Source organism: Andrographis paniculata, unplaced genomic scaffold (assembly GCF_009805555.1).
Source record: "Andrographis paniculata isolate CXL003 unplaced genomic scaffold, ASM980555v1 Contig77END, whole genome shotgun sequence".
NCBI classification, from domain to species: domain Eukaryota; kingdom Viridiplantae; phylum Streptophyta; class Magnoliopsida; order Lamiales; family Acanthaceae; genus Andrographis; species Andrographis paniculata.
The window spans coordinates 4,841,434-4,983,344 of NW_026137614.1; the positions used below are offsets into that span (position 1 = coordinate 4,841,434).

At 30.0% G+C, this 141,911-nt stretch overlaps 17 protein-coding genes across 32 annotated transcripts in view; 9 read left to right on the forward strand and 8 right to left on the reverse strand.

Moving 5' to 3' along the window:
* The first annotated feature begins 876 nt into the window (after positions 1-876).
* On the forward strand, positions 877-7,910 carry LOC127239321 (ubiquitin carboxyl-terminal hydrolase 8). The gene is made up of 13 exons (XM_051257416.1): positions 877-1,224; positions 1,878-2,123; positions 2,826-2,964; positions 3,640-3,699; positions 3,782-3,880; positions 3,966-4,292; positions 4,702-4,842; positions 4,963-5,133; positions 5,329-5,586; positions 5,678-5,823; positions 6,001-6,531; positions 6,606-6,879; positions 7,364-7,910. The coding sequence occupies exons 1-13, from the start codon at positions 1,070-1,072 to the stop codon at positions 7,481-7,483; spliced, it is 2,667 nt and encodes an 888-aa protein (XP_051113373.1). The 5' UTR covers positions 877-1,069; the 3' UTR covers positions 7,484-7,910.
* Positions 7,911-8,349: 439 nt separating this feature from the next.
* On the reverse strand, positions 8,350-16,247 carry LOC127239478 (kinesin-like protein KIN-12E). Of its 3 annotated transcripts, XM_051257652.1 has the most exons (23): positions 16,197-16,247; positions 15,785-16,039; positions 15,539-15,694; positions 15,360-15,443; positions 15,033-15,152; positions 14,601-14,714; positions 13,942-14,034; positions 13,589-13,678; positions 13,430-13,500; positions 13,228-13,302; positions 13,039-13,126; positions 12,804-12,862; positions 12,602-12,665; positions 12,319-12,384; positions 12,061-12,219; positions 11,884-11,988; positions 11,085-11,320; positions 10,923-10,992; positions 10,671-10,727; positions 10,490-10,564; positions 10,329-10,388; positions 10,166-10,245; positions 8,350-10,086 (listed from the first exon to the last, which is right to left on the reverse strand). In XM_051257652.1, exons 2-23 carry the CDS (start codon positions 16,034-16,036, stop codon positions 8,448-8,450), a joined length of 3,813 nt encoding a protein of 1,270 aa, XP_051113609.1. In that variant the 5' UTR covers positions 16,037-16,039; positions 16,197-16,247; the 3' UTR covers positions 8,350-8,447. The 3 variants fall into 3 exon arrangements, with proteins under 3 accessions (XP_051113609.1, XP_051113608.1, XP_051113610.1); XM_051257651.1 differs by having other exon boundaries at positions 15,785-16,231; XM_051257653.1 differs by lacking the exons at positions 15,539-15,694; positions 15,785-16,039; positions 16,197-16,247 and having other exon boundaries at positions 15,033-15,148.
* A 1,720-nt stretch (positions 16,248-17,967) lies between these two features.
* LOC127266705 (protein SPA, chloroplastic) lies at positions 17,968-19,975 on the reverse strand. The gene is made up of 3 exons (XM_051297063.1): positions 19,576-19,975; positions 19,023-19,059; positions 17,968-18,238 (listed from the first exon to the last, which is right to left on the reverse strand). Exons 1-3 carry the CDS (start codon positions 19,927-19,929, stop codon positions 18,102-18,104), a joined length of 528 nt encoding a protein of 175 aa, XP_051153020.1. The 5' UTR covers positions 19,930-19,975; the 3' UTR covers positions 17,968-18,101.
* Positions 19,976-21,900: 1,925 nt separating this feature from the next.
* Positions 21,901-28,132, forward strand: LOC127239409 (ubiquitin C-terminal hydrolase 13-like). 7 transcript variants are annotated; one of them, XM_051257527.1, is made up of 22 exons: positions 21,903-22,115; positions 22,203-22,275; positions 22,825-22,908; positions 23,040-23,111; positions 23,203-23,285; positions 23,379-23,487; positions 24,096-24,194; positions 24,605-24,714; positions 24,830-24,907; positions 25,081-25,156; positions 25,235-25,369; positions 25,469-25,537; positions 25,631-25,750; positions 25,926-26,003; positions 26,096-26,215; positions 26,663-26,785; positions 26,918-26,989; positions 27,074-27,162; positions 27,260-27,316; positions 27,460-27,549; positions 27,867-27,935; positions 28,024-28,132. In XM_051257527.1, exons 1-20 carry the CDS (start codon positions 22,054-22,056, stop codon positions 27,503-27,505), a joined length of 1,755 nt encoding a protein of 584 aa, XP_051113484.1. In that variant the 5' UTR covers positions 21,903-22,053; the 3' UTR covers positions 27,506-27,549; positions 27,867-27,935; positions 28,024-28,132. The 7 variants fall into 7 exon arrangements, with proteins under 7 accessions (XP_051113491.1, XP_051113486.1, XP_051113488.1 ...); XM_051257528.1 differs by having other exon boundaries at positions 27,263-27,316; XM_051257529.1 differs by lacking the exon at positions 27,460-27,549 and having other exon boundaries at positions 21,902-22,115.
* A 4,104-nt stretch (positions 28,133-32,236) lies between these two features.
* LOC127239278 (ubiquitin C-terminal hydrolase 13-like) lies at positions 32,237-39,598 on the reverse strand. Its single transcript, XM_051257351.1, has 22 exons — positions 39,551-39,598; positions 39,399-39,459; positions 38,762-38,888; positions 38,506-38,663; positions 38,053-38,318; positions 37,749-37,967; positions 37,546-37,654; positions 37,309-37,424; positions 37,001-37,099; positions 36,480-36,589; positions 36,287-36,364; positions 36,038-36,113; positions 35,829-35,960; positions 35,661-35,729; positions 35,449-35,568; positions 34,879-35,001; positions 34,669-34,740; positions 34,500-34,588; positions 34,299-34,407; positions 34,013-34,081; positions 33,815-33,925; positions 32,237-32,332 (listed from the first exon to the last, which is right to left on the reverse strand). The coding sequence occupies exons 1-22, from the start codon at positions 39,596-39,598 to the stop codon at positions 32,312-32,314; spliced, it is 2,382 nt and encodes a 793-aa protein (XP_051113308.1). The 3' UTR covers positions 32,237-32,311.
* A 2,301-nt stretch (positions 39,599-41,899) lies between these two features.
* Positions 41,900-45,633, forward strand: LOC127239449 (ubiquitin C-terminal hydrolase 13-like). 4 transcript variants are annotated; one of them, XM_051257611.1, is made up of 12 exons: positions 41,900-42,023; positions 42,096-42,177; positions 42,778-42,849; positions 42,938-43,026; positions 43,120-43,188; positions 43,287-43,444; positions 43,651-43,916; positions 44,028-44,246; positions 44,464-44,579; positions 44,999-45,049; positions 45,134-45,184; positions 45,493-45,589. In XM_051257611.1, exons 1-9 carry the CDS (start codon positions 41,971-41,973, stop codon positions 44,479-44,481), a joined length of 1,026 nt encoding a protein of 341 aa, XP_051113568.1. In that variant the 5' UTR covers positions 41,900-41,970; the 3' UTR covers positions 44,482-44,579; positions 44,999-45,049; positions 45,134-45,184; positions 45,493-45,589. The 4 variants fall into 4 exon arrangements, with proteins under 4 accessions (XP_051113568.1, XP_051113565.1, XP_051113566.1 ...); XM_051257608.1 differs by lacking the exon at positions 44,464-44,579 and having other exon boundaries at positions 45,134-45,242; positions 45,493-45,633; XM_051257609.1 differs by lacking the exons at positions 44,464-44,579; positions 44,999-45,049 and having other exon boundaries at positions 45,134-45,242; positions 45,493-45,633.
* A 15-nt stretch (positions 45,634-45,648) lies between these two features.
* Positions 45,649-56,843, reverse strand: LOC127239448 (ubiquitin C-terminal hydrolase 12-like). Of its 2 annotated transcripts, XM_051257607.1 has the most exons (24): positions 56,677-56,843; positions 56,496-56,595; positions 55,683-55,806; positions 55,420-55,577; positions 54,851-55,116; positions 54,528-54,749; positions 54,326-54,434; positions 54,121-54,236; positions 53,913-54,011; positions 53,582-53,691; positions 53,153-53,230; positions 52,537-52,612; positions 52,332-52,463; positions 52,178-52,246; positions 51,973-52,092; positions 51,303-51,419; positions 50,799-50,870; positions 50,621-50,709; positions 50,433-50,541; positions 50,260-50,328; positions 50,065-50,175; positions 47,338-47,406; positions 46,065-46,141; positions 45,649-45,789 (listed from the first exon to the last, which is right to left on the reverse strand). In XM_051257607.1, exons 1-23 carry the CDS (start codon positions 56,722-56,724, stop codon positions 46,118-46,120), a joined length of 2,487 nt encoding a protein of 828 aa, XP_051113564.1. In that variant the 5' UTR covers positions 56,725-56,843; the 3' UTR covers positions 45,649-45,789; positions 46,065-46,117. The 2 variants fall into 2 exon arrangements, with proteins under 2 accessions (XP_051113564.1, XP_051113563.1); XM_051257606.1 differs by lacking the exons at positions 45,649-45,789; positions 46,065-46,141; positions 47,338-47,406 and adding an exon at positions 49,509-49,842.
* Positions 56,844-60,004: 3,161 nt separating this feature from the next.
* Positions 60,005-69,546, forward strand: LOC127239364 (serine/threonine-protein kinase TOUSLED-like). 2 transcript variants are annotated; one of them, XM_051257468.1, is made up of 16 exons: positions 60,005-60,635; positions 61,488-61,577; positions 61,678-61,899; positions 64,794-64,844; positions 65,002-65,109; positions 65,251-65,295; positions 65,615-65,727; positions 66,136-66,202; positions 66,314-66,380; positions 66,512-66,612; positions 66,686-66,865; positions 67,000-67,210; positions 67,717-67,981; positions 68,125-68,179; positions 68,932-69,093; positions 69,213-69,546. In XM_051257468.1, exons 1-16 carry the CDS (start codon positions 60,411-60,413, stop codon positions 69,306-69,308), a joined length of 2,058 nt encoding a protein of 685 aa, XP_051113425.1. In that variant the 5' UTR covers positions 60,005-60,410; the 3' UTR covers positions 69,309-69,546. The 2 variants fall into 2 exon arrangements, with proteins under 2 accessions (XP_051113425.1, XP_051113426.1); XM_051257469.1 differs by lacking the exons at positions 60,005-60,635; positions 61,488-61,577; positions 61,678-61,899 and adding an exon at positions 63,717-63,947.
* A 1,978-nt stretch (positions 69,547-71,524) lies between these two features.
* On the reverse strand, positions 71,525-73,661 carry LOC127239385 (uncharacterized). Its single transcript, XM_051257497.1, has 2 exons — positions 73,448-73,661; positions 71,525-71,984 (listed from the first exon to the last, which is right to left on the reverse strand). The coding sequence occupies exons 1-2, from the start codon at positions 73,577-73,579 to the stop codon at positions 71,739-71,741; spliced, it is 378 nt and encodes a 125-aa protein (XP_051113454.1). The 5' UTR covers positions 73,580-73,661; the 3' UTR covers positions 71,525-71,738.
* Positions 73,662-74,949: 1,288 nt separating this feature from the next.
* Positions 74,950-78,043, forward strand: LOC127239291 (uncharacterized). The gene is made up of 6 exons (XM_051257372.1): positions 74,950-75,114; positions 75,193-75,243; positions 75,330-75,381; positions 75,808-75,866; positions 76,497-76,542; positions 77,579-78,043. Exons 1-6 carry the CDS (start codon positions 75,022-75,024, stop codon positions 77,665-77,667), a joined length of 390 nt encoding a protein of 129 aa, XP_051113329.1. The 5' UTR covers positions 74,950-75,021; the 3' UTR covers positions 77,668-78,043.
* A 2,216-nt stretch (positions 78,044-80,259) lies between these two features.
* On the reverse strand, positions 80,260-81,419 carry LOC127239292 (uncharacterized). Its single transcript, XM_051257373.1, has 3 exons — positions 81,114-81,419; positions 80,848-80,939; positions 80,260-80,735 (listed from the first exon to the last, which is right to left on the reverse strand). Exons 1-3 carry the CDS (start codon positions 81,250-81,252, stop codon positions 80,577-80,579), a joined length of 390 nt encoding a protein of 129 aa, XP_051113330.1. The 5' UTR covers positions 81,253-81,419; the 3' UTR covers positions 80,260-80,576.
* Positions 81,420-84,984: 3,565 nt separating this feature from the next.
* On the forward strand, positions 84,985-88,959 carry LOC127239290 (asparagine--tRNA ligase, cytoplasmic 2). The gene is made up of 8 exons (XM_051257371.1): positions 84,985-85,396; positions 86,342-86,578; positions 86,818-87,372; positions 87,468-87,653; positions 87,733-87,791; positions 87,888-88,017; positions 88,296-88,354; positions 88,592-88,959. The coding sequence occupies exons 1-8, from the start codon at positions 85,013-85,015 to the stop codon at positions 88,773-88,775; spliced, it is 1,794 nt and encodes a 597-aa protein (XP_051113328.1). The 5' UTR covers positions 84,985-85,012; the 3' UTR covers positions 88,776-88,959.
* A 2,822-nt stretch (positions 88,960-91,781) lies between these two features.
* LOC127239443 (serine/threonine-protein kinase OXI1) lies at positions 91,782-93,722 on the reverse strand. Its single transcript, XM_051257599.1, has 2 exons — positions 93,171-93,722; positions 91,782-93,011 (listed from the first exon to the last, which is right to left on the reverse strand). The coding sequence occupies exons 1-2, from the start codon at positions 93,545-93,547 to the stop codon at positions 92,132-92,134; spliced, it is 1,257 nt and encodes a 418-aa protein (XP_051113556.1). The 5' UTR covers positions 93,548-93,722; the 3' UTR covers positions 91,782-92,131.
* Positions 93,723-100,916: 7,194 nt separating this feature from the next.
* On the forward strand, positions 100,917-105,444 carry LOC127239435 (E3 ubiquitin-protein ligase CHIP-like). 2 transcript variants are annotated; one of them, XM_051257586.1, is made up of 8 exons: positions 100,917-101,182; positions 101,275-101,346; positions 101,461-101,524; positions 103,483-103,554; positions 104,341-104,474; positions 104,587-104,740; positions 104,822-104,932; positions 105,001-105,444. In XM_051257586.1, the coding sequence occupies exons 1-8, from the start codon at positions 101,169-101,171 to the stop codon at positions 105,124-105,126; spliced, it is 747 nt and encodes a 248-aa protein (XP_051113543.1). In that variant the 5' UTR covers positions 100,917-101,168; the 3' UTR covers positions 105,127-105,444. The 2 variants fall into 2 exon arrangements, with proteins under 2 accessions (XP_051113543.1, XP_051113542.1); XM_051257585.1 differs by having other exon boundaries at positions 101,275-101,342.
* Positions 105,445-116,564: 11,120 nt separating this feature from the next.
* On the reverse strand, positions 116,565-120,276 carry LOC127266664 (U-box domain-containing protein 9-like). 2 transcript variants are annotated; one of them, XR_007842192.1, is made up of 3 exons: positions 119,745-120,276; positions 117,841-118,980; positions 116,565-116,665 (listed from the first exon to the last, which is right to left on the reverse strand). XR_007842192.1 is itself a non-coding variant. In XM_051297005.1 (2 exons), the coding sequence occupies exons 1-2, from the start codon at positions 120,021-120,023 to the stop codon at positions 117,895-117,897; spliced, it is 1,365 nt and encodes a 454-aa protein (XP_051152962.1). In that variant the 5' UTR covers positions 120,024-120,276; the 3' UTR covers positions 116,716-117,894. The 2 variants fall into 2 exon arrangements, 1 of the variants encoding a protein (XP_051152962.1); XM_051297005.1 differs by lacking the exon at positions 116,565-116,665 and having other exon boundaries at positions 116,716-118,980.
* A 5,779-nt stretch (positions 120,277-126,055) lies between these two features.
* On the forward strand, positions 126,056-127,296 carry LOC127239363 (uncharacterized). Its single transcript, XM_051257467.1, has one exon. The coding sequence runs from the start codon at positions 126,069-126,071 to the stop codon at positions 127,107-127,109; it is 1,041 nt and encodes a 346-aa protein (XP_051113424.1). The 5' UTR covers positions 126,056-126,068; the 3' UTR covers positions 127,110-127,296.
* Positions 127,297-139,163: 11,867 nt separating this feature from the next.
* The window catches only part of LOC127266699 (transcription factor bHLH78-like), a 3,879-nt gene continuing 1,131 nt past the window's right edge, over positions 139,164-141,911 (forward strand). Inside the window, exons 1-7 of the mRNA XM_051297052.1 lie at positions 139,164-139,988; positions 140,361-140,543; positions 140,660-140,725; positions 140,811-140,879; positions 141,172-141,243; positions 141,326-141,502; positions 141,623-141,710. Coding sequence (XP_051153009.1) covers positions 139,356-139,988; positions 140,361-140,543; positions 140,660-140,725; positions 140,811-140,879; positions 141,172-141,243; positions 141,326-141,502; positions 141,623-141,710 — 1,288 coding nt within the window. The 5' untranslated portion in view covers positions 139,164-139,355. The remainder of the gene's footprint in view (positions 139,989-140,360; positions 140,544-140,659; positions 140,726-140,810; positions 140,880-141,171; positions 141,244-141,325; positions 141,503-141,622; positions 141,711-141,911) is intronic.

The window sequence follows — 141,911 nt, forward strand, 5'->3', positions numbered from 1 at the left end:
CAATACGCCTCCTCCAACGCAATCGCATGCGTCAATGTCACCTCACTATGTTATCGTCGAAGCAATTTAGTCTCCGACGAATTCCGATCGAACTCCTCCTCACATGTTGCGGCCTCCTTCTCGGCACCCTCCAATATACGAAACACATTTTTATTCTACCACTTGAGCGTTTGTTTAAGGCACCCGTGTTTCATTCTCAATATAAGAAGGCTCGTCGGCGGCCTTACTTCCGTAATATTCGTCGGAGTTTCCTAATTCCTATATTTAGCATCAAAGAACAGAAGACACTTTTAAAATCAGATAAAAATAACTATTTTTTACTATATTTAGTGTTCATTGAGATTGAATCTAAAAATAATAAATATATTTGTATTTTCAAGGACGTAGAAATAAAGATTTTGAAACTCATTAGCAACTGATATTGGTTAAACATCTTTAAATAATAACAATCAATGTGAGTTAGAGATAAAATTTATGAAAATAAAAAATAGATAACACAGTTTTAAAAATATAAAAATTCAAAGCAATTTCATAAAATCAAATAAACTTTGTATAATTTAATTTATTACATATTTATATCATTACATTTATTAACTATCAACTCAATACATGTCAGAATTCCCAAAATCTTAAACCAAACATAATAACATAAATAAAAACAAAAATCTAAACTCATCTTAAAATTCAAATTTCATCTAAGTACAAACAAATTGTTTTTAAACTCAACCAAAAAATCCTACCTAAGGTACATATCCTTAATTACGTAAGCGGAGAAGCACGCACATTTAAATACAAAATACATACAACAGATGTACATATATATATATATATAGAAATAGAAATAGAAATCCAATAGAAAGATTTTTTTATATTTTTTTACATTTTCTGTATTCGCTGCCCAAAGCCAAATTGTTTCTCTGCAAATCCGGCAATCTCCTCTCTCTCCTCTTCTCCCGTGTGTCTCTCTCTACAAAACCGATGTGCGCTTCTGCAATTCCTCTCCGCCATTTTTGAATCCGTATCTTTCTCATTCTATATTCATTCGTGTCTGCCTGCGTGTATATAAGGAATGGATAACGGCACTGTTGTTGGTAATGGTGGTGATGGTGATGGAGCAGAAGGAATCTCTTCGATATCTTTGCAATCCGAGCCGCCGCGGCAGGACGAAGGAGAGGAACCCTTGCCATCCTGTGAGGACAAGAGAGTCTTTTTAGTTCCGTTCAGGTATCTGCATTTATCGATTGTTGCTCCGAATTCGAGTTGCTGCAATTATTATAATTTTTTTATTCGTTGTTGATAAATTTGGGGATACTGCAGGATAGTGAAGTAGGGAACGGAACGAATCGGATTTGGTGATTAATCAATAGCCGAATAGAAATGAGGAATAAAAAAGGGATTTTCTGATCGTTTGTGTGAACTGTGGCGCATCGCTAATTAAAGCAATCCAGAAAACATAGCTATCAGTTTGAAATTTTCAATCGAGTTAGATGGAAGGAACTTCAAAGCGATGATATAAGGGAATAAGTAAAATTGATCGTTGGATTTTGTATATGATTTCTTTCGGGGGATGCTTGCTTACTTTCGTAAATTCTAGGTTTTAATTGGAGCTTATTATCTATTACCAATTATTAACTGTTAAGTTTCAATTTGGTTGGGGTTTTAGTTTCTATGCCCTCTTTTGTGTAGATTACTTTATTATTTGTATTTTGAAGCATGTTTAGGAGATTTTGGGTGGTTTTTGGATTGGTAAGGCAGTAAGAGTGCTGTGCCTACTGTGGTTAAGGTTTTAAATTGCTGGATTGCTTCCGAGTACTTGTTTCTTTCACTTGTTATTTGGGTAATAATAAGTGTGCTTTTATGGCTTGGGCATGTTTTAGATGGTGGAAGGAAGCCCAGAAGCCTTCCTCGGCAGAGATAAAGAAAGGAATCCCATATGCTGCATCACCTTCTTCTCCATATGCTGGTCCAATGAAAATATTTAACAATATATTCAGCTCAGATCTTGCATTTAACCTGAGAAAAGAGGATGAATTATTGTGTAATGGTGAAAGTAGTGAAGTTGGGGTATCAGGGAGGGACTATGCTTTGGTTCCTCCAGACATGTGGCTGCGGGCACTAAAATGGTAAGTACTTTATAGAAATTGCAGCATCTCCGTGTTTGTTGCTGTTTGTTTCAAATGTATTTTGTTTAATTTGGTAGAGCCACTTGTAATTCCATGTAACCGATGCAACATGATTGCATTTTTGTACAGAAACGATTGCATGTAAGAATGCCGTGGCAAAAAAATTATATGAATATCTCATCTTCATTGATGGATGTGATCCATTATGTAGTGTTCCCTTTGTGAGGTAGTTTGTGGGGCCCCCTGGGTGATATTTACTAGTTTGTGAGTAGCTTTAAACCATTCAGTGTTGGTTTCGTAATCTGTCAGCTAGCTTGGCATGATATCAGCTGGCATTTTAAGGGACTCGGAAGATTCATTATACTTTATGACATTTGGAAGGTGTTTGAATGAGTTTGTTGGTTGGGTTGGCCCGTCTCCTTTTCTTATCTTCAGAATCTTTTGGTGTTATACTTATGGCCACGCCATTTATTTCAGCGATCTTTTTATTTTATTATCCTTTTGCGCCTTCCTATAGGCTTAAATTATATGAAATATTTTAATGATGATCATCAAATCTTTTATTTTTGCTATCTGTGGGCAGAAAATAGACATCACATGGATGCAATAGTGCAGTATTGCTAGTATGACTTCTAGTGATACTGGTGCAATTAGATGAAGTTATTTAATTCCCTTTTGCTTTAACAATCTGTTTCTGTCCAGGCACAGTGAGTCCAAAAATTCGTCAAAGGAGACAAAAGGTTCGATTGCTGTAGACGAGGATATGTCAGTTTACCCACTGCAACTGAGGCTTTCTGTTCCAAGAGAATCCAATGCGCTGGCAGTAAAAATAACCAAAAAGGTGGGTAATCCCCTATCCAGCCTGATTTTGAATCCTCCTGCTAGTGATGATTTATTGCATTGTGACCTTTTTACAATATGGATAGATATAAATCTCTCTCTCTCTCCCTCTCTGTGTCTGATGAACACTTCATTGATGCGGGATGATTTTCTCTACAACATGGCCATGTTTATTAATTTTGTGTGTCCATGTTTCTGATCAGCAATACTATCCTCGTTCATTACCTTATTTACTTTCCGACTAAATACATAGTTCTTAAAAAATTGTACTGATGAAGTCCTTTTGTGGAACAATTATGGAATCAATCTGAAAAGTTAGCAGGTAGCAAATCCTCATCAATTAAAACTTGATGGTTATCATGTGATGTACCATTCTCATTTTAATTTATTATTATAGGGAGGGAACTTGTCCAAAACTTGAAGCCCATATGCTAACACTATCATGGATTTCTGGTTTTGTTGGGCTGTTATCTCAGTTTAAGATTCTTATTTATGTGTTAAGTATACCAATGTCCTCATGCATATGTAAATACTTAATTTTCCTACATGGACCATTTGGAATCAACAACAGTAAATTCATGATTTGTCGAATTTAAAGTGTTCTCCCATTTTCTAGGTGAAATTTCTTTTATCATCATTAAGTTTTACCCCTTTTTTTTAAAACTTCATTTTCCAGGATAATTCAGCTGAGTGCTTCAGAAGAGCATGCAAGATTTTTAACATGGAGTCTGAACCTGTGAGTGGTTCAAAAATTTTAATGTCTTGTACTTATTACTTGGTCTTATTTCGTGGAAACTGATGATCATCTCAATGTTCAGCAGTTCCGACTTTGGGATTTTTCTGAGCAAACGACGCTCCTTTTGTTGAATGACAAAAATAAAGTGTTGAAAGAGTCTCCAAAGCAATCAGAGCAGGATGTAAGCTACAGACAAATGGGCATTACAGGAAGCATATTCTAAATTCTAATTATAATTAACTTATTTCCTCTCCTTTGATTTGCAGCTGCTCCTAGAATTGTCAGTTTATGGCTTGTCAGATTCTTTCAGAAATCGAGGAGGTAGAAAAGAGGAGAGCCAATATCCTAATGGTACTTTGTGCCTGATGAATGGTGGTTCTACCACCTATGGCTCAAATGGTGCTCGAAGCAATTCTAACCTTGGAAGTTCATCTGAAACTGGGACTCTGGGCTTAACTGGATTGCAAAACCTAGGGAATACTTGTTTCATGAATAGTGCTCTTCAGTGTCTAGCACACACTCCAAAGCTGGTTGACTATTTTCTTGGAGATTATAAAAGAGAAATCAACACGGAGAATCCTTTGGGAATGAAAGTACGTACTCTTGTTGTTACGCCTTCACAATTAGCAGGCTATTTGAGCAGTTCTCTATTTATTTTTTTCATTGATGTTGTATCTTTGTTTGCCCCTAAAAGACTTGTTATTTTGCCAAATAGATTGCCGCAAATGGATTTCACGATATGCCATAGATTCTTCACTTCCCATGAATACTTTCTTTTCTAACTTCTACTATATAAAAGTTCAGATCGGATATAAAAAGTGATATATAGAAAGAACCTTGTGTGTTGATTGAGTTCATCAGCTGTATGTATCCTTAGATGGGGTTTTAACGGTGCATGTGATATAGAAATCAGGAATAGTCAGTGAATTTTCATGCATGTACAATATGGCTTGTGGTTCATGGGACTTATTTCTAACGCAGTTGAATAACTTACTTCGATAGGGTGAGATTGCTTCTGCTTTTGGAGATTTGATAAAGAAATTATGGGCTCCTGGAGCTGGTCTTGTGACACCAAGAAGTTTCAAATTGAAGCTTGCCCATTTTGCTCCACAGTTCAGTGGTTTTAATCAGCATGATTCTCAAGTATGTATTATTTTCCAAGTAAAAGCTACGTTAGTATTCATTCCTATCTTAATTTATTCTATAATTAGTATTCCATGCTTTAATAGGAGAGGGGATATTCACCAAATTTGCTTATTGTAGGAACTCCTGGCATTTCTATTAGACGGTCTACATGAAGATTTGAATCGTGTGAAGTGCAAACCTTACGTTGAAGCTAAGGATTCTGATGGGCGACCAGATGAAGAAGTAGCTGATGAATATTGGAGCAATCATCTGGCTCGTAATGACTCAATAATAGTTGATGTGTGCCAGGTAAGTTTCATTGCTTAGTTTCAAATGCAAGTCATTCTTTTCTCAACTTTCTTCCTTTTTTTTTTTTAACATTCTTAAGTTACTTCAGCAAAGTGAATTATTATAAGAATGCTCCCTGGCTCTTGCATCTCAAAAATTGGTGTTACTTCTTGTTGTCTATCACTACTCTGATACACGGGATCATTATATTTGCAGGGGCAGTACAAGTCCACATTAGTATGTCCAGTTTGCAGAAAGGTGTCTGTTACTTTTGACCCATTCATGTATTTGTCATTACCTCTGCCATCGACATCTATGCGGACAATGACACTGACTGTTGTACAAGCTGATGGCAGTAGCAAGCCATCCTCATTCACTGTCAATGTACCCAAAAACGGAAAGCTTGAAGATCTAACCCAGGCCTTAAGCACAGCATGCTCTTTACGGATCGATGAAACACTCGTGATAGCTGAGGTAACTGCAATGGCCAGGCTTTCTATTTATTTATTTATTTTATTACGCCTGTTGCTCTTTTTCTGTGCTAAAACAATATGAATGTGTACAGATATACAACAACCGGATCATACGCTTTCTAGAAGAGCCAACTGATTCATTATCGTTAATCAGGGACAATGATCAGTTAGTTGCTTATAGGCTTCTGAATGTTACTGATGCTCCTATCTTTGTGTTTATGCATCAGCAGATGGACGAGTAAGTCTGAATTCTTGACGAGCTTTCTTCGTGATTTACTTTTTGTTATAGATGTTCTTTTTTCTCTAAAATTGACATTTACACAATTTTTTCTCTAAAACAATATGAATTGTTTTTCGTTATATTTCTTGTCTTGCAATTCATGTCTCATGCCATGTTGTCAAACATCTGTCGCAGATCTACATGGAAGGCATTCGGGGTTCCACTTCTAGCGCATGAAAACATACCCCATGGATCTGATATTCGACAAGTGTATAAAAATTTGATTTCCCCATTCTCGGATGAAGACACCGGTAAGGATAAGAGTGGCTCAGAAAACAACGGTGCAAGTGGAGTGGTCGGAGGAACAAACGCCACTAGCAATAATTCCGGATTAACTGACTCCCCTGTGAATTCCGATACTGAGGATCCGGACGTGCATTCCTTTGCCGATTTTCAATTCTACCTGACAAATGAAAAAGGAACCAAAAAAATCGCTGAGTTTGGAACAGATGAGTTGGCAAAGTTTACACCAATGCCCGAAAGAGTGTATGTTCTTGTATGTTGGTCGAAAAAGATTGTTAATCACTACAACATGAAGCCGCTTAATTCACTTCCGGAAGTTTTCAAATCCGGATTCTTCTCGAAAAGACCACAAGAGTCGGTATCTCTGTATAAATGCCTTGAAGCATTTCTCAAGGAGGAACCTCTAGGACCAGACGACATGTGGTCCGTACTCTATCCCTTGATTTTGTAATTTTGTGTTTTTTTTTTTACGACTAATATGCAATTTCGATTTTTAGGTACTGTCCTATTTGCAAGCAGCATTGCCAAGCCAGTAAAAAATTAGATCTCTGGCGCCTACCCGAAATCCTGGTCATTCACTTGAAAAGATTCTCCTACAGCAGGTTCCTAAAGAATAAGCTCGAAACTTTTGTCGACTTCCCCCTCCACGATCTTGATTTGTCGAATTATATCGCCCACAAGGACGGACAGTCTAGTTACCGCTACATGCTCTATGCAATCAGCAATCACTACGGAAGCATGGGAGGTGGCCACTATACGGCATTTGTTCATGTAAGTTGTCCTTCTTCGAAAAATAACGACATCTTTTTCGTATGCTTAATTTTTTTACTCCCTCCGTCCTACATAAAGTGTCCACTTTTTTCTGTGTTCGTCTGTTCCACATAATTTGTCCTTTTTTTTTTTTAAGTATAATTATACAATTTAACCCTCTTTTAAATTTTATAATTTATAATTTTTTTAATCTTAATTCTGTCATCTAAATTTATTATCGTTTCAAAAAGTACTATTTTTTATACTTTTTCTTTACCATAAAAGGAAAAAATTTTTATTTTTACCTACTTTTCTTAAAATCTGTATCCGGTCAAGTGGACATAAGTTTACATGGCGGAGGGAGTAATAATTATTTTTACTAATACATTTTTTATTTTCGTGTCTATTGTAACATGGACATTTTAACTGGGACAGAGGAAGTATTTTATTACCATACGCATATTTTTTTTTGTTTTTTTTTTTTCTGATTGTTTTTCTAATGTAGCATGGCGGCGATAGATGGTATGATTTTGACGACAGCCATGTATCTCCGATCAGTGAGGATAAGATCAAAACTTCAGCTGCCTACGTACTGTTTTACAGAAGAGTGGACGGCGACAACTGACTTGAGACGACGAATATTGTGAGTAAGTATGATAGTGAGAGAGAGAGAGAAGGGGGAGAGTATAGTTTAAAATCCTTTTTATTGGTAACCCACGGCATCATATAATTTTTTTTCTTTTTGTTTGTATTACTTACAACTTACAATGTGATTGATATTCTTTCTCGAGACGAATGAAAAAACCCGATAGCATAGGTTGACATAGTGAGAGACGAGGATTAGCTAGAAAGGAATAACCAGTTTACCGAGCGAAGGCGATTGTAGCGGGAGCCGAGGTGGTTTTGCTAAAAACGGATTTGGATTGGCTTAGCGAGCGCGCGAGAACTTTGGTTTGGTTCGATTTGATCAGGTAAATCTGTTGAACTTTCTTGTAACTGTGTAACAATGGCGGAGAATATATAATAGAATCGAGGTGTTTGTTTAAGTGGCCGATTATTAGCTTATTACGTGCGTTGTATTGTGTCTATGATGTTCGTTGTCGTCGTCCGGTGGTCGGATTTCTTGTCTATATGTATGATCTATCGATGTTTTTCTTTGTCGACGAGTTCTTGTGAAGAAGCAAAGCATGGATGAATGGTGGTGAGAAATTTTTGTGTTTTTTTGAATTCTTTTGAAAAAATTTTAGGTTAAAATGAGTGTATATGTGTAATGCTTAAATTAAAATTGGGAAAAGTTGATTCTGGTCTTAATATAATCAAAACGTGTTAATTTATTCTAACAAAACATCCCTCGAATATTTTCTTTAATACTTCATTTGTCCATCTTTATAGATTATATTTATCTTTTATATCATTATAATTAATATTAAAAATGTTTTTATATTAGCCATTTTTCGAGTAGTAGTAGAATAAAATTAAATTTTCCCCGACTCAAAAAAACATAATCTAAAATTAAATTAAAAAAACAATGAATGCAATAAGATTCCATATCCATTCATCCATTGATGAACAGCTAAAGAAACCCAAAACTAAAACTCTGAAACAAAGTTGTCAATTTGTTCGACACAAACTTGCATATAACCAATGCATTCTTCAACACTCATTATCATTATATTACCTGATTTTTCACCATCTTCCATCATCATCATCTTCCTCACCTCCTCCATCCTCCTCACACCTTCCTCCTTCTCCCTCCACAGCTCCTCCACCTTCCTCCACTCTCCGGCCACCTCTGCCGCCGCCGCTCCCGCCCCCTCCTCGCTCGCCGCCGCCTCCAACAACCGCTCGTAATACTCCACCGTCATCTCCCCGAACTCCCGTACCCCGTCCTCCCTCATTTCCATCACCGTCTCCTTCTCCCGAATCGCGGTTTCGAGCTTCCGCTCCATCTCCTCTGCCGCCGCGATCTCATTCTCGACGATCGTCACCCGCTTCTCAATTTTACTCAATTTTGTACCCAACGCTTCGGCCTCCATCCTCGCTCCGCCGAGCTTTTCCATCGTCACTTTCATTTCGCTCCGCAGCTTCGTCTTATCCTCCTCGAACCTAAGCAGCTCCGTCGCTTTCCCGCTCATCTGCCATTTTTCGACGTTTTCTATCGCGAAGAGTACCTTGTCGCTCTCGACTCTTCGACTCGCCTCGTCCGATTTCACCTTCAACTTCTCCATATTATTCCTCAGTTCCGTTTCCGTCGCATGCAGCTTCGACAACGCATCCATCGCTTCCTTCTTTGATATGCGGAGTCGCGACAGCTCGTCTCTCCTTTCGCTTACGTTCTTCGAACATGCAGCGAGTTTCGAGCGCGCGATCGCTTCCCGCTGCTCGAAGTAACACAACGACGAAGAAAAGCTTTTCAAGGATTGTCGTAACGCCAATAGTTTGTTGTTTGCGAGATCTTTTTCCGCCTGCCGCTCCGACGAGAGAGATTTGAGATACGCCAAGTTGTCGCGTTTTTCCCGAATTCCGGCTTCGAGTTTCCTGATTTTTTCCGTAAGAGCTTCGACATCGACGATCGCATTCTCGATAGCTCGAAATGTGTCGAATGTTTTCGTAGAAGACATAAGCTTTTCCTTCGCTTCGACGAGCTTCTCTCGTAATTGATTCAAACTTTCCGCAAGATTCATCGGCATCGTACCAAATGAGTTTCTGCTCCTCTCGTCGCCTTCTCGTCTATCGGGTTCGTGCAACTCGTCTAACTCCATCACGTCGTCTGCGATCGCTTCCGTCGTGTCGTTTTTTACGACTTCAATTACTCGTTTCAGTTCGTCTCTCTCTTGCATCGCCTTCTCGTATAGACTCAAGAGCCTGTCATTTTCTTCGTGCATTTCCGACAGGTGGTGCTTAAGGCTCTCAACTTCCGCCTGTTCGTCTGCGGCTACATCGTCGCTCTTTCCCTTGTTTTCTGCAACAGCCCTTTCATACAAATCGATCAGCTTATTTTTCTCCTCGATCGACACCTTCAGCTTACTCCTTAATTCATCAGTCTCTTTTGACATAGAAACCACTCTTTCATGAGCTTCGGCTTCTCTTTCGCTCACGGCGGCAATGGCATCCACCATCGTTTTAATCTCAGTCTGATCGCTCGACACCAAAGGAAGATCAATGAGTCCATGGTTCTGTTTGGCTAATCTCTCTGCATTGAGCTCGTTCGCCAACTCGTTTATTTGCCTGCAAGTTTTCGACATTAAGAAATCTAAAAGATAAATCGCATAAATTTTCGTCGAGGAATGAATGCCAAGGTGAAGACCTTTCCAAATGTTCCTTCTCTTCAGTACAGAAGTCGAGTTTCTTTCGAAGCAAATCAATCTCCGATTGATTTTGAATCGCCTGCGCAGCGCAATTTGAATAAACCGTTATATCACCAACCACTTTAACCATTTTTTTTTCTGAAGGAAGGATGAAACGTGTACCTGAATTCGGAGGAATTCATTCTCCTCATTCATTCTTGTGCGCCAGGGCGATGCAGATTCCTGCAATAATACACAACTAGCATCGTCACAAAATTGCTCGGACCGGACTAATATAGCAACAAGTGTCGGTTATAACGAGCAAGACATGATGATAATATTACCATCCCCAAGAACTGATCTGAATTCAGCAAATTGTCATCACTCTGAAGATCCATCACAGTGTTAGGGACTTCTTTCTGGAGAGGGAAAAAAGAAATTCGAAAAATGAAAAAGAGAACGCCATTTAGCTTTGAATTTACATAATCATCGTCAAACGGTATCATGGTTGGGAAGTAAGAACACCTGAATGTTCGCCGGCTCAGATTCATGCATGAGTTTCCAATCAAGAGCTTCCAACAACTGCAGAAGATATATGAACATTGAAGAATGAGAAGGGGTCACACCATTCGTACCGAGCACCAGAGGAAAGAACAGAACAGAAACAAAATTTAATAGAAAGGAGGTTTCTGCAATTATTTGTTCTCTACTTTCAATCCTTACGACAACATTTTGCACGTGTATGCAAGAACAAAAGATAGCAAGAGAATGATTTACCTCATTTTTTAAGATTGTTATCTGCTGAAGTATGCTTTCGCGTTCACCTTCCTCACAAAAGGACTTCAGCCTGAATTTTGAACAAATCCAATCAAGCGAATAACTAGAATTAAGTCACAAGAGTGTAAATGTGATAAATTGATACAAGTGAAAAGTACATGCCTTCTAATCTCTTCGTTCAGTCGCAAATTCTCCAATGCAAATCTTGTTGCCTCCTGATTACGGCCTACCTGATTACGTAGCACTTCAATTTCCTTTAAGAGCTCCTCTTTTTCCTTTAGCAAGTGTTCCTCAGCAGAGATCTTTCCAGAAGCAACAGCTTCTAGCCTTTTGATTTCTGCTTCGCGAAACCTTAAGCGAAGCTTCAAGCTTTGGTTTTCATCTTCTCTTTGTTTAGCCTGACAGAAATCAGCAGAATAATTTTCTAAATATTCCTAAAAGAAAGGATGAGCATCTTTTTCTTTTCATGATACACACCTGGTTAATTCTAGTTTCAATATGTGAAATCATTTTGTATCATAAGATGATATAATAAACAGCATCATTCAATGATTAATGGGGTCCTTACTACAATAACTTTTAAAAAACTGCATAGAACCTACTTTGATACAAAATGTATCTTAGGTTCAAATTGAGATTCATATTATAATACCCTATCAAAACCAATATAGGTATGAGCTCTTCAGGCTAAAATAGATAAATTAAATTAAAACAAGAAGTGTTGAATTGTTTTTAGCCTCTACCATATTTCACTCCAAGTTCTTTCTACCATACTTATTTGTTTCTCTCAGAGAAACAATATGTTCACCGGTCACATTTATAATCTATAACTTAGATACAACAATGAAAACATCAACTAAGATTTGTGACAGAGTTACAAGAAAATATTTTATCCCAATGTATTATTATATTCACTCATTCGTTCATTTTAAACTATATAAAGTAATTGGATTTCACAAACCAGTTGCACAGCAGCCTGAGTCTCTGCTTGCAATGCCTGTATCTCAATATCCTTATCCTTTTCCCTCCGAAATGCTCCTACAAGGGCAACCTCATATTCTTTTTTCTGCAAAAACAGAAGTAGTTTAGAGAGCTTGTCATACAATCCTTCTCACAAGATGGAGGAAAATTAACGTACGCGTGATGTCTTTTTCGCAGATGCAAGGGGGCTGGAGAGGCCATGCAGTCCATCCCATTTGAAGGTTCCAGGAGATCCATGAAAGCCTAGTGACATAATATCACTGTCCTGATTTTCACCTCCTCCATTGACCAGACTCCGCAAACGAGATACTTCTTTCTAAATTGCACAAATTAAAGTTAATGATTCAAGCATCAGAATTTTTTTTTAGATATAAATGTATATTGAGAAATGGACAAATTAGATAAGTGCTCATACTCTGAGATTTTGATTCTCGAGCCTCAACGCCAGCACATCTCCAGAAGCATCTTCATTAATAATAGCCTAATAACGAAACATGTTCAGATGCAACAAGAAAATAATGCAAGATAACAAAGTTTGTTGCATGAAAATTTTTTGTAAGCCATGAACTAGAAAAGGCTGAGAAAGTGCTCAATAATACCAGAAGCAAAAGAACTATCAACAAGAGAACTATGCAAACTGTCCATCAATAAGAGAACTAAACTGAGTCCTTCAAAGAAAACAGGATCTTGCTACTTACATGGTTTTTTATATATTTAGCACGTTGGGCAAATTTTAATGTGCCCAAAGTCTCCACTGAGCAACTGCAGGACAGAATGAATTCTATGTTAGATTCATATTATACATACAAAATGAAAATTACAATAGAAAGTATCTTTGTAAAATGCTGCACACTAAAATAGCATACACAGCTACACATAAGTATCGAAAGAATCACTGACCAACTAGAGGGACTAATGTTTGCAATAATAATGGTTTTGGCATTTCCTCCCAATGAATCCTGCATAACAAGCAACATGTAAATATATATATATATATATATGCTTCTCCATAATACATTTTCTAATCTATTATTATGACATTGGCAACTTTTCAGATATTCTAATACAGGATGCATCTATAACAATTCAGAATCTCTTTAAGAGGTTCATGATTCTCAAAGGAAAAAAAACTCACCTGAAGCAAAAATGTGAGCTTTGAATCTCTGTATGGAACATGGAGTGACTTCCCATTTGATATGTTCACAAGATTCATTATCACAAGTCTGCAAACATTACAAACATAATTACACACCAAAAAATGAAAAGCAAGTATGAGATTACTAATTTTAACCCTGAAAGATAAAAAGAAATAGTAGGTGCATACCCTAACGTGGAAAGGGACTTGTTAATGTTAGTAGCTTCTTTCAGTCGTTCACCTTCTGCTCCTGAGCTCTTTTGCCTGAATTTGCAAGTTATGAATGTGAGATCTCACTCTTACAAACCTACTCATATCTGTTTAAGCTGTCATCCCAAATTCCCAAGAAAGAAGCTTCATTTGGCATTCTTCAACAATGATTCTATTTTACCTTTCTGAACCTGCTAAATCCACAAGATTAAGGCGTGCAAAACGATGACGAGTTACACCTTGGGATTCCCACTGAATGAAAGCAAATCAAGTATAGTGTTCAGATGAAGTCCAATCTTTACAGAAAGTTAAACTGATAACAAAAAAATATATTATGTACCTTACTCTCGATAACGCATGTGAATACACTGTGGGAACGACTACTAGCACGATTCATGTTCGTTGCTGCTACCTTTCTATTGGCTGCACCCTGACAATATGGCATTGCAAAAGATGTGAACAAATAAAGGTGCAATTTATGTATTTCTTCCTTGCTAGACTTCAGTGAAGTTTGTGGGTTAAGTACAAGGCTATGAAGCCAATAATAGCACTCATTACCAGCATCATAAAATTTAACATTGATTCAGCATATTTGCAGAAACCAAAGGCTTAGTAAAGAATGATTGAGTTGCTGTGGTAAAGATTGGAAGTTGGAACACAAAACAAGGCATAAAGATTAAGGAAATGTTGAACCTGAATTAGTTGTTGGATAACATCTCGAGCACTCATGACTTCTACCTCAGTGAGATTCTCAACATAAACTCCTTTCTTACTATCTTCTCTGATCTGCAAAGAGCCAAGTAAAGTGCCAATTAACATTTTACGATCCGGGATTGATCTCAGAATGATTTAGTACATAGAAACAGCTAAATTTTGCAATAATCTATTGACTATCATTGTGGATTGCAAGGTTTATAATTCCATGGTAATATAGGTCAATGTGATATAAAACAATACACTATTAGGCTGTCATTTAATGAGGTATTGGAGACACAGATTCTATTACCATCATTGTCACAACTGCTATGAAAAAAAAAAAATTAGATTATTGCTAGACAAGTCTCACCAAATTGTATAATTAAATGAGGCATATTTCAACACCTAGGGAAGTAGAAAACTAACTATACAGATAATTATTATAGTCCCTTTCCAACATCTAAGTCCTCCCAAACAATTTTGCACACAGAATGATACTTCCAAATTATTATTTTATCAAGTGCAAACGAACCTAAAGAAGCTTCATAGGTAGGCAAATTCTTCTGAAATATGCTGTAACTGGTCATAGTATTCATGGGGATACTAAATAAATTTCAAACCATAGAATTATGAGAAATGATGTGGATTAAGTATACCTGCAAATTACTAGATGAAGGATCCAAAAGGTCAAAAATCTGTTCATTGTAGATTTCTAAGAAAGAACATCTACAAGTGAATTTCAACTTTTCCTCGCTGCGAGCATCTCTTTCCTGTGAAGCCATAACACAAGCAGAAATGCACAAGATAAATAAATATTAAAGATAATTACAGATTTTCCGCAAGACATAATAGCAATTTAACAAAGCAGAAGCCAACTATCATTTGCTAAGCCTAGTAACACATGAAAAGTGACTTTGATGCACTGCTATGAACAATTTAAATGGTTGAGGCTGCAAAATCTGTTGCTGGTTTTCATAAGAATAAGATAGAAGCCCAAAACATTTTGCTGAAATGGTAGGATTGATTCAATGATGACAAAACTTCATGTAGCTTTCAAGTTAAAACTGAACCATATACTCACAACATACCTTCTGAATTCTAGAGAATAAGTACTCAAAAACTCTAGGTGTCATCCCACAATTAGCATTATGCCGCCTTGCACCTCCCTCAATGTCTCCAAGCATTGTGTGAGTTTTACCACTTCCTGTCTATGTATATGGTAAGAAAAGAATCACAAATTCCAATTGATACAACCAGCCACCTTTGATTAAGAAAATTCAGTTCAGAACAATTAATCAAAAGAATACAGCTTTGGCTACAAATTTCACTTATGTAGTGAAGGGAAACTCCACATTAGAACCAAAACTGATATTATTACTTTTGAAGTTAATCATTTACTTGAAAATTATACTCACTTGACCATATGCAAACATGCAACTGTTATATCCTTCGACGCAATTCTCCACCATTGGCACCCCAGTAACTCTAAATAGCATTTCCTGTATAATTGTTAGAGAGGGAGGATACAAAAATTAATAATAAATAAAAGGAACAAAATCTTGATACAGATTAACCTAAAAAATAATGTGTATACCTGGCTAACAGTCTCATCCGCCACTAGGTCAAAAGTAAACCTCGATTCGGGGTGGCCTGTCCATGCCACAGACTGAGAACTATCTTGTTTGACACATCTTTGATTTCCTTGAGTTGATATTTCAGAACTACTCAAAGGGCGTATACGAATTATAACCTGCAAATTAACCGAACAGAAAAGGCGAGAAATGCAAATTAGCAAAACGTTATCACACCTCTACACTTTCTGTAGTTCAAACACACACACCTGAACATTGTGATCCTTCCAAAAGGACGGATCTTCCCGGAACTCGAAGCTTCGAGCACAACCATTTGATGTCGCCTCCTCATCGTCGTGTTTAGACGTCCTGTGAGAAGACGTCAAGAACACGTCGTCCCTTGCAGCTGATTTCAGCAACAGATCTGGAGAGCTGCAGCTCTTCGCCGGCTTCATTGCCGACTCCGGCGCCTCTGATTGCTGGCTTCGATGATACCCGAACCGGGACTTGACGGCGCTCATCGCCTGTTCCAAATTTCCGGAAATCAACGGCATCTTTCACGGTTAGTAAAAGACTCCGCCGGCGATTAGCGATCGACGAAATGAGAAGGATTGCAGGAAGAAAATGTTCCTAGGGTTTGAGAGGGATCGGGAATTTTGAAAGTGGGTTTAGAGAGATTACCGTTTGAGATTTGAAATTTGAATGGAGCGTATGAAATGGAGCCAAGCTGTATGTAGGAGACACGCAGGTCGGGGATGGGTGTGAAATTCCCATTTTAACCTTGATCGATAGTGAAATCTCCCATCTAAAATACCTAATCCTATATTTTCGGATTTTTTTTTTTAAAAAAAAGTTGATAAAAATATTTTTTCAATGTCCCAGATAAATTATCTATACGTTAAAAAAAAAAAAAAATTAGGAATTTTTTAGGCAAAAAAATAAATAATTTATATGGGATCGGATGAAGTATTATTTTTATAAGTTATTTATTAAAATATTACTTAAATAAAAAAAATAATTTTTAAATAAATATCAAATAAAACCTTTAATTTTTTTAATTAATATTCCATCTTAATTGTTTAATTATATAATTTTCATAGTTATTATAAATAATAATACTATCTTCGTCCCATAAAATCAGTTGGAAGTAAATTTTTTAATATTAGTATTATATTGATTTATAATAGAATAAATGACATATTGTAATATATAGAAATTGTAAAAATATTAATTATGTTTTAACAGATAATACAATTACTGAATTAAGAAACAATATCTTTCGTATGAGACGAATCCAGTATAAAAGTTTTTTTTTTTTAATCTCAACTTAAATTAACATAATTTATTTTACCTGTCAATATATTATATTACTTTTTATCTTTTATATTATATTAAAAATTATTTTTACATTTAAAATATAAAATTAATCAACTTTAAATTTAGAATTTTATCATTTAAAATTCAAACATCAAACAAATGCAATATAAATATTGTTATATAATACTCCAACTAGTAAAGATAAATATTTTGTCGATATCCATAACAATATAGACATTTATCTTTTTAATAATTGTGAATGCTACTATTCAACGGACATAATTCTACTTTCTGTTTTTTTTTGCGATTTACGATTATATCATTATTTTAAAATTAGAAAATAAGGATAAAAATATTTTAACACTGTTTTAAAACTATTTTCAATTGTTAAAATATTTTTATTTCTTAAACTTCATTTAAAAAAAAAATGTATACCTTTGTCTTTCTCTTATAGATTATTAATTACATAAAAATTAATAAAATAATATCATAACTCACTATTCTTAACTAATTAAAACCATTTTTTAAATACGGTATCACTAATGAAAAGAATCAATTATCTTGCAGGGAAAGTATATTTTATTTTTGGTGAAGTAGTACTTATAATTTGCTTAACGGACTTCCTTGAGTCAGTTTCTTTAAAGACTTAGAGCGATGAATTTTAAGTTTAAAGTTTGAATAATAAAATATACCAGAAGAACAAACGTTCTTGGAGTCTTCGATCTATGACAGTAATAATCGATTGTCTTCATTTGTGTCAGATACAAATAAAAATGAAATTTTCCAACTTTTTTACTACGTAATTGACACAATTTATTATAAAAATACATTACTTGTTAGGGATGGTTAAAAAGAATCTTGCATCGTGTATATATATATATATATTTAAGCCTTTCCATCATTAATTAGCGGTAATTCGTAATTATAAAGTTTCTGAATTACCTTCGCAGTTAGGATAGTTAGCGTACATTTAGAACAATCATCGTTAACAATGACATAACGGGGTTAAATGCAAGGTTTTATACTATAAGGGAGTCTGATTCAAATTTAAAAAAATAGAGGGTGTTATGCAATTTTCATAATCACTGATAGATTTTATGGACATTTGCCCCAAAAAAAAAAAAGGGAATGAAAGTTCTACTAAATCTTGTTTTTATTTAACTCCATGCCTCCTTTTGATAAATTCACAGGAATGAACCAAAAACAAAAAATTACCATCAATAGCAAGCAACAAAGGATAAATAAATTACAGACCTGGAAAAAATATTGTCACAGGCGTTTCGAATATCCAGAGCCTCCACATTTCTTGCACAGAATCAATCCTGCACCCTTGCAAACTTTGCAATCTACGAGCCCCGATTCGACCTTCATCTTGCCATCGGTGCAGAATACGCATTTAGTCCCACCTGCTCGATCATATATATAGCAGATAAACAGCAAACACAGGAAATTTTTGGAAAAAAGATCTTAGGAATTTGGTAAGTTTATTAGCATCAATGAGAATAGAAATAGACAGCAACTTAGGATGAAAATTTCGGTCAATCCATCTAAAGTTGTTTTGTTTGTCACCAAAAGGCGAAGATAACACACAATGAAAATGAACCTAAATCGATAAAACTCAGGCTCTACTTATACAGTTGCTTTTGGAAGAACTTTTGTTACTATTCATCGACAATAATATTTTTAAAAAATATCACATCAAATATCCAATTTTTTACTATTTTCGTAATTAGTATCCTATATTTGAATTCATCAATCCTACACCTTATCATGTCATTCAAGCATTTTGCAACATTATATACATTTGAGTGTGTTTACATACACGCGCAAAAAGAATCAAATCAAATGCCATTCATCTTGTAAAAAAAGATTCACTATTTCACTATCCCGGATAAACTAAATTTGGAAATTCAACACAGAAAAATAGGAATTCGGTCCGTGAACTTGAAATGAAGAGACGATACTTAATTTTTAATTGCTTAGCTATACTAGCTTACTTGCTAGATCACTAGATTTCAAGATAATTTACATCAAATTCACCGCTAGATCGAATTCAATATTTTTCATTCCTTGTGATTGATTTCTCACTTTAGACAAACTCAACCAAAATTGTATGTGTTCAAATTCACTATAAAATTACTGCATACTGCAAGAAAAAGGCAGCCTATGAACTGAGATGAATATAAGTACCGTTCCCGGCACATCTGTCACACGGCACAGGATCACCCTGCAAACATGAGTTGTATAAACAAAATTACAATGAAAGGAATGATAATCCTGAATAGAAAATACAGAATGTACATTAGAAATTAGAAATTAGAATGGTGTTAAAAATCATGTACGGTATGAACTAGCAACAAATCTATATCATAAACCCCCAAATAATCAATTGGATGAGTTTCTTCTTCCCACATTTGCTTGATGAATTCATGGATTATGCATCGCAGTAGTTAAAGATTCACTCAAACAATTTCTGGATGAACTAGCAACAAATCTGTATCATAAACCCCCAAATAATCAATGGATGAGTTTCTTCTTCCCACATGTGCTTAATGAATTCATAGATTATGCATAGCAGTAGTTAAACATTCACGCAAACAATTTACGGAGGAAATTGGACAAATTCCTACTGCATGAATCGCAAGCAACGCCATTACTTTAATTATTGCTATAATTGAAATTAACAGCACGAATCGAAAGATGAATTTCACTGTTACAACGCACTAAACAATTTCGCCCTTACCTTAAAGCCGAGAAAAAGAGAGAGTGCTATGGCGACCAACACGCTGACAGAAACGATGAAAGTCTGAGTGTCGACCCTGGGAGATTCAATGCCGGTGAAGAGCAAAATCGAGTGCGCCGGAATTGCAGGCTGATGAAATCCGGCAACCGGAATTTGTGAAGACGAGCAATAACAACTAGTAGCGGTAATTGACGGCGATAAGGAGGACCAAGATTCTGAGAGTTTGGGGTTACAAATAGGGAGGCTGTAAAAGAAGAGAGACGAAGGCGTGAATGAAAAAGCAGCAGAAGAAGAGGTTAGGGGCGTCGACGGTGGAAACAGAGGGGGCGGTGGTCGCGGTGGCGCTGCCGCCATGGTGGCACGGGGAGATATGGTTATCCCAATTTGTGGTGGGTATGTTGGCTTTTACTTTATTATTTTATATTTATTTATTGATTATTATTATTATGCTAAAAGTAACAGCACATTACACAGTACATATTATATTACTATATCAAAATATTTTAATTTTTGTTTAAATTTCAAATATATTACTCTCTTCGTGTTGCAAGAAGGGTGACGTTTGATTTTTCTACGTAAATTTTTTGAATATTAATATTATATTAAATTATAATAAATAAGACAAAAATATACTATTAGTATAATATAATATAAAAATAATGACATTTGTTTAATATATTATAAATTTAAAGGTAAAATTATTTTTATTATTTTTATTGTACTATTAATTATAATTTACGTTTGCAAAAAGTAATGGTTAAAATGGATTAATAGAATATAATATCTTGTGATAGGAATTATGCTTATATAAATATTTTGTAAATTTTAATATATATTCCATTCAATAATCTAATAAATAATTATTTTTCTATCAAATATTTGTTTGTTATGTAAAATGACTGTTAAAAAAAAAGTATGTGAATTTTATAAACGATATAAAAATAATAAATATATATAATATATTATTTTTATGAAAAAATATGTTAGTTTTTGAAAAAACAAACAAATTATGAGTATTAATTTTTTATTATTTTAAAAAATTAGAATTCCAAAAACCTTTGTAAACAAAAAAAACTCAAATCACTTTTATATAGTATCTTTAATAATAATTAAAAGTATTAGATAATTAGTTTTATAATTGTATATTGAAAATGTAACTACATTAATTAGTCAAATCTAGAAATGATTTTTTTTATAGAATTCAAATTGATTTTGTTACTATATATATGAATTATAATTTACTACAATAACATAAATAAAAATCACAATACAATGTATCTTATAGTAATCGAGTCAATATTATTATTATTATTATTATTATTATATTATTTATATTTAGATAAAATTACAAAGGTAAATTATATAACATTCTCTTGTCTTTTTGTAAAAATGGACAAAATACTATGTATTTTATTTATTACGTAAAACCTCTTGTGTTAATGTAAAATTTGCATAAAACACCATCATTGTTTAAAACTGATGTTCGGTTCTAAATAAAGACCTAAATCATGCAAGTTTTATAAAAATAAAAAATGTAAAATATTTTAAATAGTTTTATAATCATGCATTTTTACTAAAACACAACGGCATGTTATATAATTTACCAAATTACAAATCCACTTAGGGTGTGTTTGTTTGGTAAATTTTTCCTAAATTTTACTATTTATTTAATTTTATTTTCTAAAAAATATCAAATCAAACACTTATTTTTCATTTTTATATTATACTAAAAATTAATTTTACATTCAAAACATTACATCAATACTTATTTATATCACACCGTACAACTATTCACTTTCAAAATTTATACTATTCAAATCTGAATTCAATATCCAAACCTTCAAACAAACACACCCTAAAATAATCGGTAATTTAAAGAGAATGATAATTATATACTCCCTATGTTCCAAACAAGATGCAACATTTGCTTTTGACACCGAATTTTTAGATGAGTAGCATTAAGTACAATAATTTAAAAATTAAGTGATGAGAAATATATATTTTATTTTTGAAGAGAGATCCTATGCTGAATATTCTGACTGAATTTCATCACGATCCTTAATTATTAGATTATTTATTTAATTAAAAAGATTAAATTTAAAATTAGAGGTGAAGATTAATTTCAGCATATGTTTATTTTATTTAAATGATGTGAAAGGATAAAATGTAAAATAAAAATTAATTATTAAATATAATTAATTTTTATTTTTTATTTTAAAAATATTGCAAAATATAAGAGACATACCAAAAACGAAACGCTGGTGGAGATTTGGCGGATTTGGGACGGAGGAATGCAATATAGGGTGATATTTGTAATTTAGAGAAAAAAACAGTGAAGTAACGCATCCATCACCGTTATAAATTTGAGAAAATGACGTAAAACTGATTCACACTCTAACCCAATCTGAGATCGTCTTCCCAAATCCTCGACTCTTCGACTGAGTATTCTCGTAAGTATCGCCTGCTTTCTTTCTGTAGATGCATTCGTATTCCGATTTCAGACCGCAGTGGGTTTCATGTCTATCGTCAATCCGAGGAATGTAAGTTCGATCTACATTTTTTAGAGTCGTCGTCAGTTTCGTGTGTGTATGTTTCTGATCTGTGATGTTAATGTTTTTTTTCGGCAGCATGAGAAGGAAAAGGAGAAGGAAAAAAAGAGAACTTGGGGATCGATCTGGAAAACGCCTCAGCCCATTGAAGGTAAAAATGAATGAATGAATGAATGGTTTGGGATTGCTGCGAAAGAAAGTGTTGATGCGATGCGGGTCTTGGTTATATAATAATAACAGATCAAATATTGAATCTTGAATACTTTTAAATTTTAAAAGATCAATCCTTTGATATGTTTGCAATAAGCAGTGGTGAAAACTGAGTTGAAAGATACAATAATGAAAAATAAAAATTAATTTGAAAATTATAAATTTAAGTAGGTTCGGGGCTTGGCGGGAAAGTTTTTGATCAAACTCATAGCCCGGGGCCGACTGGGTTGGTCGGGTTCAAACTTAAATTATTTAATCTTCTTTTGGATATAATGGATCTGAATCTGGCCCATTATCATTGGGCTCCGGATGGGTCCGGGACGAAACCCGTGTGTCCGGTCTCGGGTCTCCAACAATTTTTTTAGAATATCCATTAATGTAAACAACTCTGTAAACTAATCATAATAAGCATTTAAGATTATCCATTGGTAAGATAAAAAGTTTATTTCTATTAACATGTTAGCATAATGTGGTGATGTTATGTTTACAGGAAGTCGTGGCAAAAGACTTTGAGTGTAAGAATGGTTCTTGTTGCCCTCTCCGAGCATTGGCATTCCATGACTCATCACAAAGTGTAAATATCTGTTGCCCTGTTGCCCTTTTATGTCTTATAGCCGGCTACTTTTATAATTATGTTTCATAATATGTATGGCCATTTCCACTATTTTTCCTATAGTAGCCATGATTAACTTTACGTAATTGTAGGTAGGGGATTTAAAAGATTTATATGGTATACGTGACCCCTTGAAATTATCCTTAGAAATGGAGCTTGGACCGGTAATGATTCATTACAAATACAAACAATTGTATTGCTAAGGTCTTTCTTTTTCATCACATGATTGATTGGATTTCTATCTTTCTGATTTAGGATTTGTGTCTTATGTCTCCCCCTACGGCCGATGATATTTTATTGTTCTTCAAAGTTTATGATCCCGAGAGTGAAAAGCTAAGGTAGTATTTTGTTATACTTCTTTTCTTGGTTCGGGAATAACTTTACCATATTTAAATTAGCTTAACTAATATTTTGTTTGCATCTTTTCGTAGATATGCGGGAAGACTTTTTGTGAACCACTTCACTAAGCCGACGCATATTTTGACCAAATTAAATGAACTTGCTGGTTTTGATGCTCATCAAAGTATTGAACTTTATGAGGTTTGTTTAGATCCCTTGTTTATGGTACTCTCTAGGTTGGATACACTTCGGCTAAATTCAATGCTAGAAGAAAACATGTTTTTCCCATCTATTCTTTTGTGTTTATCATTACGTGGATTTGCACATGAGATCGAGGAAGATTATTTTTTGTACCCATCATATGGCAGCCCATTTGGAGATTCCTTAGGGACCGATTAACAATTAACTCCGTGTTAATTAACTAAATGCAGAAATCCTTCCATTGCAAAGCAATCACTGACCATATAGTAGTTTTGATTGTGCTCTTCACATGGCTTCCCTATGAATACTTTATCTTATTGATGGTTTTATATGAATGCAAGCAACGAGTTTAGATTATTTCAAACCCTAAGAGGCATGGAAATTTCTTTTTCATCATATATTTATATTTATCATATATAAATTCAATTAGGTGCTCATATTTATTGACACATATTAAGTTCTAATTTATTAATTTGGACCATTTTATAGTAAAATCTTTTGATGTTCTTTTTGTAATTTTTGTGGCATGCTAGACGTTTTTCTTATATTTAATATATTTCATAATTTTCTTAAACGGCAATATTGGTTTGATGATCTTCATATTTTAGGATGCTCGGAAAGGAATCTTATTTATGGACTTCCCGCCTGTGCTTCAATTGCACTTAAAGAGATTTGAGTATGACATTGAGCAAGGGCTTTTTGTCAAGGTAACCCATTAATTGTTCATCCAAAGTTCAAGATAACGAGCATGCATACACTTTCATAGACATGACACTTCGAAATTAAGAATGACAATTTTATTTTGTAGAGAGTCAAATTCATTGTTATGGCATGAAGTTATTGAGGTTACATATCGTTAGGATTGCAATGCTTACAGTAAAAAGTGTTTGATCTTATATGGATTGTGAACTTTGTAATAAATAAGGATAGCACCAAGAATTCATTCATTACAATGCTAATTACAACCAAAATGAATCATAGTGAAAGTATTGGTTGTTTAATCTTCCATGTGGACGAATTTATGACTATGTTGTTTTACTTCTAAAGTTTATTTTGGTGTCCCATTAAGCCTTTCTAGTCTTATTCATATTTCAACTCTTTTTGTTGATCTGCCTAGATAAATGACCGCTATGAGTTTCCCATTCAACTGGATTTGGACAAAAATAATAGGAAGTACTTGTCACCCGAGGCTGATAAAACAAAACGCAACCTTTATACTCTTCAAAGGTATTCATCTTTATATTATTTTATATCTGCAAACTAATGAAGTTATAATTACAATAAAATTATTAAGAAAATTCAATTGTGCTTAAAGAATATTATGAAAATTTTCTATTTACAGTGTTTTGGTCCATTCTGGTGGCATTGATGGGGGGCACTATTACGTTTATATAAGACCAGACCTATCCAACAATCAATGGTATGAATTTTAACTTTGGAGCTTTTACATTATACTGCACCTTATTTTTTGTAATATTTTATCAAGTCCTTGTAATGCAACGAGCATACTAGGATAAATTTTTATCATAAATTTAGTGTATTAACTTCTTTTGTTGGAATGTTCTCACATCAATTTATCATGGACTATTTTAGGTATAAATTTGATGATGAGAAAATGTCTAGACAAGATGTTGACACAACCATAGAAGGGCTTTACGGCGGTGAACAAGTAGGTTTTTTCTAGCATTATGTCATCTTCTCGTCATGAATACTAGGATAGTATCATTTCTTTCCTTTGTCTCCGCAGGATGTCATGCCCTCATATTTTGGAATGACATGCATGAAGAACTCAAATGCGTATATGCTAGTGTATATACGTGAGAGTGACAAGGAAAATATACTTTGTGCTGCTGATGAAAAAGAAATTGCCATGCCTCTTAGGGTTTGAAATAATCTAAACTCGTTGCTTGCATTCATATATGGTAATTTTTGTAGTAGCCAATAGTAAATATATCGTACTAATTAATATATGTATTTTTAGGAGAAGTTGAGGAGAGAAATGAAAGAGGTGAAAGACATTGCTCAGACTGATGCCCATACCATTGTGAAGGTAATTTCTATGCTGGGTATATTCTTTCAGATTTTTCTATTATTGATTTTTTGTTACATACTTTTATATAAGAGAATGGTGTCCTATCTTTAGGTGGCAACTGATGATGATATTTCACAACAAATTGGAAGCGAGATATATTTTGATTTAGTTGATTTTGACAAAGTTAGAGGCTTCCATGCATGGAGATTTATGCCGCTCAACATCTTTAAGGTACATAAACCTTGAAATAATACACATCTTTTGTTTAATTCAAGTGTTTAGTGCTATGATGCTTTAAATATATTAACAATCACCTTATTTAAAACTCGTTGCTTGCATTCATATATGGTAATTTTTGTAGTAGCCAATACTAAATATATAGTACTAATTAATATATGGTTTTTAGGAGAGGTTGAGGAGAGAAATGAAAGGGGTGAAAGACTTTGCTGACACTGATGCCCATAATGCCCATACCGTTGTGAAGGTAATTTACTGCTGGGTATATTATTTCATATTTTCCTTTTATTGATTTTAAGTTACATACTTTTATATAAGAGAATGGTGTCCTATCTTTAGGTGGCAACTGATGATGATATTTCACAACAAATTGAAAGCGAGATATATTTCGATTTAGTTGATTTTGACAAAGTTAGAGGCTTCCATGTATGGAGATTTATGCCGCTCAACATCTTCAAGGTACATAAACTTTGAAATAATACACAATCTTTGTTTAATTCAATTGTTTAATGCTATGATGATTTAAATATATTAACAATCGCCTTATTTAAAAGTCAATTATAAAAATTCATCTTGAAATTAATACTGGAGGAAATAATAGAAGTAATTTGATTTCAAAATGGGCGAGAACAAGTTGAAATCTTTATATGGGAATATTTATATTTTGGGTGCTGGAAAATGATATTTATATTTATCATATATAAATTCAGATATTTGAATGGTTCGTAATATTTTGCACTTAAATTTCCTTAGATGATGTAAAGTTGAAGATGTTTTCTTGATGTGGTGTGTACATCCGTGTAAACAATTTTATAAATGACCATAATATGCATTAATATCGCTTGGTAAGATACTAATTTATTTCTATTAACATGTTAGCATAATGCGGTGGTGTTATGTTTACAGGAAGTTGTGGCAAAAGTCTTTGGTCTTCCACCCAAATATATGCATTATTGGGTATGCGCTGAGTGCAAAAATGTTTCTTGTCACCCTCTCCGAGCATTGGCATTTCATGATTCATCAGAAAGTGTAAATATTTGTCACTCTTTTATGTCTTATTGGAGACTCCAGCTTATTTTTATAATGATGTTTCATAATATAAATATGGCCATTTCTTCTATTTTTCCTATAGTAACCATGCTTAACATTGTTTGATTGTAGGTAGGGGATTTAAAAGATTTATATGGCATACATGACCCCTCGAAATTCTTCTTATATGCGGAGCTTGGATTGGTAACGTTTAATTGCAAATACAAACAATTGTGTTGCCATTCTTTTTCATCATGTGATTAATTGAGTTTCTATATGTTGATTTAGGATTCGTGTTTTATGCCTCTCCCTTATATAACAAGCGATGACATTTTACTATTCTTCAAAGTTTATGATTCCGAAACTGAAAAGCTAAGGTATTCTTTTGTTATATATATATATATATATATTTGGTTTGGAAATAATTCAAGAGATATCAAGTAGTTTAACTTATATTTTGTTTGCATTTCTTAGTAGATATGCCGGAAGACTTGTTGGCTTTGATGCCCATGGAGTATCGAACTTTACAAGGTTTGTTAACTCCCTTGTTTTATGGCACCTTCAATGTTGGATTACCTTAGTAACATTCAATGTTAGCAACGAGCATGTTAGAAGGGCTTATTTGAAATGAAATTTGTTAGAATTAACATTCAGTTTGTTTTGATTCCACATAGGCTGGAAGGCTTTCCTAGGTGTGTGTATATTGGTGAAATTAAATAACCTCGAAGACTTTCCTCCAGATATTAACTTGAAACAATTTTCAGGTTAGTCTGTGGCAAGATGAACTCTGATAGCTCCACATTAATTTTTTATGTTGATTAAGTTATTGCACATTTCATAGGTTGTTGAGCTTTCATTTATTTCTTTATTCTATCTAGCAACGATTGGCGCATATGCATTTATAGATTGAAGAAGTTTTAAGTGTGGGGCTGCTATGACAAAAATTTCACATAACTTGTTTAAAATCAATTTACAACTGTTTTCTCCTTTCATGATGCAGCCATTTTACAGATATCAAATTCAGACTTGATACTTCTGTAATCTATAGCCAATGTTCTCACTTTACTATTTGGTATGTCAGGAGATAAGATCTGAGACCAGCGTCGTGCGTGAGCCAGTCGGCATGATACTTTTATTTAGATTTTGCCAGGTATACAACATTCACAAGAACATTATTGTATGAGTACTCTATAGTCATATTGCATTTTGATGATTCATTCTGCATTTTGAAATCTCAGGAGGAATGTGGATATTATTGGCTTTCAAAAGCCACTTAAAGTGCGCACTAGGTTTTGACTTCATTGTTCGGATGCTCCCACATTTTTTCAATATCAGCATATTATCCAAGTATGTTTTCTTATCAGTTGATGTTTATCACGTATCGGTCCATATCCGTTGGTCGAAAAAAGACACTAAACAAAATAAACTATAAAAACAAGGAAAGACTTCTATCTGTTTTATGGTAATGAATACTACTTATTCCAAATGCCTGTAGCTTTTTTGCGAAACTGCAAGCTTTTACACTTTGGAGTTCTTTCTGACTGATACATGTTGCATCATACTCTGAAGAGTTTGGTTTTGTTTTTGAAAATTTTGGGATGCTGAGGGTGTGTTTGGTTATGATTTCAAACCCATTTCAACACTATTCAGCTGGATTGTTTCTAATAAAAATATATATATTTTTTTTTCATAAAATATCACATCAAATAATATTTAAATAAAACTCAAATAAAAAAAGTAAAATTCCCTGCAGTTTGTGCTTATTACATGTCATAAATCAAGTGGTCCTTTAAAGTGTATGCACACCTGAAAAATAATGTGTCGCACGTATGCTCGTTTTTTTTTTTTCCACACTATCACAAGCATTGAACTAACTTTTGTTTCATTCATTATATATTTTTTGTGCAGAAATACTCTTCATACATCACAACTCTTTGTAGTTCTGCGATCAATGTGGCTATGAACTAGAGCTTTAGTTTTTATACTTACCCATTGGAGAAGCCCATGAAGAGATTCAATAGGGATGCGTGGATGGATGAATGAATGGTGATCATATATGCTCTTGCTCGTACGAACGTCGACACAACTGTGAGTTGCGTTCTTATTATATGGTGAGGTTTAAAAAATGTGGTAACATTCAACAAACAAGGGTGTTCCCTTGTGCGTGCTGTAATGTAGCTTTTGGCAGCACATAATATCCCCAATCCCTGTAGTTTAGTAATATAAAGGCATACGGAATCAAGAAATGTCGGAGTTATGTAACCTTTATAGGTGGCTAGATCTAAATAAAAGTCTCGAGTCAGCTGGAACACACATGATTCTAGACTCAGATCTTATTTCCCTTTGTCAATTTGTTTGATGAAAAAGTTGTGGTTAGTCTTATGAAGTTGTTTAGTTTGGAAAACTTATAAAATGAAGGCCGATGGCCGAAAGTTATTGAGAATATACATTGTGCATGTGCATGCTTAACTTATACTCATATTTATTTGTACACAAAAAACTTTCTTTAACTCAGGTTTAATTTGATTGCTTAATGATATTAGTGAAATATTTAAATTATAGATCTTAATAATATATTCACCTAATATGCATTGTATGTATAGTAACTTCTAGAACATGAAGTAACTCTTGTGGGTATCAATGTGTAAACAGAATAGAATTGAATATGTTAAAAATGAAATTATTGTAATGCAAATTATGAATGTGAATAAAATTTTATTGCTAGCTTTTGCTATATTGAAAATTTTGAACTACATTTAATGCGTATGGAGGACTTATTGGCTATCTATCATCTTCTCGACCATGCAAGCCCACATTGGAAACTTAATTTAAACACCTACAAGCTCCGTCACTATATCTTTAGATTTCTTGACATCACCTTCCACCATATCTCTAGTGTGAGGAAAGACCTATTGTTGGTGTGTTCAAGGAAGGATGTTGCCCTTCTTATAGGGTAGCTACACTATGAAGAGGAGAAGAGACTAGGGATGGACACGGTTCGAATATTTGTAAATATACATGTATTTGGTATCCGAACCAAACCGAACTGCGAACCGTATTCGAACCAAAATTTTCGGTTAATAAAAAATATTTGCAGTATTTGCAAATAATTGGACTGAACCGAATTGAAAAAGAAATATATTAAAAAATAATTAAAATTTCAATTACCTAAAAATATTTGCAAATATTCAAAACCTAATCGAACATATATCAAAAGATTTCACAGTAGCTAAGCAACTCTCGCAAAACAGAATATCAAAAGAAGCACAAAGAAACAACATCATTACCACTAATTAACAAAAATCGAACCTAATAATAAAAGAAGAATTAAAAAATGAGGAATTTTAACGAAGAATGAAAAAAATAATATGTTGAATACCAAGAATGAAGCCGAAGATGATAATGGCGGTAGAAGGAGATTAAAAGTTACAACCCCGCGGCGGTTATGTCGGGGTCGGCGTGCGGCGGTAAGCGGCAATGTGTTCGTCTCGTAAATTTGATCGCGATGTGCGGTGGGGCTATAGGGTGCGAGTGTGTGTGTCGACTCTGTGTTGTAATTTAGGGTTGGTATTTGATTTTAATTTTTAATTTAGGTAATGAATTAACGGATTGTAATTGGGTAGCCCATTTGGTGAGAATATTTATTTATTCAGCCCATTAAAAGGCAAAAGCCCAATAAAAAATAATTAAAATGTATATAATTTAAAAACATAAAAGAAAAATTCGATTCGATTCTGTTCGATACGGCGATTCAGCAGTTCGATTCAAGTTTTTTGCCCACCCCAGAAGAGGCCATATAGTCTTCATTGATAGTGTTAATGCTCAAGACAAAATGACTTCCATCATTACTACAAAGGTTTGAATTCAAATGCATGCATAATGAGCTTGTCTTGTAGGCTTAAGAAAAGAGGTTTGGGATTCATTCACGGGCCATTGGAACAAAAAAAAACCTTGGGCCTCTAGGCCTATCAAGAATCAAGCCCTCGACCCATAACTAAGCCCAAGTCCAAGTTTAAGCCAAGTCCAATCCAGATCAAATCCAGTCCATTTGAGTGGGCGGGATTTGTGTAGCTTTCTTAGCACACACTTGTGCTCATTTATACAATACAATTGTATATAAACACGTCTAAACTTTGATATGGTAGCAATGTGATATATATTTGCTTTCAATATTTTTTTATTAATCAACTTGTCTCTTTTTTGTTAATTCAATACACAATGTTTTTTAAGAATTAAGAATGTCATGTATTGGTAAAATTCCATTCTTAGATTCTCATTTCAATTACCTCAACTCATTTCAAAGCCATTTAAGCCATCACCAAATTTGTGTTTTCATGTTCAAGAAACTCAAATTGAAAGTAACAACGGTTTTGCGTTAATCGAGTCAGAGTAGACTATAATTACAAAAGCAAAACAGAAAAAGTTTTCAATTTTCTTTTTTGAAAGTAGAAATAGAATTTATCCATAGGTAATAACAATAGAGTTCTAGGAGTTACAATAAAACAAATAGATAAACTTTTCCCCTATAACCATTTCTTTCAAAAATATGCATATCCCAATTTACACTTCATGTAATGTGTTGGGAAACAATGAAAAGTAACTTATCATTGAGGAATTATGCTTTTTCAGAGATAAATTCAACATCTATAGATGTTTACAATTGAGTATCGAATACAATGAAAGGTAATTTTTTAAGTCACATTCAACAATTTTTTTTGGAAGAGGAGCATGTTGTCTCTAAAGAATAGCTTCAAGAATGAGTACAACAACAATGATTTTTGCTATAGTTGATCAAAATCAATGTGATTGAATATAATGAATAGAAAACGCCCATAGTGGTCCCTAATAATTACTCCAACTTATGCTAGACTTGGTTTACCGAAAGTTGAGCCGTCTGTGTTGACCATAAAGCAATAAAATTCCGGAGATTTCCAAAAAATCTACCATTTATTATTTTAGATTTAAGTTACACAAGATAAATCTCTTGAATATTGTTTACCAAGAAAGACATGGGTAGATCCACATTTGAGAAATATTTCGCAAACCATTCACCATCTATGTGACGTAGAATGACCAAGTCTGATGATAAAGCCTCATTCAAAAACACTGGGAGACTTCTAAGTTTGACTAGGAACCGTTTTTCGCAATCTCTGCCACTCGCACTTTGGGAAATGTACCTCATTGTCTGTCATATTTGTTCTCATTGTCCTACTCATCAATTTTCCTTTCAATCTCCCCGTTATTCTATCAACAACATAGGTTGTTTCCGACCTTCAAAGTTTGTTAAAAAGAAATAAAATTAATGTTGGCGTATAATGAGGTAAAAAGAATGAAAAAGAATTCAAGCAACAATATAACAATTTTACCTTCTTCGATGAGAATAAAATGTTGTTCTCTCTTTCCGGAGGCAAGTCGCCCACTCCATAGAAATGCTCAAACTCAAACTTGAGATTGAATAGATATAAATGATAATCTTCTCATTGTGTTGCTCAGATAAAAACATTCATCCTTCCATTTTTCATGACCTCATTTTTCCCCATTATCGTACTGAAGATTGTATGACATGTAGTATAGCTTTAGTTAATTCAGAAAAATATTTCACACTTACTATGACTATGATACGAATAATTATACAAAGCATTTATAACATGCTTCTTAAATAACAATTGCAATGACCATTATCCTAGCTGTAATTTCTTAAATTCTAACTTCCAACATAAATAAAAATTCTAGAGAACTATAACAATAAATAGCATAACCACAAAACATAACTATTATTAGTTTTCATGGGAACTAGAAATACAAAAGTTTAAAATCTACATAAACCCTTAATAAAACAGAAAACATCCACTAAAGAAATAATTCAAAGGTAATAACACCATTACTCTATAGACAAGGATAATAATATCCTTCTATATAGATAGTATTGGTCTTGTAGACTGTAGGGTTTGATCTAATTATTCAGATATCAGTTGATCATTAATCAAGTATGTGAATGATATAGTCAAGTCAGTGTTCAAAGTCTTATGGACAAGTCATTATTCTTTTTCTCTCTCTTTGTTTTTTTCCCAAATTGTTTATTCTACACGACAACCGTTGCCACCACCACCTATTTTATTCTTTCCATTCTATGTTATCTACATATATCTATATGTACCTAATTCTTCACCAAACCCTTAGGTCCACAAGTCTGTTGGGTCTTTGTTAAGTCATGGTAAAATAGGTTATTGGTTATTTAAAAGTATTTGGGTCATATGAGGTCTGATCAAACCTAGCCTATCTCATCCTTGTTTATGTACGACCAACTAGGAATCAATAGCTATTTTTTCATGAAGTTATAAAGAGAAATTCTAATGAGGAAGTTTTGTAACTATGAATACCATAGGAATTGTGCGTCTCACTACTAAGTTTCATGCTTATACGTGTACTTTTTCTTAAGGTTAAGGAAAATAGAATACTAAACTTCCTATTACTAAGAGATGTTTCATACATCACATCTCACAATTTATATAAAAATCTTACATAAGAGAATTAAAGTCGAGGAAAATATTAAAATAAGATCTAGGAAAAAAGACAACAAAGATATGGTAGTTTCTACATTAATAAGAACATTGTCATACATAAGTTGAAATGTGCTATCATATCCATATTATCAATGAAATTTGTTCAAATGATAATTGATTTATAAGAATCAAAATAATGATGAGGCACCCACAACCAACATCTAATAGAATTCCTTATAAGTAGATGAAAAATAAGAACTAATCCAAAGATGATCAAGAAGGTGGAAATTCCAAGAACATAAAGGGAGGAGGGTAAAAAGAAGTTCTTAGTAGAAGAAAGTAAACTTTGAGGGAACTTGTGGGTATTTTAAATTTACCTAAAATGACAAAAACAACACTACCATTAATTGGGATAATTTAACAATTCAATTGCAAATATATATACCTTATTAATAGACAAGAGTATTGGTCGGAGAAAAACAAGTCATTATACATGTAAAATATGACTAAAATTAGGGAAACTTACTTGGATAATATGTTGATATTTTAAAAATGTAGGAATATCCGGCAAGGATAGCAATTCCATGATTTCAGGAGAAATGGACTTCTGGAAGCACACAATATCTCCATTTCCAATCTGTAATATCAAGCAAAAAAGTAATTATTAGGAAAAAAGTACCTATAATAAATTAATAGTATATTTGACATTGTTATTATAACATACCTCGCCAGACATAAATGACAAATCCTTGTCGATGGGCTCGCACATAAGGTGAGGCTCCTGACTTATTTCCTAAATTGGGAAAATGCTTAAGATAAGGTTCAAAAAATTATTGCTATTTATAAATGAATGCATAGACTACTTAGTTAACAATGCAATTAATCTCATATAAAAATCAAAGCAACCATCAACACAAAAAAAGAGACGGGCAATACATGTTTTCTGCTTGCATTGCATTTAGCCGAAGTGTATCCAATATAGAGAGTACCATAAACATGGGAAGACAAACCTCATAAAGTTCAATACTTTGGTGTGCATCAAGGCCAGCAAGTTCATTTAATTTGGTCAAGATATGCGTCGGCTTAGTGAAGTGGTTTACAAAAAGTCTTCCCGCATATCTACCAAGAGATGCAAATAAAATATTAGTTAACTAATTTAAATTTGGTAAAGTTATTCCCAAACCAAGAAAAGAAATATAACAAAAGATTACCTTAGCTTTTCATACTCGGGATCATAAATTTTGAAGAACAACAGAATATCATCGGTTGTAATAGATGGCGGAGGCACAAGGCATGAATCCTAAATAAGAATATAGAAGTCAAATTAATCATGTGATGAAAAAGAAAGACCAGTTGTTTGTATTTGCAATGAATCATTACCGGTCCAATCTCCAACTCTAAGAATAACTTTAAGGGACCATGAATACCATATAAATCATGTAAATCCCCTACCTACAATGATATTGTAAAGTTAAGCACGGCTAATATAGGAAAATAGAGGAAATCGCCATAGTTATATTTTGAAACATCATTATAAAAATAATGTGGAAGTAGTTTGCTATAAGACATAAAAAAGTGATAGATATTTACACTTTGCGATGAGTCATGAGATGTCAATGCTCGGAGAGGGCGACAAGAACCATTATTGCGCTCAGCACATATCCAATAACGGAGGTATTGGGATGGAAAACCAAAGTCTTTTGCCACGACATCCTGTAAACATAATACCACCGCATTATGTTAACATGTTAATAGAAATAACTTAGTATCTTATCTACAATGTGTACTATGGTAGTTTATAGGGTTGTTTACACCAAAGTACACTCCACATAAATATATATATATATGTCTTCCGCTTTATATCCTTTAAGGAAATTTAAGTGCTAAATATTATTAACCATTCAAATATCTGAATTTCCATATGATAACTATAGATATCATTTTTTAGCACCCAAAATATAAATATTCTCATATTAAAATTTCAACGTGTTCTCACCTATTTTAAAATCAAATTACTTGTATTATATCCCCCACTATTAATTTCAAGATGAATTTTTATAATTTACTTTTAAATAAGGTGATTGCTAATATATTTAAAGCATTGTAGCACTAAACACTTAAATTAAACAAAGGATGTGTATTATTTCAACATTTATATACCTTGAAGATGTTGAGTGGCATAAATCTCCATACATGGAAGCCTCTAACATTGTCAAAATTGACTAAATCAAAATATGTCTCGCTTCCAATTTGGTTTGAAATATCTTCATCAGTTGCCACCTGAAGATAGGACACCATTCTCTTATATAAAAACATGTAACTTAAAATCAATAAGAGGAAAATATGAAAGAATTATCCAGCATAGAAATTACCTTTACAACAGTGTGGGCATCAGTCTCAGCAATTTCTTTCATCCCTTTAATTTCTCTCCTCAACCTCTCCTAAAAATACATATATTAATTAGTACAATATATTTACTATTGGCTACTACAAAAATTGTGATATATGAATGCAAGTAACGAGATTAGATTAGTTCAAACCCTAAGAGGCATGGCAATATCATTCTCATCAGCGGCACAGAGTATATTTTCCTTGTCACTCTCGCGTATATACACTAGCATATACGCATTTGAGTTCTTCATACTCATTCCAAAATATGAGGGCATGACATCCTGCGGAGACAAAGGAAAAAAACGATACTATCCTAGTATTCATGACGAGAAGATGACATAATGCTAAAAAAACCTACTTGTTCACCGCCGTAAAGCCCTTCTATGGTTGTGTCAACATCTTGTCTAGACACTTTCTCATCATCAAATTTATACCTAAAATAGTTCATGATAAATTGATGTGAGAACATTCCAACAAAAGAAGTTAATACACTAAATTTATGATAAAAATTTATCCTAGTATGCTCGTTACATTACCAGGACTTGATAAAATATTACAAAAAATAAGATGCATTATAATGTAAAAGCTCCAAAGTTAAAATTCATACCAGTGATTGCTGGATAGGTCTGGTCTTATATAAACGTAATAGTGCCCCCCATCAATGCCACCAGAATGGACCAAAACACTGTAAATAGAAAATTTTCATAATATTGTTTGAGCACAATTGAATTTCCTTAATAATTTTAGTGTAATTATAACTTCATTAGTTTGCAAATATAAAATAATATAAAGATGAATACCTTTGAAGAGTATAAAGGTTGCGTTTCGTTTTATCAGCCTCGGGTGACAAATACTTCCCATTATCTTTGTCCAAATCCAGTTGAATGGGAAACTCATAGCGGTCATTTATCTAGGCAGATCAACACAAGGAGTTGAAATAGGAATAAGACAAGAAAGGCTTAATGGGACACCAAAATAAACTTTAGAAGTAAAACAACATAGTCATAAATTCATCCACATGTAAAGATTAAACAACCAATACTTTCACTATGATTCATTTTGGTTGTAATTAGAATTGTAATTAATGGATTCTTGGTGCTATCCTTATTTATTACAAAGTTCACAATCCATATAAGATCAAACAGTTTTTACTGTAAGGATTGCAATCCTAACGATATGTAACCTCAATAACTTCATGCCATAACAATGAATTTGACTCTCTACAAAATAAAATTGTCATTCTTAATTTCTAAGTGTCGTGTCTATGGAAGTGTATGCATTCTCGTTGTTTTATACTTTGGATGAACAATTAATGGGTTACCTTGACAAAAATCCCTTGTTCAATGTCATACTCAAATCTCTTCAAGTGCAATTGAAGCACAGGCGGGAAGTCCATAAATAAGATTCCTTTCCGAGCATCCTAAAGTATGAAGATCATCAAACCAATATTGTCGTTTAAGAAAATTATGAAATATATTAAATATAAGAAAAGCGTTTAGCATGCCACAAAAATTACAAAAAGAACATCAAAATTCATAAGATTTTACTATAAAATGATCCAAATTAATAAATTAGAACTTAATACGTGTTAATGAATATATGAGCACTTAATTGAATTGAAGTACTCACCTGCAAACCAAAGTGACCAGCATGATATTTGTTGTCGTTGTCTAGATGTTCAACTTCAATAAACTTATCAAGTGAAGCATAAACATCACGACAACCCTTCACATCAAGTTGGAGATCTGCCACATAGGTGTTTTATATTCAGAAAAAAATGATTGATCGGGAGGATCTATATGCTCCGGGGTGGTGAGATATATATTGCCAAAGAATGTAATATCTTATCCAATTAATAAAAAGTACCATAAAATGACTCCGTTCTACTTGATGTATAGTCAACATTGATGCATTCAATGTAGTACTTATGGTGTCCTTCAAATAATTGTCTTAAAGCACCATCCATCGCCGTTCCCTATACCAGTAATAAATGTATTAATAGAATGTTTATAAACATATTCAAAGACTTTTTGTCCAATACATATTATAATTTTCTATTTTCTACGCACCTTCATAGATTCTTCAAGTGCTTCACATAGCAGACGATTCATTTCTTGCACATCATGTTGTACAAAAGCATCGGATTGATCCCAACCAAAGGATCTTGTCAGCTCATTTGTTGCAACGCTACTCTCACTATGTTGAAGATTATAAAATAATCTCTGGAGAGCTAGGGGAATATTTTCCTTTGGCTCATCGTTATGATTGGTAGGCATTTGATATACCACCTAACAAAAATCAAAACTATCAGTCTCATTTCTTAAATTTGAAATACATAAAGTGAGATGCATATATGATATATATATAATTCACCTTTCGAAAATATGAAATATAATACAATGTTTGCAAGAGGGAGTTCAAATAGCATGTTGCTCCTTGGTTCTTTAATCCCACAAACTCAATTTCCTTCTTTTGAGAGTTTGGCCAAGGTTTTGTCACTCCGTAGCTTATTATCTCCACCTCAATAGAGCATGCATCACCAATTGTGTATCCAAAGTATGCACCGCGAAATACTTCAAGCGGCATAAAACATGAAAACCCATGGTGATTGTCTTTGGCATTAAAGTGATGGCATGATGCTGCAATGTCAAAAATTTTATCTATGAAATAATAATAATAATAATAATAATAATAATAATAATAATAATAATAATAATAATAATATTGTTGACTTTTGGATAAAGGATGTTTGCTCATGGTTTCATGCATACTAAACTTTCTTTAGTAAGATGATTGAATATCAAAAGATAAAATGAGTTGTGATACCTTTTTGGAAATTCAAATTTGTTGTGAATTGATTAATAATAGTTAATTTGTATTCCACGTAGATGGTCCAACCAAATGGTAAAGAAGCAGCATTGGCAACTTTTATATACAATGATACATCATTATCACCTTGCCCCATTCGTTGAAGAAAGATCCGCCTAGCAAGCAAATAAAGAGTAAATTATTAAAATTTCCCATTTACTATTATGATGGAAACCATAAAGCAACACATAAATTTATCAAATAGAGAGCTTACCATTTAGAATCACCTAGTACGTACACACGAGAGTGCACCACTTTAGAGCTCAATCTAGAGACATTTTCATGCCTCCAAATAAACTTGCCGTACATAGGATATGTTGCAATTTCTTCTTCAAAAACTTCTAGTGAAAATGGCAAAAACAAAAACAAAATGAGAAATGAAGAAAAATTTCAAGAAATGCACATTATAATGTTTAAATATCTACATTAATAGTTTTACAAGCATATGAATTCTACGGCAAAGCCTGGTCGATTTTAGTTATTCTTACAAAAAATAAACTATGTTACTTGTTGTCATATTTTTCATCAAAACCCGAAAATAAAGTAATCTAATGCTAATTCAGATACCTAACCCGAAAGGGTTATTTGCAAATTTTAAAAAATAAATCCCTGAAAATAGAGATACGTCAATTCAAGGTCCTAAATGACCTCGAATAGCAAAAATGTCGGACATCATTGCACCAAGCACTTCGGTTTGTTTTGTTGTTTCAGATTAGTCATACAAATTTCTTCCGATTCCAAATCAAGACACGAAAAGACGAAAAAATCGGCAAATTAAATTTCCTTTGTACTAATCAATCCAACACCCACACCCCCACCCCGCTCCCACCCGTTCACACCATTCATTTTACCTTCCACGGGTTGAGGTGTTTCGCCGGATCGACATGAAGTGCTCCCCATTTCCTTTTCTTGCTATCATATATATATACATACACATATTACAGATCAGAAAAGTCGCAAAAATTGACACACAAGTAAATACGCATCTACACATGAAACTTACATTCCTCAGGTTGATGATAGGCACAGTGTTGCGGTTGCCGGAATCCATTGCAGTCTGAAATCGGAACGCGAATGCAAATAGAGCTCTTTAAGAATGCAATCTGACGGAGCGAGATTTACAAGAATACTCGACGACTAGGATTTTAAAGCACGGGGGATGGGTTTACGAAACTGACACTTAAATGCGTGACGACGACTGTGCTAAAGAACAATCCTAGCTGGATTCGACATATGCGTTACTAACTTTTGCCGTATATTTATGTAATTATATTACGTGTCTATAAAAAAAATAAAAATACAATATTTTCTCTCATAAAATACCACGTTAAATTCACAACATATTGTTTAAACAAAAATTTAAAATCAAAACCCGAAAAATTCACTAAAGGTGTGTTCGATTGGGTGAAATCCCCCAAATTCTATTGTTCATCAATTTTTTTTCTCTTCGAAAATATCAAATAAGCACCCATTTTTATTTTTTATATTATACTAAAAATTAATTTTACATTCAAAATATTACGTCAACACGTATTTATATCATATCATACAACTATTATAATTCAAATTTTTTGCTATTCAAATCTCAACTCAAAATTTAAACCCCTAAACGAACACACCCTAAGTAAACAAATTATATCATATCTTCTTTTTCTTTTCTTTTTTATTGGCTAATTTATATTAGTATTATTTGTAATATTTTAGAATGGTATGAATATTGCCTCTGTTATTTTGAGGATATATCAAATTATTTTATTTATATTATTGTAATAAATTGATATTTTATAAAAGAAATAATAAAATTAATTTAGAATTTCTTAAATATAAGTGATGGTTTGTTTGGTTTTGATTTGAAATTTATTCTTTTTATTTGAGTTTTAATTAAAATAGTATTTTTATGTAATATTTCATAAAATAAAATTATATATTTTTATTGAAAACTTTTATAATTGAACAGTAGAGTTTATGGTTTAAAATAAAAAATAAAAAATAAAACAAAGGCATACTTACCTTTTAATTTACAATTATTAATTAATATATTAAATATTTTTTTATAATTAAAATTTATAATGTAGTTACCATTAAAAATATTTTTTTAATGGTATAAAAATTATGTGGTCATTGGAATCATCTAATTCTGTACACATGAAATAAAAATTAATTGTTTGAATATGAAACTAATCGGTCAGAAAAAGAAAAGTAATAAATATATTTTTTCAAATATTTATGTGTGTGTTTACACGTGATTTGGGCTTTGGTTATGGTTTTAAATTTGAATAATAAGATTTTAAATTGAAATAGTTATTTGATATATTATAAATATATATTAATGTAATATTTTGAATATAAATTAAATTTTAAAGTAATATGATAATTAAAAAATAAATATTTGATTTAATTTTTGAAAATTTTTCAGTATACTCTATCGGTTTATTCTCCCAACATCAATTTTCAATTGGAATTTTTCAAAAATAAAAAAAAAATACAAAATATTTTATACAAATGTCAAAAAGTCAAAAAAAGAAATGTTAAAACGTTTTATAAAACGTAGAAAATCATTGTAATAAGCCAAAAAGTCAAATATTTAAACTAAAATAATATAATTTAGATAATTTTTTATATAATTTTTCATTATCACACACAAAAAATTATTTCATCTCAGAGAACCAAACTAATATTTATATTTTTTTCTTATAAAAATTAATAATTTAACACAAAATATTATTTTTATATTAACACTGATTCATTGTATCTAAAAAAAATTCAAACAAACTCAATAATTTTATAATTGCATATTAAAAAGGTAACTACATTTAATTAGTCAAACTTAGAAATTAGTTTTTAGAAATTCAAATTAATTTTGTTACTCCCTATATATAAAGTATAAATTTATTACAATAACATAAATGAAAATTACAATGAATCTTATATAGTAATGGAGTCAATATTATTTCTTCTATTCACCTTTCCATTTTTTCATTTATTTTGTCATTTTTTTTAAAAAAAAATATTATAGACTTTAATATAATTTTAAATTTATAATTTTTTAATTTTAATTATATTAATTAATTATCTTAATTTTAATTTAAAATTATTTTTATTAAATAATTATTATTCTCACTGATATATTTTTAATTATAAATTTTGTGTGTATAATAAATGCGTCAATATTAAGGATTATATAAAAGGATTACATAAACCCACTAAAATAATTGTTAAGTAAACGAAACTTGTAACTATAAAGCAATATAGGGCCATATTTGTAATTAGATGTAGAAATTTAAAAAAAAAAAAAAAAAGGGTAAAATAACGCAATCCCCCGTGGCTATAAATTTGAGAAAATGATGATGCGATGCACTCTCTAAACCCAATCACAGATCTAATTCTCGTAAGTATCGCTTGCTCTGTTTTCTGTTTCTGAGGATGTATTGGTATTCCGATTTCAGACCGCAATGGATTCCGTCAATCCGAGGAATGTAAGTTCGATTTACATTTTTAAGAGTTGTCTGTTTTGGTGTGTGTTTTCTGATCGATGTTTTTGTCGGCAGCAAGAAAAGGCAAAGGAAAAGGAAAAGGAAAAAGGGAAGGAGAGCAGTTGGGGATCGATCGGAAAAACGCCTTAGGCCATGGGTAAAATGAATACGTGAATCAATGAATGATTTGGTTTGGGGGAAAATCAAAATTACGTTTTGAGAGTGGGTAGAGCCTTTGGGTGGGGGCGGGGTGGGGTGGTGGAGTAGAGATAATTATAATATAATGGAAATTCAAATCTTGAATATTCAATAATAATAAAAAAATATATATATGATATTAATTTTTAAAATTATTAATTTAAGCTTATTTGGGTTAAGCAAGTTTGGGTATCAAATCCATAACTAGCTTGACCTATCAGGGTTTAAAATTTTAAAATATTGGATGTGAACTAATTGGGCCGTGACGGTTCCGGGTAACATTTTTTGGATGCGAACTTGTCCTATAACACTTGGGCCAACACTTGGGCCGGGACGGGTCCTGAACAGAAATTGCCCCCGATTGCATCCCAAATGGGTCTTGGGCTAGGAGGAAAATGAATAATTTGAAAGGGTAGGCGGTATTGTGGGGGAGTGTGTCGGGCCTCCAACAATTTTTCTTTTTTTTTTTTTTTTAAGTTCCGATGGTTCATAATATAAATTGGCTATTTTATCTGTTTTTCTTACGATAGTTATGCTTTAACTTTTTATATGATTGTAGGTTGGGGCTTTAAAAGATTTACATGGCATACATGGCCCCTTAAAATTATTCTTAAAAGTGGAATTTGGACAGGTAATAATTCATTTTAAATACAAAAAATGTGTCACCAAGACCATTCATTTTCATCACATGAATAATGAGTTTCTATTATATTATCTAGGATTCGTGCCTTGTGTCTCCCCCTTGTATAACAACAGATGATATTTTATTGTTCTTCAAAGTTTATGATCCTGCGAATGAAAAAATAAGGTATCATTTTGTTATATTTCTTTTCTTAGTTTGGAAATAAGTCCACTAATTTCAAAGTAGTTTAACTAATGATTTCTATCCATCTTTTGGCAGATATGTTCATCAAAGTATTGATTTTTACGAGGTTTATTCTAGTGTGTACGTACTAGGTGATTCTAAATGGTAATCTCTCCATTTGATGAATTTATGTGTCGCATTATGGTTTCCATCATAATATTAAATGGGAAATTTTAATAATTTACTCTTTGTTTGCTTGCTAGGCGGATCTTTCTTCGACGAATGGGGCAAGGCGATAATGATGTATCATTATATATAAAAGTTGTCAATGCTGCTTCTTTACCATTTGGTTGGAGCATTTACGTGGAATACAAATTGACTATTATTAATCAATTCACAACAACTTTGAATTTCCAAAAAGGTACCACAACTCATTTTATCTTTTGATATTCAATCACCTTACTAAAGAAAGTGTAGCATGCATCAAACGATGAGCAAGCGTCCTTTATTATTATTATTATTATTATTATTATTATTATTATTATTTCATGGATGAAATGATGAGCAAACATCCTTTTATTATTATTATTATTATTATTATTATGGATGAAACTTTTGACATTGCAGTATCATGCCATCACATTAATGCCAAAGACAATCACCATGGGTTTTCATGTTTTATGCCGTTTGAAGTATTTTGCGGTGCATACTTTGGATATACAATTGGTGATGCATGCTCTATCGAAGTGGAGATAATAAGCTACGGAGTGACAAAACGTTGGCCAAACTCTCAAAAGAAGGAAATTGAGTTTGTGGGATTAAAGAACCAAGGAGCAACATGCTATTTGAACTCCCTCTTGCAAACATTGTATTATATTTCATATTTTCGAAAGGTGAATTATTACTTCCAAAGGACAAATGCATACATATATATATCATATATGCATCTCACTTTATGTATTTCAAATTTAAGAAATGAGACTGATAGTTTTGATTTTTGTTAGGTGGTATATCAAATGCCTACCAATCATAACGATGAGCCAAAGGAAAATATTCCCCTAGCTCTCCAGAGATTATTTTATAATCTTCAACATAGTGAGAGTAGCGTTGCAACAAATGAGCTGACAAGATCCTTTGGTTGGGATCAATGTGATGCTTTTGTACAACATGACGTGCAAGAAATGAGTCGTCTGCTATGTGAAGCACTTGAAGAATCTATGACGGTGCGTAGAAAATAGAAAAATTATAATATGAATTGGACAAAAATCGCTTTGAGACAATTATTTGAAGGACACCTTAAGTACTACAATCTATGCATCAATGTCTACTATACATCAAGTAGAATGGAGTCATTTTATGGAATTTTTTATTTATTGGATAAGATATTACATTCTTTGGCAATATATATTTCTTTTTGATTTTATGACTTCTATGCGGCAGATCTTCAACTGGATGTGAAGGGTTGTTATGGTGTTTATGCTTCACTTGATAAGTTTATTGAGGTTGAACATATGGATAATGATAACAAATATCGTGCCGATCGCTTTGGTTTGTAGGTGGGTAGTTCAATTCAATTCATTGTTCATATATTGCGTTGACACAGTTTACCAAAGTTTTAATTAATCAACTTGGATCATGTTATAACAAATTTTTTTTTCTTGTTTTTCACCGCCCCGCCTAATGTAATAAGGCAGCATGGGGATGCCGCGGCGTGTCCAAATTAATCTAACCATTGGGCCCAATCCAATTAGCCTAGGCCCCAACCTAAGTTAAGCCCAAACTTACCTCACGACGGATGGAAGTGAGAGTTAGGGTCTAAAATTACTAAGAAAATTCACGGGGAAGCCATTTAACAAATCAAATTTCAAACTTAATACTTCTGTAATCTGTAGCTGATGATGCCCTGTATTTTGAATAAAATTTGTGTATATTATAAGTGGTACATATATTTTCACTTTACTGTTTGGTATGTCAGGAGATAAGATTTGAGACTACCGTCATGATACTTTTATTTAGATCTAGCCAGGTATACAGCATTCACAAGAACATTGCCGTATGTGTAAACTATAGACATTTCATTTTGATGATTCTTTTTGCATTAAAATCTCAGGAGGAATGGGGATATTATTAGCTTTCAAAAGCCACTTAAAGTGCGCACAAGGTTTGGCTTTCACTGTTCGAATGCTCCCGCATATTTTCAATATCGGCATATTATCCAAGTATGTTTTCTTATCGATTGATACTTATCACCTATATCTGTTGGTCGAAAAAGGACACAAAACAAAGAAAAATACATGAACAAAGAAAGATTTCTGTATGTTCTTTAAAAAAACTGTGTTTATAATACTAGGATGAGATATAAAGAATAACACATGGTAAACTACTATTTTGTTCTTTATTCCATGTTTTTTTTTCCACACTAGAACAAGCATGAACTAACATTTGTTTCATTGTATATTTTTTGTGCAGAAATACCCTATTTATACATCACAACCCTTCGTAGGTCGGCAATCAATGTGGCTATAAAACAAAGCTTTAGTTTGTATACTAACCCATTGGAGAAGCTCATGAAGATATTCAATTGGAGGATGCATGGATGAATGAATGGTGATCGTAGATGCTCTTGCTCGCATAAACGTGGACAACCCTGAGATGCATTCTTATTATACGGCAAGGTTTAAAAAAGGTGGGAGCATCCAACAAAGAAGGTTGCTCCCTTGTGCGTGCTGTAAAGTAGCTTTTGATAGCACATAATATGCCCAGTCCCTGCAGTTTAGTAATATAAAGGCATTTGGAATCAAGAAATGTTGGAGTTATGTAGCCTTTATAGGTGGCTAGATCTAAATAAAGGTCTCGGGTCAGTTGGAACAAACATGATTCTAGACTCGGATCTTATTTCCCTTAGTAAATTTGTTTGATGAAAAAGTTGTGTTTGGTCTCATGAAGTTGTTTAGTTCGAAAGTTTTATAAAATGGACTAGAGAATCAAAAGATGGAGTATGGAGACATTACGGATAAAAAGCAAAAAAATAAATTACTTACCCATTATGGTCGAGAGATGGAGAAATAATCGGAAGGCAAAGCACAAACTCACATCAACATGACTTAATCAAGGTCAGCTGATAAGATGTCAACAAGATGATAACTTAAGTGAGAAGTAAATATTAGTATGATGAAATTCAAAAACCATAACTATATTAAGGCAAAAATAAAACCTGATTTACACATTATCTGACTTCGCAATAATTCATGTCATACTGATTTGTTTAGTAGAAGACATGTAGAAAGGAAAGCAATAAACTAATGATTAATTTTGCCTCTGTGTAGGAAATACATATACAGTGCTAATGATCTGTAATTATTTCCCAAAAGTCCATATGGGTCTTTGTCACATGACTCACATCACAGTAAAATTTGGGTATTGATTATTTAAAAGTGTTTGGGTCAAATGGTGCCTATGACCAACTACGAATTAATAGTTATTATTATTAATATTTTTTGCATCAAGTTATAAAGAGAAATACTAATAAGGAAATTTTGAACTATGTATACAATAGGAGTTGCGGGCCTAAATACTAATTGTCGTCCTTATATGTGTATTTATTGTTAATTATTGTTAAGATTACGGGAAATAGATCCCAATTTATGTAAAAAGCTTACATAAGGGAAAATTAGAGTAGGAAAAAGACAACAAAGACATAATAAGAACATTTTATACGTAAAGTTGAAACATCTTATCATATCAATATCATCTATGAAAGCTGTTCAAATGGCAATCGATTTATAAGAATGAAAATAATTATGAGGAGCCAACAACCAACATCTAATAAAATTCCTTACAAGTAGATGAAAAAAAGGAAGAACTAATCCAAGGATATCAAGAAGGTATAACTTTCAAGACATGAAAGGGGGGGTTTAAAAACAAATTTCTAGTAGAAGAAAGTAAACTTTGAGGAAATTCTAAATTTACCTAGAAGCGCAAAAAAACAACACTAGTATAAATTGGAAAAAACATAACAATTCAATTGTCAAATATATAACTTATAAATAGGCAATAGTATTGATTAAAAATAAAAAGTTATTCTGTACCTAACATGTCTAAAAATTAGGGAAACTTACTTAGAGAATATATTGATATTTGAAAAATGTAGGAATATCCGGTAAGAATAGCAATTCAGTAATTTGAGGAAAAATGATTTTTGAAAGCACACAATATCTCCATTTTCAATCTGCAATCTCCAGCGAAGAAAAAATAACATTTATTTAATAATATACTTACAAGAAATTAATAATATATACGTCATTGTTAACATACCTCACTAGACCTAAATGACAATGTCTTGTCAATGGGTTCGGATATGAGGTGAGGCTCATGTCTTATCTCCTGAATTGGGAAAATGCTAGAGTTTAAGCTTCACAAAATCTTTGCTACTTAAAAATCAGATAGTAGACTACTCAATTAACAATGTAGTATTAGCTTCTAAACCAGTCAATTGCTGAAATATTAAAACAAATAAAGTAGCTTCACCACAGACGTAATCAATTGCAAATATGTTTTTAATAAAACCGATAACAAGATAAAATATTCGTAGTGAAGGCATGAGAAAAGCCCAATCAAAACTCTTATATAGCTTGTGATTGCTTGCCAACGAAAGAATTTCTGTGTTTAGCTAACCAAAATGGAGTTACTCGTTAATCAGTTACTAAGGAATCCCCTAAAGAATGTCAAATAATGGGTACATGAAAATAATTTTCCTAAATCTCATATATAAATCCACGCAATCATCAGAACATGTTTTATGCTAGCATTGAATTTAATCAAAGTGTATCCAAGAGAGAGTGTACCATAGATAAGGGATTTAGACAAACCTCAAAAAGGTCGATACTTTGATAAGCATCAAAACCTATAAAATTAATTTAATATAGCAAAGATATGCATAGGATTAGTAAAGTGGTTCACAAGAAGTCTTCCACCTATCTACACAAAGATGGAAATAAAATATTAGTTAAACTACTTTAAATCTAGTGAAGTTATTTTCAAACTAATGAAAGAAATATAACAAAAGATTTACTTAACTTTTCATCCTCGGAATCATAAACTTGAATAATACAATATCATCAATTGTAATACATAGGGGAGGCATAAGACAAGAATCCTATATCAACATAGAGAAAACCAGTTAATTATGCAATGAAAAAAAAAAACATTGGTAATACAGTTTTTTGTATTTGCAATCATTACCAGTCCAAACTCCACTTCTAAGAATAATTTTATGGGGTCATGTATACCATATAAATCTTTTAATCCCTAACCTACAATCGAGTAAAGTTAAGCATGGCTACTATTGGAAAAATGAGAGTAAATGACAATATTTATATTATGAAACATTATTATAAAAATAAGATAGAAGTAGTATGCCATGAAACATAAAAGATTGACGGATATTTAAACTTTGTGATGAGTCCAGGAATGCCAATACTAATGGACAATGTAAAAGTAAATGGAGGATTAACATCTTTCCCAATTGAGGTGATATTGGCAAAGCTTGATATCAGAAAGCCATCTTTCCAAAGACCATAATCATAGAGAAGACACTAACAAAAAAAAAAAAAAAAAATGCAGCGAAAAGTAGGTGTCAAAAGTTGTCAAGTTGGAGTTCAAGTGTATTCCCAAAACCTTAGATTTTTGTCACCTCTTATCCAACACCTCTGAGTTTTTTACTTAGAGAATTCGCTGACTTTACGGATATAGTGCGTATTACTGTTGAATCATGTTACTTGAATGTACTCGATCTTCAATTTTTCCTCTTCATGTTTTTTCTTTTCTTTCCATTCATAAAGGTTCCTTATTTATCTCACAGTTACACCATTAGCATCTTAGCTTTTTAAACCCATCTACTTGGCACCAAAGATGACAATAATATTCAAATAACAATATAATGATGTTGCCTTCTTCGAAAAGTAAGAAGGCCACCAACTTCACAACAATTGAGCTCAACCTCAATTTTAATGGATATAGAAAATAATCCACCTATTACTTTACTTGGATAAAAAGAACCATCCTACCATTGTCATGACCTTATTCATACATAAATGACTAACTTTACCATGCATGTATAAGATGATGCTTATATGACAATGTCAATGGGCATTATGCTAAAGGCAATCTCTTATTGCTTCTAACTTTCAACAATGGAATTTTAGGAAGATAAAACAATTATTGAAGGAGACAGTCCCAATGAAAAGATGTTCAAAGGCACATAGACTAAAATATTAAAACCACAAGCTGTATTTTTTCACTATCATAGTTAGACAACCTATCTCTAAAGATTTAATGTATACCCACAAATTTTGTAAATATGTCAATCATGTTAAAATATATTTGGAATATATAATATATTTATGGTATTTAACCTACTTTAAGATATTTGTATAATTCTTGATTTATTTAAACCATTTGTAAATCATTATAAATATGTACGAGTTCAAAATAGAGAATTTGAACTTCATATTCTAAGATGCTATCAGAGTCAAATTTTCTCCAGGTACATACAATGACATGTTATATCCCATATATGTTTTTACATTTTGTTGATTTATCCCTTTCTATTGCTACTTTGATCTCCATTAACAGAGCATACTTTTGATTCCAACTCTAACTTCTTTGTGAGTAAGTCTTGTTTTCAACTCTAACTTCGTTGTGAATAAGTCATTCTTCCGACTCCAACTCTGTTGAGAACCTTGTTTCCGACTCTAATTCAGTGGATGATCCCGCTACATCACTTTCAGTCACTGGCAAACTCAAGTTGGTTTGATCTACCTTAAATTTGAAAAGTGTTGTTAAAATATAAGGGAGTATATATTATATTTTATAGTATTTGTCCTAATTAGGAAGTTTAACTATTAGAAAATTTTACTTTTATATTCCAACAAATCTTTAATAATATTATCATGCATTTTATTATTTGCATATCTCAATTATATACAATCAATTGGAAAAAAATCAGCATGTAACATGCATCCGAGAAGTAAGGAAAATTACTTGGATATTATGACGATGTTTAAAAAATGTAGGAATATCTGGAAAGCATAGTTGTTCCATGATTTGAGGAGAAGAAGACTTTTGGTAGCACACAATGTCCCCATTTCCAATCTGAATTTCAAAGCAAAGAGAATTATTAACAAAAATATCTATAGTCCATTAACAATATTAAATCATATTGTCAGTACAACATACCTGGTAAGATCTAAATGACAATGTATTGTCAATAGGTTCACATATGATGTGAGGCTTATGGCCTATTTCCTATATACAAGAAAATGCCAAAGTTAAGGTTCACAACGTGTTCTCAACCTCATATGCAAGTTAAAACATAGAAGATACCATAAAACAAGACAGTTAAAACAAACCTCGTAAATTTCGATACTTTCATGAGCATCAAAATCAGCAAGTTCATTTAATTTATCCAAAATATGCATCAGCTTTCCAAGGCGGTTAACAAAAAGTCTTCCAGCATATCTACCAAGTGATACAAATAATATATTAGTTACACTACTTGAAATTACTTAAGAGTAAAAGAAATATAGCAAAACTATACCTTATTTTTTCAGTCTCGGGATCATAAACTTTGAAGAATAGTAAGATGTCATCTTTTGTTATACAAGGGAGAAACATGCAACTTGAATCCTAAATCATAAAATAAAAACTCAAGTAATTAATTGATAGAAAAGATAGGTATAGTAACACAATCATTTGTATTAGTAAAGAATCATTACCGATCCAAGTTCCACTTCTACAAATAATTTCAGCGTACCATCTTTTCCATATAAATCTGTTAGATCCTCAACCTACAATCACACACATAAATAAAAAATAAAATAAAAAATTCTTGTATAAAGATGAAAAAAATCATCATGCCAATGAATCTCAAGGGTTATTTTCTTAGGTTCAATGAACTTGTTTTGCCAACATAGACCATGGATACAATTTAACATGCACAAACTCATATAATTTTGTGAGGTCAAGATGAATATAGTACAACAAGTGCATATCAAAACAACTAAGTTCCATTAATCAAACAAAATAGTAAAGGCAAAAAACTCAATTTTAGACTAGAAGGTAGTAGAACCAAGAAAATTAAGCATGACTACTATAGGGAAAAATTGTCCGTTGTTATAATATGAAACATCATTATAAAAATGAGCTCGAAGTAATCCGTTAAACATTAAGATATAAAAAATAATAATATATATAATAATAATAAAGTGACAGATATTTACACTTTGTGACACGTCTTGGAGTGCTCGGAGAGGACGACATGAACCATTCTTGCGCTCAGCACATACCCAAAAACGCATGTATCGGGAAAGAACATCAATTTTTTTCGCCACTACTTCCTGCAAATATAAATACCACCAGATTATGGTAAAATGTTAACAAAAATAGACTTCAAATTGAATTTAGTGTCTGGGAAAAAATAATCCAGAAAAAGTATTAAGCTAGCTATAGTGTTATTTTCACCAATATACAGACCACTGCAGGATGTATATCCTCCAAATTTACATTCTCTAAGGAAATTTGGTGCAAAACATTGTGAAACATTCAATTATGTGAATTGTCATGTGAAAACAACAAACATTTATTTTTTAAAGCAAGCCAATACCATATATGTTTGACAATACCTATCATCTCACACAGTAACAATTATCAAATCAAACAAATACATTTCGTGTGCACCCATAATTTAATGTTCGGAAAGAAATTTTTTCAAGTTGTTCTCACCCAATTGTCCAATCAAATAATCGTATCAATTCCTTCGGTATTAATTGCAACAAAAAACTTTGAGAACTGAATTCTAGATAAGCTAACACAACTGCTTATTATATAAAATATCATATTATTGAACACTTGAAATAGACAAAGACCTGTGTCATGTCAAGATTTATGTACCTTTAAGACCTTAGCAGGCATAGATCTCCGAACATGGAAACTTTTAACTTTGTCAAAATCCACTAAATCAAAATATGTATCACTTCCAATTTGTTTGAAAATATCATCATCAGTTGCGACCTGAAAATATGAAGCCATTCCCTTGTAGAAAAACATACAACTTAAAATCAATAAAAAAAGAAGAATTTCCAAGTGTATAAACTACCTTTACAATTGCATGAGCATCAGTTTCTGCAATTTCTTTCTTCCCTCCCAATTCTCTCCTCAACATCTCCTAAACAATTCCATATATAAATTAATGAAGTATATTGATTATTGCTATTTATGAAAGCAAGAGATGAGTTCAGATTATGTCAAACCTTAAGATGGATGGCAATGTCATTCTCATCAGCATCACATAGTATTTGTTCCTTGTCACTCTCGCGTATATACACCAGCATGTATGCATTTGAGGCCCTCATACCCATTCTAGAAAATGACCGGGTGTCGTGCTGAGAAGAAAAGAGAATGAATGATTGCATCCTTATTCAAGATGAGAAGACAACTTTAAGTAAAAAAACTTACTTCTTCGCTACCATAAAGCCCTTCTATGATTGTCTCCATGTCTTGTCTAGTCACTTGTTCATCATCAAATTTATACCTAAAATAGTACATGATAAATTGATATGAGAACTTTAGAACAAAAGAAGTTTATATAATAATATTGCAATCAGTTATAATGATTCTGATAAATTTCATAATGGCTTCCGAGGTCAAGGTTAATACAAAATGCAAAGCATGAAATCAATGATAAAAAAAAAAATAAAAAAATAAAAAAAAAAAAAATTATTCACGTTAATAGCTCTATAAAACTAAGAATCTCGAGTTTAACTTAGCAAGTACAACTAATTACTCAAAAGTTTAATGGCAACAGGAAATTCAATTCTATGAGTTGTGTGCTAATAGAATATGAAATTATCTATTAGATGTGATTAAGGACCATGTATGTGTTAATGGATATTGTACCATATGCAGCATATACAAATTTTCTTTTGGAAGGTAGATTGATAGAAGAATAGGATACATAAAGAGGTTCCAAATATTCATCAAGAAATGGTTGCATAGTTACAAGTTCTCAAATAGAAAGGAGTGCACTCATTCAAATGCGCTCTAATGTACAAGCTGGAGATAAAATCAATACCATTGGTTGTTGGATAAGTCTGGTCTTATAAAAGCATAATAATGCCCACCATGGATGCCACCAACGTGCACCAAAACACTGTAAATGATAAGATGTCAGGATAATAAGGAAAAATAGCAACTTAAAGATTTTGAAGGTAGAGATTAAAAATGGAATTATAAACAAATGGAACTTTAAATGGCTGGTGAAACCTAACTTAACAAGTAGTGCTTCCTGGAATATATTTTCATGCATATTTATGTAAGTAGCATCGCAATTAAAAATGTGTGTACATGCTTTGTTTGTGTTTTATGGCTCTTTTTACTAATATTTACACAGGGGGTAAAAAAACCATCTGGAAAAATATGAAGATGAAAACACAGTGCCCATCAACTTAAGTAAAACTACAACGTTGCTCATTTCCAAACAATTGAAAGTCAGGCAGCTTACCTATGAAGTGCATAAAGGTTGCGTTTTGTTCTATCAGCCTCGGGTGACAAGTACTTTCCATCATCTTTGTCCAAATCCAGTTGAATGGGGAACTCATACCGGTCATTTATCTATGAAAACATAGGATAAATAAGACACCAACATAAACTTTAAGAAGGCAACAACATTGTCACAGGTTCATCCACATGTAAGATTAAACAACCAATACTTGCACCATGATTAGGTTCAATTGTAGCTAAGGTTGTAATGAATGGATTCTTAGTAGCATGTCTATAAAAGTGTATGCAGGAGCATCATCATGTAATATGGATTAACGATTTCAAAGACTTACCTTTACCATAATCCCTCGATCAACGTCATACTCAAACCTCTTTAAGTGCAACTGAAGCACAGGTGGGAAATCCATAAATAAGATTCCTTTCCGAGCATCCTAAAGTAAGAAGATCATCAGTTCAGTAAGAAAATTATAACAATTCACTATATAATATTCCAATATAGGATTTGAAAATAAGAAATAAAAAATGAATTGAACTACACACTTGTAAACCAAAGTGTTCGGCATGATATTTGTTGTCGTTGTCTAAATATTCAACTTCAACAAACTTATCAAGTGAAGCATAGACATCCCGGCAACCCTTGACATCAAGCTGAAGATCTGCCACAGAGATGTCTTTAAGATCAGGAAGAAATATATATTGGCACTTGGCAGAGAATGTAATAGCTAATCCAACAGATCACAAATACCATAAAATGACTCCATTTTGCTAGAACTGTAGTCGACATAAATGCATTCAATGTAGTTCTTGTGATGGCCTTCAAATAATTGTTTTATAGCACCATCTACCGCAGTCCCCTATAACAATAGAAAATGCATTAATAATACACATATATATATACAAAGGCTTTCTGTCCAATTAATATTATATATAATCTATTTTCTAAGAACCTTCAGAAATTCTTCAAGTGCTTCACATAGTAATCTATTTATTTCTTGCACATCGTGTTGCGTATTAGAAACATCAAGTCGATTCCAACCAAAGGATCCCGTCAGCTCATTTGTTGCAACACTGCTCTTACTATATTGAAGTTTATAAAATAATCTTTGAAGGGCTAGGGGAATGCTCTTTGCCGGCTCATCGGTATAAGAGGTAGGCATTTGATATACCACCTGATAAAATCAAAACAATAATCTGTTTCTTAAAACTTTGACAATACAAAGATGTATAATATAGACACACTTGCATTAGTCCCTTGGAAGTGGTAACGCACCTTTCTGAAAGAAGAAATATAATACAATGTTTGCAGAAGAGAGTTTAAATAACATGTAGCTCCTTGATTCTTTAATCCAACAAACTCAACTTCTTTCTTGAAATCATTTTGCCAACATTCTGTGACTCCATAGCTTACAACCTCTGCTTCAATCGTACATGCATCATCGACAACATAACCAAAGCATTGACTATGAAATACTTGAAGGGGCATGAAACATGGAAACCCTTGGTCACTTTCTTCGGCATTAAAGTGGTGGTATGCTTCTGCAATGTCAAAGTGAAGAGTTTTTATCAATGAAAAGAGTAATAAAATACTAATATACAACTATTTTGTGTTCAAAGATAGCAATCACTTAAAACCACAAAATGATGCTTGCATTATATATAGCAAAATAAGTTGTTATTCATTCAGAAATCATATTTAGCATTCGAGAAACAAGAATAAAAATGTTACCAACACTATTGTCAAAGTTTCAGATATATACAATGCTTGTTCATGTTTGAAAATATGCTATAATTACTTCAATAAGGTGATTGGATATCAAAAGGTAAAATGAATTTCAATACCTCTTGGAAAAGTTAAGTCACTGTCATATGGATGAACGATGGCTAACTTGAACTGTACAAAAATGCTCCAACCAATTGGTAAAGAAGTGGCATTAGCAACTTCCAAATACAAAGATACGAACTTATGACCTTGCCCCCTTGGTAGAATCATAATCCGCCTAGCAAGTACACAGTAAATTGTCAAACTTCACCATTTAATATTTAGTGGTGATGATGATGGAAACCATAAAGTAATAACTAAATTCATCAAATAGAAATATTACCATTTTGAATCACCAAGGTTGTATACACTAGAATACACCAGTTCAGAACCAGAGATATTTTCAACCCTCCAAACAAACTTGCCACGCATGGGATACTCTGCAATTGTTTCTCCCGGAACCTCTACTGAAAATGAAGAACAAAATAAAATGAGAAATTAAAAACCCATGCTACATGTGTTTGGTTGCAAGGTTTTGGAGGAATTTTACTATTTCTAAAATATTCTTCGAAAAATTTTAAATCAAATATTTACCATACGTATTTATACTAATTCAATATATTTATGTTTTGAGTATGAGTGTTTTTATATTAGATAAAGGAAAATAAGTTTTGTAATATAAAAATAAAAAGTAACATTGTTATTTTTTTAGTAAATAGAATATATATATAATATATTTTATTTAAATTTATGTATATATTATATTTTGTTATGATATTAATCGTCAGCGTGTCAAAAACTTTTGTTGAAAAAAACATTCTATTCTATGTTGAAAACTTTTCGGAAGACACATACTATAGGCACACAATAAATTTTTTAAGCATAAATATTCTTCAGCAAATAATAGTAGTCAACCTTATTTAATAGTATTTGAATATCCGATTAAAAAGTTGTGGTCCACGTTTTCATCAAAACCCAATTAAATAATTCCTCGTGACCCTACACCCTACCCCACCCCGCCCCCAACCCCACCCCGCCCCTCTCAAATTCGTTATTTCCCTCTCAGCCAAACACCCCCTGCATCGCATCCACAATTTTGCACAGAATTTCAATAAATAAATAAAATTGCACAGAATTTTCAAATTAAGCATGTTACCTTCAATAGGCTGAGACGATCCTCCTAATAGACTCAAAGTACTCTCCTCCTCTTCCTCTTCCTCTTCCTCTTCCTTTTCCCTTTCCTTTTCTTTCCGTTGCTGCCATTAAAAACAGAATCAAAGATCGTAAAACACATGAAAACGAAAAACTACTCAATAAGAAGTAAAAACCGAACATACATTCATCAGGTTGATGATAGGCACGGCGTTGAGATTTCCGAAAACCATTGCAGTCTGAAAACGACGGAATTTCACGAGAACAATAGACGTAGACAAGAACTTGAAAATTTCTGCAAAAGGATTTGAATTTTGCGTCGACGAGAACTTGAAGATTTCTGCTAAAGGGTTTAAATTTTGCTGCGCCGCCTCCGAATAGGAGGCATGCCGTATTTATACGTTTTTTTTTGTATATCCTAAATTACAGATATAACCCTATTTATTTATTTGGAAAACTTTTAGATAATCTGAATAATATGTTGTATTTGTACGGATATTGATTGGATTATATTATATGCATATATATATATATTAATAATTTATATACTATCATAACAAAATTAATTTAGGTTTTTAAATTTTGGATTTTTTTAATTAGATTTTTGTTTGTAACTATTAAAAATATATATTTAATCCGGATTTATCTCCATATATTGTTTGTTCTCACGAATTTCTATATATATATATATATATTATTTTTAAATATATTAATAATTTATATATATCGTAACAGAATTAATTTCAATTTTGGATTTATTTTTAATTTGTAATTACTAAAAGTAATGCATTTAATACGGGTTTGTTCTCCGTTATCATGATTTTATAGAAGTATTAATAAAAAAAATATAATTAATATATACTTATATTAACAAAACATATATAATATAATTTTTTATATTTTTTTAAAAAAAATTAATAATTCAATACAAAATATTATTTTTTATATTATGTATACAAATACTTCTCGTATCTAATATGAAAAATAAACTTATCTAATACTAAGTGAACGAATATCACAAGATATGGCATATAATTATTTTTTCTTGTAAACAAACAATATGTTTGTTACCTTAATATCTTTTCATAAAAAAAATTGTATAAATATTAATAAAAAAATATACTTCATTCATTTTTCTCTAAGTTTATATTTACTTTTTCCGTAATTGTATTTAACATTAAAAAAATATCTTTATATTTATATAATATTTTTTTATAAATATCATTTTATTAATATTATAAAACTCTAATTGAAACATGGATAACTTCCACTAAACTCCCTAATTCTAAATTTAATTTTCTATTTACTTTGTATACACTAAATTTTCTTCTTTTATTCCATATTTTTATTAATTTATTCTCCTCTACTTTCTATTCACTTAAAATTTCTACTATACTCTTATTTATCTTTTTTTTTTATTAACTTCATTTTTTTTTATCTTCACATATAAGCTTTAATTTCTATCATATAATTTTATTTTTTTACCATTAAAAATAAATAAATAAATAAATAGAAGAAAAGTAAATAATTATAAAAAATTATATATTTCCAACCCTTGAATAATAATATAAAATATTTATAAAAAAAATATCAATTTCAATCGAATAAAGTATGTGATACATAATTTTGCAAATAGTATTAAACAATAAGTAGGTTAATTTTATATATAAATACTTACAAATAAATTACATATATATTTAGATGTTCACAAATATTAAATCTTAATAAAAAGTATTTATAAAGAATATTAATTTTTGATTGAATAAGGTATAAATAAATTAATGAACATGTAGTTCGAACATTTAGTACCACTAGTCGTTATTTTGTGAAAAAAATAAAATAAAATTAATATTGTTTACATAAATAAGGATTTTGGATTACAATAGATATATACAATTATAAATAAGATATATAGAATTATAAATAAGATACCTTTGAGGGCAAAATTGGAAATTTATAGGTGAAAATGTATAAAATTATAAATAGGAAATTGTGATGAATAAATAAAAAATTAAAAAGAACAAGTACATGAATAGGGATTGAGAAGAAAAATAATTTGCAAATTAGGAATTTTAGGAGATTCAACCGTTGGAGTAATTTTGTTATTTTTCTGTATTTGTACTACATTTTTATGTAATAATTAATATTTAAATATCAATGCTTAATAAGTAAAAACGGCCTTAAAGTCGAACAAAGATAGTAACATATATTTATGTTAATACAAAAATATAATATAAATTTTATTTATTCACAAAATTCAATAATTAATACTATAAAATTAGAGCAGTGAAATTGAATTGAGTGTATAGGATTAGGCTATCCATTGTTACTTTTAAAGATAATTGAATTTTAATTTTTTAAAACTCGTTAAAATACGGACTTAAATGAATTAGCCCGTTGATGGGTAAACAAACTCAAAAGGAGTCCTTATTCAAAGGTAAAAGTAAGCAGGTGCGGTAAAACAAGTAAATATTATTTGAGAAAAGCATTTTTTTTTTTTTTTTATTTTGCAAAAGAAAAATAATACCCCTCCATAATATTAATAATAAAAAGTTTATTTACTTTTTGGTAAAAAAAAAAAAAATTAATATGATGTGAATTTTTATCTTGTATAGTAAAAAAAAAAATAATAATAAAAGAAAAACTATATTTTAATAAAAGTTAAAAATAAATATTAGTATTATTTTGTGCTATAAATGAATATATTTCAACTACCTGATTAGGATAAGCAACATATCAGATACAATTTGATTATTCATATTAATAATCTATAAAACACATATTGTATAGTTAGAATGTGTTATATATTTTAATTCATATTATTTTTTAGTTTGTGAAGTAAATTTACTCTATTATTAATTTTGACAAATTCAATAAATATAACATTTAAGTATTATTTTTCTATAATATTTATTTACATCAAATCTTACTTCCTTTATTATCTAATTTCTTATTTTTTCTTTAATTTTTAATTAATTTTTTTAAAAGACTTTTAATTATTTTTTAACTACTATCACTTTTTAAATAAAATATTTATTTTTTTATAATAAAATATTTTAAATTTAACTGAACGAAGGTATAATATAGGGAATATTAAGCATTTCCAAATCAGCACCCATCAAATACAGAAACAACACAATCTTTATTAAAATCAGCAATATGAGATTCAATATTGTATCAGTTGCAGTAATAATATACATCCTGGATTTCATTCAAATCCCGTTTCTTTTTTTAAATAAAAAGATATCATTTTTTTTAAAAAAAAATTATTCTTAAATATTTTTTTTAAAATCAGTACCCTGTCAAATGAGCAACGGAAGAAATACATTATACGATGAAATATAATATAATTTTATATTTATATTATATTAATATAATTTATTTATTAATAAGTTGTAGCTCTATATATATAAATTGTGTGCTGTCAACAGCAAGTGACAACATTCTAAACATATTTAGTAACTGTAGTTACTATATGTATGGGGTAATGTCCACTGTAAAAGAATCGATCTTACAGATCGCCTCCATCATTCTCCCAAAAATTTTGGTACAAAGAAAGACCACTTCCAACTCTGGTCTGGTCTGGTCAGGTCTGCAAGAATTACCCAAAGTCTCCTCCTTTTCTCCATTGCCAATTCAAATTTACTTTCCCCTTTCTTCCCACCATTGAAAGATTTCTCCTGAATCTGTTCCAGCAACCCATGTATTAACAAACCCTAGATTTCATTACCCTGATTCACACCGCACAGATGATGATGACGGCATCTATGCAGCACCGAACTTCCACCGAAGCTCTAATGGCTGCCGTCATATTGACTCAATTCACAAAATTTTAGAAGGACTACTTCATCTTCGATTTTGTCACTTTCGTTCGAGAAACGGTGCATTTGTTCACTTCAGTTCACTCCGAATTGAAGGAATGGGGGACGACCTGGTTCTGAATTTCAACTCCAATTCTTCGAACCAGTCCGATCAATCTGCGAAAATGGCGAAACTTGAGGCTAGATTGGTCGGCAAGGCCCCATCTGCCGTTGCCTCGCAGCATCAAGGTCCTGGGCAGCTGAATTCGTGGTCTAGCACTGATAAATACCAGGACATCTTGTTTGATTATCTGGTGGATAGTGATGATTCTGATGATGAGGATGTGAGTGTTGCGATTTTTATTTTTTTTTTTGCCTGTTTGTTTTCTCTATGGAATCCTGTTTCTGGTTATTCACTGCTCAATTGCTTGTTTAGTTGACAAAGGATGAAATGGAGGAGGAATTGCCATTTTCTTTTCAGTGTTCTGTTTGTTCTTTGGTTTAGAATTAAGTGTTCATACATATATATATATATGTATATTGTTTCGAATTGATCATATGTTGTTGTGAATTCAGTGGATCACTTGCCTGACACTTAATTGCTTGGTTGTAATATTATGGTTTGATTAGTCTTCGAGGATAAGAAGCAGCAGTGCTTGATTTTTGTCAAAAGAACTTTGACGGGCATTATCGAGGAGTTTGAAATTTGATCACTGTGATGACAGTCTGACAGTCTTCAATGAGTTTACTTATGTTTGGATTGCGTGATTTGTCATGACAAAATGTAGCTGATTCCTTTTAAACTGAAAATAATCTATTTTGGAAAGCAGTGTTGGTAGGTTGTTCGATATGATTTTATAACAAGCCTTTGTATAAATTTAATGCTAACTGATCATATTAAGAAATGTTTATGTGATCTTGTCAAAGCCGATTGATAGAAGTCTTAGAGAAATTAATGCTCCTCATTTAGAGCCGAAGTTCCATACGCTTGGTGACACGTGGAACATACAAATACGTGCAAGGAATAGTGTTAGAGATTGGTGCTACATATACATTCTGATAACTTAAAATTTAATGTTTGCATACTTTTTAAGTTTGTAAGTACCTACTTGTGAGTTTTAAATCACGCTTGTCGCACGTGAGCCAGAAAGGGATTCGGGTTGCTTTTCTTTCTTAATTCTTGTTTGATATGGCAGAATGCTGGAGCTTTTCTCGTAATAGCAAACCCCCAAAAAAGGCAAAAGGTTGAAAACGATGCTCCTGCTGTAGGTGTTGAATGTTCTGAGGTAAAGAAGTTCCTTTCAATATTCAAATGATCCATTTTGGGTTTCCCATTCATTTCAACTTACTATGTTAGACATTGCCGATATTTGTATCTTCTTTTAGGGTGGTGATACCTCTGGAAGCGTAAACCCGACAGCAACTGATGTTGGGCAAAAGACCACAGAACAAATAGATGTGAACAGAGCAGGTGATGTAAATAAAAGAAAACAAGGCCGTGTAAGGGCAAGTTCTTCAGGTAGAGGTCGGGGCAGTCGAGGTAAAGACCAAGGAAGAAATCAGGTCATTTCTCCATCTGCTGATCAGGTTGCAAGCTCTCATGATAGGGTGCGTATATTAGAGCAGCCTTTTATACTTCTTTACTTCTTTCGTTGTCATTTCAGTTGTACACTACATAAATTTATTTGGCTGAATGTGTATTTTTATGTTAGGTATGGAGAATTATGTTGATAATATAAAACATGTTGAATTGTCGACTTTTTGTAAGTGAATAAAATATATATATATATTATATATAGTATTAATATATTTATATTGTATTTTTTAAAATAATATTTATGGGGAATTGTTCCGTTCAAAAATGCTATGTGAACAAACTCTACCTACGTTGCTAATTTATGAATAGCTGGATGCCTTTATGGCTCTCTGTTGGTAATACTAGCATTGATTCCCTTACACGTAATCTGTCTTTGTTATGAGCATTTTTCAGTAGATTGGTTATATCACCTTTAACGCCTAATCTTGAATTAACATTGTGTTACTACTTGATTTTTAAGTGAAAAAAAAAATTCTGTTTTCTTTCTTTCAATACGGTATAGTTAAAGGGTAATGTCCCCATATGGAAAATTTAAAAATTCTTTTACACATTAAGATGTTGATAATAATGGTCCGAGTCCCAACTGAAAATTACTTTTTTTGAAAGGTTATATCTGTATATAAATTCTTTCATTTGAAAATAAAGGCGGGCATGCTTCCCCTCCAATATATATTAGACTGCCTTAGATTTTCAGGCAGTTACATGGTTGGTCGATACTTATGTTCTAGATATATTTATGTTATTCAATTTGAATAAAATATGTTGTGGTTTTGTTTGATTAGTCCACACGCATGCATATGGTCACCTGTAATCTAAATGGAATCTGAACCGTTTACAACATAGATTAGGACAAATGCGAAAAAGATAGTGAATAAAAACTAGTAATTAAAATAGATATCACATGATACCTCAAAAGCATCAGCCCATTCTTTTAATCCCTTCTTTATGATTTCGATGGGTAGAAAGAGTGTTATTGCAAGATGTAAATCTTAATGAGATTACTTTATATAGTATTATAGATTTGAGGTTAAATTCTAGGGTGTTGGATATATGGTCTTACAAATGTGAATCAATTTGAATTGATTTGGAATCTAGAGATAGTAATTATTTATTGTTGTTATGTTTATATATATAAATATATAGTTATTTATGTTTATGCTTGAGAGCATTATTTTGTATAAACTTTGGTAAGTAGCATGTCATGTGTGATTTTTGTGGTCGGGTTTGGACAAAACAAAATGTCCATTTCAGTTTATAAATGGTAATGAACAATTGTGGTTGGGCCATGGGTGTTCATGGATTTGGAATAAAATTTCTTAGTCAGTTTGACCCTTGGACCTTTCTTTTCCATCCTCTAGCTATGGCCAACATCGTCTCTATCGATGTTTGAAGAGGAAAACAGCGTGATGGGTTGGGCCTTATATTGTGTGGATTGAGAGTTCTTATTTAGTTTAGGACAATTCATAAACAGCTTCTTGGACATTGGCCATAGTGCCGTACACTTTGACATTTTCGCCTCCTTTCTCCTTTGGCACACATATCTCCCTACTCTTTGTGTTTTTACTTGTAAGATTTTGGTTTTTTGTTTTGGTTTTGAATAGTAAAATTTTGAATTAAAATAGTTGTTTGATGCGATATAAATATGTATTGATGTGAAATTTTGAATGTAAAACTAAATTTTAGTGTAATATAATAAATAAAAAATAGGCATTTGATTTGATATTTTGGAGGGAAAAGAAAATTGGAATAGTAAAATAAGATGGAAAGTCGTACACTCCAATTGTAAACACACCCCTCTCCAATTGCTTTTTAATTGCTCTTCACTTTCCTAATTGATCTTCACCCCTCTCCAATTGCTTCCCCTTTCTTCACTCCCGGCCTCATCGACACATCTACCTCACAATCCATCTTACTTCATTTTCGCAAACTAATCTTTTGTTATTAGCTTTTTCAGATGCCATTAGTATATTTCCTGCTTGTTTCGATCAATTTGGTTTAAGAAAAGAGGGGAAAAAGTACTCAATTTCCGATCTAAGAAAGAGATTTGATATAAATGAAGGTAAGAGTTGGCGATTATTAGGTTTTGAAATATGCACATTCATGCAGTTGTCAGTATTTAAATTGTTTTAGATCTTGCGGAGGTAACAAAGATGACTAAAGGCATTTTTACTAGGCAGCCAAGGGACCAGTAGATCTTGTCTTTCTTTGCCTTGATTATGCCGGCAATCACAATTGATACTGATTTAAGTTGAAGGAGATGAAAATAATAGTATCATTTTTGCCTTGGAATCCGATTATTTGTATCCCGAAAGAACTGCCCGGGTAATGAGTGATGATGTAGTATTTTGATATGGTATTTTGTTGAGAGATATTTTACTCGAAAAAAATACCTACTGTTTTATGTGATTAGAGCCCATTCTTGCACTCTTTGATTAGATTCCTTGAGTGGGCCACATAAGTGATCTTATCGGATGGCCTTAAAATCATATTTCCCTGTACACACTGCCTAGTTATTACTTGGGGTTCTGACCAATCTTTAGGATCTTTTACTTAATTTTCAAATTATAGAACTTGTTGCTGTTGCTTCTAGAAGCTTTTAAGTTCATTTAATGCTGTGTTGAACCTACGGTATTAAACTTTCTCTGGGGCTGGTCATTGGGGATAATGGAATAATATACGAGTCAATTTTTGGCCTTTCAGAATATGACAATCACGACTTACTAAACCTTTTCTGACATACTGTTCATGATTTTATTTTGTTTTCTGCCTTGAAATCTGTTCACATTGAATTAGTTAGTTGATTGAGGAAAACTTTCTTATATATGAATGATTTAATTCACTTATTACCAATTTTCCTATTAATATTGCATCATGTCGTTACCCTTTTTTCTGGGTGGGTATGCAGGACAATTTCTCCACAGAGCATCTTGGGCAGAATGGTCAAATCTCCACTGAGGTTTTTCATTATCTAAAAGTCTTTAGTTTCTTTTAGTTGTCGCCTTCAACTTAGTTAATAATTAAGTATGACATCTGTTCCAATGTGCAGTTGAAATTTTTAAAAAAGTATCATGGCTACGGTGATTAACTTGATAGCATGATCTTTATGTCAATAGGATGAAGCATCTTCACTTCAATTAAAAGTATCTGTACTGGAGGGAGAGGTGAAAAAATCGCGTGAGGAGGTTTCTTATTATCGTAGCCAATGTGAATATATAGAAAAGGTATAAACGGTAATTTACTTTGTGTCATTTTGACTTTTTAATGTTTCAGTAAGGTTACTGTGTACATTCATCGTCACTTCCAACTTTCATTTTCTTTAACATGTATGTTGATTGTTGACACATTGATTTCTTACTTCACAGGAGCTGAAGGATTTCAAAGATAATGAAAAACAGATGAAGCCAAAGGTCTGCTTTTCTAATATTCTAATAAACTAATGTTACCATTTGCTCTTGCTGCCTTTGCTGTTCTGTAATATCTGTGAACTTAACGGCACCAACTTAAGAAACAAAATTATTCTAATATATTTACCTTTACAAGGATGGATGTCATATAAAGGGCGCTCAGCTACCCTTTTCGGGACTAGCATTTCTCTAAGCAAATGCTTCGTCTTTGCTGATTTTGGTGTACTTTGCTTGAGATTGGACTCATTTCTTATTTAAATTTTTACTTGTTGGGTTACCATTTCTTGCATACAGTAAAACCTTGACTCTTCTTTTGCTACAGAAAATGAAAGTTTTATCAGATCTATTAATATCTGTTTCAAAAGCTGAGAGACAAGAAGCAAGGATGAGAGTACGCCAGGATTCCTTGAGACTTGGCAATGTGGGTATCATAAGGTAATCCGGTCTTTATTCTTTTTATTATCTCTAGTTGATCTGTTTTTTATCAACCATATAAAAAACTTAAGTGTATATATATATATATATATTGAATCAATGAACTTGTTAGATGTACTGATTGATAAATAATTACTAAGCTTTGGAAAGCCTATATAATGATGAATATTACTGTATTGGCCTCTTTACATTCATATTAACCTTGATGGCAGAATAGTTTTGATTTGTATTATGAGGCAATTAATTGTTCTTGATAGGAAAGTCAGAATTATTTCTCAGTCGACAGTTAAAAGTGCTGAACTGCACTTTTTATGCTATGAATATTGGGTCTAAGTAGTTGAACTACTCTTTCGAATTTTTTGTTGCTAAGTTATTTTGTTCATTATGTATTTTACGGAACTTTGATAGAGCTGGGACAGTCATATCTGAGACCTGGGAGGAGGGACAAGCACTGAAGGATCTCAATGTGCAACTTGTACGATCTCACTGTATTAAACTTGTTTTTATTACGGTTCTTTGAAGCTTCTCACCTTTGATTTGAGCTTATTTGCTTGCACGAGATTTCATTCTTACCTTTCTTGTCCAGCGGAGTTTGTTGGAGACAAAGGAGGCTGTTGAAAGGCAGAGAAAATCTCTAAAGAAACGCCAATCAGGTCATCACTTTTCTTCGTTATCCATTTCATGTCAAGTGCTTTTTTCTTTCTAATAGCCTTTTTCTGACGATTTCAGAAATTGTATTTTCACCACTATTGTGAGATCTAACAGTGCTTTTCTGTTTCTACAGATAAAGTCGATGCAGCTGAAATAGATGGCGGCGGGCTTCAGGAAGAAGACATTCTAATTCAGGATGAAATTTACAAGTCCCGCCTGATGAGCCTCAAGCGTGTAAGCTTATTACTTGTAACAATCTCTGTTGTTATTTTCTTTTTAGATATATCCTTCACACAAATCCTTTTAGGAAGAGGAAGCTCTAATGCGCGAAAGGGATCGCTGTGAATTGGAGAAGGGAAGGCTCATTCGTGAAATGAAACGTATAAGGGATGAGGATGGCTCTCGTTTTAACAGTTTCCCAATACTGAATCATCGTTATGCTCTGTTGAACCTTCTCGGTAAAGGGGGATTCAGTGAGGTTTATAAGGTCAGAGTTTTTATATTCATGTTTTTGGAATGTGGATTTCAATTCAGCAAAATTGTCATATGCTTTTTTCTTTCTAGTATTCATGAGGATTGAATGTTTTTTATTTAGTGAAGTTCGATCTGAAATGTTGGCAGGCTTTCGACTTGGTGGAACACAGATATGTTGCTTGTAAGCTTCACGGTTTGAATGCTCAGTGGAGCGAAGAAAAGAAGCAAAGCTACATTAGACATGCCATCCGGGAATACAACATTCACAAAACACTGGTTCACCATCATATAGTTCGACTGTGGGACACATTTGAGATTGATCAGAACACCTTCTGCACCATCTTGGAATACTGTGGTGGTAAGGTTCATACAAACACTCTGTTTTATACGAACAATTGAACTTTTTCCGGGAGGAAATAAATTCAAAATCACATAACCTTCGGTATGAGCTGGGATCAGCTGCTGATCCGGTCAAGTCAACATAGTGCTTATTTGATCAGATCAACATACCCTTTAAGCGTGCATATGCTGATCTGGTCAAATTACGGGATCTGCCGCTTCTGTATATATATATTTATATATATATATATTGCTTCTAAAAAACCATTGAATAATCCATTATGCTTCAGAAAAATAGTGCAATTTATCACCTCACGAGGGTTTCTTTAACTGTTTTTTTGGGTTTATATTTCAAATTTTAAAATTATTTTGTTTGGAGATTTCTTTTCTAATTTGGATTTTTTAACCTCACTTATTTAAGAGAGATTCATTTGCATTTCCCCTTTACATTATGTAACATAATCGAATTTATTCTGCACCATATCATGTTTGTCACTTTGAGATTTTTCCCCCTCTTTGTACCAGGCAAGGATTTAGATGCAGTTCTTAAAGCGACGCCCATATTGCCAGAGAAAGAAGCTAGGATTATCATTGTCCAGATATTTCAAGGCCTCGTGTACCTAAACAAACGACCCCAGAAAATAATTCATTATGACTTGAAGCCAGGAAATGTTTTGTTTGATGAATTTGGCATTGCTAAGGTCACTGATTTCGGCCTCAGCAAGATTGTGGAGGACGACGTCGGATCCCAGGGCATGGAACTTACATCTCAGGGTGCTGGGACATATTGGTGAGTTCTTAACTTATTAACATTTTAATCTGCAGAAATTGCCGTTTCATTTGAATATATTGAATGTCGTTTGCAAAATTATTTTGACTATCCGTCGGTTATTTCCGGAAATGTTTGATTCTTATAGCTTACATTATTTTTAGGTATCTTCCCCCGGAATGCTTTGAACTGAACAAAATTCCTCTCATATCCAATAAGGTCAGTAGCATTGCAGTTCATATCCTTGTATCTCCTTCTTCGATATTACGATCATTTTTTGTAATTTCAAATTTAAAATTTTTGGGCGTGGAAAATAGTGGTCTAATGAAATGTTTTATAAAGTGTTTGTTTTGAAAATAATATTTTTGTGCCGATTTTCCCAATCATCATATGTAGAACATGAAGACAGCTAGGGTATGTTCTTTCTGCAAAAACAACCCACATGTTTTCCCAAAAAAATTGATATATTACACCTTCATTGTTTTTATATTATTTACACAATTTTCTATATCTCACAGAAAAAAATATTCTTTCAAACCATTTCGCAAAACAAACACACCCCTAGACCTGGCAATTGGTCAATTTGTGTCGGGTTGAATTTTTTAAATGGGTAAAATCACTCGTCCTTAACCCGATCTATTTATTATCGTGACTTCTTTTTCCGATATTACCATCATTTTTTGCAATTTCAAATTTAAAACTTTTGGGCATGGAAAATAGTGGTCTAATGAGATGTTTTATACAGAGTTGGTTTTTGAAAATAATATTTTTGTACTGATTTGCCCAATCAGCACATGTTTTTATTTAACACATTTGTATTATATTAAGCGTATATAGTGTGTTGCTTACTCTTATATATCGTGTGTTGTCAGCACTGGTGTACGTGTATATATGTACATTTTACTATACTATGAAAAGTGCATTGAAAACATATATGAATTAGGCATCTATTTGTTGTGTTGTGGAAACAGGTTGACGTATGGTCGGCAGGAATTTTGTTGTACCAAATGTTGTTTGGGAGACGGCCATTCGGGCATGATCAGACACAAGAACGGATTCTGCGCGAAGACACTATCATCAAAGCCCGGAAAGTCGAATTCCCTACAAAGCCATCTGTATCAAATGAGGCAAAAGTAAGTTCTTCCACTTTTCTTACATGGATTGGTTCTAAAGATCTTCCACTTTTCTTACATAGATTGGTTTTATTCTCTTCAATCCTTTCCCTTACAGCTATTTTTTTATGCGAATATAGGATTTCATTCGTCGATGTTTGACATATAATCAAGCGGAGAGACCCGATGTTTTGTCCATTGCGCAAGATCCATATCTCAACTACACCAAGAAATGATTCGAACAAAACTTAGCTACACTCATCAAATTGAGCTATGTGGCTATGAAGATACTATCTATACTATCTTACAAACTTTCTACAGAAAACTCGAGGTGATATTGGTATAGTTGTAAGCTCGCTATGTCCCTTTTGTTGTTCTTAGCTTGTGTTTGTCTAAAGTAAACCACATATGTTTTTGTATTGTATCGCATCGACGATTTGTTTCTTTTATTTATTTATTTATTTTTGAGTTTTATGTTTTTATGATGTTTAATAAAAATATATTATTTTAGCCGTTAAGAGTCAGTATCAAATTATTGTTGAATTAAATTTGAAATAAAAAACTAAAGGAGAAAAACCTCAAAATGTAAAGATATTTTTTTATTTTGAAGTTTTTTCTGAAGAAGAGTTACTATATAGATTGAATGCTGAAAGTAAATATTGGAAATACAAAGTTTGTTGAAATTGTGTATTTGGTTAGTTAGATTGTTGGAAATGAATTTTTTTTAACGTTAAAGTATAAAAATTGCATAGGAAATATAAAAATAATGAATATGTGTAACGTATTAATATTTTTGAGAAAATGTGTGCAAAAAAATTGTAAAAAGAATAAACTCTGAGTGTTTATTTGAATTTTTATTAAAATAAAAGTATTAATGTAATATTTTATGAAATAAAATAGTATATATATTATTGAATATTGTGGGGTACTAATAGCTTTAATTTTGTTTTAAAATCACAATCAAATACATCTTAAGATTTGATTACTTTTTAATATAGACCTTTTAAATGAAAAATTATATTTAACAATGTATTTTAAATAAAAAATAAAAAATATTTGTTTGATATGATATTTTAATTATAAATTAAATTTAGAATATCATGTTTGAATAGAAAATAGTTAGAAAGAGCATTTGTTTGGACCTTTGATTTAGGTTTGCTTTAACCCGGGCTCACTTGAAATGGGCTTTTCTTTTATTGGGTTTTTTTTGTCTGGATCAGGTCAGATTATATCCAATCTCTTATTTTAAGAGAAAAATAAATAAGTAAATAAATCTGTATGTTTGAGAACTAAATATTTATTTGGTCTACTAAATTTTTTAATATTAAGTTTTTTTTTTTTTAATTTCAAATATTTTACAATATATATTATATATATATATATTTTTGGGTATATCTCAAATATTTTACAATAATTTTAAAAAATTATTAAATATATTTAACATGTGTACTATATTTTATTACATATCACTCAAATAAGAAAAATATAAATATACATTTCTCCCTGTTCAAATATTAAACTATTAGTATTATATAATATAAAAAAATGCTATTTGTGTAAATATTAAAATTGTAAAAATATTTTTAATATTGAATAAATAGTATAATTATTAAAAAAAAATACTCCATCCGTCCCAATACAATAGTCTTGTTTACCATTTTTGTCCGTCTTAAAACAATAGTTTTATTTCCATAAATGTTTATATCACCATAAAATTATCCCTATTTTTTTATTATTAGTACTTTCTATACTTAATAGACTCACAAGGGCAAATAATTTTTTACTCATACTTTTATCAATTATCAATATAATGTCAATATTCCTTGAATCTCGTGTCAACTTCAAATAAGACCATAGTTATAGGACGGAGAGAGTAATAAATATTTTTTTTGGAACTTACGGAAATATAAGGGAAGGAAAGTCGTACTTCTTTTGCACTTACATTGTTAAACATTAGTATAATATTGATTTATAATAAGGACAAAAACACTTTTATTAATAGCGTAATATAAATGTTATACTCCCTCTGTCCATTTACAAGGGTTACATTTACTTTTGGCACGTTGTTTAAGAAATAATAGTATTTTAATTATAGTGAGTAGTTAAAAGTAGTGTAATGACATTTTTGCCCTTACTTTTTTGTGTAAAAGTAACGATGTGATGTAAAGTAAGGGTATTTGTGGAAAAAAGTAGGGTATTTAATGAAATGTAAACTTTGTAATTACACGTCCCAAAATAGAAACATATAAACTTTGTAAACGGACGGAAGGAATATTAGATAAGTAGCACGAGTACTTAAAATTAAGAAACGACACACTTATTTTTGTGACAGAAATAAATGAAAAATAGAACATGGCACCGAAAGAGTACTAAAACCCGTACCAAATAATTTTAAACAAAAAAATACACTAACACCTTCAAATCCCAAATGGAAATGCAAATACTATAACAATTGCAGATATTGAAAGAAATCATCAACCAAATCAGTACCAAAAACTTAAATTCTAACAAGAACACCATGCATGCATTGCCACAAAATCAAATCAAAGCAAACCCTATTATATATTCCCTCCCCACACACAAAAAAAAACTTTCATATTCAGCACATAAGTATAATCAAAGTTCAAAAGATAAGGCATAGCCATACATACCTCTGCCTGCAGGGTTTAGGGTTTAGCAGCATCATCTTTCGAGAGATTCGCCGGATATTTGATTGCATTCAGCTCAATTTTCCTAAGGGCAGCTCGATCAAGATCGATCCCACACATATCTGATAGCCTGATTAAGTATAGAAGAACATCTGAAAGCTCTTCCCCTAAGTGAACCTTTTCCTCTTCTTTCCAGTCAGGTAAGCCTTTTTTAACCTCTCCTTTCCATTGAAATATCTCTGAAAGCTCCCCCACTTCCCCAACCTGTTTTTACAAAATTTATTTAGAAGAAAGCCAGCATTAGAACTCATACTTTACGCAATAGCTGCGTAGCGGATTTCAGAAGAGAGCAGGGGCAGCTTATAAATTCAATAATACTCTCTCCGACCCGTGTTAATATATACATTTTATATTTTAGTAACTATACCCCACTTTTTTTTACATATATACTTACTTTACAATCACGATATTACTTTTATATTTAAAAAAATAAATAAATAAAAATAATAAAATTGTCTTACACTACTTTTAAGTGTTCACTACAATTAAAATAATATTATTTTTTTAACTTTGCATCAAAAGTAAACACACACTTTAACATGGAACGGAAGAAGTATACTATATAATCTTCATTATAAGTAAGTTTAAATTTCACAATATAACATTACATTTGTTATTTGATAAATATAGATTTTATACTATTACATTAGAGTATATTATAGCTACTTCTAGCTCTAGAAAGGAAAAGAACATTCTACAATTTGACGAACATACAATAGAAAAATGGATAAAAATGAAGAAGATGAAGAACTTTCATACAAAAGAAGTAGAGGTGAGGATGATGAAAATAAATAAAATTGTTTATTGGATATTGATATTGTAAATTTTTTTTTAAAAAAATGATTAATTTTGATTAGTTATCTATCAAAATAGTTGTAATATATTTATTTTTGCTTATATAACTATTTACCAACTATGATTGTATATGTTTTTTTTTGCAATTCTATTGGTTTTTATTGTAAATTTGTATATAATGTATAAATTCTTAAAATTTTTAATTACAGTCATCCCTATAGCATTTTAGCGGATTATGTAACACTATTCGAAATTGACAAATTATGGTAGAACTGCTTTTGTGCAGATAGGGAAGTGTTTGTCTCTCAGGGATAAGGACGAGAAAAGCGCTGCTGTTTGCAGAATTTTTGCACTCGGAAAAAGACATCTGCCAAACATGTCCTTTCTATGGTCTAAAGTTTTCTTCGCAAGGAAAAGAGACATTCGAGTTTAAACAACGCATTCAATCGATAATTCGATGAAAACCTATTCGAACAAATAAAAAAATCAACAAATGCAGCAATCATTCTTCTGCTTAAGCGTCGATGATTTTCTATACAAAAATCGATTCGAAGCATAATCTGGAAAATGAAACCAGCTTTAGCCGACGCATTCAATCGATTATGGAAAAATCAATGCTCCAATCAGCAATGTTCTCCGCTCAGATTCAAAACATCATTATCAATGGCTTTTCAATGAAACTAACGGGAAAAAAAGTTTCTAAAAATCATCTAGCACAGCGATTTAATAAAATCGAAGAACGGAAACGAAGGAAGTTCAACTCCAACCAAAGCATTAATGAACCGCAAACGCAACAGTCGATACTCCAATCAATAATCAGCAAAACTCTCCATCCAAATTCCAAATATCACCGTCAAGTATAGTAATAGTACCATAGCGAGAAGAAGGTTGCGCGGGGTGTGGTGCTTCTCCCAGTCTCGTTCCTTGGCGAATTCATCCATTCTCCTCTTGAGAAGATCGAGAGTGACCTTCTGATCCTCTCCGCAGTGCTTGTCTGCATTCATAGTGCGGATTCTTCGCCGGTGTGAACAGCGGAAGGCAAAACGACGAGAGAGAGAGAGAGGGGCAGTGAGTGTGAGTGGCGAATGGCCTGTATGTTGTCGGTACGGAAATGAAAGCCACGCAAGCGGGATATATAAAGGGAGGGTTTGTTTGATTTTATTTCAAATCGAGGTTTATAATATTAAAAATATATTTATATAGTATTATTTTTTAATCAATTACATAACTCTAAATGACCCATTTAATTTGAGATAAAAAAATATATAAAAATGATATTTATATAATATATTGTAATATATAATTATATTTTTAATATTAAATATATAATTTAATTACAAAAAAATAATAATAAAATAAATAATTTATTTTGAAAAAAAATAAAATAAAAAAATAAATAATTTGTTAAGACTGGAGAGTTGTAAAATATATATATACTACATATACTCATTATTTTTATATTATTTATATAATTTTTTACATTTTACATTAAAAAATAAAAAATAAAACAAAAACACAAAACAAGCACACTTGTCTTTACTAAAAAATAATGTGTACAATTATACTTTTATAAATAAATATAAAATTAAAAGTATTTGTAATTGATGGTATAGTTAATAGTTACTTAAACTAAAATGTATTCCCTCTGTCCCAAATACCATGTCCACGTTGCCGTTTATGTCCGTCCCACGTACTATGTCACTTTCTTTTTTTGAAAAATGATTACACTTTAATTTCATTTTAAATTTTTTAATTTTATCTTTTTAATTTATTTTAATCTTAATTTATAATTATTTATATTATAGGATAATTATTTTCACTGATATATTTTTAATTATCTACTAATTACGCTAAAATACTGTGTCTGCGTCTGGTACGGAGGGAGTATATAGAATTGATGATATAGTTAATAGTTACTAAAATTAAAATGTATGTCGAGGAGAAGACATACTTTTCTTAAAAGTAAAATTTTTTAAAAAATAGAATGTGTTTATTTGAGTTTGGATTGGTAAGATTTTAAATAAAATTTGGTGTGATATTGTGTAGAAGAAAATATAAATATATATGATTAGGAATGAATTTTTTTGTTAAAGCTGATTATGTACTTAATATTTAATTTATAATTTAATATAGTATATACTAGTATTAAAATATCATATTAAATTATTATTATACAAACATAAATTATTACTCATATAGAGAAATAATCAATTGTAAACAAAAATAAATATTAACAGTAAAAATAAGAAAATCCTGACATAACTGAAATATGGGCCGGTCTGCAATATTAGGCCCATAAAAATTTTTCGAATTGCCGGCCCGTTAATTATTGGACCAGTCTTCTTCAGTTGCATTTGCATTTGATTGAAACCCTTCTCTAACCACCAAAACCGCCCAAATTTCATGTCCTGCTGAATCCGATCAGGCCATCTGACGAGCTGCAGCGATGGCGGACCCGAATCTTCGTTCAGGCAGTGGAAGCTCTGATGCCCGGAATATCCGCTGCCCGCACTGCGCCGGTCCCCTTTCGAAAGAAATGGTACAATCGACTGATATTTTTGTAAATTTTTGCACTTGTAAATTCGTTTAGCATTTTGATTATTTTGTTCGATTGCAGGAGACTAGCGAGTGGACAGTTCCCCCGTTTATTAGAGACAGCTTTTCTATGGTTTGTATTAATGGAACTATTTTTTTACTTTTTTATTTTTCGTGTTCTTTCTTGTTTTTAAATAAAAAAATTGTTCGTTGATTTAGATAGGATCAGCTGTCGGCGGCACTGCAGGAGCGTTTTACGGCTTTAACCATGGTATGATTTGCTTGCTAATCTATCAGAGTGTGTGTAATTCTATTAATTTCATGGAATGTGATTACTTGTGTCAATGTTTCAGTGTGTTAATGGAAAATGAATGCTCTTTGTCCACCCATTGTATGATCTTTTCTGTTAGATGAAATTGGGGTTTGGTGTGACTAGAAAGATGATACTGTTCTGATACTTGTAAAATTCATTTGAAGCTTTAATAAATCAAGCATACAATCACTGGTATATTTCAGTGACCTTTGAAAGAAAACCATTAGGAATTGGTTACTAGCAACTCGATTTAATGGTATTCCGGCTCATTCGTGTGCTGTCTTCTCTTTCTTTGCATTAGATGTTAGTTGTTTTTATTCTTTGAAGAAAAGAATATATTGTAAAGAAGATGCTTTCTTCATGTTCTCTCGTCTTCTACTGCAGCTATGCCAATTGTAAGGAAGTGGATTAAAGGACCAATGTGGTTGCAGTTCCTCATTGGTGTAAGTTCTTGAGCGTTCTTGGATCTTATTCTTTTATTTTTTCCTCCTGTTTGTTCATGTCATCACGTGTGATTGCAGTACTTCTATTTAAGGATTAGGGTCATTTATAATAAGTGTAAGTTATTGATTCTTCTACGAGATGTAAATAGATTTTGTTATTATGTTGCACAATGGCTTCAAACCATGATGAAATTATATACATTCCTCTAAGGGTGTGTTTGTTTGGGGGATTGGATTGGATTTACACTATTCATCCAATTTTTTCCCCCCAAAAACATCAAATCAAATACCTATTTTTCATTTTTTATATTATACTAAAAAAAAATTTTACATTCAAAACATCACATCAACACCTATTTATATCACATCATACAACTATTCAAATTCAAAATTTTTACTATTCAAATCTCAACTCAAAATCCAAACCCTCAAACAAACACACGCTTAAATATATTTAGAGGCAAAAAGGGGGTCTGGCTGGTAGGGTTGGATCCACCATGTGTCAATAGAGTCCTAATTTGTTAGACTGGACTGCAAACCCTGTTAAATTGCATTCTTGTCTTTCTGCTCTCCCTCCCCATTTTTTTTTTCCCATTTATCTTCAATTTCTGATGTGTTATATGGATACAGGCGCCACCAGTCATTGTTTTCTCTTCAGGATGTGCTGGGTTAGCTGGTAAGACATTTTTCTATCTGAGTTACTAATGCACCATTCCTGCATACATGATTTAAATTTTCAACTAACTGTCAGGGCATCTGGTTTTTGCACTTGATACCATTACACATGTGTAATAGTTATACATCTCCTCTGTATTACAAAGAAATAAAAATCGAACAAAAGGTCTGATAGGCCCTACCATCGTGTTCCAGTTTTTAAAATCCCTCTTTAATAAGAGCCTTGTGCTAGCCTCTCTGGATCTAAGTGAAATGACTGGAAAATGGCCGCTTTAATGAGCTCTATAACTTTATTGATAAAGCGTTTCTTGTGATGCTTTATTTCACAGTTAAAAAGTAATCCCTTGTGTCTGATGTTTTGGAGATAGATAGTTTTCTAACTGGGAAACTTTTTCAATGAATAATATATCCTAAGTATTTGTAAGAGTAAAATATTATGGCCCGCCATGTGAATGAATCTGCTAAGGATTGCTTATACATTTTTGAAATGATCTTTTAGTGGTACTTTAAATGCGGAGACAAATACAGTGGTGTTAAGTTTTCTTGGCTTATTGTAGAAGATGAGCTGGTAAGAGTAAGTTATTTTTAGAGTACAATAATACTATGAAAGCACCCTCTGTCCTTAACTACATCATTCTTATGTCATGTCTACTTGGCTGCTTTTTAAATTTTTTTGCCTATTCTATCTATTGAATTCTTCTCAAATCCATTATTTGCCTCAGAGAGCATAAGCGGCTCGCATGCTGACTGCAAAGTTTTGCTTATTTTATTTTAGTGATCTCATCACTTGCATTTGTGGCTTTATAGGCTGTTTATGTTGAAAAGAATCTCATCATGTGTAGTAGATTTATAGACGATAAGGGAGAATTTCCAATGCATTATGGTTTGGCATTAGTTCAAGTATTCTGACCTTTTTTGGTTTGTATGTAGTGATTGCTGTCAAAAAGCAATAAAAAATTTTCAAAGGTTTTACCTGTTCATTTTTTAAAGTTGGGATCTTATGGGCGACAACATCTTTATGCATGTAACTTGTACAGGTGGTTCCATTCCAGCCCTGGCTCAACTTGCATCCTCATCTTATCATGCCATAATATCATCCTCCCCGGCTCCACCTTCGTCCTCATAGCATCGGAAAATTACAAAACCCCAAGTCATTATTGGCTGTTCGTCATAAAGCAGAAAGGAAGGGTTCTCAGAGGACTGCTAGAATGTATATTTTGATGGTCTGTTGATTGGTTTACTTATGGATTTGAATGCCGTATGTCTCTCTCAAAAAATCAATGGGCTTGGTGCCTGTAATTTAGTAATTGCATAGGCTAGGGAATGTATTGTCACCAACAGTATGGTAATATACAAAACTCTCTGTTCTGTTTGTATAAAATAGGATAAACCTCATAGCGTGAATTGTCAGGCGAATAATCTTCTTGTAAAATCCGAGCAATTAAATGCTCCAAAATGTCATTTAAGTACCTTTTTGGCCATATTGATATCCTTTTATACCATTTCTGTCTTGGATGGGCCACTATGTCTTTTAACAGATTAGCATTTAAATTCACTTGCTTCACAAGCTTTTTCCTGAGCTTTAAATAAAATATGCAGTATCAGTTTAATGTGTGTTTTTACATGAATACCCTCCTTGCTGGTAGCTCTATTTCTACAGAGACTTGGGCACGCGTTTGTTCAAGCAAATATGGGATTAAAATGTGATTAAGATCTCACCACCCGAAGGTACATCCTGTTTTTAGCACTGAATCTTTCCGTTTGTCGTATTTACTAGTGATTATCTTACACAGGTATCTCAGGAGTGAATAGATTCTTTAATCTAAAGCCATCCATTCGAAACTGGACACTTCAGTCGCTTCGTCATCATTTACTTTTATTGGCATCTTGGCTATATACATATGTTTATCTTCTTCTTGAAATCTGATAGTGCTCGGTGAGATGCATATATCATCATCATCTGCTACAAATGCTGTTTGCAAATATCTGGTATTGCAGAAAGAGGCTCCCACCAGCCAGGTAATTTGCAAATCCCACAATGTGTGCTGTTTATGTCTTGGCGTAAAACATTAAATGCCCCAAGATTCTCAGGATAAGTAGAGGACAAGGGTGCAATTCCAGTTCAGATTGTGATTTCTTAAAACACTGTTTTGCATTGCTCTGCATAGGGGGGCCATTATTCTTATGTACATATATGTGTCGTAACAAAATTGATTTCCAACTATTTGAGGCTTAGCTCATTCGCCCCTTTACGGGACCACTTCCATGTGCCCCTGGCAGTAGCTGATTCTTATTACACCTTGAGTGACACTTTATCATGCTTCCCATATGATTACCATTATGGACGTGTCTGATAGAAGGAGATGGGGATTGATATTTGAAACCATATTAGTACCTTGTGTAAGGTTACTCGGCACGCCCCTAAGCTATTGCTTTTGGGCATATTTTTGGGCATTCATTTATTTATGCTTCATTTATTAGGTTCAATTGTTTAGTTGGTCATCAAACTGTCACTTTGTTCATAGTTATCCTCATTATGTTAGTTGTTTTCGCTTCCATCGGAAAAGGGCTAAACTACACTAAAAAATGACTGCAAGTTGTAGTTTAGGGAATTCTAACATGCTCTAATATAATCCATTCATCCCCAAATTATTAGCTAGTTTTGCTTCTAGCACGGTTTCTTAGATAGTATGAATTCTGATAACTTCTTGTTTATTTTCTCCTAATTTTTTTTGCGAATGTTTTTTAGATTGTACTAAAAGAATGTAATGAAAATTCAATACAAGAATTGTAAGAGCTTTAGAACATCTTATATTTCTAAATTATAAATAATTAAAAAAACAAAAATGGACAAAAGTAGTGCATATATTGAGTGGTTTTGAGTTTTATTTGGATGGGAAGGAAAATTGGATTTAGAAATTAAGATGTATAAATAATAATACCAAATGTCACGCGGGACACCTCTTGATATGATAAGAGCATTGTATGGCTAGTAGTTTGTGTTGGTGAGACTTCTTGGGTGCCTTGCACTTATTATCGTCGAATACTTTAGAGCTACTACGTAACATATCTATACATGTAGAAGAAATTTTACTCATACTAACTTGAAAATGTTGTAATATAACTGATTGATCAAGTAGAGCATCGAGTTAATGATGTCTAAAATTTCTACGGTGGTTTTGTGAGCATGCCTTAAAACATTTGTTAACATCATTATATGCTCGACTCTTGTTTGCTCATTTATAAAGTAAATATTATGCTTGTGTTGTGTTTAGATATGTTTTGGAAGTATTGATTGTTTGGATTAACTTAGTTTGAATAAAAAATAGGTATTTGATGTCATGTTTTGTATAGAAAAATAGTTTTTTATGTTTTAACTGAAAAAAAAAGTATTGGGTGTCATATATTTTGAAAAATAAATATTATCAGTGAATAGTGACAAAAGTGATTTACATTAACCTGTACGAAAACCTTCATTTGTATGAATATTGTTAACATTTAGGGAGTCGACAACCTAAACAACACTTTTAGTACAATTCTGTGTTTTTTACTGCAATTTAGAGTGGGACAGAGATGGAATGATGGAGCCATTACAACAGTTGAAAATTGGTAAGAAATAAGTGAGAAAGAGAATCTCTATTATTATTTTATTTATTTATTTATTTATTTTGATGGGGATGATGATGTTAGGACGTATATAGTAAGAAAAACATGCTAGTATGGAGAATTCAATACTTTGTCATATAATCATTGCATATAGAAACATCTTGAAACTTTTGCAGCAGAATAATTCATTCACTCTTATTTCCTTCATGCCAGAATATCTCTGTCTCTTCTCTTGCAGGAGGAACATGTGTACATACAAAAAACACACACACACACGCACACGCACACCACACTCAAAAGAACACAGCCCACAACCCGAAAACACCTCACCCGAGAGACATCAAAAATGGTAAGAAGAAGCATTCATTCTATGTAGTAGTAGTAGTGGTAATGACAAAATTGTAACTCAATTGGACCGGATAATCTTTCTTACCTATGGCAAACACACTTGTAGTGGTACGCGCTGTTTATAGGGTCGTTGCCTTCCACAGGGACTTGCTCGGCTCGACACTTGTACCTGCATCCTCTGCATTCGTTGTAGGTGCATGTTGGCGCCACTGATCCAATCAATCCTCTTTTTGGGTTGTCCTAAGACAATGGAAGAGTTCGTAATGGTAAGCAATCAATCTTACACTATAGTTTTATTACATACTTGGTGTTCTTGTCATTTTTTTTTTCTTTTGGTTTTCGTTTTACTAACCTTGTAGTTTCTATCCCCTTTTGGCATCGAAACTTGATGCACGTTCGGATTGTTGTCGTGAAGCGTTATTTGAGCTCGGGAACCTTCAGCCTCTGGATAATGTATATGTAAAGGTTAGACCTTTTTTTCCTAATTACCTTGTTGAAATTTCGCGCGAAATTTCAATCTAGAACTGAATGTTATTCTAAAGTTAGATTTTTTTTTTTTTTGAGAGTGATAAAAACACTTGTAAGAAAGAAGTAAATGAGGAAACTAAGGAAAGAGACCTTGTAGTAAAACAAGAAGTGCTGCACAAAACACAGCTAAGAAGAGCCATTGGTGATGATGATAAGGATCACGGTGACGATGACGACGACGACAACATTGATTTGCCATTGTTGTTGTTGTTGTTGTTGTGGGAAGCATTGGATGAAGGGAGTTTGTTCAATGGCTGTAAGAAGCAGTGTGTTGCTTATGAACAAGGGGGATGTTGAAGATAGATATATAGATATAGAGTGAGAAAGAGATAGAGAGAGAGAAAGAATTGTGGATGAATGAATATAGACCATAAGGAGATATACACAGCCCAAAATTATATATGCAGCTGCATTGCAGAGGTCCCCAACTGACAATATGTATATATCTTGTATGTATATATAATATATATATATATGTACACACTCGAAGAAGCACTGGATTGTTCCATAGGCCAACAATTTTATTTTATGTTTTTTTATGACGTAAGAATACGGAAAAGTTACTTTTTTGAACGTGCATTAGATAAACTACAGCCGAGAATAGCTATATGAAAAAAAAAAAATTCTTTTTGACAAATTCGATCAAAAAGACTACATAAAAGTTCAAACTTATAATCTTGTGGTGAGGGGTGGCTCCTAGTAGGAGCAGGGTGAGCAACTGCTCAGGGTTCCTAATTAATAAAATGTATATTTTAAATATTATCTATTATTATTATTAAATTTTAAAATTAAATTTTAACTTTTAATTTATATTTTTTTTCTTCTTCGTAATTAACCTATTTAATTTTAAAATTAAATTTTGATTTCTAATCATATATATATTTTTTTATTTCTTTTTAATCGTCTACACCTTCCTTCAGTCCTTCTTACTCTTTGAACTCAGACAGACCGTCTTTCGTCTTCTTTTCTCAAATTAGCATTGTCCCGACGGTTGCATTCAACCTCTTGTCCAATCAACGCCAATTAATAATATTATTAAAAATACATTTTAATCATGTAAAAGTAGGACCTATAATTCATTTTCGCACAGGGCTTAAAAAAAGGTTGAGACGGCCCTGCGGTCATAAATTCCCTTATAATATAACTATTGAAGTAATATAAATAATAATATTTTGTATGGAAATATTAATTTTTATGAATTGATAAAAATATATATATATATTATTAATATATGTATATTATATTATTTTAATAATATTTATGAAAAAATTTGTCATTAAAAAATACTAGTGAATTATTTTTACCATAATATTCACTCGTTCATATCTATATAAATTTAATGTATTGCATATTCACAAAATAAGAGTATGAATGCATATAAATAGAAATTTAATTGTGAAACTTTTTAAAATTAGAATATCAAGAGTTGTGTTCTTTTTGGCATTTTATAATTTATTTTGTTGTTAGTTATTAAAAATTATAAATTTATTTTCAGAATTGTGACATGAAGTCGTTTTTATTATTTGTATAAAAATTTTGTAAGATAGCAAATTATTTTATTAAGAATGATATGAAACTAAAATAACAAATCCATAATAAATAAATACATACATTTAGAATAGAAGTACTAAAATTTTAAAATATCAAAATAAAATCACACGGTTACAGTACTGATTATGTCAAATTAATACACATAGAGAAGGCACACATGTTCTATGTAGCGAAGTACAATGTTGTATCATATAAAAATATGTATTGTAAAATTTTATATTTTTATTGTTCTGAAATCAATAATATATTGTACTATATGAAATTATATAGTATTGTTAGAAAATAATATCATGATCTATAAAATATATGTTTGTCTTGATAATATGTACTAACCCGGTCAAATCAAACCCAATCAACATTTAAATTGAAGCAAAAATTACACACACATATATATATATATATACACACGCACGATATATGGTCACACTTTGGAATCTAAAATAAATAAAATTGAATAACATAATACGTACTAAAGGAATATTGAAAGGAAAAAAACAATTATGATGAATGTAATGTAGTACAAATGTTGGGAGGAATATTAATTTAATTGGTTGTGATGAATTTCAACTGAGAGGATGTTTTTGTACTGTGGATAAAATTTTTGGGGTGTCTATTGCAATTACAAATTTTGTGGTTCATATCCCTCTCTAATCTACACTTCAATTAGACTCAGATTTTTAGGTTTATTTCTTTTTCAAAAAGGTTTTTAACATATTTCTCAAAAAAATATGTTATATATATTCATTATTTTTATACTCCCTCCGTCCTGGATACCGTATTTGCTACACTGGTAGATACGGTATTTTAGGAGGGGTATAACTAGTAGATAATTAAGAATGTATTAGTGAAAATAATTATCCTATGATATAAATAATTATAAATTAAAATTAAGATAACTAATTAGTTTAATTAAAATTTAAAAAAAAAATTAAAAATTTAAAATGAGATTAAAGTGTGTAATCATTTTCCAAAAAAGGAAAGTGACATGGTATGTGGGACGGACAGAAACGATAACGTGGACATGGTATCCGGGACGGAGGAAGTATTATTTACTCTATTTCTTTATTAAAATTACTCTATTTGGGTTTGGCACGAAAATTAAGAAAAATGAATATTTTATTGAAAAAAGTGATAGATAGTTGAAAATATTTTTGAAAATTTAGTTGAAAAGTAAAGTAAATAAAGAGAAAGAATGTAATAAAGTCAGTGGTATTTGTTACGAATAAAAGTTGAATTGAGGATAGTAATTAAATATTGATTTGTTGACTTTGCCAAAATTAATAATGGAATAAATTTAGTGGATAGACTAAAACGAAAAGTGAGAATAAATTTGGTGGACGGAGGGAGTATAAAATTTCTATATATTTCACGTCAAAAAAGTTTTTTAAAATCAAAACACAAAACAAACACGTTATAAATAATTTAAAATAATATTTCGTTTCGATAAAGTGTCAAAGTTACTACAAACATGGAAATTTAAAAGTTTTTTAAAATTTTAAAAAATATTTACAATAATACTTCTTTTGTTCCGAAAAAGTGTCAAAGTTACTGTTGGGAACTCACGTTTACGGATAAATAATTAATAATTGCGTATTCCTAATAGTTCAAAATTTCAAGTGAGAGGATCGTTATGCCGCAGTGGTATCAGAGTTCAGACTAAATCTACATACCCCACTTGCACCTGAAGGAACATAGTGCTTGAAATGATAGTAGATAATATGTTTTGGGGAATATATTTTGATTTGTTTGACAAAAAAATTATACAAGTAATGTTGGAAGATATAGATTAAGAGGTGTTTAAGTATTATTTGTTATAAATTAAATGTATATATATATTTTTAATATTTTTTTATTTTAAAATCACACAAACAATTATTTATTTTAAAATTAATAAAATAAAAACCATACAGAAAGCCCGTAAACTTTTTAAATATAAAACATATTATTTGGGTTAGCTTAACTAGGCCCATTATTGGCTGATCCTGTTTTGATACAGTAGTTTTAATATTGGTAAAAGTTATTACAAAATTTAATAATTAAATAAATATATATATACATTTTTAAATATATAATTATACTAAATAATCAATCCTTATTTTACCACCTAGAGACGTATTTTACATAGACAAAAAAAAAATGATTTATTATTTTAATTATTATAAAAAAAAAAAAAAAAAACCCTTCCCGCCAATTCCCACCTTTTGAAGAATACAAACTAAATAAAATAAATATCCGAAACCTCTTTCTTTACATTTTCCCTATTCCAAACAATCCCTTACCCTTACCCTTACCCTTCTTCAATTTTCCTGTAATAATAATCATACCTAAGCAAAGCAAAGCATCAATTCAATCAATACATAATATATATATACACACATATACACACATTATCCAAAAACCCTCTCAAATTTTCAATAAAAATTAAAATTCATCCAAACATGTCCTCCGAACAACCTCACGTCAAAGTACCATCATTTTCGACCTATTCCAATAGGATCATCATAAAAACCATCTTAGCCCGGCCCGACCATGGCGTCGGGCTGATCGGGCAGCCCGTAATTGTGGGCGGATGGGTCAAGTCCTCCCGGGAGTTCCGTAAGGAGCCCCCGGCGGCGGCCCCCGAAAATCGAGGGGGGCCGAAAGACGTGAGCTGCGTCGAAGTACTTCAAACAAAATTACCGTTTCTCCGAGCCATCATAAAGGCCTTTGGCGGCGAGCAACGGATACGAGACAAGCTCGACGCTATCGTCCCGAGGCTGCCGCCACAGCCGTCGATCTCGATTTTGAGCATCAGTGATGGATCTTGTCCGGCAAGTTTACAGGCAAGGATGTTCTATTCAGTGTATTAAATTTTGGGCATAATTCCAAAATTACTCTACTCTAGTAATTGAGTAATTTTGGGATTTTGGACACTTCAAAATAAAATACAATTTCATGTGTAATTTTTTTTTTTTTTTTTTAAATTCTATTGAAATTTTAGTCAAAATTTGAAATTTTTTTAATTAACCCGATTTGCTTAGAATATCCTTTTTTAATTTTTTAATTTTTTTTTTACGTGAATTCTCTCAAAATTTTTTATTTTATATATTATGCTAATTTTAAAGTATATATATATATATATTTTTTTTTTACATCAAATTATAATGATAGTGTAAAGGTAATTATTTTTAGTTTTTTGTATAAAAATAATAATGTTACAGCAAAATAAAAGTATTTATAAAAAAAAAAATAATAATAAATCTATAGTTACTATAAATTATTATTTTGTAATTTGAGGATTAAAAAAATATATATATAATTTATAAGTAAAATGAGAGTATTAATAAAAATGTATAAATTCCATTTTAATATTATTAGTTCAAATTCATTATTTTGTTTAAATTTATACTACTATAATTTATATATATAACAGTAAACAAACATTTTTTAATTAAATAATAGTAAAATTTTATATTATAGCATATCAATTATTTTTATTCTAAAATATCTAAAATTTCATTTAAAAAATTCAAATATTTTTAATTTTCATGATTCCCTTGAAATGAAATTTTCAAAATTCTCCATCAAAATTTATGTAAATGCGCATGTCGAAAATCGATTATAAAACTAAAATTTCAAATATCCTTAAAATTTTCATCAAAATTTCTGTAAATTTATAAGTCTGAATCGACATTCGATAAGTCGGACATATGAGGCTACGATCATTTTTAGTACAAGTTTGTGTTCTTGCATCCTCGTTTTCGATCAAAAGTTCGATTTTTCGACAGGTTCTTGTAGACTCTTCCTTAGCTTCTCCGAATCGGGTAATGCCGACGGGGACATGCATATTAGTCGAAGGACTAATGCAAAAGCCGTCGTTGCAAGGAAAAGAGTCCGTCGAGGTTAGAGCTGATAAGATTCTTCATATCGGCGTTGTCGATCCGGGAAGGTATCCTCTGTCCAAAAAACGCTTGCCTCTCGAATCATTGCGCGATTCTTGCCAATTTCGACCTCGTACCACAACGGTAACAATGTTGTCCTAATTCCTTATTTTGCATACACCCCTCTACTTGTTCCAGAAATTATTAATATTTCGTTTTCCTTTTTTAGGCCGTGTTAAAAATAAATTATAAAAATTAAAAAACTGCATTGTTATTCATAACGAAAATAGAGGTTTATTATAAATATATATAATATACCGACTTCATAGATTTAAATATAAATATACTAAATTTAAAATTGAACATCTAAAATATCTGCACAGGTGGCTTCGGTTACGAGGGTGAGAAGCGCCCTAACGCAAGGAACGCACGCATTCTTCCGAGAAAACGAGTTCTTACACGTGCAAATGCCCGTTATTACAACCTCGGACACCGAGGGCTCGGGCAAGATCTTCCAAGTACTAACTCCTCGACGGACGGAACAATGTCCAAACATCGAAACAATCAAGGCTTCCATCAAGGACAAAAATAAGCAAATCGAAGAACTCAAGCGAAGCGCGAGCAACGACGAGGCTTTAGTCGCGGCCGTTGACGACCTTAAGAAAACGACAGAGCTATTGTCGAAAATGGAAAACGAAGAGAAAACGAGGCACGGAAAATCCCGCGGCGAGACAAGCCGAGCGAGCTCGTCTGATGAGTTCTTTTCGAAAAAGACGTACCTTACGCCGTCGGGTCGCCTCCATTTGGAGAGCTATGCGTCGGCTCTCGGGAACGTTTACACGTTCGGGCCGAGATTCCGCGCGAAAAGATCAGAGACGAAGAAGGAGTCAGCAGAGATGTCGATCGTCGAGATCGAAATGGCTTTCTCGACGATGGAGGTAATTTTCCCATCTCATCTCGTCTCGTCTCGTCACGCTTCGATCAATTAATAATTTCAAATCGCACCTCAATGACGTCGGCTTCGATTTTTCAGGACTCGATGCGATGCGCCGAGGACTTCTTGAAGTTCATATCCAAATGGGTACTAGAGAATTGTACCGAAGATTTGAAATTCATCGCAAAGCGAATAGATAAACTTGTCGTTGAACGGCTACAATTGATCTTAACGAGTACGTTCGAGAGGATCGCCTACTCGGAGGCGATCGAAGTTCTAAAGAAGGTAGAGTTACTAAAACGGTCGTTTTTACATAAAACTATTTTTTAGAAGATACGTTTTTATCGCGCTATGTCTTGATTAGGTCGCAGGCGAAAAGTTCAAATTTGAGTCGGGCATATCTTTAAATGAAGAACACGAAAGGTATATAAGTACACGAACATATCTATATATATACTAAAAAGATGTGTGTCAAAAAAACGACGTGTAGGATATTTTTTACGAACTTTTCTATCGTAGCTATTTAGCGGATGAAGTGTACAAGAAGCCGATCGTTCTATACAACCATCCGAAAGCGCTTGCGCCGTTCTACGCACGGTCGAACGACGATGGGGAAACGGCTGCAACGTTCGATGTCATTTTACCGAAGGTAACGACCGAACAATCGAACGATAATGTCTATTTATAGAAACTCGACATATTTTAGAGTGTGCTTGTTTAGTATTTATGGTTTTAGGTGTTTTTATTGTGAGAAGTGAAAATTTATGAAAATATTATAAAGAATGATGTATTGTGTATTTTATTGATTTATATATATATATTATGTTTTTTGGTAATACTTTTTAGGAATCATATACCTTGAAAATACTAAATGAACACAATTTCACATTCTAAAAAACTTAGAAAATCTGTCTATGGTGAACTTAGGTCGGAGCGGTTGTAAGAGGGAGCCAAAATGAAGAACGGTACGACATATTGAACGCAAGGTAATGTCTACTATTCACGACTTTTTACTGAAAATATCAAATTAAATATTTATATTTTTTATATTATACTAAAAATTAATTTTATATTTAAAATGTCACTTTAATTTATTTTATAACACATCAACCAACTATTCAAATCAAAATTCAAAATCTCAAACAAACGACTCTATAAAATAATTGTCGGTTTCGATTCTGGATATCTTGAACGTTGTTGTTTTTACGTTGTATGGATCGTAGGATGAAGGAATTCGGAATGGCGGAGCGGGAATACGAATGGTACCTCGATCTTCGGCGACATGGGGCCGTTAAATGTTCGGGTCTCGGGTTCTTGTTCGATGCCATGGTTCTTTACGCGACGGGGCTCAACGATGTCCGAGATGCGGTCCCGTTTCCTCGGAGTTTCGGAAAAATTAATGACTAACGTACGGAATATATGGATGTGAAGTTCGACACGAATAAGGTTCGTGAAGAATAAGGAATGTGTCGAAAATTTGTATACATACTTTCAAAAGGTGAAAATTGTGTGTATATATATATATATGTATGTGCATATATGCTCATACACATTGATACTATAAATACAATACAAAGATATTTTATCTTTACTTGTGTTTTTACGACCTGTTTTTATTACTCTCTTCCCAAAATTATGCTTATTTGGCTGGCGCAAATTTTAATAAATTATATAGGAATGCCAATTAGAAAAAAAAAAAAAAAAAAAAAAAAAAAGATTTTATGTGAAATAAAAGTATATTTCAATAAAAAACATTATTTTACATTTAAAATATAATATAATATATATTTATATTATGATTCCTTCGTCTCAATATAATAATCTTGTTTATCATTTTTGTCTATTCCAAAACAATAGTCTTATTTCCATAAATAACCATATCACCATAAAACTACCCCTATTTTTTCATTGTTATTACATAATTGTCACTACTTCTTACACTAATACACTCACAGGAGCAAAAAAGTCTTTTTATCTATATTTTTTTTACCAACTACCAATATAATATCAATATTCTTTGAATCACGTGCCCACCTAATTAAGATAGTTCTGGGACGGAGAGAGTGTCAAACAATTATTTTAATTCATATAATTACTATTAAAACATTCAAACACAGAAATCAAATGCAAAAACACACCCAAAGAATTTTAATTTTATGTTGAGACGCTGGAAAGCTTGAATTGGTGCTTTGACTTTAATGTGTTTAAATGACATGTGAAATTTGTGTCCATCTTCTTCGTGAGGTTAGCTATTGTAAAATTTTGGTCAATGAGGATGAATCATAGCGCGTGTTCTTTTAAAATTAGTTTTCTTTTAGGAAAAAAAAATGTTTGAGTGATAATTTGGATTTGAAATTTTGTAAGATAAAATATTTTTACAAAAATAAAAAATAAAAATGCAATAAATGTATAATAAAATACTCCCTCCCCGTTCCATAAAAATGATACAATTTTTTATTTTTGTCCGTTCTAAAATAATGATACTATTTTCTTATTTAATAATTGTACTATTTATCTAACATAATTAATAGTCTTACAACTTTCAATATATTACACAAATATGATTACTTTTATATCACATAGTATTTTTGTCTTTTTCATTATAAACCAATATTATACTAATATTAAAAAATTTAAGTGCAAAAAATAAATGCGATTATTCTTTGTGACGGAGGTACTAATAAAACTAAACTCTAAGGAATAAAACATAGTTTGTTTGTTTGGTTTTGGTTTTGTTAGTTGACTATGTAATAAATAAACAAATAATGTAATATATTTTAATTTTGTAATGAAGTAAATAAACAAATAATGTAATATATTTTAATTTTGTAATGAAGTGTGTTGTTTGACTACATCATAAATAAATAATATGTATCCATTTAATTTTAAATTCTATTATTTAAAGAATTTAAAATTATTTTTTTAAAAAAAAATTGATTTAAATAGTACTCCTGTAATAGTACTTTCGTAAGAGTAATCCAAACCAAACACATTTTGACTCATTCTTTTTTTAATTTCGAAACCTTTTATATGTTGAATCTTAATAAATATTGAGTGTTTTTCTTTTGCTTAAAATCTTGGAAATTTTATTGTTTGGATTATACTTTTAGAAAAGTAATAATAATTTTTTTTACAAAATATTTTATTAAATATTATTTAAATACAAAATTTAAACCAAATGTTTTCAAACTAAACCCTAAAAAACAAACCCAAATATTCAAAGAATGATTTTTTACTTTTCAAAAAAGTTTTTATATACCAAAATAAAATTAAAACGCAATATAAACAAGTCAGTATTGTATGTTTTCCAAATTGCACTCTATTTACAAAGATATTTTAATAATACTAATTAACAATAATTCGTTTTTTTAAAAAAAAAAAATACCATATTAAATATTTCTTTCCTTAACTTTGAATGTATCCTTTTGGAGTTTTAGAATTTTATAATAAATTTTAAAAATAATTTTTATTTAATTAATGAAATAGTATAAAAAATTGTGACATTTTTTAAATCTTTTGACTTTATGTATAATAAAATAATTATATGTATAATGATATATTTATAATTTAAGAAAAAAATTAAGAGTATTTTGATATTAATATATAATTATTTTTACTAAAATAAATACTATGATATAAAAAGAAAAATCTTTAAATCGAGAAAGTAATTTCTATTTTCACAAAACATCGCTTTAGACTTTATCGTTTACAATAATTTCATCAAACACAATATATATTAGCGCACTGGAATTTTCTAACATAAGCAGCTTGGCTGAATTGTACTTTTCTGTCAGTAAATACACACACATTTCCTTCTCCTTTGGGTCATAGTTGGTATTTTTTTTTTAAAAAAAAATAAAAAATATATACTTATGTCTGTTGCTATTACTTTCTTTTTTTTTTTTTTTTTATGTACATTGAATAATAATAGTTGTAGCAGTAATAAAGCAGCCAACCGACCCACCCTAATGTTTGGTACAGTATTTATTAGCAACAGGAGGTGCAGATGCAAGTGCAAGTGCAAGCTCAGGTATGCCACCATTGCCCACTTGTCTTTCCTCTCATCAACTTTCTCCATTTATCTATTTCATTTCAATATACTCTGGCTTAGCTTGGCCACCAAGCCCCAGCTGTCCCTGTCCCTCCCACCCTGTCTTCCTATCACTAGGCCTTATTTATATACATAATTTCGAAAATTTTACACTATTTATCAATAATATTTTTTATAAATATATTTTTACAAAACAACATAAAACCAGTAATTTATGAAAATTCCTCAAAACTTCCGCTAAACGAAAAAGGAGTTATATGCAGAAATTTTGAAACTATAAGATAATCTCACGTAATTTTCAAACAATAAAAGGTTCCGTTCAATTTTTATAAACTACTGGTAAATTTTATATGATTTTGCCATTTTTATTTTTTTTTTCTTTTTACAAAATTTTCAAAATTCCAAAACTAGCAGTTAATTTCCACTTTTGTTGGTGACGATGATTATCAAACAGCACATGCAAAAAACTTAATGCACAAACAAAAGGTTTCCTATCCACCTCATGCTTAATGATTCCACCATTCTAAACCACAAAAAACACATGTATGTATGTATGGCTGTTCATGTCTCAGCTATCAAACAAATACAGATTCGAATCATGTAATTCAATTAGTTTCCAGATCCGAAAACGAATATCAATCACTCTCTGTGGCTTTTAGATTATATGTACTGAATACATAATACATATATATGTGTGTGTATATGCATCAAATCAAAAAATCAAAAAATTGTGTGTGTCATTTTGAATTTGCGTGGGATGATTGTGAATCCATACCTCTTTATGCGGATTTTCGTCATGATTTGTGGTGGTGGTGGTGGCGTTGGCTTCATCGGTGCTTTGGAACACAGTTTGGACGTAACTTTCTACGTCAATTTCCTCTGCGTTGTCAACATCTGTTAACTCGGGGATGAATGGCGGTCGTGGCATTTCGGTGATCGTGTTCCAATCGACGGCTCGGAAGAATTCGTGCGCTTTGATCTCGTGGACTGAGATCCGCTTCTTAGGATCCTTCTCCAGTAATTTTGCAATTAAATCTCTCAACTGTGTGGCCTCACCGGTCAGATTTGGTGCTCTGGATATGATCCGAGAGAAGGTGTCCTTCCGAGTCTCGCCGCGGAAAGGCGTTTTGCCGTAGAGCAATTCGTAGAGCATTATGCCGAGGCACCACCAGTCGACGGAGAAATCGTGGCCGTTGCCTAGGATGATCTCCGGCGCGACGTATTCCTCCGTGCCGACGAACGAGTTCGATTTCTCTACCGAGTCCGACTCGGAATGGATTGACTCGGATTCCAGCTGAACTGAGTCTTCGGGGAGGATCTCCGTGCAGCGGCGATTGAAGAAGGAAATGAGCTTTTTACTCTTCTTCTTCTTCGTCGTCGTCTTCTTCTTTTCCTTGTTTTCAGGCTTTGATTCGGATGATGTCGAGCGATTGTCAGGAGATTTGGCAACGAGTTTTGTTGATAGATCGAAGTCTACTAGCATCAAGTGTCCGTTCTCCTGAACCATCACATTTTCAGGCTTCAAATCTCTGTACACAATGCCTAAATTGTGGAGGTGCTCCAATGCCAGTACCAATTCCGCAGCGTAAAATCTGAAAATAAAAAAACGCGTAAAATTTCAGCGTTCAACAAAATTTTCCCAAACATGATGAGCGTCAATTAGCATTCTCCATTTTCAGTTCTACGGAAACTCCTTGCTCTGTTAAATTCAAAAAACAAAAAAAACAAAACACCATAGCACAGCAAAATACCTGATAATATCATCTGAGAACATTTTTTCAGTCTGTTTTTTCCTCAAATAATTCAGATCGCGACCGGAGCAGTAATCAATTGCATATCCAACGATCTTGTCCGTTCTCAAAACTCCGTGAAGCTTTGGCAACAGCGGATGATTAAACGAGGCAAGCACATCTCTCTCGAACAAAACTCTACGGTACTCATCGCCATTGCTTCCGTTTGCGAGCTTCTTTTTTTTCTCAATAGAAGATCTCGAGATCGCCTTAAGCGCAAGCAATTCTCCACTCGCTGTCTGAACAAGGAACACCACACCTTTTGCGCCGCGACCGAGCGCAGAAATCACCTTCAATCTGTTCAAATCGAGAGATTCCACAGCAGCACCGTCGCGCATGGCGGAGGTCTCCGGCAAGCAGCCGCTTAAACTCGCCGTAATTGAATGCGCAGGCAAAATTCAAACAGATTTCTGACAAAATTGCGTTTGCAGAGAAGAAACCGCAAATATAAAGCAGAGAAAAGTTTCCTTGCGACGCTTTTAATGGTTTTTTCGGCGGAAGCCGTACTCAACACGCTTATAGCATATTCCATTTCCATATATATATATTCTTGCGTCGGGCCGGGTTGGTCGGGTCGGATCGGGTTAGGGTCAAATTTTACTTGCTGGGGAAGAATCAGTTGTTAGGTAAGGTGACATGGGATACGACGTCGTATCAGATATGCTTCGTCTTTTTAGGGTTTCTAGGAAGTCGACAGTGTAGGTTATGCGTGGGAGTGCACCTTCTAGAAGCGGTAGACAATTTTGACTATTTTGGAGTAGTATTAAAATAAAAAATATATACTCCTATTAAAAACAAAAAAAACAAAAAAAAAAAAAAAAAAAAAAACATTAGGGTATGTTTCTTAGGGGGAGTTTTAAAAAAATTGGGTTTGAGTTTGATTTTTATTTAAATTTTAGGATGAATTTTGATTTTGTTATTTTTTTTGCGTTTGGGTTTGGTTGAGGTTTGGAGAATTTTGATATATATTGATTTAATGGATAATTAATAAAATAATATAAATATGTAATATATTTAATTGATAAAAAAAAATTATATTATAAAATTTTATTATGAATTTATATTATACTCAATATGTATATTTAAATTTTTATTTATTTATTTATAAAAAAATTTATTTTTTACAAAATAATATATATTGTATATATATATTTTTATTTAATTATAATAAATATTAAATAAGATTTTAATTTTCTTTAAAAAAAAAAGGAAAAAGAGTGGGGGTTTGGCCCCCATTTTTCGTGCACAGTAAATTGGGGCGAAACCCCTTAAAGAAACATACCCTTATTTTATAATTATTTCATTCACAAAGATCTGGCCACCTGTTCATCTGAAAAAGACATAATTTTTTTTTTTCTTTTTGTAGTAATTTTTTAATAAGTTTTTTTAAAAAAAAAAAAATCTTATTTGTTATTTTACGGTTTAAACTGATATTTTTATTATTTAATTTATAAATTTTAATAAAATATTATATCAACATATTATTTAAATAAAAAATACAAATCAAACACCCTTTTATTATTTTTTTTTATAAAATACTGCATCAAACTATTACTCCCTTACTTCCTCCGTCCCTGTGCAATATTTACTTTTTGGCACGGATTTTTAGATAGATATTATTAAATAAGATAATTTAGAAATTAGGTGGTGTGATGGAGAGAGAAATATATATTTTATTTTTTTATTTAGATGATGTGGGGGGATAAAGTGTGGGGTTGATATTAAGTATAATTAATTATTTCCTAAAAAGAAAATATTGCATGTTTGGGCCGGAAGGAATATAATTTTATTTTATACTTCTTTCTTCCCGCATCTTTTATCAATGTTGTTGTTTAATTCTTTTTTTTTCTTTTTTTTTTATAAAAAAAATATAAGGTGTGTTTATTTTGTATTTTAATTTAAAGAAAAAAATTGATATGAAATATAAAAAATTATATAGGTAACATAAAAATAACGAATGTGTATAAAATAAACAAATCTATAAAATACCTTAATTATATTTTAAATTCTCTAACACATCATTTTGTAATTTAATTAAACTGTTTAATTATTTTAATTTTGATTAATAATTATTAGATATTATATCATAAATTTAGATATATGATTTTGATATTATTGGCATAAACTTATGTTATAAATAGACATGTATTCTCATTCTAACATGCTGCCATACGACCAGGCCAATTGGCCAAGCCATACAGCCCAGCCATGGGCCAAACGGCTTAAATTCTGCAATAAAATATGTTATTCGGTTCTGTCTGTGGAGGTAGCCAACTCGTTTTTTGTGAACCACGTAAATTTGTATTTTTTTTACGTTTTCTGTTTGTTATTCAATCATTGATCCTAATCCGTCGTAACAAAATGATTACATTTATATGAGTTTGTTTGTTTATTATTTTAGTTTGAAATTTATTTCTTTTAGGTTAGTTACAAATAATTGTTGCAATAATATAAAAATAATATTTTGAATTAAATTATTATTTTTTATAAAAAAAATAGAATTTAAATATTATATATATTGAAAATTGTATAAAATAAATAATTAATTGTGGGAACAAACTCTATATATATAAATGTTGGGTTTGTTTGGCCAATAATTTTTTTTTGACATAATTTTCAATATGTTTTTTTTTTAATCTCATAAGAGTGAGCATTCAATTATTTTTATATTACCGAAATGATTCCATATATCTTGTATAAAAAAAAAAGATTCAAATCAAAATATTAAACAAAACAAACCCCTTATATATATAAATATTGACTTTGTTCTTCCTAATATTTTTTTCCTATATATTTTTTCAAAATAATGAATACACTCGGGTGTGTTTGTTTGGAGGTTTGGATTTTAAGTTGGGATTTGAATAGTAAAAATTTTGAATTTAAATAGTTGTATGCTGTGATATAAATAGATGTTGATTTGATGTTTTGAATGTAAAATTGATTTTTAGTATAATATGAAAAAAAATAAAAAAATAGGTGTTTGATTTGATATTTTTGAGGGAAAAAAATTGAATGAATAGTGTAAATCCAATAAAATCCCCCGTGTGTTCGTTTGTAGAATTTTGTTAAAATTCTACTATTTATCCAATTTTTTTTCCCCAAAACATCAAATCAAACACCTATTTTTCATTTTTTATATTATACTAAAAATTAATTTTACATTCAAAACATCATATCAACACCTATTTATATCACATCATACAACTATTCAAATTCAAAATTTTTACTATTCAAATCTCAATTCAAAATCCAAACCCCCAAACAAACATACCCTAAGGGTGTGTTCGGTTGAGAGATTTGGACAAAATCTCACTATTCATCCAAAATTTTCCCCCAAAACATCAAATCAAACACTTATTTTTTATTTTTTATATTATACTAAAAATCAATTTTACATTCAAAACATCACATCATCACCTATTTATATCACATCATACAACTATTCAAATTCAAAATTTTTACTATTTAAATCCCAACTCAAAATCCAAATCCCCGAACAACACACCCTAAGTATATTCTTGTTATTTTTATATTCACTGCTCAATTTCCTATGTTTCTTTTAAAAATATTATTTTCATAATCAAATACACACCTTTTAATGTACTTGTATGTTGGGCTGGGATGGTAGCCTATGGGGTGGGTTGGTTGGGCTTTTCATATTCATTTGTTTGAAAAATTGAATTTTATTACACTCTCCTAATCAGTCCATTTCAAATTAATCCAAATAAAATACGGCTTTATTCTTTTACCAAAAATTTTCAACTTATTTTTCAAAAATAAATACTATGTTCCGTTGCAAGATTGTCGTTTACTTTTTACATGTAAATTTTTTAATATTAGTATTATAATAAATTATAGTGAAAAAACCGAAAATACCTCTATTAGTATTGTGTAATATAAAAGTAATGATATTTGTGTAATATAGTATAAGTTGGAAGTGCATTTATTATATTAGGTAGGTAGTACAATTATTAAATTAGGAAATGATAACCTTGTTTTGAGACGAACGAAAATGAAAATGATAACATTTCAATGAGACGGAGAGAGTAATATATTATATACTCCCTCCGTCACATAACTATGTATCCATTTGCTTTTTCCACGTAGTTTTAGAAATATTAGTATTATATTGAGATGTAGTAGGAATAAAGTAGAAATGTCTAAAATAATCTTATTAGTATTGTGTGATATAAAAGTAATGACATTTGTGTAATATATTGTAAGTTGTAAGGGTATTTGTAATGTTATGTAGACAGTACAATTACTAAAAAAAAAAAAGAATAATTTATTATTGAACGGACTAAAATGAAAAAATGAATATTTTGTTATGGAACAGATGGGGTATTTATTATTTTTATATTATCTATACAATTCTTTATAGTTCACGTAAAAAATATTCTTTCGAACCAAAATATAAAACAATCACGGATGTGTTTCTTTTAGACTTTATTTTTAAGTTGAATTTTACATTTTTTTTAGGGGCAATACCCTTTGTGTTTTAACAAAATATGTTATGTATTATTTATTACGTAAATTTTTATTTTGCGATAAATTAAATTATACATAAAACCCTCTATTTGTGAAAGTTGATGTTTAGTTCTAAACACATAACTAATTATGTAATTTTTATGCAAATAAAATAGGGGGATAAGCTTCATCGTCGAGAGGGAAACAGCCCGGATCATCAGCTAAGGCCCCTAAATGATCGCTCAGTGATAAAGGAGGTAGGGTCGCAGAGACAGCCAGGAAGTTTGCCTATCAAGTATCTTAAATAGTTTTGCTTGAGTAAATAAATAAATATTTGATCAATTATTCATTTTGTATTTTTTAAAAAAATTGTGTAATTGTTTGTCTCAAAAAAATGTTAAATGAATAATTGATAAATTATTTATTTATTTTATTAAAAAAAAGACTATTTAAAATATTTTTTAATTTTTTTAATAAAATTTATAGTATATACTTCATCCGTTCAATTTCTATTGTCCCAAAGTATATTTGTAAGATTTTTTAGGTGATTGTCTTTTTGTCATGAATTGACAAATTTGTCTTTAATTATATGATAGAGACTAAAAGTAATAAATGAATGAAGGTTGAAAATATAAAATTTGTATTTAGAAAAAAACAATAAGACAATAGTTGTTGGACGTTTTAAATAGAAAAGTAGACATTAGTTTGTGAATGGAGAAAGTATTATATATATGAAAATTGTGTCAATAAAATTTTGATGAGCAAACAAACTTTTGAAAATTTGAAATTAATTTTAAAAATAGTAAAATAAAAGTAAATAATATTTTATATGATATTTGTAAAGAAATAAAATATTTAATGTTTTCTTTTAAAAAATAAAAATAAAATAATGCCAAAATTCCAAAACTATTGTCTAAACAAAAATGTAAAATGTCAAAGTTACCATAAAATTTCAACATGAATGACGAGTTCAATATTTTGGAAACAGAAATCAACAATTATATTATACTATTTATTTATTTTTTAAAACCAACTTCATAGAGTGTGCTTGATTGTTTGCGGGATTGTTTGCGAGGTTTTGAGTTTGAATTTTAAATAATAAAATTTTAAATTAAAATAATTATTTAATATAATATAAATATGCATTCATTGATATTTTTAATATAAAATTAAATTTTAATATAATATAATAAATAAAAAATAAAATTTTAATTTAATAATTTTACTGATACTTTTTTTTTTTGAAATAATAAAATCTAATCAAAACGCAACAAACAAACATGGCCTTAACACACTTGTAGAGTTTGTTTGATTATGGTTTGAAATTGATTTGAAATATGTTGGAATTGATTTTTTTATTTAAATAATATTTTGATTGGAAATTTTGTGAGAGATAATATATTTTTATTGAAAATTATACCGAATGAATAATGTTGATTTTGATTTGCAAAGATAAACTACAAACCTATGCGGACTTGGATTTTATTTATTTATTTATTTATTTTTTTGTAAAATTTAAATAGTAAAAATTTTGAATTAAAATAATTATATAGGGTAAAATAAATAGATATTGGCAACTTCCATAGGGTGATTTTAATAATAATTATATAGGGTAAAATAAATAAAATAATTAAAGTAAAATTAAATTTTAATATAATATAAAAATAAATAAATAAATGTTTTGAAAATTACACAGAATAGTGATTTTGGCAACTTCCAGGGTGTGTTTGTTTGGGGATTGAATTTTAAATACATTATTCATTCCAATTTTTTTTTTCCAAAAAATCAAATCAAACATTTATTTTTCAATTTTTATAATATACTAAAAAGTCACTTTTACATTCAAAACATCACATTAACATCTATTTATATCACATCATACAACTATTCAAATTCAATTTTTTTACTATTCAAATTCCAACTCAAAATCCAAAACCCCAAACAAACACACCATATGTATATATATTTTAAATTTTCTCTTTTTCAGCATTTATTTATTTAAATAGGTGTGTTCGTTTGTAGGATTTTGAAATCCTACTGTTCATCTAAAATTTCTCCCCCAAAACATCAAATCAAACACCTATTTTTTATTTTTTATATTATACTAAAAATTAATTTTACATTCAAAACATTACATCAGCACCTATTTATATCACATCATAACTATTAAAAATCAAAATTTACTATTCAAATTCCATTTCAAAATCCAGATCCAAACAAACAAACCCTTTAGTGTTGCTAAAAATTAATAGTGAATAAATATACAAATTCGTTGACCGTTGACGAGAACGACTTTTCGAATTCAACATTGGCATGCTGTGAGAACGAAAATAGTTTTAGTATGGAGTGTTTATTTGGATTTGTATATAAAAGTATCGAAATAATAATTTTATTTTTGTAAATATTTAAGTCATCGTAATTTTCTTTTTATTTTTTTATTATTATACAAATATTATTATTTTTAAATTAATTACATTCACAAAAGCTTTTTTTACTCATATATTTTACAATTATTTATATAATAATATTATTTTTTAAATTTTTTTAATATAAATAAGACTATTATTTTTTAAGAAAGAAGTACTATAGTATTTATTATAAGTTTTTATAAAAATATGTATTTTAAATTATAAAATTTAAATAATAAAATTTAAAAATATCTATAATTTTATACTCCATTAAACTACACAGTATATTATAATTGTATATTTTTCCAAATGTTTGTTATTTAGTTTATATAATTTTGAAATATATAATTTTATTTTAAAAATTACTATAATATTACAGTATTATTTAAATTAAAAATTACAATAAAATTTTCTAGAAACTCAATTATTCAATTAAATAAGATTATTCTTATCATTTGTAAAAGATGTATTTATTTTATGAGATAATTTGTAAAGAAAATTTTGATGTGAAATATGAGATATATATATATATATAAAATATGTATAACATATTAATATTTTGAAAATACATATTAATATTTTTTTAAAAAACGTATATATATTTTTTATTAAAAGAACACAATTCTAATGATTTGTTTATATTGTATTTCTTTGTATCATAATTTTTTTTAATAAATATTTTAAAAAGATATAATATATATTATTAATTTATAAAAACAATTAATTTAAATAAAATATTATTATTTTTTATATTAATCATATTTACCATATTTAATATAAAAAAATATATATTTGAAATCGTTCGAAAATTTTGATAAAATAAAGTAGAAAATACAGACAAATTTGACAAATTGGATTCCCGCATTCGCTCGCGACCAAAATCCGTTTTGTGATTCTGCTCTTCGTTCTTCTCGGGAAACCCCGATTTCTTGTAGTCAGATTTACGGTTGATACAGGGGCTTTGGGGGAAGGAAGATTGAAGAATTTCCCGACGGAATGGTGGCTACGGCGGCGAAACAGGCGGAGCAGCTCAGACTCGACGGCAACACTTATTTCAAGAAAGATCGTCTTGGAGCTGCCATTGATGCTTATACGGAGGTATTTTGTTGATGTTCTTATGTGATCTTGCGGATTAATGGTGATGATTGTTCCGTAGTTTCTTGGTTACTGATTTCATTTTTTATTGGAAGGCTATTGCGCTGTGCCCTAGTGTTCCGATATATTGGACGAATCGTGCTCTCTGCCATCGGAAGCGGAAGTATGTATGATAACGATCCTTGCTAGACGTATAATGTTGTGTATTTAGTTGTTCTTGGGGATCCGAGTCTGCGAAATTTGAGTATAAGTTGAAATTCTTGTTTTTCATGGCCGTGCAGTGAATGGACGCGAGTTGAGGAAGATTGCAGAAGAGCGATTCAGCTGGATCATCATTCTGTCAAAGTATGGTTTGTTGTTTAAACAGAATCATATAATTGTATGGATGTGTTGGTATTATAGTTGCAATTTTTGGGGCTATTTGCAGAATTTGATGGAAACCCTAAAATGTTATGGTATTTGTTCGATGTCTTATTGTCGTTTGGATATGTTGGCATCATCAGTTGCAATTTGTTGGGCCATTTGCAGCATTTAATTTGATAAACCCTAAAATGTTATGGTATTTTCTCAATGTTCTCTTTGTCTTTTGGATGTGTTGGTTTTATTAGTTGCGATTTTTGGGGCTATTTTTTAATTTAATTTGATGGAAAACCTAAAATGTTATGGTATTTGTTCAATGTCTTATTGGTGTTTCGCTGTCTTGGTATTAGTAGTTGCAAGTTTTGGGCTATTTGCATAATTTAATTTGATGGAACCCCTAAAATGTTATGGTATCTGCTCGATGTCTTACTGTTGTTTGGATGTGTTGGTATTATTAGTTGGGATTTTTGGGGCTATTTTCAAAATTTAATTTGATGGAAAACCTAAAATGTTATGGTATTTGTTCAATGTCTTATTGGCGTTTCGTGTGTTGGTATTAGTAGTTGCAAGTTTTGGTCTATTTACAGAATTTGATTTGATGGATCCCCTAAAATGTTATGGTATTTTTTTGATGTCTTACTGTTGTTTGGATGTGTTGGTATTATTAGTTGGGAATTTTGGGGCTAATTGCAGAATTTAATTTGATGGAAACCCTAAAATGTTATGGTATTTGTTGTCTTCTTGTAAATGTGAACTATAATTAGTGTTCGCATGGTTCTTTTTATTAGCATATGATGTTTTAAGTGGAGCACTGAAGACCTATGTTGCATGCTCAGTAGTCCCATATGGTCGCAGGGCACGAAGGACTTCTCATGCAAACACCCTAGAAAATAGTCCATTGTGCCAACCAAAAACCCAAAAATCCGAAAATTATTATTCTTTTGCTACTAATTCTGTTCCTGTTGTCCTGATTTTGTTGTCTTATCGTATGCTATTATTCCTTTGCCTTTACTTGCTTCTGGAATCATAGTAATTTGGCTAATTTCCAGCTTTTTTTAACTATCTCTGTGTTTTCCGGTGTGTTGTATTCACTCGCTTTCCTTTTAGAATTTATTCTTCTCTGATGATTAACATATCAGTGTTTGCTTTGTTGTGTTTTGTTATTTGTCAATGTCAAAGTACAAACACCAAATTTTATTGCTGGATTAACTTTACTCTGTGCTGCATTACTTGTATCAATTACTTCTAATTTTTGTCAATGATTTTCTTCAATTACTTTTAATTTTTGTCAATGATTTTCTTCAATTCCTTATAATTATGACCATATCAAATTTCTGCTTTTAATTTTTGGCTGAGTCTTTAGGCCTAAAATTCTGCTTCCTTATCTAGATATCTTGCCCCTTTCCCTTTTTTGTATCGGTTCTATCTCTTAAAATCAAATAAAACACCTACCTTTCCGAAAGAAAAGAAAGAAAAAAAAAAAAAAAACAACTATCAATTCATCAAAATATACTTTTTTTGGTTTCATTAAATGTATGTTTGTCAATATGACATGTGCCAAACCATCCACCCCTTTAAAAACTCAAGCCTTTTCGGATAATGGTTGTATGGATGGTGATAGTGGAATGTAATGCATTGATCTGGGCATTTCTTTCTACTTGTCGGAATGATTCTTGTGTGTTTGCCTCGCAGCAGAGAATAAACTTACCTGTAGTGTAATTTTCATTAGGTGGGCACATACTTTGAACTGTATCAGCTACTGATTATACTGTTCCCTTCTTAATTTCTAAAAGTATTGTTCAAGTTGACTAAGCATTAGTCATACATTGTGTTTCCTGAGGTTTTATGTGTTTCTGTTTTACATTTTAGCTGAAAGGAATAAACAGGATTCTTGTTAGGCCAGTCCTATATGATTAATGATGTAATACATTGCGTAATGACAGGCTCATTATATGCTTGGTCTAGCACTGCTTCAAAGGAAAGAATACGCAGAAGGTGTCAAGGAATTGGAAAAGGTAAACAATTTTAATACAATTAAGATCACCTGGAAGCTTTTTTCATGTCAGTTACATGGATCACCAGGTACGTTGGTGGTGCTATTTGGCCAATGGATACTCAATATTTCAACCAAAAATTAGCTTATATATTGTGGTGGCTGTATCTGTGTTGAAAGTTCTTTTTTTAGGCAATTCTTTGGAAATAACGATATAAATATTTGAACGTGAAATATATAAACATTCAAATATCTCTCCTCTTATGCATGGTTTGCCATTTTTATATGGCTAGCAATTTAAGAGATCAACACCCAAATTTTTATTTTATATAGTGTAATTCTTGAAAACAATTTATTCTTTCCGTTTACGAGAAATATGCCTGTATAAACTTGACATGAGTTTTAATGAATGTAGTATTATTTGGTTGATTGTGATATAGTGAGTTAATGAAGTGTGAGCAAATTTTGGATAAATTCAATGTGTAAATGGTTGTTGCATATTTGTAAATAAGCATAATGTTAAGGGTATAAAGTAAGGAATGGGTAAGAGTTTCTGATATAAATGAAAATTGTATATTTTTTATAGAAAAAAATAAAAATACATAGATTTGGTGGACGGAGAAAGTATTATTTATCATGGAGCTATGTATTTTCTTAAGGGGACCATCGAGCTGTATTACTGTTATTTTCAGTTAGCAGAATGACTAATTTAGATTGGGTTTTTGAATCTTTCGATGATGTACCTGTTAGACATTTTGTGGAAAAGGTTCTTCTGATTGTATAAACATTTTCTGCTGACATTCCTTAGGCATTAGATCTCGGGAGGGGCGCGAATCCCAAGGGCTACATGGTAGAGGAGATTTGGCAGGAGCTTTCAAGAGCAAAATACTTGGCGTGGGAGCACGAATCAACCAAACGTTCGTGGGAGCTTCGAAACCTGAAGTAAATGCTATATGCCATTCTTCAAGTTTGCTCTTATTTAATTCTCTTAACATCATTTACCATATGCTCTTTTTTTCGTCATTCTTGAATGGATTAACTCATTCCAATTTAGAGACACCTGTGAGGCAGCATTGAAGGAGAAGCATTTCCTTGATAATTGTGGAGACCAAGGCGCAGTAGATGGAACTACCCAATCTATTTCCGAGCAATTGAAAGCATTGGACCGAGTATTCCAGAAAGCTTCTGAAGTTGATACTCCAACTGAGGTGATCATTAGCCTCCCCCTTGTTTTTGTACATGATTGACATCTTCCGGCCTCTTCTGACACCAAACAAGATTTCATTTAGGTGCCCGACTACCTGTGCTGTAAAATAACCTTGGATATCTTCCGAGATCCTGTAATTGCGCCGAGTGGAGTTACATACGAGAGAGCTGTGATCCTTGACCATTTGCAAAAGGTAAAGAAAATTCAGTTGTAGAATCACACACTTTCTAGATGCTGTTTAACAAATTTTACTCTTTGTAGGTGGGCAAATTCGACCCTATCACCCGCGAAACACTTTACCCCTCTCAGCTGATTCCAAATTTTGCCCTAAAAGAAGCTGTAAGAGCATATCTGGAGAAGCATGGTTGGGCGTATAAAATGGATTGATATCGGTATGTACCGTGCCCGGAAGATCTTTGCTCGTCTAATTGTGCTTTGCATCTAAGATTTGATATTGCCTGTGTTAGTTCATCCTCCTAAATGTACAGAGATAGCAACTGATTGTATAGTGTCTCTAGATGATATCTCTGCCTTAAAAAAAATGCATATTTATTTAGTTGTCGAGTTGTTCATCCTCGGGTTTATTTTGTTGTGTTTATCAGCTTTCTTCATGAGAATTAAAATGTGAAATGATTCGCTCTATCGGCTATACAGTTATGAGTGCAGTGTAATGCTCGACTTTATTGAGATTGTTTACAGAACCTACCTTAAGTAGCTCGATTTATACTTGATTTGTTAGATTTGAATTGAGTCGAGCTTTTTTTTATTTTATTGAGTTGAGCTTTTTGTTGATGGCTTAAGCTTTTGAAGCTGTTGGAGATTTATTAGTTGTGAAACAAAGTTTGAGTTCCTCTGTTAGAATTTAAAGATTAAAGTTTTGTTTTTAAGGTTTTATTCAAATTTTGGTTTAAATGATTTTTTAATGTGATGTTTTGTTAGACTCAATGTTGCATTTTTATTGGGAAATTAAATTGTGTAAACCTCCTCCTCACTTTTTTTTATGAGCCCCTAATATTTTTATGATTTTCTTTTTTCTTTTTCTTTAAATAGTTTAATTATAAAAATATTAGGTGCTCATAAGTTTACTCAATTATGTGTAGTGTATATAGAGTTGTCTTATAATTTTAAAAAGAGGATGGCATGAAAATGTGTTGAAAATAGCTTCTGTTTATTTGTTTATTTTATTTCGTTTTTAGCTAATTTCAAATGAAAATATTTTCTTCATCTCAACTTTTTTTTTTCTTTTTTTTCTTTTTTTTTTTTTTTGTCTATATTTTAACTAATCTATTACCCGCGCATAGAAATTATAATATTAATTTAATTTTTATATTTTAAATAATAAATTTCGTTTTGATAATAAAATTTTGTATGAAGATAGTTAAAATTAATTTATATAAAAAATAAACTATAAATAAAAATACAGTAACTAAATCAAATAAAAAAATATCAAGTAAGCGATCAAAATTTTATAAATATATATTACAATTTAAACTCAAACATAATAGAAATAGAAAATAATTATTCACAATCACTCTTAAATTAAAAATCAAAATAAATTTGTCAGTCATTATATATGGTTGTTAGTTTTCAATAGAATAAATAATATATATAGTAACGAAAAGAAAAACAAACAAATAATATTAAATAAGTAAATTATAAATTAAATAAAATTTATATACCATTTTAAATTCAAATTTAAGTAAGATTTAAAATATTTATTTACAATCTTATTAAATGAAACATTATAATAAATTCTGAAATAAATTTATATCTATTGAATAAAAAAAATCTCAATTTTTTTTTTATGCATTGTCTCTTTTATCGCCAGTTTGAAACAACGACACTTTAAACAATATATCAATAAAAAAAAAAACAAATACACGAACAAAAGTAAAACAATTGCAGAATATTAAGTAATACAAATTATATATTATAAAATTTATATTTAAAGTGAAATCAAATATAAGTTAAATTAAAATATTTATTAAAAAATCATATTAGGGTGTGTTTGTTTGTAAGATTTGTGCAAAATCTTACTATTCATCCAATTTTTTTCCCCCAAAAACATCGAATCAAACATCTATTTTTTATTTTTTATATTATACTAAAAATCAATTTTACATTCAAAACATCACATCAACACCTATTTATATCACATCGTACAACTATTCAAATTCAAAATTTTTACTATTCAAATCCCAACTCAAAATCCAAATCCCCAAACAAACACACCCTTAGAAGACTCGAAAATTGAATATAATTTCAATTTTTTTTTAAAAAAAAATCTTATTAGAATAGTAATTCCAAACCAAATTAATTAGAAAAAATATATAGAATAAGAATTAATTAGTAAAAAATAAAAATAAAAATAAATAAAATAATACATACAAAATAAAAATAAAAGTACTAAAATTAAAATATAGTCATTTTTATAAATTACTAAAATTTATCTTAATTTTCTGTTTGGATTTTTCTGATATTCTTTTAAATAAAATATTCGAATTTTAAATAAAATCTACAAAATTAGGAAAAAAATATTTTAATATAATATTCAAAACCAAATCAATTAAAAAAATACATATTAAATAAGAATTAATAAAAAATTGATTAGTAAAAAATAAAAATAACACAATGTATAATTAAAAAAATATATAGATAATAAGGAATATTGAAAAATATACTATAATATAATAATCGAAATCAAATCAATTAGAACAATCAAATAATCAATAAGAATGAAAAATATTTTATTAGTAGAAAATAAGAATAATACAATAAATATTTTAAAAAATATATATACAATAATAATGAAATATTAGAACATTATACTAGAAACTAAATAAAATAGTAAATACATACATAATAAGAATAAAAAATATTTTAATAAGAATAACACAATATATAATTTTAAAAAATACATATACAATAATAATATATTAGAACATTATACTTGAAATTAAATAAATTAGTAAATAAATATATAATAAGAATAAAAAGAATTTATTAGTAGAAAATTAAAATTAATATAATAATATTATTATACATAATCAAATAAATAAACAAAAACACAAAAAAAAATAAAACTAATTTTTTTTTCTTTCTGCTTCCTTCTTTCTCTTCTATTTTTTTTTCTTCTCATTTTTTTTTTCTTGAGATTTTTTTTCATCATATCATGTATAAAAAAATTGATTAGTAAAAATTTTCTTATAATTTAATACTTATAAGTCAAAGAAAACAAATTTATTATATAATTTTCACTATATAGGAAGGATACAAAAAATTATACGAAATAATATATAAAAGAGATAATAATAATTTTCATGTGGAAAATCATTCACTTCCTTTAAACGATAACAAATTATATGCGTAGATAAAATACGAAAAAGAATAATCACTTGAAAACACTTCAAGGTAAAAAAAAATAATAAAATAAAAAATCACGTAATCCAAATCATAAGTAGAAAATTCATAATAATGAAATAAAATATAAGAGTTTTTAAGAGTACATATAAACATGTTCAATCATCATTAAATCAACCAACAAAAACCACATATTTAAGAAAAATAAAGAAAAAAAAAAAACCTAAAAACTTTCTTATTCTGGTCGAACTACATGTATCCAACCAACGAACACTTCTTGACGGTCAATGAAGCGGAATTCGCCGTTTTTCCTAACCTGCACAGTATTTGACGAAAATCTCATAATAATTTTTCTTATGGCTATTTTGGCTTAATTATATATAGATATACAAAACCCTAATTTTATACATATCTTTGTTATTTATTATCTTGATAAATCTGAATTTTGTTAGATTAGTTGTTATCCTAACAAATTTTAACTAATTATCCAAACTTATTATTTAAAAAATAAAAGAAACAATTCCAAAATTATGAGAGTGCACGAATTAAAGTGTATTGTGCTATATATATTGTCCCATATTTCATTTTATTTATTTTTTGAAATATAATTATATATTTTGATTATAATGTTTTTTATATACTCTTAATTAGATTACTTAATTATTTTAATATTAATTTATAATTATTTTTATTAATATTTTTTTTAATTATTTATAAATTATACTACTCCCTCCCTCCCATAACAAAGAATCCATTTTTCTATTTTAGTCCATTCCATAACAAAGTATCTATTTCCTTTTGTAGTAACTGTACTATCTACTTAACATTACAAATACCCTTACAACTTACAATATATTACACAAATGTCATTACCTTTATATCACACGTACTAATAAGATTATTTTAGTCGTTTCTACTTTATTTCTACTATATCCCAATATAATACTAATATACCTAAAACTACGCATAAAAAGTAATTGGATACTTATTAATGATACGAATGGAGTATTATAATACTATATCTATAGTGCACTAGACATTATAATTTTTTTAAAAAAATAAATTTGAGAAAATATGTAGACATAGAATTATTATTATTTACTTTCTGTATGTTTTGAGTAAATAATACTTATAATTTTTAAATATTTTATATAGAGCAACACATATTCTACCCGTTAGCGCAAGAGATATAAACAATACAGTATAAAATCTAAATCTTTTGTTAATTAGCATAATGAAGCTTGTTTAACAAAAAATTCAAATGAATCTATGATTACTTCGACACCAAATTTGTAATATTCTCGAGAATATATATACATATATAAGTAGATGTTTTACTGGTTTCCTACAACAACCGAAACAGGTATACATGCCAATGAAACGAGAGTTATTTAGTAAACTCTTTTGTTTGTTTGTTTCGAGTGCCAGTTGTCTAACCAGGTCTTTGAAATCATAACTCTATCGATCACAGCTTTAATATTTCCTTTTAAAATAGTAGCATCAATAATCAACATGTCTAAATTTTTTATGTACATGTCTAACATCTTGATATCGTTGATGGACTTCTTGTCTTTGGAATTTTTACCGTTGCCGTTGGAAAAAGTTTTGTTTTGAATTTAGATAATACAAATTCAATATGGTCACTAATATCCATAGACAAAAAGAAGAAGTTAATAACCAAAAATATATTGATATAGTTTTTAAAATGTAATTACCTCCAACATTCTTTCTAAATCGTTAATTATGTGTCCGCAAAAAGGGCCTTGAGGAAGAGGGGAGCAATGTCCTCAAACTTCAAGGACCCCTGGCCGACTGAACGAACTTCTAGATAAAGGTTTGAACAATTTGAAAATTTATTCATTTCTACTTCTTTGGAAAGTAATGTGATACCATAAAAACTCTTTCTCATTTCCTTCTCTGTACACCCCGTTCCATACTGCCGTGGGTACGAAACTCCCCTTGCCATAAAATATACGGACATCTACAAACACCTCCTCCATTATTTTAATAAGAAATAACAATAAATACAATAAGCAAAAACCACAACCACCTCCTTAACCAGAACTCAAAGTTCACAAAACGAAAAATGTTAAAATCAGAGAACACAACAATCACCTGCAATGAAAATAAATTCACGAGAAAAGAAAAAATTTTAAGAACAGAGCCAAAATAAATTCACGAGAAAATAAGAGATTTTACGAACAGAGAGCCAAAATAGCAAATAATCTCACAATCACAAAAACCAACTTCACACAGAAAAGAAAGAGAAAGTTGAGATATATACTTCCCTCCACATCCACCTTCACCATCCTAATCACGAAGAAAGCGACGTTCGTTCTTGTCTACCTCTGCCGCTCTGCCCATTTTAAAAAGAAGTTGTCCGTCAGAAAAGCTCTCTGCACGCCTTTTTTTCTTGCCAAAAAGAAATCGCGGCCGCCGCCGCGACTCCGGCAAGGACAGTAAATCGTAGAGTACAGAATATTCACATTTGGTCAAACCACTTTCTGTTTCTTTTCCACATTTTTGGCAAAACGTGAATCCATTCGATTTCGAACCGCCGGTCGGTAACGGTTCAATCCGGAAGGAGCAGAAGCAATAGCAATTGAAGAAGAAGAAAAAAAAAATTGAACGAATTGAATGAAGAAGGGGGGACAGGGTGCGCCTGGGGGCGTGGATATGCTGTAAATGTAGATTAGTGCTTTTGTCGTAATAGTAATAATAATAATAATAATAATAATAATATAGTTATAACTATATTTAATATATATTATTAAATTCTTTTAAAAAGTCGCATAAGTAATCAACATATCTAAGTTTTTTATCTACATGTCTAAGATGTGATGTCGTCAATGAACTTCTTACCTTTGGAAAAATTTGTTTTTGGTTTGAATTTAGATAATACAAATTTAATAGGATCAATAATCTCCATAGACAAAAGAAAGAAGTTAATAGGAAAAACATATTGATATATTTTTTAAAAAATAATTACCTTCAACATGCTTTCCAAATCGTTAATTGTGTGTCCACAAGAAGGGCCCTTGAGGAAGAGGGGAGCAATGTCCTCAAACTTCAAGGACCCCGCGGCCGAGTGGACAAACTTTTGGACGAAGTTTTGAACATTTTGAAAATTTGTTTCTTTATTTCTACTTCTTTGGAGGCAATGTGATATCAAAAAATCTCTTTCCCACTCCCTTCCTTATACATTCAGTTCCATACCGCGGGTACCAAACCCCCTTTGTCATCAAATATACGGACATCTACGGACACTTCCTCCATCACTTTTCTAAGAAATAACAATAAATACAATAATAAAAAACTACAACCAACTCCCCAATAAGAACTCAAAGTTTACAAAAACAAAGAATTTTAAAAACAAAGAGACAATCACCTGACCAAGAATGTTAAATTCATAAGCAAATAAAAGATTTTAAGAACCGCGAACCAAAATAAAATCACAAACGGCAAAGGAAAGAAAGTTGTATATAGGGGTTTAGGAAAGGAAATGAAGATATATATAGTTCCCTCGACATCCACATCCACATCCACATCCACCGTCACCATCCGAAGAAAGAGACGTCTCTGCATGCTTCTTCCTGCCAAAAAAACTCACCGCTGCCGCCGCGACTCCGATAAGAACAATGAACGGTTGAGTACCGAATATACATATTTGGCCAAACCACTCTCTGTTTCTTTTCCATATTTTTGGAATTGGACGAAGAAGCAGCAAGAGCAATTAAAGAAGAAGAAATGAAAATTTTTAACTAACTGAACCAAGGAGGAAGAAGGGGAGACGGTGGAGTAAATATGTTGTAATTAGGGCTTTAATAATAATAATAATAATAATAATAATAATAATAATAATATAGTTATAATTATATTTAATATATATTATTAAATTCTTATACAAATAAAAAAATATTAATAAAAGTAAATAATTGCGTGATAGAATATGCAAACATTTTTCCCATCTCATTTTGAAATTACTGTAGAAAATGAGAGAGTTAAATAAATACTGAGGCTCAATGGGAGCATAAAGGCATATCTCTTTTGGCACTGACACATGGAAGATTTCCATTGGGCTATGTGGACTTTGAGAACGGGAGTTACTGTGAATATAATACTACCTCCGTCCCATATATCGTGTCTGCTACACTGTACAGGTATTTTAGGATGGGTGTAATTAGTAGATAATTAAGAATATATTAGTGAAAATAATTATCCTATAATATAAATAATTATAAATTAAGATTAAGATAACTAATTAATTTAATTAAAATTAAAAAAAATTAAAATTTAAAAATTTAAAATGAGATTAAAGTGTGTAATCATTTTTCGAAAAAGAAAAGTGACATGGTACGTGGAATGAACAGCAACGTGAACATAGTATCTGGGACAGGGGAGTATATAAATAAACTAATAATATTTATCTTTTCTATTTAATTTAATTTTAATACATTTATATATTTTACAAATAAAAATAAAAATGGTTTAATTTATTGTTGTATGATTATTAATCATTTGCTAAGGCCGTGTTTGGGTGTCCCAAATTTGCCATGCGTCTACAAAAATAGAATAAAACAAACACGCGGTAGATCCTTATATGTGAAAACAGCTTGCTATCAAATTGTAGACTGCAGCTGCTTCTCAGTCATGCTTACATTTCAATATATGTGAAAACAACTCTCTCTCTCTCTCTCTCTCTATCTCAATATATCTCCCTATTTTGTCTCTCAATTCCTCTCCCTATATCTATATATATAAATATATAAATACTATAATATATATTACAATATCTATATTATTATATATTATTATTAGTATAATTGTTATATTTTGTTATATATTATATAACATAGTTATGTTTTTATTTTTATTGTTCATATTCAGTATTTTATTTTTTAACATGATTATTTTACTATTTATTTTGAAAAAATCACATCATTTCTTTTTTAAAATAATATACCAAATACTTATTTAACCTAAAAAGTATATAGTATATTTTTTTCTTTCAATATATTAATATATATATATATATTTTTTCTATAAATATATATACACAACATCTTACATACAAACAAATATATAACCTATAACTTAAAACTAAAATACAAAACTCGTTTAGATTAGTGAATATGGCTTACAAACTTATTTTTGACACTGTTCATGAACTATACTCCCTAAGTTCCACATACCATGTTCACCTTGTCATTTCTGTCCGTCATATATACTATGTCATTTTTTTTTTTGGAAAATAATTACACACTTTAATGTCATTTTAAACTTTTTAATTTTTTTTTAAAAAAATTAATTAAACTAATTAGTTATCTTAATCTTAATTTATAATTATTTATATTATAAGATAATTATTTTTACTAATATATTCTTAATTATTTACTAATTATACTCTTTCTAAAATATCGTATCTACAGTATATCAGACATGTACGAGGGATGGACATAGTAATATATATATATATAATAACATTAAAAAGTATTTTTATTACTTTCAAAAGTGTCTTTATATCCGATTCCAACTTTCAACCAAACTATTCCAAAAAGTGGTCAGATTCCTGATGTGACAAATAAAAATTTAATTATTTTATTTTATTTTATTTTTCCTTAAATTGAATATCCAATTAAATATTCTCCACACAAATCAACAAATAGACTAACATTCATTAATTCCTTACCTATAACCGCCTATGTGTAGTCTTTGTCAATTCCATCCCATTACTACCTCTGTGTTCGTCCCAAAAATATTTTTTATTTTCATAAATATTCGTACACGATAAAATTATTTTTATTTTTTCATTATTATTATATAAATATAATTATTTTTATACTAATATACTCAAAAAACAAAAAAAATATTTTACTCATATATTTTGCCAACTATTAATATAATAGTAATATTTTTTAAATTTTGTGTTCAACTCAAATAAGATTGTAATTTTGGGACGAGGAAGTCAGGCCCGTTCCTAGCTTTTTTGAGGCACGGGGCAAAATTGAAATAGTGGGCCCCTAAATATATATATATATCTTTATATTAGCGTAATAATAAAAATAGTTTTACACATTTTTAATGTAAATGTTAAAATAAAATTAATTTTTATATACTGAAAGATCAAAATATAAATAAAATTCATGTGACATTTTTTAGCATAATATAAAAAAAATTTTAAAAAAATACTCCATCCGTCCCAATACAATATTCTTGGTTACTATTTTTTTCCGTCCCAAAATAATAGTCTTATTTCTATAAATAACCATATCCCTATATAACTACCCTTACTCTTTCATTATTATTACACAATTGTCACTACTTTTTACACTAATTCACTCACAATGACAAAAATGTCTTTTATCTATATTTTTTATTTACTATCAATATAATATCATTCTTTAAATCTTATGTCCAACTCAACCAAGACTATAGTTTAGGACGGAGGAAGTATGATTTAATATTTTTAAATTTTTTTTTTTTTTTATAAATAGTCAAAATCTTTAAAAGAAATTTTCAGACAAAAGTATTATTTAGGGTGTTTTGTTTTATATTTTGATTTGAAGAAAATTTTTTGATATAAGGTATAACAAATTATGTAAATAATAAAAAAAAATAATTGGCTCTGTTACTATTCCAATTTTATTTTCCCTTTAAAAATATCAAATCAAACATTCAATTTTCATTTATTTTATTATACTAAAATTAAATTTTACATTCAAAACATCACATCAATATATATTTATATCACATCAAACATCTATTTCAATTCCAAATTTTACTATTCAAAATCAAAACTCAAAATCAAAATCTGTGAAGTAATATAGTATTAGTTTTTTTTTTAAAAAAACATACTTAAAAATTTTTGGTAAAAAAATAAGCTTATTATATAATACACAAATTTTAAAAAATATCACCACAAAATATAATAAAATATACAAATTTAAAGATATAACCATAAAAATAAAAATATAAAAAACACAAAAAAATATTATTCTCTATCATATCTTCATAATTTTACACAATTCACAACAAAAATATATAAAATTATACAATTAAATAAATACACTAAAACATATAAATAAATAATTAAAAAATTGATATAAACATAATTTATTTAAAAAATAATATGAAAAAAAAAATTATTTAAAAATTAATTTAATTTATTTTTTAAAACATTTAACAATAATAATAGTATATATTTATATATTAAGTATATAAGATATATATATATATATATAATTGGGGGCTCCTATGGCCCATAGAGAAAATGGGCCCTGAGGGCCCCTATGGCTAGGGCGGGGCTGAAGTGCGTTAGTTTGAGGGTTTGAATTTTGAGTTGGGATTTGAATAGTAAATATTTTGAATTTATATGATTTTATGATGTGATATAAATAGGTATAGATGTGATATTTTGAAAGTAAAATTGATTTTTAATATAATATAAAAAATAAATAAAAATATGTGTTTGATTTGATATTTTTAGGGAGAAAAAAATGGGATAAATAGTGTAAATCTAATCCAATCCCCCAAACAAACACACCGTAACTTAAGGTCATATGACTTTATTATATATTAAGGGTGTGTTTGTTTGGGGATTTGAATTTTAAATTTGGATTTGAATAGTAAAAATTTTGAATTTAAATAGTTGTATGATGTGATATAAATATGTGTTGATGTTATGTTTTGAATGTAAAATTGATTTTTAGTATAATATAAAAAATAAAAAATAAGTGTTCGATTTGATATTTTTGTGGGGAAAAAATGGGATAAATATTAAAAGATAAATCCAATCCCCCAAACAAACACGTTAATGTTATTTTATTATTACCTTTGCTACCAACACACATTTATCTATTTCTTTATTTGGTAAGCACAATTTTACATTCAAAATATTACATTATTATTTATTTCTATCATATTATAATATTTGATGAACCATATAAAAGCATATATTATGTAAAATTACATAGAACATATGTTTTATATTATTATTATTATTAGTATTATTAGTATTATGTGTTATCAATATGTATTGTTGATTGAGTCAATATTGATTTAACACGCATAAAATCAAACCAATTTTTAAATCATTTTTTGAACTATTCATTTACATTAATCTTTTAAAAACACATACCAATAAATATATATTTCATCTCACAAAATATCACATAAAATATTTTAACTTTTTTTCATTTTCAAAAAAATTCAAAAAACAACCTTCAAAACGGAACCTAAATTATACTCTCTCCGTTCAAATAAAAAATTTTCATTGTCATTTTCGTCTATCCAAATCAAAAGCATTTGTTTCCTTTTCTTTTAGTAAAAATACCTTTTACTTAAATACCAAAATATTTTTTTTTTTATTGTCCTTATTTTTTAATCCTACTAATGTCAAGGGTACAAAGAATCTACACTTCTTTACGCTTAAATATTTATAAAATATTAATATACCTAAATTCGCATGAAAAATCAAATCGGTATTTTTCATTTGGACAAAACTTCCATAAACAAAACTAAAATCAACAGAATGCATAGGATCTTCAAGACTAAACTTGCTCTTGAACTGCAACTAAGAAAATAGACACAATAAGCCATAACTCTTATATTGAGGTTATATGCAATTATTTGATTTTTTTGTTTTGTTTTTCGACTTAATAAGCATATAAAAATAATAAATATGTCCGCGTAATCCTAAACATATCCGCACATAGACAATGTGGTGTTCGCGCAAACTAAGCAACACGGCGCCAACTTTCATACCATTAACTTTGGCCGTCAATTCAAGAAGTTTCAATGATGGTAAAAACAAGGGTTGAAAACGGAACGAATAAGGAAGAACACAACAAATAAAACAGTCACAAGAATGGCAAAATCTCACAAGAATCGTATGAAATATCTTAAAAAGCATTTATTCGGCGAAAGAGACGCACACCAAAGAACAAGCATGTAACTAACTATCACCGACAGGTGTGGAACAACGTTTTAATGCTACGGTCACGACAATATAAGCAAACATAATCAAATTCCTTGTGCGGAAACAACGTTTTAATGCTACTGTCACACATCTTTTGCTATTATTTCTAATTTGAGATGTCCCAAAACTTTTACAATATTTCACATTTTACCTGTCTAAATACTCTTCCCATCTAAATTCAAAATAACTTTATTACGATTTTCGTCTGTCTCACTTCAAAATATCAAGATAATCATACACTAATATCATAATACTATTAATTTTTACTTAAATTACTAATATATTATTACACATACAATTACTTTATAGTTATAGGCACTAGCCAATAAAAATTTAAAAGACTCTATTGAATTGGCTTAGAGGGAGTAAAATTTTAAAAAATAAAAAAAATAAAAAAAATAAAATCCTAAATAAAGAAGTAGTGGCCAAAACTATCAAAATTATGTCAAAGGTAAAACATACAAAATACCTATCATTCTACACAAACACAACCTTTGGAGCACTCTTAGAATCCATAATTGTATAGAAGATAACTCTAAAAAAAAATAAAACATCCTAACAAAAAAAAACTATCAAAATTATATCTTCTAAAAAACCATGCCACAAGTAAAACATGCAATTAGAGGAAAGCTTCAAAACAATATATTCAAAATAAATATAAACCGAAAACACATAGAGATCAAACCATGCTTATATATATATATATATATAAAAAAAAACATATGCACAAAAGTTAATAAGGGCTCGAAATTAACAGAAGATACCTCGATCTCGGCAGGGAACGAAAATTTACAGAATATCCACTTAGAGCACTCCCGTCACGCGGTATGTGTAAGATTGATGGTTCTGTTCAATCTTTCAAGAATGCCGTTGGCTTTTCTCTTAGCTCGGGAAGTGCCATTTTGTGCAAGGTGAGATATTACACGATGTGTGCTTTCCTCGTCTCTCATTTCTTTCCACTTTGACCGATCGCTGAAACAGATCGTATGTAGGATGGCGATGCAATTCTCTTTATTTCGAGGACAGGAGGTCTCCCGGATTATACAAAACAGGATAGGAACTGCATCGAGCCTTCCCATTTCGTCGATAGCCGTTTGGTTGGTGGAGAGGACTGCGAGTATTGAAAGCAGCTCGTCAACATGTGTTCGACTGATAATCTTTTTCAGAATTGCTTCCACTGCACCATCTCTAACGGCTATGACCTTATTGTCGTGGATGATGCAGAGATTGAAAATCGCCGAAGCGACATCTTTCATCACCAGAGGATGACCTTCGTCCAATAGGTCGATTAGGGGTTTAATAGCTCCGGATTTACCGATTAGCACCTTGTTTGAGTCGAGCGCCGATAATGTGAAGAGGGTTGCTGCAGCGTTGCTCCTTGTCTCGATTGTTCCCGATGTTAATGCGTTCATTAGAATGGGAATCACCATAGGTGTCTCGGCTACAAGCTTCTTGTTACTGTCGTGGATGGAGATGTTCAGAAGTGTCGTGATTAAATCTTCTTGGAGGTTCGGGTGCAGCTCATTCTGAAACTTGGTTTGAGAGAGGGGAGATAGTAGCCGAGGTACGGCATCAGGAGATTCGCCGAAAAGCGATCGAAACGAAGGCAGTCGCTTTGTTAGCAGCCGTAATTCTTTAGCAGCTTCTCTCTGTTCGGACAAGACGGCAGACATTCTCCCGAGTAAATCGAGAAACCGGCTGCGTTCACTTTTTGTCAAACCGTCGGCGTCGGTGTACCGAATCGAATCTGGGAACTTGATCCCGTTGTTCTTGCACCATTTTGGGATCATCTCCCTTATCAAGTGATTAGGTGTGAGGGAAGTGTGTGAAAGCACTTGTTGAGTTTCGGGGCATGTCCTGTTTCCGGCTTTTAGCCATTTTTGAATGAATGGCCTGTCGTAAGTCTGCAAAATTAGTTTCGAAAACAAATCAGATAGCGAAAATGTAAACACAGGATTAACATAGAACACTGATGCATCAGACATAGTCGAACTTTGCCGATATCGATTAACAATACAACCGTAGCTACATTTCGAATTCTTATATTGTTATAGAAATTCAATTTGAAAAACAAATCAGATATCGAAAATGCAATCACCAGATTAATCAAACTTTTCGATTAAAAATACCACCGTAGCTACATTTTGAATGATCATATTGTTATACAGAAATTTGTTTTGGAAAACAAATCAGAGATCGAAAATGCAATAACCTAATCAACATAGAAGACTAATGTATTAGAATTCTTATACTGTTATACAGACAGATTCCTTTTGAAGACAAAATTTACAGTCGACAAAGAAACAAAAAAGTCACAGGAATGAATCGAAGACAGAAGAACAATACGAAGAACAGTGAGCACTTATTTTAGATAACAATTTAACTGAATTGCAGTTTGGTTTTCTAAAGAATCTGCATCACCATTGACAAGATTTGCTTTCGTCTCCTTCGAAATCAACATTTCAAACGCTAGAAACTTCCAGAACAGTTACGAACAATTCCACAAACCGCTTATCCCTAAATCGTCCACAGTTACGACAAAATTCAGTTACAATTGCAGAGATCAAAAGTTCAAAACCTTCTGAAACGACCAATCCATGGCAGCAAACACAAAATGACAAAAATTCGTAAAGGAAAACGCACAGAGCGTAAAGCAGGAAACAAAAACCTGGCCAGTGGCGACAATCACAGGATCTCGCATGAGTTCCTTCGACAGCGGACATTTAAACTCCTCCGGAACCTCTCCGGCAGCCGCTCCGCCGCTCCAACGACCTTTATCGAATCTCTGCACCTTCAATTCCTTCAGAGCACACAGCATTTGCTGCGCTCTATCAATCTGCTCCAAATCGCCACCATCCCCATCCACAATCGCCTCCACCGCCTTCCGCAGCTCCTCCTTCAATTCCGCCGCCGCTGGATCGCCGTCCGACGCACCGCTCTTCTTCATGATCGCTGTCACCGGAAAATACTCAAATCCGTCGGCGTTGGCGTTTCGTTTACTCTCACAGAACTTCCTATTCCGTCGTCCCCGCACCTCCTCCAGAATACTCCGGCGAGTGGAGTGCGGAATAAGAATGAGAGTGGAGAATGGTGGAGAGTGAGAGAGGGTTGTAGGGGGAGGGACCCTCCATTGGGGTTACGCAACCTGCAGAGAATCCATGGCCGGACAGGACAGCTGGCGGTACCAAAGGTTTTCGTCGTGTACAAATACACTGCCGCTGCTTTGCCTTTTTCAATTCTTTATTATTTCTATTTTCTAAATTCAGAGTTTATTTTATATATGGCCAACCAAAATTTTACTAATACCATTTTTAAAATGTACTTATATTTTGTAGGTACACTCACAAAATGTTATATTTGTATTTTGAATGGTTTATTATAAAATCATTATTTTATTTATTATATATAAAATATTTTTTTACAAATACTTTTAGTTTACGATCATATTATTATTAAAAAAAAATACAGTTGCAAAATAATTTTTACACTACTTTTGAATAAAATATTATAATTTTTGTCTTTTAACAATTTATTTATTTATTTTATTTTTATTTATCTCGTAACAAAGTATCTACAGTACCATTTACTTAATATTACAAATATTTTTTAAATTTACAGGTATTACACAAATATCAATATTTTTATATCATACAATACTAATAATTTTTTATTTCTACTATATTTCGTACAAAAAAGAAATGTATAAATAAATATGAGACTGGAAAAATATTACTTCATCCGTCCACTTCGGTGTTTAAGAAATAATAGTATTTTAATTATAGTGAGTAGTTAAAAGTAGTATAATGACATGTTTGTCCTTATTTTTTTTTGTATAAAAGTAATTATGTGATGTAAAGTAAGGATATTTGTGAAAAAAAAAATAGAGTATTTAATGAAATGTTAACTTTGTAATTGGATAAAAATATATAAACATTTAAGTGGACGGAGGGAGTATTTTTTAAGCTCGAAAACAAAAAAAAAAAAAAAAAAAAAAAAAAAAAAAGTAAATATATACTTTTATTTATAGTATAACTAATACTTTTTCTGTCTAATTTATATATATATATATTATTCACAAAGATATGTAATTTTTATTTATATTAAATAATTTTTACATGTTTTTTAATTTATATTATTTAATATTATACTAATTTATAAAAATATCATATTTACATATACATTTTTATTTTTTTATTTTATTTTAGTAATTCATATATATTTTTAAAAGTAATCATATTTTATATCACAACCCATTGATATAATATATTATATTCATTAAACCCAAATAACATAAAAATTGAAAATAAAAATGATTTCATATCTCTTTTTCACTTGACATATAAAATTGACAACTGATAATTAAATCTTCATATTCTCTTATTTTAATTCTCTACCATATAGAAAATGCAGATATTTATTTGAGAGTACCATAATTTTAATTTTTCTTTCATTTACTACTTCGACATTTATATTTTTCATAAAAATAAATTTTGTTTACTTTACAATTTTTAAATTGTGTATTATTTAATTTTTTTTATAATAAATTTTATTTTATTTTATTAAATATTTTATTTAAATCACTATTCAAATAAAAAGATTAAATAAAAAAAACTAATTTACTAACTAAATATATTTCATATTTATTTGCTAAAATATATTTTATTCAATTTACCGTTTTGATAATTAATTATTTTGTCTCATGTAACTCTCCTTTATTATATTTTTTTTGAAGTAAATTCTATTTTTTTGAACAAATAGAATAATTAATTTTCAATTCTTCGTTGAATTTATTATTATTATTTTTTCTGCAATTCCATATTTTATTACTATTTTTCTACAATTCTATCACCTAATGAAATATATATTTTAAAAAAAACGAATATTGTTAATTGCATTGTAACAAAATTAAGATCAAATTAAGTAAGAGTAAGAACTATAGAAGTATGTTTCTTATGGATAAGTTTGAAGAAAATTGATTTGAATTTAGTATTAAAAATAATATTTAACAAAATGGGTTGTGAAAAATTTATTTTTTTAAAAAAGAATTCAAATAGTAATTTTTTAAAAAATTGGCAAAAGTTTTATTATTTAATTCTCATCATTTGTAAAATAGACAAATTCACTCTGTAGAAATCACATTCATATAATTGTTCAAAGTAAAAATAAAAAAATAAAAAAAAAAAAAGTAAACAAACCATCTACTAAACATTTTATCTTGTATATGCATTCTGCATTTTTTCTATTTCATTTTTTTTTTTTTATATCTTTAATTTGTTCTTTTAAATAATTATTTTTATTAATATACAATTTAATTAATTACTAATTATATTTTATTTACCCAAATATCGTTACACGGATATGTTTTATCTGCATAGTTGACCTTTTATAATCAATTAATTCTCACTACTGACATTGTCCCAATTGAAGTGTCCAAATTCTTTTTCCCCACTAAATTGCACCTTTATTTATAATAATAATAATAATAATAACTTTTATTAAGTTATTGTGAATGAACATTGCAACATAGTCCACTATGGTATATTTTTAAATAAATAAATAAATAAATTAGATCATTAAATTATTATGTGGTGCCCCTAATCTGAAATTTTAATTATGCTTAATCAAAATAATTATGCAATTGAAATGAATAATAATGAGGTATTTAGCACTTAATGATGCTCCTTACATGAGGGGTATTCTTGTCAATTCACATAAGCATTATTTTATTTTAATGAATTTGACTACATCTGAATTGGTGATGGGTACGTGCCTATTTAGGTTTAATTTATATAGAAATTTTGAAATAAATTATAAAAATAATTTAAAATTGATAATTTAATTTAGTACTTTATGAGAAAAATATACTTAATTTGATATTATAGTGTGAAAAACGTATTGAATAATTTTATTTTATTTTTCTATTAGAAATATATATAATAAAATTAAAGTAACCCAAATATTATTGTTTTTCTTTAATTTAAAATTAATTAATTAATTAATCTATATTTAAGGCAGCAGACATCGCCCCCACCATATGAGTTATTAATTTTTAAATCTATTGAGCACATAAATTAATTACAATTAATTATTATTTACTTTTAGGTTATTATAGATAAATAAATAAATAAATAAATAAATATATATATCTCGCATTGATTTTAATTTGACTTGGATCATAAACTTTAATTATCAGTTCAATATTAAAGAATAAATTCGTCACAGTCGAGAATCCATTTTTATATATAAAGAATATTGTACCTTTAGTGTGTAAATTAATAATTATTGATTTTCTTCGTAAAATTTATTCTATTTCTTTTAAATTTTTAATTAAAAATTTAAAAATACTCTCGACTATATTTTTATTTTTTATCATATTTTCAATAAAAATATTCATTTATTATAATATCTGTGTCTGGACTCAGATGTTTTAATTTTACCAGACAGATAAAATACTATAATGGTACGTATTAACCTCTGTCGGACTAAAAAATACTCGTTGTAACTGTAAAATCGATTATCTAATTCTATGGTCATTTTTAAAATATTCTTTTTAAAAAATATTTCAAATCAAAGTCAAAATTATTTATTTTGCACAATTTTAATAAAAATAAATTATTTTATTTTACAGAATAGCATACTTCCTCAGTCAACGGATAAAATATATATTTACTTTTGGCGCATAGTTTAAGAAATAATAGTATCTTAAATATAGTGGGTAGGTAAAAGTAGTGTAATGATATTTTTGCCCTTAGTTTTTGGTATAAAATTAATGATATGATGTAAAGTAAAGATATTTGTAGAAAAAAAGTGGGGTATTTATCGAAATAGCTACTCTGTAATTGGACGGACAGAGGGAGTATTACAATACTATTTAAACAAAAATTCAAATCAAACATCACATTTCAAATTAATTCCAAACTACAACCAAATATTGTATTTTACTAAATATATATATATATTTTTTTTTTTCTCTAAAAGTTGTCCCAAATTAAGAATTTTTTTTTAGTAATATATATATATATATGTCCCAAATTGAGAAATTTTATTGCCTAATTTTCAGCAATGAAAAAGTGTTTTAACCCTAAGTCAATAGTAATAATTATAAAGGTTTGCAAGTTAATGATGGATTTCTTCCGTAAGTTAAGCAGTGGATTGCATACCCTAAATATATATATATATATATATATATTATTTTAATTAATTAATTAATTAATTAGCTATCATGAAGGTCTTTTTAAATGCTCAACTTGACTTAATATGAAAAATAAGTTTCAATTCAATATTATGTACTTGTCTTCTTCAAAAATAGCAATAAAAATAATGACAATCAATATATATTTTTAATAACGGTAATTATATATAGGTATATATATATATTTTTTTTCATATTTTTAGTAAATTCTTTTAAAAATAAATATATATATTTGAAAAAGTTACATAACGAAAAAACTTTAATAATTTATATGTTTAATGGATAATTAAAAATTTTCTAGTTAAAATATAGATTACGGTTGTATATTTTTTTAATATAATTTTGTTATATGTTTTTAAAATAATATTTTCATTTTCATTTTCATTTTTAACTATAAATATCTCAAATTATAATTATTAAAAATATAAAGTGTATTGATTTATTATAATTATTTTATTTATTTTTTTTTTTTTGCAGTTATGTTTTAAAATTTAAAAATATGACATATTTTTATATTTTAAATAATTGTAAAAAATATTATAATTGAATTACATATATAAATACTATATATTAAACAATTTTAATATGACATAAATATGATCATGTTTGAACGATTGTATTGATTTTCTGTAAAATTTAATTATTTTTCTAAAACGGTGTTCAAATCAATTATCATGATACCAAAACCGATTAATTTTTGTTTGAATGTGATCATAATCGACCAAAAATAATAATTATAATTTATAATAAGATTTAAAATATTTATTTTTCCCTAAAATATGTATTTTTATTTAAATGTTGGGCCCTACGATGATATGTGCCATTGGGCTTATGGGCCATACGGTGTTGTTTCTTGTATATAACCCTTTTCTACATGTTGGGCTTTTTTATATTTGGGCCCACTTATTATGGGATAAGTTAACATAAATACCTATCACCAATTACAATATGGTTCAATTTAGATAAAATATTTGAAATATTTAAATTTTTTTAAAAATAGTACTCGTGAAGTCCGATACCATCACTTATTATATTCACAGTAATTTCCGTGCCCAAAATCCACTTGGCCCAATGGATTCTTTCCACGTGTCGGTGCGCCAAAAAAGATGCTCCCATTGAGCCTTAGGCCATCCACAACGCAGAAACCCATCCAGGGTTTCTTCCCATTCTCTCTCCTATGCCACGTCAGTTTCTCTCTCTGCCACGTCAGTTTCTCTCTCTGCCACGTCACGAAGAACTCCAACTATATTTTACATTCACATCAAAGAACCCTTTAAAATCTTTACTTTTTCCACCTCATTAAATATTTTATCTATTTATAAAATAAAATTATATTTTGCAATCATATTTTATTCTTATAATATTTAATAAAAATAAAACAATTATTTAGCATAAATAAATAAAAATAATAATTTCACACTTTGCATAATAATTAAAGTTAAATATTTAATTTTTTTATTTCTTGAAAAATATATTTCAAATTATAAATATTAAATAAAATTTTATATAACAAAATTAGAATATAATATTTTAAATAAAATAAATTATTATAAATATAAATAAAAAAGTATATATTATAAATATTATTTTTAATATTTATTGAATAAGAAAATGGACCATGGCCCACAAAAATTGGAAGAAACGGTACACTCGCAATGTACCGTTTTTTATGTTAATTGGTGTTTTAATTTTTTTTTATTTAATAAATGATGACGTGGGAGGCGCTTCTCAACAAGCGTCTCCCGTTGTGGATGCCCTTAGTATTTATTCAACACTCTCATTTTCTACAGTAATTTCAAAATGAGATTTGGGAAAAATGTTTGCATATTCTATCACGCAAATCTCCAGTTTCTCTCGAATATTCGCCGAAAATTCCATGAGTTTGCTCAGTTTGTACTGATAAAATTATTGATCGGAGGCGTTCCAGATTGCTGTCGAATAATTTTCGCAGGTGCAGGAGGAGGAAACATGTATGGCTCTGGAAAAATGAAGAGAGTTACTGCTGAATTGGATAATAAGGTGAAGGCGCGAATCGTCGGCGAGGATCGATCGGAGCTCGATTACGTCACCAGCGGCAGCGAGTACAGCGGTGGAGGTGATGACAACGTCGTATCGTTGAGTTTACCAGAGCTTTTTTTCGATTTCAGCGCTCGCGACGTCGGCGAGTCGTCGCTGGACAGCGGCGACCGTGACTCCGTTTCCGAGTGCGAGTCGTCGATTGACGAGAGGTGTTTGCGGTTTGTGGATTTGATTAAGCCGATTTTGTTAGATCGGACGGATGAGTTTAAAAATGTGCTCGCGGATGAGGTTTCGAAGGCAGTGAGGCGGTTTGCGAGTGTGGAATCGGATAAACGGACGATGCGGAGGTATGTGATGGCGGCTTTGAGAGATTTAGGGTATAATGCGGGGATTTGCAAGACGCATTGGGAGAGATCCGGCGGAATCACCGCCGGAAAGTACGAGTTCATCGATGTTCTCGAAAAAAACTGCTCGTCAGCGAGATATTTCGTCGATTTAAATTTTCCGCCGGAGTTTGAGATCGCGCGGCCGACGAATTCGTACGAGCATCTGTTGCAGCACTTGCCGGCGGTTTTCGTCGGTACAGCCGACGACTTGAAACAGATTGTGAAGTCGATGAGTGACGCAGCGAGGATATCGTTGAGATTCCGAGGCCTCCATCTGCCGCCGTGGAGGAAGAATCGGTTTCTGCAGAACAAGTGGTTCGGTTCCTACCGCCGGACGACGAACCTCTTTCCGGCGACGGCGAACCAGACTAACGCCGTTATGTACTTCGCCGTTGGTTTCGATAGCGCCGTCAACGACGGTCGTTTGGCGCGCTAGCCGTCTGCAGCGCGTACCAAAAGGCTGCAGTTACGAAAATAAATTTCAATAAATTTAAATTATTTTATTAATTTCTGAGCCTTATCCTGTGAATATATTTTGGTGTTTACGCGGCAAATGCACAACGGACGCGGCGCCGCGGGTAATGTTGGCTCCACCGTCGGATGAGTTCAATCGTGCGGTTAGAATTCTCTGACTCGATTATCCTTCCGTCTTTTGAACCTCTTGGCTCGCTAATATAATTTTTTTTTTTTTTTTTTTTTTTATTGAGTTAAACAATTACCGACCTTTTAAAATAAACTTTCGAATAATAATGAATATATTATTATTTTTATATAAAATATTATTTAAACAAAAATTACATATATTCCTAATTTCTTTCGTGTATATTGTATTAACTGACAAAATATGATAATTATTTTAAAACTTGCTTTATTATTATTAGTATTCCCAGCTCGTCTAAATTCCTGAAAAATGATTAATTATTAATTTATTGGGCTTTTTAATATCCATTAAGAGTTAAGGGCCCATTTGTTGTCCTCAGATGCAATAGACACAACTAATGGGCCCAGTCGGATTTTAATGTTTTCACACATTTGTTCGGCTTTGCTAACATAACATAGTACATTTTTTTAATTTTCGGTATTAATTTAAACCATATGTTGATCATTTATTTTTTATATATTGATTGATGCAAATCATCAGTGTTACATGCAGTTCATTGTAAATTCAAATTTTTTGGGATTGTTCTTTCAATCTTTTTTCTGAGCAACACAATTTTTGATAAATGATAAAAAATATATTATTTACATATTTATACAATATATAATATATATTTTTTATTTACTCAAAAAAATCAATATTTAATATAGTATAATACTATTTTTTATATTATTGATCCAAATTTTCAAACTTAACTAAAAAACACTTACTCTTAAAAATACAAAATGAACATAACCTTTATATATATTTACATATTGTTTATCAAATATAAAACATTATCATTTTTTAAATAAATTTAACTCAACTTGGGTGTTTTTTTTTTTTTTTCTAAAGTCCACAGTTGCCCACGGTTTTCACAAAAACCGAAGCATCAAATAACATTATAAAATTAAATTTTAGACTTACAAAAATGATTGGAGTGACATGCGATACTTGAAAATTGTACCCATTTTAAAAAATAAAATTAATAACAACAGTTAGTAATTATTATTTTTAAATATATCTTAATAGTAATAAAAAAAATGAAAATGAAAACTTCATTTTTTCTTTTTTTAATTAAACAAAGTAATATATTATTATAAATCATTAAGTACTCCCTCGGTTCATTCTTTAACAATGTATCCATTTTTTCATTTTTGTCTGCCCTATAACAAAATATTCATTTCCTTTTTTAGTAATTGTACTCTCTACCTAACATTACAGATATCTTTCAAATTTACAATATATTACACAAATTTCATTATCTTTATATCATACAATACTGATAAGAGCAATTTAATCTTTTTATCTTTACTTCTACTACATTCCAATATAATACTAATATCTCTAAAACTCCATATAAAAAATAAATGAATATATAGATATTGGACGGAGGAAATATTAAAATAGTTGGGGAACATAAATAAATATACCACCCACCACACCATGTATTAATTATGTTATTACATATACCACACATGCATCAATATTAATATTAATATATATTTATTTATTTAGATGAAATCTTTAACAATCACCAGTTTTAAATTTAAATACAAAAATTAAGATGCTTGTATACTCTTTAGTCTTTAGTAGTGTACAATGAATTGGTTGTTTGATTCTTTCACAAAATATTTAAAAATTAACAAAAATTAAAATAAAATATTTTAACAATACTTTTATAATTTTCAATAACAATTATTAATATATGTATACAATAAGAAAACAAACTTTTATTCATTTTTTTTGTTCTTGTAAATAGTTCATACATTTGTATGTTTTTATTTCTATTTTTTCTTAATATTCTTGGGTTTCTTTGACTTTGATTTTATTTTTAATTTAAATAGCGTTTTAATGTGATATAAAATATAATATATATTTATTAAAACCGTTACACTGAATAATAATAATATTTTGATTTGAAATATAAATTAAACATACCCCCTCCCAAGATCTTGTTTCGGCCTATCGAACGTCAACTTCTCACAAGCTTTACAAATTGTACTTATGTGTTTGTTTGTGAAATTTTGATTTTAAATTTGAATTTTAAATAGTAAATAGTAAATTCTATCTCTCGTGATCTTGCATAGTGTAGGGCAACCTAACTATATTTATATATATATATGTATAATTTAGTTTTTATGCTGATTGAATTAAATTTAACTCGGTCAATATAAATTAGCAAAGTGAATAACACAAGTTAATACAATATACTATGCATATGTTGACAATACAAAATATAGTTTCGATATATTATTGATTTAAGCACAATACAACGTATAAATTGCACAATTTACATTTTTATATGATACTTCATCTGTCTCAATTATCTAGAAACATTTTTTTATTTTATCTATCTTAAACTCCTTAAAATATTTTTAAAATAGAAAATCACTTATCACCCAAATAAATATATATATATATATATATATATATTTATCTCTCATTATATCACATCAATTTACAAATGATCCTAATAGTCAAATATTATGCAATGTTTGAGACATAGAGAATAGAATTATGTTATGTTATATATTTATAACCACCCCCATATTTTAAACTCTCAAATGATGAATGAAAAGGATTTATGAAAAATAAAATAAAATAATGAATATTTTTGCTATGATAAAATAAGCAACCCCTTTAATTATTGTTGAATATTTGTGGGAGCAATAAATAGAACAAAGAGAAGATGATAAGAAGACCACCGCACGAAACGGAGGAAGAGAACCGTAGAGAATAATTAATACTCTCTTCTCTTCCTCCTACAAAATTTGTCCTATTTTTCATTTTCGTTTGTCTTATATAATTGTTATTTTATTTTTTTTAAAAATAATTATACATTTTAATTATATTTTAAATATCATAATTTATAATTTTCTTAAATTTAATTAAACTATTTAATTATCTTAATCTTAATCTATAATTATTTTTACTAATACACTTTTTCATTACTTACCGATTATACTTTACCTAAATTTCCATATCTACAGTAACGCGTCCAAAATATGTGGGACGAAAAAAGTAATAATTATTAGAAATACAGGTCAAACTTTGACCAGCATTTACATACCCTCCGTTCTATATATATATATATTTTACTTTTACTTAAAATATAAAAAAATATTAGATATTATAAAAATAATAAATAATATTATGCAATTCAATTGTGTCAACCAAATTTCCGCCGAGAATTAAATATTGGGAAATGCCCTAAGAGACTGGTAATATGTAACAACACCCAATCATATATATCATTCTATATTTATCATCAATCATTCATTATAAATATATAAATATATACTTATTATTTTGTCATATTTTATTTCCTACTTTAGTATAAAATATTATACTAAATTAAACCTAAAAATATTTTAGATAATACGATTTTGATAAATATATATATATAAATCTGAATTATTTTACAAATTGTTAGTATTTTGAATGACAATAGATAAAATTTAAGTGCAAATAAAAAAAATGCTGTAAACACTACAAGAAAAAATCATTTTTGTAACTAAACTTTTTTGTCTCTAAATCTACTTTTTCCATTACTAATGACATTAGAGACGGAATTAGGAATGAAATTACGTTAGCGACGTGAACTTTAGGGACGGAATTCCGTTACAAATAGATTATTTTTTTTGTAGTGAAAAATTTGAAACGTCTCAAGTTAATAATAACAAAATTCTGAAATGGGGTACTTTGATTTATTTATTTATTTTATTCGTTATTTAAATAGTAGTTCGAAATTGGTGTTTTGTGATATAAAATATTATATTTTAATTTTAATTTTAAGAAATCATAATAATTACATAGTAAAAAAATGAAATCAAACTTAATTAATATGATGCTTTTTGTACTATGTAATATCTTTTAAAAATGAATAGATAAATAATATAATAACCAAATCAGTATATACTAAAAATTGATTGAGGAGCTGACAAATTAATACTCCCTCCGTCCCACATACCATGTTCACATTGTCGTTTTTGTCCGTCCATTTTATGTCACGTTTTTTTTTGAAAAATAATTACACTCTAATCTCATTTTAAATTTATTAATTTATTTTTTTAATTTTAATTAAACTAATTAGTTATCTTAATATTAATTTATAATTATTTATATTATAGAATAATTATTTTATTAATATATGATTAATTATCTACTAATTACATTCCTTCTAAAATACCGTGTACAGTGTAGCAGACAGGGTACGTGGGATGGAGGGAATATATGATTATGCCGTACAATAAATACGTAGCAACAAATTAATTATACATGCACAGAATGAAAGAATGTTTCTATGTATATGTATGTAAATAAATAAATAAATATATATATATGCATGCATGTACGTACGTATACGTATCTAGACGCACGTGTCGTAAGCGTGCATGCCCTTTAGGACAAGCAACTTGGGGGTGTTTTGGTATTTTTAAAATTATAAAATTTTGAAATTTAATAATTCTTTAATATAATATATATATTGATATTTAATGTGATTTTTTTAAAAATAAATAAATAAAGTATCATAGATAAATAGTGAAATTTACATGTGGCAGAAAATACGAAAAAAACACAAAAAAAAAAAAAAAAAAACCCTTTGAATGCGTATATTTGAATTTTAAGCTTAGTCTTATGTTCCAATAGTGGTACTTTATGACATAAATAATATATACATAAAATATATATATTTTTATTTTGAAATTTTCAATTATAAAATAGTCAAAATCGGGTTAAGAATAATTAAAAGATTGTTTATTCTAATTATATTAACAATAAAATTAAATTATATAAATTAATATAAATGCTTTTTAAAGTATTCGGCACCTATGCTGAATTGTTTTTTCGGCATGTGATTCATGTCTATTATAAAGTAATTATTTTTTTTTACAAATATTTGTATTTTACTATTATATCATTACTTTTATGCCAAAAGATAAAAGCAAAATTATTTTTACATTACTTTTAATTTTTCAGTATAATTAAAATATTATTATTTCTTAAACTTTACGCTGAAAGTAAATATATATTTTCAAATTAGACGAAATGAGTATTATGTAGTAGAAAATAAAAACAAAACAAAACTTAAATAAGAAAAAAGAAAAAAGTTGCAAAAATTAATATATATATATATATATACTCAATTATCACTCGTGTCATGAAAAAAATTGCAAAAAATATTATGTGTATATACTCAAATTCAAAAAATATTATGCAAAACTTTCGGAACATTAATTGCCAGTCCCACTCTTACTTGTACTTCATGGTCACCCTAATAAAATTAATTATATATCTTGGACATGTCACAAATTTGCGAAACATATCTCAAACATTTTAATATTATTTAATATTGTATCACTTATTATTCAATGGCAATAACACATTGATTTGATAAATTGTTAAACTCACATGCAAGCTAAAGTACTAAAAATAGCAAAATTGTAACACATCTAAAATACATTTTAGGATAATATTGAAAGATAAAAGTGATAATTAAATATATTTACAAAATATTTTTTACAATTTTTTCAAATTTTTAAGTAAAGAGTGACAAACATTGCATGATTCTATTATTTGTTATAAAAAAAAATAATATAATTATCTCTTATATTGATGATATATACACAAAATTCATATATATGGAAATATTTTATAAACTATTATAAATGAAATTATTGTTAATTATTCAATAAAGTTAATATATACCAAATATATGTTTTGTTTAGTTGTGATTTAAAATATAATATTTTTGTTAATATAGTATTTTCGAAGTAATATTTTATAAGAAAAATAATATATTTTTATTGAAAACAGTTTCAAGTGAATAGTATTAATTTTAGTTTAAAATGGCAACTGAACTAACCCTATAATTTTTCTTATTAAAACTAAAAATATTTCAATTATATAATGTAATTTTTCTTAAAAAAATACTTCCTCCGATCCTACCACAAATTACTATTTTTTTTCTTCTTTGTTAGTTCCTGATTTAATTCTATTTTTAATAAATTTATATTAATTATATTTAATAAATATAAATTAATTTAATTAAATTGATAAGTTCTTATACATAGAACTTATTTAAAATTCTTTTATTTTTATCCCTCTCTTCAATTAGATAAAAATAATAGTATTTTTTAAAAAAATAAGATAGAAATAAAGATATTTTTGAGTGATTTTTATGATGTTATATGTTATGTAGTTAATTAAGTTAATTTATATTTGTTAAATATGTTTTGATTTAGTATGTTTTTTTCAAAATAGATATGTGTCAATTGTTATGCGACAAATAAAAATAAAAAATGTGTTAATTATTACGGAACGATGAGAGAGTATTAAATACTCAATTTTTGTAGTTTTAAAAAATTTAAAAGTTTCAATTGTGTTTAATTTATATTTCAAAAATAAGTTATTATCATTCAATTTGTATAATTTTTAATAAAAATATATTATTTTTTTTAATTAAAATATCAAGTCAAATTAAAAATTCTAATTTAAAAAAGAAATTACAAATTACCATTATTTTATAAAAATATATCTATAATTACAAATACGTGCGTGTCCAAGAGTGATGAATCTGTCCCAAATTGCCAATAAAATAAATGCCTCATTCTGCAATTTTATTTTGCCATTGGGACTATCAAATAGTAAATAATTATAATGTTTATTAAATTTGCCCATAACTCTTATTAAATTGTAATACTAATTCTTGTTTCGGCCAGATTTTGTCCATGCAAAAAACAATAATTTAATAAATATACTTTTAAAATAAAATATTAAATCACTATTATATTGATAATTATAAATAAAAGTTTAGAACTCCTCTTTTATGTAGGGTACAACATTTTGATTTCAACATCAAAATTTAGATAGGTAGAATAAAAAAAAAAATATATATTTAATATTATAAGAAAGATAAATATATATTTATTTTTTTATTTAAATTGTAAGATGGAATAAAGTGTAATAATTGTTTAATGTTACAAAGTATGTGACATATCAAAATAAAAAATATTACTATGTAGCAGAATCAGTATATGATATTTAATTAGTAAATGTTTATTGAATATATATTTTTCCTCATAATTTTTCCGGTAAATGAAATCCTTAAAAAAATTCTTAATTTTTTCCTCCAAACAACTAACTAATCATATCCGATATTATGAACCCTAAAAAGTTTTTTTTTTATTTATTTTTTTATTTCTTAACAGTAATAAACAAAATAATTTTATTATTTGTAATTAAAAATATGCACAAATCTTTTGACACAAATTTTGATATGGGTGTATATTTTTGATTATTTTTTACTTGTTTTTTATAATATAAAATACAAAAAGTCATACTCCCTCCGTCCCAAACACTGTGCAACATTTCTTTTTTGATATGTCTCAAACACCCTGCAACATTTTCAAAATATGAAACAATTAATTATATTTAATCTCTACCCCACATTTTATCTCATCACATCACCCAAATAAAATAATAAAATATACATTTCTCTCTCTGTCACATCACCTAATTTCTAAATTATCCTATTTAATACTACCCACCTAAAAAAATCTATGCCCAAAACAAATGTTGCACCTTATTTGGGACAGAGGGAGTATTATTTTTTAGTAAGAAAGAAAGTAAAAATATTTTTTTATGACAAACTAAGATTTAGATCAAAATATAAAGTATATTGGTAATCCCACTATTTACATATGTAATTTAAAAAATTTATCTTTTATTGAGAATATTTTTTAATCAGATTATATATATATATTGTCAACTTTTCAAAATTTTAAAACTCGTCTGTTCGTAGGTTTTAGTTTTTGGGTTTGAACTTTTAAATAATAAAAAGTTAAATTTGAATAGTTATTTGATATGATATAAATAAAAGTTGATGTGATGTTTTGAATATAAAATAAATGTATAATATAATATAAAAAATATATAATTATTTGATATGATATTTTTTAAAAAATAAAATTAAAATAATAAAAACTTGTGGTAAAACCACATAAGAACACAAAAAATTCTAGATTTTTACAACAAAATCATTAAAATATCCCCAAAAAAAAAAAAATAATTTGAGAAAAATGTAAGAGTGATGTTTGATTATTCATTAAAAAATGAAAATTAAAATACATATATCAATAAATAAACTAATATGATCAATTTCAATTTCATTTTTAAATTTTATATTAAGAAAGGGTCTATTTGTCCATAGCTTTTTTGATATAATTTTCAATATATTTTACTTTTTTTACAAAAGTCAATATTTATATTAAATAAACAAATCCAAAAGCTTGTTTCGAATATTTTCGTTATTAAATATCTCAAGTTTAAAAAATTTTATACTCGTTCCGTCATTTAAGTGTGAGTTCAACTATTTGGATACAAATTTTAATAAGAATAGGTAATAATTGTTATTTTTTGTCTACTAATAATAACATAAAAAAAAAAAATTTAAAAAAAATTACTTTTTTTACTAAGAAGTTTGCTCTATTTTTTACTAATACTATGTTTTTGTTTGGAATATACAGTAAAGTTTTGAATTGAAATTATTGTTAAGGTAATATAAATACGCAGGTAGTATGATATTTTGAATAAAATAAATAAATTTTGACGTAACATAAAAATGAAAAATAAACTTTGATTTGATATTTTTGAGGAAAAAAAATATATATATTGATCAGTAAAAATATGTATTTTAAAACGCAAACATCAAACTTAAAATTTTTTAAATTACAATAAATAATAATAATAATAATAATAATAATAATAATAATAATGATATAGATATAAATTTTCCATTTTTTTATTTATAGCTTGTGTTATTCCCAATACATTAATTGGGTAATGCAATTTATAGCTTTTCAACATGTTTGTCCTTGATATATATAATGATAAAAGACAAAAAAATCCTATGTAAATATATATATATATATTTAAATTTAGAACCTATCATATTAAAAATAATACTTCTCCCGTCATGCAATTGTATATTCATTTGATCCGGCATGAGTTTTAATAAAAATAAGTAATGGTTATTATTTTTGTATTAAAAAATACAAAAGTATAACAATGTTCTACTTAAAATAATAAAAATATTTATTATAACAACACAGAAAAAAAAAAAATTGAATAAAAATTCAAATAATGAGAGATTAACAAAATAATTAAGATAGATGTAATAGTCCAAAGGGATTTTTGTGATATATATATATATATATATTTTTAATTTCTAATTATTAAAAAATAAAATGTGATTGAAGAATCCAGTAAGATCTTTTGGTCATTGCACCAATCAATATATGAAAAGATCTGAATTACATCATCACTTAATTTTACATTTATCATTTTTGTCTCAATCACTATATATATATGCATAGTCAATAATTCAGTCATTTTCAATTTAAATTTTCCTTTTGTATTTTTATATATTTTAAATTATTTCGAAATAGTAAAAACTAATAATTGAAAAATAATAATATATAATATTACAAAAAAAATAAAAGTAAAATTGGTTTGAAATATTTTAAATAGTATGTATATATATCTAGATACACAGTTGATACATTATACTTTACTTTCTGTGTTTGCAAAAAAAAAATATTATTTTATTATTTTTATTTTTATATATCAATATTATATCCAATTAAAACAAAATAGCAAAAAGTCTTTACAAACACAAATTACACACCAACGATCATTAAAAATATATTTAAGAAATAATATTATTGTATTAATTAGTATGAGTGTATAAAAAAAAATTGATATTTTTGTCATTTGACTCATATAAATTAATTATATATTTGTAATTTAACTAAAAAATTAATGATATCTTAATATTAGTATATGATTAATATTACTAAAATAAAAAAATAGATACTTTTGAATGAAACGACAAAAATGGTAAAAATAATACTTTAAATTAAAAAGAATGAAATATTTTTTTACTCCATTTGGTCCATTTGAAAGGGGTCTTTTGTAATTTGTAGTAAATTAAGAAATAATAATATTTTATTGATTTTTTTGAAATTTAACTTTATGGATAAATTAATTGTACGTTTAATGATATATTTGTAATTTAAGTCAAAATTAAAGGTATTTTAGTATTAATGTATCATTACTTTTTCAAAAATAATAAAAAAAGATAAATACTTTGAAGTAAAATAATATATATATAGTAAAAATAATACCTTAAAATGAGAAAAAAAAAAATAAAAAAATCCCTCCGTCTCAATACAATAGTCTTGTTTACCATTTTTGTTCGTTCCAAAATAATAGTCTCATTTTCATAAATAACCATATCACCATAAAACTATCCTTATTTTTTCATTATTATTACATAATTATTACTATTTTTTACACTGATATACTCACAATAGCAAAAAAGTCATTTATCTTTACTTTTTATCAACTATCAATATAATATTAATATTTTATAAATTTCGTACTCAACACGACAAGACTATACTTTTGGGACGGAGTAGTAATATTTATAAAAATTGTGCCATAAAAATTTTGAGGGAACAAAACCCAAAATAAAAATGGAAAGAGGAGTAAATTATGAAGTTTGTCTAATATGGGAATCCGACAAAATCCGAATTAATCGGGCAGAGGTTTGGAATTTATTGCAATCATTGACCTACTCATAACTACCATTCTATTCTCCCAAGTAAATTAATTAATTTTTATAAATAAATATTACACCAGATTTAATTAATTTATTTTTAACCTGCCTTTGAAATTTCATCTCAATAAAGACAACTTGTGCTCACTCCAATCATTGGCATTTTTATATTTATATTTATATTTATATTTATTGAATTATTAAATAAAGTAAGGCCTAAGTTAGTGGGCTTTGGCCTAATGATACAAATTATTTAATTAAAATAAATAATAATATTGTGAAATTCGAGGCCCAATTTTTTGTAATTTCAAGTCATTTATACTTTTTATGGAATAAAATATGGTACTATATATTTTATGTAGAATGAAATGGGTAAAAAATTATTGAGTTTTGTTATTTTTTATATTTTTTACGAGTATTGTATTTATTTTATTTTTTTAATAACATATGAGTTAGAAATTACACAATGAGGAAATTAATATATATATATATATACACATACACAATTTACCAATTATTAGTCATTAAAAATATATAAGAATTTCTTTATACTTTTGTTATTTATATTTTATACTTTTATGTATAATATATTAATAATACGTTTGTAATTTATTAAAAATTAAAAATATTTTGAAATTGAGTATAATATTATTTATATCATTGCGTTGGAATGGACCAAAAGTAAAATAAAAAATTAAATTGGGAGTATTATTTTTTAATTTATTTAATTTATTACAGATAATTAAATTTATAATTTTGACTGGACCCTATTAATAATTACCGGTAAAATAAATATTACTATTAAGTGTGAAATTCAAGAAATAGTGTTGGATAATTAGGTGCTGTGGCGTTGAAGGCCCGGCACCCCGGCGATTCCCCCACCGCTTTTAACGGCTAAATGAATATAAAATATTCACAATTTTTTCCAGCACCGGGACTCCCTAACCGAAACAAATCCGCACCGTCTAATGCGTCAACCCCCAGATGTAAACCGCGATAAAACAATCTGGATCCGAACACCAGGATTCCCCCAAAAAGAAAAGAAATGTAATAATATTATTACAATAGTTTATAGAAAAGGTCAAAAGAAGTGGTTTTTCCTTTGTGCCCCTCTATATATATCTATTATTTTTTAATTTTTTTTGTTTTATTTTTATTTTTATTTTATTTTAAATTTTTTAAATTTTTTTCCTATATAACTTAATCCCTACCCTTAGTTGTTTTCCCCTTCCCCTTTCCCTTTGCCCACTTTCCTTTCTGCTCTGTTTCTTCCCTTTTGCCCTTTTGTGCATTATTACAAACCCAAATTTCTGCAGCAATTAATTAATGTCGAAGTTTTTAAGGATTTAGGAATCTTGCTGTGTCCATTTTCGAAGTAATTCGAGCTCAGCTTTAGTGGCAATTTTGCTCTGTTTTGGATAATGGATAAAGATTGCTTTAATGGCGACGGAATTCCGTTGCTAGAATTTCAGACTGCAATGGCAGGTTGGAATGGACTAAATTGCCCCTCCGATTTGTCCTTCTTTACGCCCAGTTCACATTTCGACGCCTCCTTTACCTCAATTGCCCCTCCGCCGCCGCCGCCGTTCATCGGAAAATTGGGCGCCGCCGAGAACGGCGGCGGCGAGTCCAATTTCACGGCGGGTTTGATAAACCCTAGTCTGGGAAATTCAGCGCCGCCGGTCCTTCCGCCGCCGCCGCCGCCGATTCCGGCGGATCCGGGGTTTATTGAGAGGGCGGCGAAATTCTCCTGCTTCGGCAGCCGGAGTTTTAACGGCAGAGCGTCGCCGATCCGGAATTCCCGGTCGCCGGCGGCGCCATTAATGCACGATTCGAAGCTTCCTCGAGTTTCGAGCAGCCCCGCGCTGAAGCCCACCGGATCGCCGCCGCTGATCGACGGCGCCACCGTGTCCGTCTCCGACAAGAAATTGGCGGCGTCCGGCGCCGACTCCAACGAGGAATCCTCCGTCTCCGAACAGCAAATCGAAACACTTTCAAAGAATCCAAATCAAAATCAGATCGCGAATTCTCGCAAAAGGAAATCCCCCCTCAAGGTACAGTGTGTCTTACTCGTTAGATTTTGGTTTTCTATTTAAATAATTATTTGAGTGATATAAATATATATTTATGTGATATTTTTAATATAAATTTTAATTTTAGTTAATATTATAATAAATAAAAAATACATACGGCTTTCGTCCTATTTAAAAATTATTATTTTTTATTTTTATTTATTTTAAAATAAAATTATTATTTACTAATTTAATAATGGTACTATTTATTTAATATAATAAATACTATTATAATTTATAATAGATTGTATTAATTATTACTTTTTTAAATATAATTTAATATAATATTAATATTAAAAAATTTATATGTAAAATTAAGAATGTCCCAATCAATTTATTCATTTCAATTTCCAGAGCGGCGCCGACGAAATTGGCGCCGGAAAACGGTCGAAGCCGACGCCAACATTGTCGAACAACGACGATAACAAAATTAACTCAAAAAAGACGACAGCGGCGACAGCTGAGCCTCCAAAGGATTACATTCATGTCCGAGCAAGACGAGGCCAGGCAACTGACAGCCACAGCCTCGCCGAAAGGGTATAATTTTAAAAATGACCGTCAGATCTACAAATTTAAATTAATAGCATTAATTACATTACTTACATTACCCTTGTCTTCTAGCTAATTAATGCTGTCTCGATTCTTAATTACAGGTCAGGCGAGAGAAGATCAGCGAGCGGATGAAGCTTCTGCAGGATCTCGTCCCGGGTTGCAATAAGGTAATTATTACTGATAATTATCCATTTTTAACCGTTCAATTCGAAAAAATTAAGGTTTGATTAATTTAAGGTTTGATTGTTTAAGGTTACTGGGAAAGCATTGATGCTGGATGAAATCATAAATTATGTTCAGTCATTACAGCGCCAGGTTGAGGTAATTAATTACTTCTTTAGTCCCACTTAATTTCTCTCATTTTTTATTTTTTGTCATTTTTTTTAAAAATATAATTATACATTTTAATCGCATTTTAAAATTCATAATTTATAATTTTTTATTTTAATTAAATTATTTTAATTTTAAATATAATTATTTTCATCAATATCTATCTTAATGATTTACTAATTACCTAAATTAGCTGAAAGAGATGGAGTAGTTTTTTAAAAATAATCTTTTTTAGATTATTTAATTTTCGATTGATTATCCAATTTTGTGTCTGATGTTACAGTTTTTGTCGATGAAATTGGCATCAGTGAATCCAAGCCTCGATTTCAACATGGAATCTCTTATCTGCAAGGATGTGAGTAGTAATTAATGATTCGACCACATTAATTTCTCAGAACGGATAGTGTTCTTAATTACAAATATATGTATGTGTACAGATGTTTCAGCAGCAATTGTACACATCGGCGGCGGCGGAGGTACCACACTACCAGCAAAACGTACAACCGCAAATGCACGACGCCGCAAGGGGTCCTCCCGACGCTTCTCTTCCGTCAAGACTCAATTTTTCTCCACTTCATGATCATAACAGTCAATTTACTGAAAATTTCCCTCAGGTAAATGTTAGTAAATTTTTATGATTTGCTTTTTTTTTTATTTACCAAAATTACTGTTTTCATTTTTATTTTTTTTTAAAAAAAAGTAGTAATAATTTTGATGGGTAAATAAACAAACAGTTCCCTGGTGGATTATTGAGTGAAGACGATTTGCAAAGCATTGTGCAGATGGGGTTTCTTCAGAACCCTCTTCCCAATTTCACTGCTGGTAATAATTTTGCATATTGATTTGTCTATTTAGATAAAAAAAAAAATTCTATTTTTTTTAAAAAATAGAAAAATACTTCTTCCTAGGTAAAGTCATATCTTATTGATCGGGTACAATTTTTTTAAAATATAAATAAAAAATAAAAACTTATTTTTTTATGGTAAATAAAAAGTAAAAGTTATATTATTTTTTTTTTTCTAA

Excerpts from the sequence above, each read along its gene's own strand:
- LOC127239291 (XM_051257372.1), top strand. The coding sequence starts at position 75,022 with ATGGCGGACCCGAATCTTCGTTCAGGCAGTGGAAGCTCTGATGCCCGG. Across the intron at positions 75,115-75,192 it reads GTCCCCTTTCGAAAGAAATG|GAGACTAGCGAGTGGACAGT; the intron begins GTACAATCGACT and ends GTTCGATTGCAG. Across the intron at positions 76,543-77,578 it reads AGGATGTGCTGGGTTAGCTG|GTGGTTCCATTCCAGCCCTG; the intron begins GTAAGACATTTT and ends TAACTTGTACAG.
- LOC127239278 (XM_051257351.1), bottom strand. The coding sequence starts at position 39,598 with ATGGATTCCGGCAACCGCAACACTGTGCCTATCATCAACCTGAGGAAT. Across the intron at positions 33,926-34,012 it reads TGTCATTTATGTCTGGCGAG|ATTGGAAATGGAGATATTGT; the intron begins GTATGTTATAAT and ends TTGATATTACAG. Across the intron at positions 32,333-33,814 it reads AATATCAACATATTATCCAA|TACGATAATGGGGAAAAATG; the intron begins GTAAGTTTCCCT and ends TACAATCTTCAG.
- LOC127239364 (XM_051257468.1), top strand. The coding sequence starts at position 60,411 with ATGGGGGACGACCTGGTTCTGAATTTCAACTCCAATTCTTCGAACCAG. Across the intron at positions 65,296-65,614 it reads AAAAACAGATGAAGCCAAAG|AAAATGAAAGTTTTATCAGA; the intron begins GTCTGCTTTTCT and ends CTTTTGCTACAG. Across the intron at positions 67,982-68,124 it reads CAGGGTGCTGGGACATATTG|GTATCTTCCCCCGGAATGCT; the intron begins GTGAGTTCTTAA and ends CATTATTTTTAG.
- LOC127239363 (XM_051257467.1), top strand. The coding sequence starts at position 126,069 with ATGAGATTTGGGAAAAATGTTTGCATATTCTATCACGCAAATCTCCAG.
- LOC127266705 (XM_051297063.1), bottom strand. The coding sequence starts at position 19,929 with ATGGCGGCAGCGCCACCGCGACCACCGCCCCCTCTGTTTCCACCGTCG. Across the intron at positions 19,060-19,575 it reads CTCTTTTTCTCGGCTTTAAG|GGTGATCCTGTGCCGTGTGA; the intron begins GTAAGGGCGAAA and ends TCATGTTTGCAG. Across the intron at positions 18,239-19,022 it reads TGACAGATGTGCCGGGAACG|GTGGGACTAAATGCGTATTC; the intron begins GTACTTATATTC and ends ATGATCGAGCAG.
- LOC127239435 (XM_051257585.1), top strand. The coding sequence starts at position 101,081 with ATGGTGGCTACGGCGGCGAAACAGGCGGAGCAGCTCAGACTCGACGGC. Across the intron at positions 101,525-103,482 it reads TGGATCATCATTCTGTCAAA|GCTCATTATATGCTTGGTCT; the intron begins GTATGGTTTGTT and ends GCGTAATGACAG. Across the intron at positions 104,933-105,000 it reads TCCTTGACCATTTGCAAAAG|GTGGGCAAATTCGACCCTAT; the intron begins GTAAAGAAAATT and ends TACTCTTTGTAG.
- LOC127239385 (XM_051257497.1), bottom strand. The coding sequence starts at position 73,579 with ATGAATGCAGACAAGCACTGCGGAGAGGATCAGAAGGTCACTCTCGAT. Across the intron at positions 71,985-73,447 it reads GCAACCTTCTTCTCGCTATG|GTTGGGGAAGTGGGGGAGCT; the intron begins GTACTATTACTA and ends TTGTAAAAACAG.
- LOC127239443 (XM_051257599.1), bottom strand. The coding sequence starts at position 93,547 with ATGCGCGACGGTGCTGCTGTGGAATCTCTCGATTTGAACAGATTGAAG. Across the intron at positions 93,012-93,170 it reads TTCTCAGATGATATTATCAG|ATTTTACGCTGCGGAATTGG; the intron begins GTATTTTGCTGT and ends TTTTATTTTCAG.
- LOC127239449 (XM_051257608.1), top strand. The coding sequence starts at position 41,971 with ATGTATTGGTATTCCGATTTCAGACCGCAATGGATTCCGTCAATCCGA. Across the intron at positions 42,178-42,777 it reads AAAAACGCCTTAGGCCATGG|GTTGGGGCTTTAAAAGATTT; the intron begins GTAAAATGAATA and ends ATATGATTGTAG. Across the intron at positions 42,850-42,937 it reads TAAAAGTGGAATTTGGACAG|GATTCGTGCCTTGTGTCTCC; the intron begins GTAATAATTCAT and ends TATATTATCTAG.
- LOC127239290 (XM_051257371.1), top strand. The coding sequence starts at position 85,013 with ATGTCCTCCGAACAACCTCACGTCAAAGTACCATCATTTTCGACCTAT. Across the intron at positions 85,397-86,341 it reads CTTGTCCGGCAAGTTTACAG|GTTCTTGTAGACTCTTCCTT; the intron begins GCAAGGATGTTC and ends ATTTTTCGACAG. Across the intron at positions 87,654-87,732 it reads CGATCGAAGTTCTAAAGAAG|GTCGCAGGCGAAAAGTTCAA; the intron begins GTAGAGTTACTA and ends TGTCTTGATTAG.
- LOC127239292 (XM_051257373.1), bottom strand. The coding sequence starts at position 81,252 with ATGCTTCCCACAACAACAACAACAACAACAATGGCAAATCAATGTTGT. Across the intron at positions 80,940-81,113 it reads ACTTCTTGTTTTACTACAAG|AGGCTGAAGGTTCCCGAGCT; the intron begins GTCTCTTTCCTT and ends TACATTATCCAG. Across the intron at positions 80,736-80,847 it reads AAGGGGATAGAAACTACAAG|GACAACCCAAAAAGAGGATT; the intron begins GTTAGTAAAACG and ends CCATTGTCTTAG.
- LOC127239478 (XM_051257651.1), bottom strand. The coding sequence starts at position 16,069 with ATGCCGTTGATTTCCGGAAATTTGGAACAGGCGATGAGCGCCGTCAAG. Across the intron at positions 12,385-12,601 it reads CTAAATATATAAAAAACCAT|GCTATTATTAATGAAGATGC; the intron begins GTAAGTAGCAAG and ends TTTCGTTATTAG. Across the intron at positions 11,989-12,060 it reads CTGCGAAAAAGACATCACGC|AAAAAAGAATATGAGGTTGC; the intron begins GTACGTTAATTT and ends CTGTTTTTGCAG.
- LOC127266664 (XM_051297005.1), bottom strand. The coding sequence starts at position 120,023 with ATGAAGAAGAGCGGTGCGTCGGACGGCGATCCAGCGGCGGCGGAATTG. Across the intron at positions 118,981-119,744 it reads TGATTGTCGCCACTGGCCAG|ACTTACGACAGGCCATTCAT; the intron begins GTTTTTGTTTCC and ends CTAATTTTGCAG.
- LOC127239321 (XM_051257416.1), top strand. The coding sequence starts at position 1,070 with ATGGATAACGGCACTGTTGTTGGTAATGGTGGTGATGGTGATGGAGCA. Across the intron at positions 5,587-5,677 it reads AAACACTCGTGATAGCTGAG|ATATACAACAACCGGATCAT; the intron begins GTAACTGCAATG and ends GAATGTGTACAG. Across the intron at positions 5,824-6,000 it reads ATGCATCAGCAGATGGACGA|ATCTACATGGAAGGCATTCG; the intron begins GTAAGTCTGAAT and ends CATCTGTCGCAG.
- LOC127239448 (XM_051257606.1), bottom strand. The coding sequence starts at position 56,724 with ATGGTTTTCGGAAATCTCAACGCCGTGCCTATCATCAACCTGATGAAT. Across the intron at positions 51,420-51,972 it reads TGCCTGCTAAGGTCTTAAAG|GAAGTAGTGGCGAAAAAAAT; the intron begins GTACATAAATCT and ends TTATATTTGCAG. Across the intron at positions 49,843-50,064 it reads AACATCGTCATAATATCCAA|GTAGATCAAACCAACTTGAG; the intron begins GTAATTTTCCTT and ends TTCAAATTTAAG.
- LOC127239409 (XM_051257527.1), top strand. The coding sequence starts at position 22,054 with ATGCATTCGTATTCCGATTTCAGACCGCAGTGGGTTTCATGTCTATCG. Across the intron at positions 26,004-26,095 it reads ATGCCCATACCGTTGTGAAG|GTGGCAACTGATGATGATAT; the intron begins GTAATTTACTGC and ends TCCTATCTTTAG. Across the intron at positions 27,163-27,259 it reads TCCGAAACTGAAAAGCTAAG|TAGATATGCCGGAAGACTTG; the intron begins GTATTCTTTTGT and ends TGCATTTCTTAG.